We start from the raw sequence: 144,179 nt of genomic DNA on the forward strand, positions 1-144,179 counted from the left end.
TATTATTATTATTATTATCATTATTATTATTACTATTATTATTATTATTAGTATTATTATTATTATTATTATTATTTGAGACAGGTGAAACCCACTTATCTGCTGGGCCCTCGGGGTAGCTAGGAATCGTGGCCTAGCTGGCATCAGAGGGTTTTATTTTGAAGGGAGGAGCGAGCCAGGAGCGCCTGCCTCGCCCTGCTGCCCTAGTCTCAGGTGGGATTGGAGAAGGGTGACCCAGAGTGCCACTCCTGATTGGCTAGAGGTCTAAAGACTGGCTGTGATTGTAGGAGGGTGGCTCATAGTGCCACTCCTGGTTGGCTGGAGGCCTTAGGTCCGGCCCTCATCTTGCCTAAGGCCCAACCTTTTCTTATCCTGACGGTAACGACGATATATAGGAAGCCATATTTCCTAGATGACCTCCTCTCTTGACCTCAGCCGTCTGGCGACTCGGACGTGGGAGAAATGGCAGGCCTAAGTGTTGAGGGGTAACTGGATTGATGACCCCGGCCAGGGAAGTGAATTTCAAGCCGAAATAACGGAGACCTTGGCTCCCACTCTGCCATCCTATAACATAAAACATCACTTACACCATGAACACAAATGGGGCACACATACGAACATGGGGGCACACACTCATGTTCGTAGGAGGAATTTTCTTACCTTAAGAGCGGGATAAACAGTCTGCTAGCACATTATGTGTGTGGCGGGGAAAAGTGAGGTGTACTCTGTAGGTGTGTGGTGGGGGAAAGCGAGGAACACTGTTTAGATGATGAGGCCGGGGAAAGTGAGGTGCACTGTAGGGAGTTTTGTAGGTTTGTGGCGGTGTGGTTAAGGGTGTAGGTTTGTGGCAGGTGTTGAGGGGCGAGAAGACAAACAGTGATTGTATTCAGTAGGGTAGATGTATGAGACCTGTTCATCACGAGGAACATAATACATGGGCGAACATAATGACACAGTAATCAAAAGGAACATAGTACATGGGTGAACATAATGACACAGTAATCAAAAGGAACATAGTACATGGGCGAACATAATGACACAGTAATCAAAAGGAACATAGTACATGGGTGAACATAATGACACAGTAATCACAAGGAACATAGTACTGGGGCGAAACGTAATGACACAGTAATCACATTGAACATACAGTAATCACATCAGGGGGGGGGGGGATGACCACTACCGGATGCACCCCAAGCCGTGGACATGTACTAAGCCTATACAATATGATACCACCCAACACACTCGTGTACACACACAACACACAATTTCGTAACAGCATGTAGATGAAAGTGAGGGATGTGGGATGTAGAAATGAGGTGTATTGTGGAAGGGAATTACATTTGTGGGAGATGAAACTGTGATGCAGAATGGTATAGGTGAGTGGGAGGTCTGCGGGATGTCCTGATATGTATTATGTACATTAGGGGAAGAGAGTTTTAAACTCGTTCCTTCCCTTAATCTTACATTCATGTAGTCATAACCCTATATACACACACACACCCCAACTTATCAGGTAGCGTATATGATAAGTGAAGATGTAGCAATCGGTGTATGTGTTGTGGCTGTTGATTTGAGAGAGGTGAAGGTGAGGTATGTTGTGGGGTGCAGCAGACATGGCGGGAGCGGAGGCGGCTGGGTGGAGTCCCTGGGTAGGGGTGGGTTACCCTCGGGGACTAGTGGTGGTGGGGATGGCGGAGGTAAGGGGTGGGGATGTTCTCTCGACCCTCGGTAGAGGGAGGTGGGGGAGGAGGAGAGTTCGGCTGGCTGGCTCACTGCTCGTGTTACACCGGACACCAGCGCCCTACTTACCTCCCTCTTTCCTCACAGGCATCCCTGGTCTTTTCTGTCCCTTCTGCACAAAAAAAGTGCCGAATGCCAGGGATTAAAAGTAGAACCTGAGCTAAAAGTTCTCAACGAACTGTATCAGCACAAGATTAATCGGCTGCCTGAGAATATTGAGTGTGTAATGAAATGATCACTTCAACAAGCACTGAGAATATTCGTGATATTGTAAGACTGGTCTGTGGAAAGTTGGGTAATTCCTTGGCCAAGAGCCAAGTTTAAGAATATCCTGTTGACCATTCGAGAGGAATATATATATATATATATATATATATATATATATATATATATATATATATATATATATATATATATATATATATATATATATGGCGTAGAGTTCAATCTCCTTTGTTCCCTTGTTCACGATAGCAGCGAACGTAGGGGATGACATACCCCGTAGCTGGCCCCACGACTTGACCTGACGCCACTGATAAGGGTTCGGGGTGCTGGAGGACTGGTAAACATCTGCTTCAAAATAGGATTACTAAGACAATAACTCGGTCAGGGAAATGACGTCCGAGAACAACACCCTACACGAAGGCACACAATTCACAAAGACACTCCATACATATATACGAACATGTGGGCACACACCGTGTTCGTAACAGTATATACATATATATATATATATATATATATATATATATATATATATATATATATATATATATATATATATATATATATTTCTTTTTTTTTTCAAACTATTTGCCATTTCCCGCATTAGCGAGGTAGCGTTAAGAACAGAGGACTGGGCCTTTGAGGGAATACCCTCACCTGGCCCAATTCTCTGTTCCCTCTTTTGGAAAATTAAAAAAAAAAAAAAACGAGAGGGGAGGATTTCCAGCCCCCCGCTCCTCCCCTTTTAGTCGCCTTCTACGACACGCAGGGAATACGTGGGAAGTATTCTTTCTCCCCTATCCCCAGGGAATATTCAACATATATATATATATATATATATATATATATATATATATATATATATATATATATATATATAAATATATATATATATATATATATATATATATATATATATATATATATATATATATATATATATATATATATTATAGTTTGTAATTTCTCTTTTGGGAGAATAACTAGCAGGTCTTTGGTTAGGCAGTTTCATATAAATTTCTTGCTTAGATACAGTAAGTATAGGAACTATTTTACATACATAAAGATTCCTCAAAAATCTCTATAGAATATAATGGGAAACCTATTGCAAAATGGAACTCTGGCAAAAGTGAGGAAGGTATTGATATCTTGAATGCTCAGTGAACCATATATATATATATATATATATATATATATATATATATATATATATATATATATATATATATATATATATATATATATTCCTGTGGCAACAGGTATAAGGTAGTTTGTACGACAAAAATTAAGCATATTCGCTCAGTCGTCCTACATGTCTACGAGGTGCTGTTGGTTAGGTGAGGCAGTGTTGGTGTGGGTGTTAGTCCAGCTGTCCGCCTGTCCCTCATGGCGAGCGTCGGTGGCGTCCACATGGTAGGCTCGCCGACACGGTTCCTCTCTCACTCCATCAACCAATCGCAGCTCAGCACTCAGGATGACTGCCAATGAGCGCAGGGGGCTGTGGCGTGGGTCAGGCCGGGTCATGACCTCCCCCGGGTGATCCTGAAGGGGCCGTGGGGTCGGGGTCTGGCAGCCAGACGACCGTGGCCGTACCCCATCTCGCCCCCGGCCCGCCAGTGTACCGTGGAAGGCGGACGGAGTAGTGGCCCGCTGTCCTAGCTGTCCTGCTCATGCCTGCCCACAGCATACTGTGCTTAGTGAAAGTAGCCCTAGTGAGGCTCGCACCACCGCGACCTTGTGCTAGATACTGTCTCATCGGAAGGATTTACCTAACTCGGCAAAATTGGGATGATTGTGTAGGCCTTTATCACGCCCCCGCGTGTAGCAACAAGACGAGGTAGTGTCACCATGGGATCCTCTTGCCTCATCAAGACCTGTACAGTGAAGAAATCCAAAGTTGGAGCGTCGTTTCACCGTTTACCGTGGAAATACCCGAGCCTTTTCCGAACGCTGCAGCATGTGTTTGGCAGCAGCAACGTTCGTGAGCTCACCCGCTGGTCTAGGATCTGTTCACATCACATCGCCCAGCTGGCGCCTCTGGCCAGTACGGACGAGGTAGTACGGCGGCTAATGGAGTACTATTCTTGGAACGCGCGTAGCTATAAGAGAATATTTGAATTGTCTAGGTGTAACAAATACATCGTCACCAAAGACTCCACTAACGAGACGGTGAAGATCGAAGAGAGTAATGGTACCCTAGGAACTATAAACTGGACTCTGGAGGACATGGTCAAAAGTGGACTGTTTGTATTAGACAACAAAGACAGGGGTGATAAGAGCGAGGCAGCCTGTGGGGACTGCCGTAGTGTGTCCAGCAGCAAGAGTGAGGCGTCGATTCAGTTTGAGGAAGACGAGAGCGAATCGAAAGACTTGCCTACCAGCGGGAAACAAACCAATGGGGTCGAGTCAGGTCAATGTATGGGTCAGTACCTGCTTCAGATGCTAGCTGGGGCATTGGCCACCGCTTCTCCTTCAGGTATGTAATCGTAACGGACTGTAGGGAAACAAACCTTTAATTTGACATTGCCAAGATGACAATAATGTACACCAGATTGATCGGCATCCACCTTGAGTTTTTAAAGTTTTCCATAGAGATGTTAATTACCTTGATTGTCTGTGATGTATTTCTACGCGTAATGTTTGATGTCCTATTTTAATGTGTATTAACAAACATATGTAGTGTAGGTATATTTCAATGCAAGTCAGGCAACATGCTACTAATATTTTGTTAGGTGATTATTCTCTTAAATGTTCTTTAGTATGAAAATTTGTAGATCATTTAATACTACAGGGAATGTATATTAGAAAAATGAATTATATTTCCTGTGAAATTTTAAAGATCATGTTGCGTTTTTGATTCTTTTTGGATTAAGATTAGCCTAGCATTCTTGATTTTTTTTTTATTTGGATTAAGATTAGCCTACGATTTTTTTGTTACTTCGTTGATTTTTAATGTAATGTCAGTCATCTGTTTCATATAGGAGAACATAGGAAAGTAATAATTACCCTTATCTGTTTCCGTCAGGGTTTTTTATTTTTCTTAACAAATCTGCTAGGATAAGCTACTGGCCTTCCTCACCTCTGCTGGTCATGTCCAGTTCGAATGTTGAGGTACCCTCTATTATGAGGTCTGGTCCTTTATAATTCTCATTACTTGCAGGCTGTTAGCTGAAAGTTACAGGGTGCGATGTTTAAGCAGTTGTCACATTTTGTTTTTCATGGCACCTGTGGTGATTTTTCTGTACGGAATTTATCAGCATTAGTTTTCTCATGTTAGAAATTAGTCAATAGAATCGTTCCTGGCACTACTACATTTCTGCAGGCACTCGAGACCGTAAGAGTTGAATTCACCAGAGATCTTGTTCTTTTGTTTGATAATTCTCTCAGTCATTGAGTATGGTATTCGACACCATGTTTTCTGACCAAACCTTAAGCCTAAACGCTCGTCACACGAGATGTCGAGTGAAGTCAGCTTTCAAGGCTCTTGAATCTGCAGAATTTCGAGAAATCTCACGTCTGCACTTCAAATCGCTTTCATGGAAATTCAAATATGGAGAATCCTGAAAGCGAGAGGTTTTAGTGGATTGGACCGTCCGATTGCCTTAGGCCATCTTATTCGTTTTTTTTTTTTTTTTTTCCCAGAGCGAGACAAATTTCCAGAAAGTGGACCAAATCCACACCTTTATATTATGTCTTACAAGGGATCTGTAAGTATACTTACGTGTGAATCGAGATGCACACGCAGCAGGCAGAAACGGCCACAGTACAATACCATGAGAATCAGACCAGGCCCCTGTTGGACGCCCCACATGCATTGTTGCCAGCTTCTATTCGTTAAGTAGATTCATCTTCAAAGGTGGCCAAAAAAATATGGCCAAGAAATGCAAACGTTCAAGCTGAACTGCATTCCCATTTTACTTATAAGTCAATATAAGCAATAGGAGTGCAAGCAAGAATCTTAATTAACAGTGTTAAAAAACAATGTCTGGCGCCACTTTGCGAGCGCTGAGTGGTCACAAATGCGGGAGCTTCCATTTAATGTCCCTGGGTGGGAAAGAGGGGGACCTGAGCTGATTGCGGTAGTCTTGGTATGTCTGCTTGGATTTTACCTTGGTCCTTTTGAATTTATTGCCACTACAAGTTGTAAATTATCTTTGTGTATATTAGTCTCTGTATATAAGGTTGATTTAAAGCCACACTCCATTGATCATAACATGCCCTGATCAAAAATACGTGTCCGTCTGAACCGAATGTCTTTGATCAAACACGTGGACTGATTGGGATGTTCAGTCCTCAGCATCAGTGCGTCAGACACGTTAAATTAAATTCTTGGATGGACATGATTAAGTAATATCTATACGAACGAGGTTACCCTCAAATTTTGGCGCATATACACAGTGGAAGAATTTCAGCGATTAAGTATAATAATAATAAATAATAATAATAGTAATAATCATAGTAATGATAATCAATATATGGTCGCGATATAAGCTCATTGACGATTTAGTAATCTTATGTAGCCATTACCATTAAAAAGATTATTTTACACCTTGGCTAGGTAGTTGAACGTCGGTAAGGGCGTAAGAAATTGGTATTTGTAATTTTTCCAATACTTTTTGTATCATTGGTACTGTACGTCTAAAAGCCTTATTTCCTTATGTTGTTATCCTCCCTGAAACCAGTCCATTTCCATGGACTGAAAGTAGTATTTACAAACCGTTGGGATGCTGAACATTGATACCTGCATTTGCATTTTTGAAAGAGTATAGTGAATACTCATCACTGACATACACTAATTGACATTTCTTCCATCAAAAGCATCCCGCTATTGTCGCGAAATTAATTAAGGCTTCGCAGATGTTTTTCCAAAACATACCAGTACGGGAAAGGAGGTTTCATAACGGTCATTTCTCGAGTGCCTGTCTCCACACAGAAACTGAAGGAAGCAACAGATAGACGCGTGCCTCGTATCCAGGTCGTTGGGGAAGGGACAAGATAGCAGTGGCCAAAATAATGCTTGTAGAAAAGAGCGGCAACATCTCGGAAGAGGTGATGCTAGAACAAATACTGATGGAACGCTTTTGATTCCACTCTCGTTAATAATAAGAGGTAGGGGAGCTGTACTCCATGCTAGGGCTAATACGTATTTGATAGAGATATTTCGAAATTCATAAAAAAATACATTCTCATTCTAAATGATTTTGACGTTAATTATAGATGTTGGTATTAAAACGAATGATTGCATCGGTGTGTAACTTGCCCAGCTGAAGGATCCACACTCTTGATATGACCATAAAAGATCGTGTAATTCGTTTTATGATTTTCACACACCTTTCACATTTCCCATGATGCTCTGCATCTCAAGAGTTATTCGCTCTTGTGAAGGGCAAGCGTTTGGCCATCAGGAACTCAGCGAATCGTGTGGTGGATGTATGGAGAACTTCACCCGCGGTACAACGAAGCCTCCCGAAGTAGCACAACCAAGTGCACACACACAACGCCTTACACCTTACATAACAGTAGAAATAATCATAACTTTATTTAAGACTTTCGGCTTCCTCCGCGGCGGCTTGCAGACAAGTGGCCACTGACTGGAACCTTGTGCCTGCTTCAAAGAATTCGCTACCAAAATGCGGAAACCATTTTCATCAGAAGTGCCAAACGGATATTGTCTCAAAGCAAGATGCAGGCAGGCATATGAGGGTTAGCCAAACGCAAGCACAGGACAGCTGGCCTCGTATGCCAAATGTGAAAACTTTACCGCTGGTGCTCACTGTGTGGTGATGGGGGAGGTGCCCTTGTCCTTATGCCTGAAATTGCTCTTCTTGTGCCACTAGGATGCTTTAAAAGTGTTATTCCCCCCCGCGCCTCTTTAATGTTCCGTGCATGATAGTGAATCGAACAGTGACCCAAACTGTGTACCGTCAGTCCATCACGATCCGTCGTGTCCCTCGTATATCATGGTTGGGGACAGTTACTTTAACCGCAGATACATTGAATTAATGCTATATATACATGTTTTTCTTTATTTTTTCGTCTACTACTCCCTGTATACATAAAGGTAAAAAAAAAAAATTGTAACTAATTTATTCCCAGCGGCTTCATAAGCATTTCTTTGACAGTTTTTAAGTTTGGTTCCTTTGAAGACATTTCATATATATATTTAGTCATAACATTCCACATAACCTTCCTTTCATAGTTATTCATAGGACCATAGTCTGATGGGTAACCTAGGAACCAAATGTAATGTCTGGTGTTCCCGGATATGTGATATAGAGATTGTCAGGGCACTTCGTTCGTGTATAAGCAACATTGCCAGCTCCTGTTAACACCTTAGACCAAGCCTCTTTGCTGAAAGTATGATTTTGCCTTCTGTCGTAAACACCTTATTACTCCTGTCACATAACAGGAATTATTCTACCCTTGTTTAAATTCTACAGACGTCCGAGATATTCATCTGTAGAAAACTAGATCCTTTACTCAACAGTAAATAATTCCAAGTTCGGCACAAACTCAAACTTTTCTTTTCAAGTTTTTAAGGATTATTATACAATCCCTCTGACAATATAGCAGAAACAGGAGGCTAAGCAAGTTCTGAGGAAAAGTCTTCATGTAGATCCAGTAATGTTCATTGAGTGTTGACAGATTTGTACATTGTGACTCACTCGCAGCACGAAGTCAGAATGGGATTTTCATTAATCAGCTGCCCATGATTTACCCCTGTTGTGGTTGGGAATATTATCATCTTGTCGTATGGCCCTGACCTGAGCGTAAGAATTGTAGAATACAAGTTGAGTCACATAAACACTGTATACTAAGAAAAAACAGCTCAATCATTATAAGACGCATCACATGTTATGACCCCTTGCTCTGCCACATTTTCCTGAATCACCTCTGGGACAAGAGGTCAATATGCAAATTCATACAAGATGAGAATATATATATATATATATATATATATATATATATATATATATATATATATATATATATATATATATATATTTCATTACCTTCCTAAATAATAATGTCGATTTTTCATCTTCCCTGAATCACTGTTATGATTACATGTCGCATGATCATTGCAACTTACATTTAAATCTTGTTTTTTGTCCAAATGTTCGATTTTTCATTTGTCTTATTGTTTATCTTTACCCCATTATCCATATAACTGCATGTTATTGACAGACTTTATACTGTGCTTCCGTAGCATATTGATTTAGCAAATGAAGACTCGTCTAAGTATGTAAGGTCCTTGCAGGAGTCCGATACTTTCAAACGGCCAGGCCGATGCGTGTCATATCTAAACCCACACATGTATTAGCCTTAGCCTCATAGTTAACAAACAAATGAAATTGCAGTTTTCACTACCTCATATGCTTACTTACTGGTCCAAGAAAAGAATCGTAAATGCGGTCATTTTAACCATACTTCTATTATTGGTATTCGTGATTTGGAGCAACTCGATTACTGATTGCTGGTCGGTGACTAATACATATTTCACTTGCCAGGCCGGACTGAGAGGGTCGGGTAGTGTTTATCCAACCGGATGATGCGGGGAAATTCTCCTTGAGTAACTTCTCGAAGGAAAGGAATAATACCAGTTCTGATAGATTACGTAATTATTTTTTTCTACTCCCAAGTTGAGAATTTAGTGATTTTAATACATGTTTGCAGTTTTATCCATTCCTGGAAGCGTGGTTTTCGTGCACCACGAGGGTAATGATAGATGTCCTCACCCTGAAGGTCCGTGGGCACTTCCCCGAAGGCCTGGGCAATTCCCCGTGCCCTCCCGCCCCCTCCCCTTCTCCAGGGGATCTCTGCCACCCACCTGCCTCGACCCCGCCATCCTAGCTTGAGCTCACTCCCGAAAATATCTGGTGTTAGCACAGCACGCATTGTTTTCCTTAAGGTTACGTGGTGGTGAGATTTATGCTGGTTTAGTTCATGACTATTGCGGTAGAGTAAAATACACGGAAGCCAGGAATATGGTGCGTAAGATTCTCAGATCCACATCTGTATCTTGTGTTTGTAGCATCCGTACTCTGAGAGTGGGTTAGCTGCGCTGGGTCTGGGCGGAGTGGGTGGTGTCTAGCCGTCCGCCCCAGACAGCCACTGCTGTCATTACCCTTTTTGTTGCCCGGAAGTGACTCGACCGGGAGGATTGACTTGAGCTTTAGATAATTTGTGACTAAACAAGCGTTCAAGTTAAGTATAACTTAAGAAGGTGGACGTGATTGCATCGGTTTAGTGTAAACATCCGCGAGGAAAGTAAATCATTGTCAGGAGTTCGGAACTTTCATTAAATCATAGTTTTAACATAGAACAGCTGACGTAGATTATGACGAAGTCAGACATCTCTCGACCGCCTGATGTTCATATAACTCTCACAAGTGCTGTTAACAATTATATATCCACTTCCAATGCAGTTCGAGGCTAATTAAACAAGGTATACAAACATTTACAAATTAATGCCAAACTTTTTTTTTTTACCTGTATGCATCACTATTAAATCAGTCTACCTTAAAGACATGATTGGAATTGATAATTTTTATCTTTGCTCTGAAATGATTGGTAATATATATTTTCATTTTATATTTTGATAGTTAACTGCATGCTTTGCAAGTGTAATTTCATATTACAGCTTAGAAAAAACGAAACATTTTGACCTGTCTTGGCTTCACAATGGGTTAAGTACCCGGAAATACCACAATATATTACGACAATGTTCTAGGAGAAGGGAGAGGGGGGTTGTCCAGACTCCTGTCCTGCTGCGCGACTCAGTGCTGAGTAATGTCAGGAGGGAGGGTTTCGTGTTAGCCTGGCCTTCCTCCTTGAGTCAAAGCCCTCAGGCTAGGGTGACCTTGAACTATTATCCGGGACTTTTCGTAGATCACTTGAGTTTCCTTCGTGAGAGGTGGTGGGAGGAGACTTCTCGTTGGCAGGGCAGGGCCAAGAGGACATTTACTCGTACATAATCACATTCTGATGACAAGTTTTTTTTTTTGTGAGCCCTCAATTTACTAGATGTCGTCAACAGCTTAGCGCCTCAGTGACAGGATTGGGTACGTGAACCTTGGAGAAACCATGGTATACTTAAGCTTTTCGTAAGCGTCTGACATTTTTCATGTAGCGCCTCAATGTGCGATCTCAGTGACCCAAAATGTGTTAGTGCCCCCTTTTCTTTTTCTGTCTTAGCTTTAATGATTGGATTATGTTTCATATTTCACTTAATAAAGATTTAATTGTAACCAAAAGCTGCTTGGTTTAAGTTTGTTTGTGCTGGAATAGCTCTTGCATTAGGTACAGTAGTGCGTAGTTATAGAAAAGCATTTAACAGAAGTGTGTTTAATGTATATATCTTGTTTTTTTTGCAGGCGACCACAGCATGATCCCGGATGACTGTGCGGCCGGAGCCATGGACGCAGCCAGGGATCCGGATGTGTGCATGGAAGAGGCGGGCAAGTCGAAGAAAACGGGATGTGGCGAGGAGCAAGATATTAACGATAACCATACTAAACTGGCTGCTCAGGAGGACTCAAGTGAGGGGGCTACAAGTGTGTTAACAAATGGGGAAGTACAAACAAAGGAAAGTGACAATAAAGAATCAGTTGATGAATCTAATAAAACAGATGACTGTGAGGAGGAAAAGGATGCTAAAATGGAGATAGAAGAAACTGAGGAACGGCGTGTAGATATTGGGGGGAGTGAAGATGAAAAAGACTCAAGTGAGGATGATGAGGATAAATTAGTGATCAGTGAAGGAAACGAAAGGGGAACAGAAGAATCTGCTGATGAAAACTCGAAAGGAGGTAAGTATCAGATACTGAAGTCTTTAGATTACTCAGAAGTAGTGCACCATTATTTAAAAGCATTTTTTCTTTTTTAAGCAAAGTTTCAATCTTGTAAGAGTACACTGTTCTGGTACAGTGCCTTTTTATTTCCACTTTCTGTGAGTACAGTCGAAAAGGTTTGAATGGGGATCTATTCCAGCACAGAAATAAATGAAAAGCACTCCAAAATGTATTCTGAATGGAAACTTTCTTTTTAGATAACTTCAGTGATTAGGTTGATTCTGTTACTGCAACAAATTAAAGTTACCATACCAAAAGAAACTGAAAATTAGGCACCATTATCATGAGGAAGTTATGCCAAAAATCTTATTTATGCATGTATAGTATCGCACAAATTTACTAGAGGGATTAGAGCATGTATTAATGGGATTTTCAACATATATAAAACTGTATCATGTCAATATGTTACTGGATAGAATTTAGACAGTAGGTATCAGATCTCACAGTACACTTATTAAAAGTGATTTAGACCAGCACTGCATTAGTTGTTAATAATGATACAGCCCTGCTTTGTTATTTGTGGAAATCTGAAGGAAATATTACATGAAAATTACACTTTGTAGTTAATGAAATAGGGGCATTAATACTGAACATCATGAACGTTATGTAGTGACTTAAATCTCCACAAATGGGCAGGGCATTGAAGTGAAGTGAAAAAATTGTAAATAGGAAAATAAATAATACATTATCAATACCTGTAAACCTATATACCTAACAGTAACCTATGTCACTGGAAAGATCCAATGACTGTAATTACATGATATCTATTTGTATAGAAAATAAAACTTATTTTCAAGAGTAGGGTCAAGCAACAAAAAGAAAATGAAATTTCTCTCGAGTATTTTGATTGATCCTACGTAGGGTATTAGTGGTCAGGATTATGTATATCAAAGAAATTGTTGGGCTGCACAATGTAAAACACTTGTAAAGAAATCAGTAAAGCCTTATTAAAACAATCAATAAATCCTAAGTAAAGAAATCAGTAAAGCCAAGGTGAAGAAATCAGTGAAGCCAAAGAAAATCTCGCCTGATAGCTGAAATGCAAAGTAGAAATATACCAACATTAATTTGGTCTGATGGGGATGGCATGTTCGCTTGGTTTGTTTGTTTGTGGATATTTAGTTGCACTTGCATCATGTTCAGTAGTAGCTATGACCAGTATATTTTTATTAAAATATTGGAGAAGATAAATCTTGATAGGCAGGATTTTATAGGTTCACTTGATTTTTTACAAGTGCTTTCTTAACTCTTACATTGATGAACTGCATATTTTCCTAGTTATAAATAGCCCTTACTACTGTGACATCTGATGTAATGATGCTTCAAATGTGGCACAAATGTTGAATTGCATATTCAAAGTGTAATTGCTGCATTAGCACTGTAGAATGAAATTATATGTGCAAAGCTGTTAGTAGTCAGTTGACCAAGTGCTGGATATATAGATTTTAAGTTTGAGTAATTTTGTACAGCAGTGTTGGCGTGGTGTTTGATTAATCTTATAAAAGTTGTGGAAATTGACATGCATGATCATATTTTGATTTGTTATTACCCCTTAGATAGCAACATACATCATTTATTGGTATGTATGCGATCATCTGCATTGTACATCACCTGAGACGATTTATATTGCATGTCAGTTATAGCATTAATAGAATTCATTGCTCCATCATTGTAAAACAAAGGTTGATACAGGTAAAAGATTTATGCATCTATATTTTATTTTTATTCATGTTTATCTCTCAGTTTTATAGGAACTTTGTACTCCAGGTGCAGCATTTATGTATTTCAGCACTTGACCATAGGAAAGCAGAGGTAGATGAGTGATTCATATTATTTGATTTTTTTACTTTTGCATGCTTATCTCTAATCCTTACATTGCAGATACAAGAAAACCTAGGTATACTGTATGTGCTAGAGTATAATACAAACTTTTTAGAAAATACTTATTATATTCCTGTAGAATCATAGATATGCATGCAGACAGAAGTGTGGAAAATGAATATTATGTCATTTATCTTCCATTGTGTGTTATAGAGAAGTGTTGCAATTTATGAAAGCTGTGCATGATGGATAATTTAAGAAATGGCAGAATGAATATATTAAAGACATAGTAGTTTCTTATAGATTAAAGTTATGCATGGCAAAGTATGTAAGATGAAAATAGATAAATCCTTTATCCAACTTTGTATTACAGTGATGGAGTGTTGAAGTTAATATGTACATATTTCAAAACAGTAATGTTGAAATCTTGTCTCATGTGATGTATGTCGCAGTTGATTGATAACATACAAATGATATTTGTCTAATTTTAAGTTTTGATTTTATGAGTTTTTTTATTCCCCATGGTTTTTGCACATAAGTTTGGGTTTTCTGGTAGCTCAAGTTAAAGGGATGATGAATTAGTTGATAGTTAGTTAATGTTAAGAATATCAAGGAAAAAGTGGAACTAGATATAAAAGTAGGATAAACATATGTAAATGGTCAACAGAACCTGCAAAATCTTCACTGAATCCCCCCCCTACCAGTTGAGCTTTATAGTAAATTTTTTTCATCTTTGATTGTCATATCCCACATTAGTAAGGTATATTCCTTGTTACTATAAAAAAGAAAAGAAGACTTCCTGGCATTGTATGAAAGCCATTTTATCTAGATTGTCTATCTTCAAGGAGTCTGCAGTGTATGGGTGGCTCTTCAGATGGATCTCTTTGCCACCAAAGCAATTGCCCTCTTATTTACTGTCTCCTCAGTGTTTGACAAAGGGGCAGTAACAACAGACAGGAACTATTAAAAAAGACTTTAATCTCTCCCCTGGTAAATCATCTAGAGATAGGTCTTCCCAAAATAATTGGTTTTCTGGGTTTAGTGACTCACAGTTGCAAAGTGGGAACAGTCTTGGTGCTATATACTTCTTCCCATGTGCAGTTTCCCTCTGCTACATCAAGTTTATCCAGAGCACCACTCCTTTGGGTCAGGAGCTCGGAATCGAAGGGTTGGGATTGGGAACCCATCATTGGGATTTTTTCAGTTGCTGTTATGGTAAAAAATTTGGACAGGTAACAAACAACCTACCCATAACATTGGTTTTTCCATTCAAGAACAATATCAGTCAGTCTGGAAATTTATCAGTTGTTCTTGGAAGATTCACGTTTTGAAATTTTAGAATCTTTCTTCCTAGTAGAATTTTTTAACATTTTTAATGATAAAAACATAACGTGCAATACTATTGCCCCTTACTAGAATGCCCTTTAGGAACCACTTTTCATTGGTTTTGGGATAAGCTCCTCAGATTTTTCTTATCGAGGCTTGCTGCTTTCCCATTGCAATCTGAATGCCGATTTGTTAAAATCAGAGGAATTTTCTGACAGAGTAGCACCTCAGTAGCTGCTCATACAAACATTTTTGTTGATTGCCTCAGTGCCTCTATAAGAAGAGTTAGTAAGATCTAATATGCGGACTTAAGATCCTTCTCATTTTTGATATGTCCTGTGTTAAGTTCAGTCCAGATCTTAGGTTTCTGGCAAAATATTATAGAGTATATTTCAGAATGCTTTATCTTGAAAGAATGCTGCTGAAGAACATTATGCCTTATGCTCAGTTACATCTGAAGTTCATTGAGATCACAGATATTCTAGAGGAAAGACTTTCTGTTCATTCAGGAAGTTTGAAAGTATCATACCATCTTGAATTAAAAGACTGCTTTTGTTTGCTCAACCTTGCAGAAGTTTAGAGCTCATGATGTCAGGAAGATGTCTTTCACTCTGGTCTCTTTGAGGAATCCTTCTGTGGTCTCTTTGAGGAATCTTTCTGTGGAGGAAATTAACAAAAAAAAAGTTCTTGACATTCCTCACTTTTATTGAATGATACCTTTACTCTAGATGTTGAAGGATGTCCTTGCATGGTGTTGGACTTCACACCTTCAGGGCAGAGAATTGCTAATATGCTACAAGATAACTTTTAAGTAAACTGTTTCTTCTCATAGTTTTCTTTTGGTCTGGAATTTTTTTTCTAACCCCTTTTCCTCCATGTTGTTATGCTCAAAACTTGCAGGACAGGCTGACCTTGGAGAGAAAAGTGAGCTTCAGAGAGAGAAAAGCTTTTTCTTTTCAGTTACCAAAATGTGATTAGGGAGGGATGAAGGGCATAAACTTCACTAGAAGACAAGGAGGTTAAAGGTCTGTAACCTTTAGGGATGTTAGAGAATTTCTCAGCTTATGGAATATTGCCTTAGAACTGTTTTTCCTTCTTCAAACACCTTATATCCACTGTATTCATCTGTGATAGCAAAAATGTAAGGTTTGAGTTTTTTCTTTTGTGCAGAAACCCCAGCAGTATCACAAAAGAGTACAAGTAGATCACCATCTCCAAAGAGAAGTGAAAAACGACCATCAGAAGATGAGGCAGCTCCTGAAGTCGCAACAAAGCGACCAAGGCCTTTAGAGGACATGATATCCCTTGATTCTCTTACCTCAGTCTCACAGGTTGAGGGTTCACTTGGGCAGGTGAAACAGGATCTAGAGGTTAGTAAACAACTTTGACATGCATGTGGATTTTAGATCACTTACAGTTTATGTAAGAATTGCAGAAAAGATAAACGTAAAGATACAGTTATAATAGCTTCTGATTACAAATCATTTTTGTATCCTCTCTCTCTCTCTCTCTCTCTCTCTCTCTCTCTCTCTCTCTCTCTCTCTCTCTCTCTCTCTCTCTCTCTCTCTCTCTATCTCTGTATATGTTTATTTATTTATTTATTTTGCTTTGTCACTGTCTCCCGCGTTAGCGAGGTAGCGCAAGGAAACAGACGAAAGAATGGCCCAACCCACCCACATACACATGTATATACATACATGTCCGCACACGCAAATATACATACCTATACATCTCAACGTATACATATATATATACACACACAGACATATACATATATACACATGTACATAATTCATACTGTCTGCGTTTATTCATTCCCATCGCCACCTCACCAGACATGAAATAACAATCCCCTCCCCCCTCATGTGTGCGAGGTAGCGCTAGGAAAAGACAACAAAGGCCACATTCGTTCACACTCTGTCTCTAGCTGTCATGTATAATGCACCGAAACCACAGCTCCCTTTCCACATCCAGGCCCCACAAAACATGCTTCACATGCCCTGGTTCAATCCATTGACAGCACGTCGACCCTGGTATACGACATTGTTCCAATTTACTCTATTCCTTGCATGCCTTTCACCCTCCTGCATTCTTGATTGCTGCTTCCTGCATCAGTGAGGTAGTGCCAAGAAACAGACAAAGAATGGCTGATCCACTCACTTACACAAATATATACATAAATGCCCATTCATGCACATGTGCATACATATGCATATCAACATATACACATATACTTACTTTTGCAAGGAATAGAGTGAATTGGAATGTGGTACACCGGGGTCGATGTGCTGTCAGTGGGCTGAACCAGGGCATGTGGGGCCTGGGTGTGGATAGGGAGCTGTGGCTCCAGTGCATTACACATGACAGCTAGAGACTGAGTGTGAACGAATTTGGACTTTTTTTGTCTGTTTTCCTGGTGCTACCTCGCTGAAGCAGGGTGTAGTGATGCTGTTTCCTGTGGGGCAGGGTAGCAACAGGAATGGGAGAAGGCAAGCAAGTATGAATATGTGCATGTGTATATATGTACATGTCTGTTTATGTATATGTATGTATGTGTGCATTTGTTGATATGTATATGTATGTGTATGGGCTTTCATTATATATAAGTATATATGAGTGGATGGGCCATTCTTTTGTTTCCTGGTGTTACCTCGCTGACGTGGGAAACAGCGATCAAGTATAATGAATATGAATAGATATGTTTGTGTGTGTGTGTGTGTATGTTGTAAGTAGTTGGTAGGCAGCCAGCAACCAGGGAGGTATATTGCCAGTACAACCCACCTATGAAAGTGAAAGCTGCATAGTAAGCCTGCACTTCATTGGTTTTTAAGTTGCAATCCTATGACCCAGATAGTAATGGGAGCATATATAAGAGAACCTAAGAGGGTGTACTTAAATGTTTTGGACACATGGAGATTATGAGTGAGGAAAGGATGATTAAATGGGTATACACGTCAGAAGTTGAGGGAACAAGTAAAAGGGGGACCCAAGAAGGATGTGGAAGGATGAAATGAAAGCTGCTTTGAAGGTTCAGGGTCTGAACATGTAGGAGGATGCAAGGGGTGCAAGGAATGGAGTGGAATGGTATACAGGGGACAATGGACCCAGCCACGGCATATGAAGTGGACATGAAAACCATTGAAAGGTTTGTGGAGCCTGATCATTGATAAGGGGCTCTGGATACACTGCATTATAGATGACAGTTAGTGTGTGGATATGAGCGAATTAAGTAATTTTCTTTTTCTGGGAAATTGTGAACTTATATGGAAAAAACTCAGTTGAGCATTTCTAAATACTTTGAAATATTTATAACATTTGCCTGTTCCACTATTTTGGTAGTGATTCTATGAGCAGCTCAATTAGTTTGTTGAGTGTCACAGCACATTCCTTAATGTTTCTTGCCATGTTGTGTACCTGACAGTATTGTTAAGGAAATGTCATATCTCTGATGATAATTTGCACATCTCAGAATAGTAGACATCATGTTTTCCTAAACAGCATTTAATCTTAAGCATGTTGTGATTCTTTTGGGTTCTGAAATCTACACAGTTTTGCTTCAGATTTACCAGACGTAAAATATGCACAGTTCCCATACATAGCCTTTACTGTCCATGGTTTCCCTTTTCTTTTGTTGTGCCTTCCTTCACCTCACTCACCATTTGTGTATCCATCTGTCACTTCTATCACTTTTTTGTCATCTTATTCCTTTCTATTTCTGAGTCTATTCCTATTTTGGTATTCTGATATCCACTCTGTAAGTTCATGTTGTCTGTATTTGCCTTGTTTGGGCCTGTTCAATTTCTCACAACATTACATGTGACATAATCTTCCCCTCTTTCATCGTTTGTATATGTTTCTATTTGTATCATCCATCTCTCTGTGTTATGAAGGCTTGGTTTGTAATGGTGATTTTTATCCAGCTTTTGGAAATATCCACCATAGGAATATAGGTGCTTTTTCTATACTATTTCTGTAAGAGTGGATTGTGAGTGTGAAAGACCTTTGTTCTCTTGGAATCTACCTTTTCATTGTAAACATGCAGGGTTCCCTGGCTTAATAGACATATAATACCTTGAAGTTGTCTGTTGTAAATGATTTCTCCATCACCACTCATTTCAATTCATTTACATTTTATGTTATATGTTGATTTTTTTTTATTATAATTACTATTCTGTTTTATCTCTTCTTTTTACCTCTGGGATTTTTCAGTACCAATTACTCTTTAACTTTTGTTTATGTTATTATAAGAATTTATTCTTAAGTGTCTACCTTTCATTTTTTCAGGCAATAGAATTTCTGATTAAGCAGAAGGAAGAAGAGTGGAACACACTCCTCAGGTTACAGAAGCGTAAGGAGGAACTATATATCCAGTTAGCAAGAAGACGGCAAATTCTCCTCATGAAGAGTGGCCAAGGAGACACAGATGAGGGAGTTGTAGGGAAAGTGGAGGAGGAAGCCAGTGGTGAGGGACGTAGCAACCTTCTTTTCCTACCTCAGGGAGGATATTCCTCTTTGGGAGGTCCTCAGTTGCCACTCATGATGATGAGTCAGTTGATAGCAGGTTCTGCATCATCTCAGGCCATCCAGGTAGGGGTACTACCTTTATGGATTCCACATCTCTTATTAGTAAAGTATCTGCTACCAAAAATCTACTTAATGAAATATTCCACTCTACAAAAGAGTTAGCAAATAAATGAGGAAAGGATGAGTAAGGAAACAGACGAAAGAATGGCCCAACCCACCCACATACACATGTATATACATACACGTCCACACACGCAAATATACATACCTATACATCTTAACGTATACATATATATACACACAGACATATACATATATACACATGTACATAATTCATACTGTCTGCCTTTATTCATTCCCATCGCCACCCAGCCACACATGAATATAACAACCCCATCCCCCCCTCATGTGCGCGAGGTAGCGCTAGGAAAAGACAACAAAGGCTACATTCGTTCACACTCAGTCTCTAGCTGTCATGTAGTAATGCACCGAAACCACAGCACCCTTTCCACATCCAGGCCCTACAGAACTTTCCATGGTTTACCCCAGACGCTTCACATGCCCTGGTTCAATCCATTGACAGCACGTTGACTCAGGTATACCACATCGTTCCAATTCACTCTATTCCTTGCCCACCTTTCACCCTCCTGCATGTTCAGGCCCCGATCACTGAATATCTTTTTCACTCCATCTTTCCACCTCCAATTTGGTCTCCCACTTCTCCTCGTTCCCTCCACCTCTGACACATATATCCTCTTGGTCAATCTTTCCTCACTCATTCTCTCCATGTGACCAAACCATTTCAAAACACCCTTTTCTGCTCTCTCAACCACACTCTTTTTATTATCACGCATCTCTCTTACCCTATTATTACTTACTCGATCAAACCACCTCACACCACATATTGTCCTCAAACATCTCATTTCCAGCACATCCACCCTCCTGCACACAACTCTATCCATAGCCCACGCCTCACAACCATACAACATTGTTGGAACCACTAGTCCTTCAAACATACCCATTTTTGCTTTCTGAGATAATGTTCTCGACTTCCACACATTCTTCAAGGCTCCCAGAATTTTCGCCCCCTCCCCCACCCTATGATTCACTTCCGCTTCCATGGCTCCATCCGCTGCCAAATCCACTCCCAGATATCTAAAGCATTTCACTTCCTCCAGTTTTTCTCCATTCAAACTTACCTCCCAATATATGGAAGTGGAATCGAAACATATCATTGGACTCCAGTTTATGGTAGAAGTGATTTAGGCCAACATAGTATGATGTAGATTTTTTTCCATATGTTACTTCATTACCTCTTTTTCTGTTGTGAGATCACCTTAGAAACAAACTAACAGCACCCTTGTTGATTATCTCCATGATTTTTTGTTTTTTGACACAAAACAGTGTCAGTGGGACTGGAACCTCTTCTGGTCTTTTCTTGAAGATTCACACTTTTCTCAGTTCAAAAAGTCCATCTTTTAGAGTTCCTTTATGATCTTGTCATGAATTATCAAGGCTAGTGATTCTAGTGCCAAATAGGAACTCCTTTTAATGGAATTTCTATGGTATATCTCTGGAAAGTTTTCAGTTTATTATTCTTCAGTTTCCTTTTCAGGGTGTAGTTGTCTTTTTTCCAATTTTCTTGCAATCATCTGAGATTCTCTCTGGCCTTATAGCATCTCATCAGTTTATCATAAAACTCTCCTTTTGATATCCCTTGGTACTTAAAGAATGTGAGCATTACAAAGTGATGTCTAAACATAGTAACTGTTCCTTTTTGACCTGTGAATTTGGATGAGTTATCTTGATCAGTTATTCTGAAGGGAACATTGTTAGTATGGAAGTTTCTTAAAGCCTCTCTCAGTGGGAAGTATTTTGCTTGGGAACAATTTTTTTTCTTTTTTACACATTTTTCTACTGTATGTGAGTTCAGGGAGGTAAGTAGCCCTTACTGTTGGCTTTTCTAAGAACCTTCTTATGGCAGAGGTTATCAGGATGGTATTTGGTTTTTAATATAATATATCTATCATTGACAAGAGAATAAGTGGGAACATCACTGAAGGGGGCAAAAGGGGAAGTGATAACAGGCAGTGAGAAGGTAGAGTGAGTATTTTGAAGGATTTTCAGTGTGTGGATGGATGATTTGGTGTGGGTAGTATGCAAAGTGAGACAGTTGTAGAGAATGGTTTGGTGGAGAGAGAAGTGGTGGTGAAATCCTGGCTTAAGATGAAATGCAGCAAAGCAGCTGGAATGGATGGTACTGTTTTGGTGGTTGGTTTGTAAAGGTTATCACCCCGTATGGGTCATGGTGAGGTGACCTGAGATTTGGCAGAATGCATGTATAGTGCCATTGTATAAAGGCAAGGGGGATAAAGGAAATTGTTCAAGCTATAGAGGTAGTCATTAGGAACTTTAGGCATGAACCCCTGAAACACTGTGATGAACTCACCCTCTGCTAGTGGTCTGCTAAGGGTGAGGCACTAAAGGCTAAGAAGCGGCATTGGGGTTCTTTAGTTATGGAGACTGTTGCCATGGCCACCCCTTTGAGGGAGTTCCAATTGGAGCAGGCATCAGAGATATAGATAGGTAGAGTAGATATCTCACTATAGTGTAGATGGTTGTTCAGGTGTGGTATTGAAGTTGTCGCTGCTAGTGTATAAGGATTCAAGTGTTTGAGAATGACTCTGTAACATTGTCTTCTTGCTATACTTGGCCACTTTGATGAAGGTTCTCTTTAACCCTCTTCCTCTATGGTGATATGGCTCATGGCTCACAGGACAAACTGATCCTTAAGAGAAATGCATGTTTTGAAGTATGAAAACTTTCCTTCTGGGACAGTGTTCCAAAAGCATTTTCCCAGTTAGTGCATCCCACCTTTCCTTCCCTTCTCTTTCACAGAACCTCTCACTAACTGACAATGATCAGCGTTAGGTTGGTACCTGTGGTCCAAGAATAATGAAATGCATTTTGACTGATGACCTAGTAATATTGATGTCTTTACTTAGTGGAGGTTGATGATTGGTTAGAGGGTGGACCCAGGCTGAGCCATGACATTAACTACCCAGCAGGTGATTGATGAAGGGTGGGAGGCATATGCTTTCCCTGTAAGGTAGGGGTTCAGGGGTTTCTAGCCCTTGGAGTTATGAGATATCTTTTGGCTTCCAGGACACCATCCTTGGGAGAGAGTTGATGATATTTTAACATTTACATGTTTTCAAATTACATCAAATATACTGAAGGTTTTGGCTGCAGGGAAAGTTAGATGAGGTTTATGTACTAGGTTCTTTTGATTCATGAAAGTGTTTCTCTTAATTCTTCCATATATTTTTTCCTGATATTTACTGCCCTTGCTACTATTAGTTATCAGAGGATTACTTAATATCAGTATATTTCATTAATGCTCATTGAAATTACTTCTGCCTAGTGGTAGGAGTTGATTGATATTTTTTTCCACTTCCATTACTTCTTGTGCTGCCCTTGAAATACATATTTTCCAAGACACAGTACTGTGAAAAATTCCTTTTTATCTGTTTCATTGAACCATAAGTATATTTATATATATTTTTGCCATGTATCTTGCAGATGCTACCACAGGTTTTAACAACAAAGGAAAACAATCAAGGAGATAGTGGTGGCAATAGTAACAGCAACATCAGTGTCATTGATATTCATACCAGTAGTAACAAGCCTGGCAGCGAGACTCCAAAAGTTTCCATGTCTTCAGAAGCCCATAGCAAACTCAGTAAGCAGTTAAACTCTGGCATGGCCTCCATGAAACCTATACTACCCAAGCCACCAGGGGGTACAAGTGCCCTCTCTGGTTTACCTACGACCCTCTCCTTCACAGCTACTGGTCATGGTCCTCAAGGTCCTACTGTCAATGTCCAACATTTAATAGCAGCACACCGGAAAGAGAACCCAGATACTCCACCTATCAGGTAATAGAGGTTGAAGATGAAGAATATTTGAGGGAAAGAAAAGGGTAACCAGTAGGTGTATATGTTTGTGTTTATAATGAAGATAAAAAGATAAAGGGGTAAGCTAGATATATTTTCCTGGTAATTTGACTTCAGAGATGTGTATGAACTGTGATGTTTAGAGTAATTCCTGCAAGAATTGTCTTGATGTTTGATAAGAAATAATACACAGATGAATGAAAATTCCCATAGTATTTGAGTAAATTAAGAGAAAGTGATAATTTGCCTATTTAAAAAAAAAGTCATGGATATAGGTGGGTTGGGATATGGCACACATTAGTTTAGAAAAATGTTCATGTTTCAAATCATGCTATATCATGACACCCATTTCCATGGAAATAAGGGTTAGGGACTGAAAAAGAAAAGATACACAAAATGTTATTTAAACAAAGGAATTGATATAGCAAGTAACACTGAAAATGACAACAAAGGAATTGATATAGCAAGTAACACTGAAAATGTTTTGTCAATGAAAATATTGTACAGCGCATACATAATTCAATAGATAGTTATCATCCAATGTCATACCCACATTATCTTCACAATTTGGGATAGGCAAGGTAAGTTTTTCTATTATTTTTTCTGAAATTGTAGATAATCATTATCTCGTGCATTAAGTAGGGACCTACAAAAGAGAATTGTATAGAAAAAATATGTATAAGATACAACTTACCATATCATTCACCAAACTAATTGAGGTACTGTGAAGTTTATATTTTATAGATTGTATTTCTAGTGTTTTGTCTTTGTTTGTGAGTTGTTTGGTGGTGTCACTGATTTTGGAAAAAGGTAAGGTTTGTGGATGAATGTTAAGTTTATCCCTGTGTCCTTGTATGCTATTTCTTACAGTTGTGTTGCTGTAGAAAGGTGGGAGGATAGATCTGGTCATGAGTCTAATTTCTTGGATGAGGACTGTGTGGTTGTTGTATTCTTTGAGTTAGAGGAGTATTTCCATGGGTTTGTTCTTGATGCCACTGGCATAGTTTCAAGATGTTTAGTTTGCTGCTAGGGTTCTTCAGAGTAGAATAATTTGTTTGTGAAGATTGAGAGTGTGCATTCTGTGATGTTGTTTGGTGGGAGTTTGTGCTGGATGTGGGAGGGGGGGATTATTTATGGGGTTTTGTGAGTTCTTGTTTTAGTGGTTCCTACATTTTCTATGTTTTGAGTAGTCTCTAATGGGTGATAATGATCTGCAGTGGCAATGATACGACCAAGTGCAGATGGAGCATCTGAAGGTATAATGTTTTTTGACAGGAATTTGGCAATGTGGGTAGAAGTAGGTAGTCTTTTCTTTCTGCCTCACTAACATGTGGACTACTGGCATTCTGTTTACAAACATTCAATCTTTCCTTGTCATTTGTAACACTTAATAACACTTAACTCACTCGGCTTATTCTTCATAACTAGATTTTCCTGCCGTGAGCACTATGCACAAGCCCAACCTTTTGGCAAAATGGTAGAAGTAGTAGGTAGGGACATTTAGGCAGGATCATCAAATAGAAACATTAGGATGAAGTTGTAGGTAGGAGCATTAGATAGTAGTCATTAGGAACATAAAAACCTTTGCAAACACTGCGCTAGAATTGCCCTCAGCCAGTGGCCTGTTAAGAATGAGGCACTAATGGCTGAGAAGCAGTACTGGAGTTCTTTAGTTATGGAGACTGTTACTGTGGCCATCCCTTTGAGGAAGTTCCAGTTGGAACAGTCATCAAAGATATAGATAGATAGATAGATAGGGCAAAAGTATCCTGGTGACCCAGGTTTAGGGTTAATGTCACCAGCTTGCAATTATCTTTTCAAAACTTTTTCTTCATTTCAAAGCATGCAGCACTTGTTAGAAGTTAGTCGTGACATTTGATCTTCTTATTTGATTAGTATATGCTTAGTTTACGAACAGTGTTGCTAATTTTAAGCTTAGTTTGAAAACTCTAACCAACAGAAGAGCCACACGAGGGGCTTGGCGGCATCGTTATGATGGTGACAAGCGAGCATCACGTGAGCAGGACCGTCCTCCTAGTGCATCCAGCAACAGTAGTGATGCAGATACCCGAACCACACCTTCTTCCAAGAATTTGCTGCCCATGAGTGATCCATCAGTATCATACAAAGATGTTCTTCTACATCTTGCAGAATTAACTCAAATAGAAAAGCAACCTGGATCCCCACAGGTGATGATTTATTAGTGTTAGATACAGTAATGCACACACATTAAAACACCATCATGCAGCAGTGCAAATGTTGATTCAACATATCACAAAATCCTTCATGTCAAAGATATAACTTCCACATTGAAGACACTGAGCACTTATTTCTCAATTGTCTTGTGTTCACCTTTACACACACACACATACACACACAAAACATCACCTTACTGTTTGACTAATTGTCCTGCTTAATGGAAGTTGTTGGCTCCCTAGCACTGTTGGAGTACCACAGTGGGATATGATATACATTATTATTATTTTTTTGTATTTTGCTTTGTTGCTGTCTCCCGCGTTTGTGAGGTAGCGCAAGGAAACAGACGAAAGAAATGGCCCAACCCACCCTCATACACATGTATATACATACACGTCCACACACGCAAATATACATCCCCATACATCTCAATGTACACATATATATATATATATACACACACAGACACATACATATATACACATGCACACAATTCACACTGTATGCCTTTATTCATTGCCATCGCCACCTCGCCACACATGGAATAACATCCCCCTCCCCCCTCATGTGTGCGAGGTAGCACTAGGAAAAGACAACAAAGGCCCCATTCGTTCACACTCAGTCTCTAGCTGTCATGCAGTAATGCCCGAAACCACAGTTCCCTTTCCACATCCAGGCCCCACAGAACTTTCCATGGTTTACCCCAGACGCTTCACATGCCCTGATTCAATCCATTGACAGCATGTCGACCCTGGTATACCACATCGATCCAATTCACTCTATTCCTTGCCCGCCTTTCACTCTCCTGCATGTTCAGGCCCCGATCACTCAAAATCTTTTTCACTCCATCTTTCCACCTCCAATTTGGTCTCCCACTTCTCCTCGTTCCCTCCACCTCCAACACATATATCCTTTTGGTCAATCTTTCCTCACTCATTCTCTCCCTGTGCCCAAACCATTTCAAGACACCCTCTTCTGCTATCTCAACCATGTTCTTTTTATTTCCACACATCTCTTTTACCCTTACATTACTTACTCGATCAAACCACCTCACACCACATATTGTCCTCAAACATCTCATTTCCAGCACATTCACCCTCCTGCACACAACTCTATCCATAGCCCACGCCTCGCAGCCATACAACATTGTTGGAACCACTTTTCCTTCAAACATACCCATTTTTGCTTTCCAAGATAATGTTCTCAACTTCCACACATTCTTCAAGGCTCCCAGGATTTTCACCCCCTCCCCCACCCTATGATTCACTTCCGCTTCCATGGCTCCATCCGCTGCTGGATCCACTCCCAGATATCTAAAACACTTTACTTCCTCCAGTTTTTCTCCATTCAAACTTACCTCCCAGTTGACTTGACCCTCAACCCTACTGTACCTAATAACCTTGCTCTTATTCACATTGACTCTTAACTTTCTTCTTTCACACACTTTACCAAACTCAGTCACCAGCTTCTGCAGTTTCTTACATGAATTAGCCACCAGTGCTGTATCATCAGCGAACAACAACTGACTCACTTCCCAAGCTCTCTCATCCCCAACAGACTTCATACTTGCCCCTCTTTCCAAAAGTCTTGCATTCACCTCCGCAGACAGTATGAATTATGTACATGTGTATATATGTATATGTCTGTGTGTGTATATACATGTATACGTCGAGATGTATAGGTATGTATATTTGTGTGTTTGGACGCGTTTGGATGTGTATGTGGGTGGGTTGGGCCATTCTTTCGTCTGTTTCTTTGCGCTACCTCGCTAACACAGGAGACAGCGACAAAGCAAAACAAATAAATGAATAATAAATAATAGATATTATAATATATGTCTCCTCGTTCCCTCCACCCCTGACACATATATCCTCTTTGTCAATCTTTCCTCACTCATTCTCTCCATGTAACCAAACCGTTTCAAAACAGCCTCTTCTGCTCTCTCAACCACACTCTTTTTATTACCGCACATCTCTCTTACCCTATTATTACTTACTCAATCAAACCACCTCTTACCACATATTGTCCTCAAACATGTCATTTCCAGCACAACCACCCTCCTGCGCACAAGTCTATCCATAGCCCACGCCTCGCAACCATACAGCATTGTTGGAACCACTATTCCCTCAAACATCCCCATTTTTGCTTTCCGAGATAATGTTCTCGACTTCCACACATTCTTCAAAGCTCCCAGAATTTTCACCCCCTCCCCCACCCTATGATTCATTTCCGCTTCCATGGTTCCATCCGCTGCCAAATCCACTCCCAGATATCTAAATCACTTCACCTCCTCCAGTTTTTATTCATTCAAACTTACCTCCCAATTGACTTGACCCTCAACCCTTCTCTACCTAATAACCTTGCTCTTATTCACATTTACTCTCAACTTTCTTCTTTCACACACTCTACCAAACTCAGTCACCAGCTTCTGCAGTTTCTCACATGAATCAGCCACCAGCGCTGTATCATCAGCGAACAGCAACTGACTCACTTCCCAAGCTCTCTCATCCACAACAGACTGCATACTTGCCCCTCTTTCCAAAACTCTTGCATTCACCTCCCTAACCACCCCATCCATAAACAAATTAAACAACCATGGAGACATCACACACCCCTGTCGCAAACCTACATTCACTGAGAACCAATCACTTTCCTCTCTTCCTACACTTACACATGCCTTACATCCTCGATAAAAACTTTTCACTGCTTCTAACAACTTGCCCCCCTCACCATATATTCTTAATACCTTCCACAGAGCATCTCTATCAACTCTTATCATATGCCTTCTCCAGATCCGTAAATGCTACATACAAATCCATTTGCTTTTCTAAGTATTTCTCACATACATTCTTCAAAGCAAACACCTGATCCACAGATCCTCTACCACATCTGAAACCACACTGCTCTTCCCCAATCTGATGCTCTGTACATGCCTTCACCCTCTCAATCAATACCCTTCCACATGATTTCCAAGGATTACTCAACAAAGTTATACCTCTGTAATTTGAGCACTCACCTTTGTCCCCTTTGCCTTTGTACAATGGCACTATGCAAGCATTCCACCAATCCTCAGGCACCTCACCATGAATCATACATACACACACACACACAAAGCAGTCTTTGTAAATGATAAAGGTTGTATTTACCTAGTTATTCAGTAGGTTGTATTAATTTATTCTGTTTCCATGGTGCTCCTTGTCATGCAAGACATACAGGATTGTAAAAAGACTTAGTTTTCTGCAGCATATTTCCTACTCTGTTGTTATCATCCTTTATGGTAGGTACATTAAAGTATATATTTTCATGTAAAAATTAAGCAAAAGCTTTTTACTCCTTAGATCTCAATTTTCCCTGTGAGTAGCAGTGAAGGAGTCCCGAAGAGGTCTGATGGTAGTCGAGAATCCACCCCAGCAGTAAGGGATCAGACTCCTCCTTCTATTCCCCCCACTGCTACTCCACCCACATCAAAGCCTAATTTGGAAGCACCATCAGCATTAGCTAAGGTTGGAGTTATACCGTTTTGAAGTTATATTGTACTAGTAAAATTTAACAACATTTATTGTAATGATGCATGGTTTGATACACCAGTAATGTCATAAAGATTCTTAGTTCTTTGAGTTCTGCTTGGCAAACTGGAGTGCAATATGATATTAGATATTGTCATAGGATTGTTGATTGTGACTGGTTCCTGAACTCTTACTTGATTGTCCTATGTTGCTGTTTTCTATGAGGTTTTATTTACCCATTCTTTTATCTTGAATACTGATGTGGAAGATGTCAAAAGCTTTTACTTTTTTACTTAAGGAAGCTTCATTTCTGCTGACCACTTCACTGTTTGAAATATTTTGACACCTCTGATTTGAAGGATGTTCTCTGCTACTAAGAAGTCAGTAGAATGTTAGTTGTCTGTTTTCTCATTAAATCACTAGGCATTGCCTCTCTCTCCAGCTGTCCGTCTTGGTCTGCTGTGATGTTACTACCCTCTCCCTGTTCTACGTGTATCATGTTGGTGTCTGCTTTCATGAGCTGTCTTCTTGTGTTTCTGCCATCAGGGCTTGGACCCATGATTTGCTTTCAGCTGCTGCTACTAGTTTCTGTGTGGAGACCAGCAGCATAAGGATTACATGTTTTGATACCTCCTTCTTCCTGTGAACAGAAAAGCTGTGGAACTCCTTTCCTTGTTTCATCTTACCCATTCCAATAATCAGTCTACCTTAAAGAGTCAGGTCTACAAACATTTGAGGAGCTCTGATTAATTTTCACATACTTTGTTTTTACCCTTTTTTCGTTTTACTCAAGTTGGCCTTGATTGGGGCTTGTTTGTTTGTTTTATGTTAGCCAGTATAAAAAGTGAATCTAAGCACATAAATGAGTCTCATACTCTTATAGCATGTTTTTAATGGATTGATTTTCAAACATCCGTCTCTCTTGTAGTTCACTTAACCACAGTGGGTTTTTTCTTACCTGTACAGCTACTACTGGAGTCCAGAGCCAATGTATCTAGTGGCAGTTTAGTTAAAGCTGTTGGAGACTCTGCATCAAACTCACAGTACCTCACACTCTCTGCACTTCTATCTGGTGGATCAACAACAACCATCAAAGATAAATCTGCTACACACTCACAAGTAAGTCAACAAGAGGTAATATGAGGGTAAAGATCAAGAAACCTCGAGTTGAACTGTTGTTACTGTCACAAAATTATTTTCCTATTGATTGTTCATATGATGTATCTCTTCAGAAAAATATTTAGGTAGCAAATTTATCAGAGACACTTAGAGGATAGAAGTAAAAGAATATTACTCTGGGAGTGGAAAGCAGGAAATCCCTCCCTCTTCTACTAATTTTCTGATAATAGGAGGAAAAGAAGGACCTAAAGAAGGATGCTTCCTAGAAGGCTTAGTTGTCTGTTCTTGATGCTACCTCACTTAGGTGGGAGAGGTGAGGAAATATGAAAAAAATTATTAGTAGGCTCTTGGGAAAGATATATATACAGTCTCAGGCATTTTGATTTTGGTAAATATTGTGTCTAGGGAAATCCTTCCATTTCTCTTTGTGTGTACTCATTTGTTATTCAACTTGTACTTATTCCACTTCATCATATCACACTATGTTTCACACAAATTTTTTTCATGCAAGTTCTTCTTTCTTTCTTTCATACTATTCGCCATTTCCCGCGTCAGCGAGGTAGCGTTAAGAACAGAGGACTGGGCCTCTGAGGAAACATCCTCATCCAGCCCCCTTCTCTGTTCCTTCCTTTGGAAAAAAAAAAAAAAAAAAAAAAGAGAGGGGAGGATTTCCAGCCCCCCGCTCCCTTCCCTTTTAGTCGCCTTCTACGACACGCAGGGAATACGTGGGAAGTATTCTTTCTCCCCTATCCCCAGGGTTAGGTGGTAATATGATAACCTGTCCTATAAAGTTATCAGTTCATGGTCGTCCAGTTTTTGAATATGTAGAAGTGTATATTACAGGATTTTCATTCTTTGACTCTGTCACCATTACTTTAACCAGTTTATGTCTTTTCATATAACTAATATACAATGTTTGTCTCTTTCACCTTATTGAAAATTTTTTCAAATATAGGAAAATACATTTCATAAATGCTTACTCAATATACTCTTACAAATCCAGGATGCTTGAGACTGAGGCTTTGCTGGCTTTTAGGATTTCCTGATTTTTTTTTATTTCAATACCCATTGTTGATAAACAGTACAAACATTTCTGATTTCGTGAAATTTTAAGAATTCAGAATTACAGAACTTTATCTCAAACACCTTTTGACAGCAAAGTCCAAGAGATGGGGGCCCTATAAATTTAGACCTCCTTTCTCGATTTCAATTCAGTTTCAAAACGTTTATTCTCAGGAGAAAAGGGACCCCCATCTACATCAAAGAAAGGTGCCTTTATTACAGTGTTAGCATTTTCCATTGGCTTTGCACATGTGGGCATCACATAACAATTTATGTTTTTATTTCCAGAATTGTCAAGTTGCGCTCCTTTGACCTCGGTAACTCTTTTCTTTCTGCCTCACCCACATGTGGACTGATTGTATTCTGTCCACATATAGACAATCCCTCCTTGTCACATAACATATGACACTTAACTTATACAACTCATTCTTCATAACTTATTTTTTTTGTGTGGAGCTATGTGCTATCCCTGGCTTTTGGCAAAATGGTTGGAGCATTAGGTAGAAATAGCAGGTAGTAACATTAGACAGGATCATTATGTAGTAGTAGTGTGTAGGACCATTAGGCTGGATCATTAGGTAGAAGTAATAGGTTGGAACATTAGGTAGGAGCCTAGAGTTGCCCTATTTATGTGGCCTGTTAAGGATGAAACACTGAAGGCTAAGAAGGGGCCAAGGAGTTCATTAGTTATGGAGACTCTTTTGCCATTACTACCCAATTGAGGAAGTTCCTGAAGGGAACAGGCATTAGAGATATACGGATAGATAGATTTCCAAAGTTCTTCAGTCTAATTAATCCATTCTGATAACCTCTTTCTTTCTATTCTTTCATACTTGTCCTCTTGTTTCCTACATTAGTGAGGTGGTGCTAGGAACAGGCGAAGACAGGTCGCATTCGCTCACATCCATTCTCTAGCTGTCATATGCATTACACCAAAACCACAGTCCCCTATCCATTACCACACTCCAAAGACCTTTTCATGGTGTTCCTCAATCTGAGTCTTTGAGGAGGATGAGCACTCCCCACGTGACTCCTTCTTCTGTTTCCCCTTTTAGAAAGTTAAAATACAAGGCAGGGAGGGTTTCTAGCCCCCTGCTTTTGTCCCCTTTAGTCGCCTTCTACTACACGTAGGGAATGCGTGGGAAGTATTCTTTCTCCCCTATCCCCAGGGATAAATACTTACATGCTCTAGTTTAGTCCATTGACAGCATGGTGCCCCCTGTATACCACACTGTTCCAGTTCATTTTTTCCAGTCCACACCTTTCACACTCCTGCATGTTCTGTTAATCTGATAGTATTATTAATCACTTCATCTTCTCTTATTCTGAATTTAGGCAGTATGATACATTCTTGAATATACATTGAACTCATGCTATATTAGACCTTGTATGTATATCAGGAATTAGCTCCATTGGATACCCAATCTCTTGTTATACTGTTATCTGATATATTGGAACTAGTCTGTTATACTCGCTGATACTGCTCTGGTAAGTACAGTAGTTTCATTGCATAAAGATTATTTTACTTCTGTATTCCTTTGTTGTAACAGATTTTACAGAATCAGTGTATCATACAAATTAATATTTCATTTCAGTACAGGCATATGATAGTAGAAATATGATATCTTAATTTTTTTCTTGGAAGCATCTCTTCTACATCATCAAAAAATAACAATATACAAGTTGTATATTGTTATTTTTTGAGTTATGTTTAATTTATATCGAATGAAAATAATTATTTACTCCCCAGAACGTAAATGTTTTACTGTAATAGATTACAGTACAGCACAGTACAGTCTTATGTTTACTCTTATATTCTTTCATTTTTCTTGCCAAGGTAGGAAGAATTGAGCTTGTATAAGAAAAAAAATGGAACTTGAAAATGTTTTAATTGTTTTATTCTCAGGCGGAGAGTCGGAGTAAGAAAGCAAGCCATCCACCAGAAGAAGGAAGTGGTAACCCCAAGTGTCAAGGATGCCACAAACAACGAGCCCAGTTTGTTTGTGCTGGCTGTGGAAATCAGTGGTATTGCTCCAGGGAGTGTCAGGTAGAGTTTGACTTTGAACATTCATATATGTTTTACTTTAATAACAACTGTGTAATCACAGAATACTAGACTTGGCAAAATATTCGCATTGATGTATGATGAGAATTATGAGTTAGCAGTGTGTGTTGAGTAAGGAAGATGATTTTTGAATGGTGAGATGTGTGCTACTGTTTGGATGCAAAGAACATTTAGGTGAGAGATGGTTTCATAAGTGATTTTGAAATTATCAAAATAAGGAATTGCCTTACTGAGACTTTTATGTTTTTTGATTTGTAACCCTTTAGTGTGGATGGGTTTTAGCACCATTTTAGGGAAAGGAGGTCATGTGAAACAAACCCTTAAGATTTGTATGAGAGAGCTCTGTCTTAGACAAAAGGGAAGACTGGGTTGATTATATGTATCTGGACTGCCAGAAAGCATTTGTCACTGACGTGCATGGGAGGTTGTTTGAGAAGCTTTATCACCAGACAGGAATAGTGAGGAAAATCCCTCAGTGGATAGAAGATTATAACAGTGGGAGGAAACAGGATGCATGTCAGAGGAGCATTCTCCAAATGGGCTGAGATGACCAGAAAAGTTCCACAGGGCTCTGTTTAGGGAAAATTACTCTTCATAATCTATGTGAATAACTTGCCTGAAGGTATGGACTTCTACTTGAATATGTTTTCAGACTATTCAAAGGTCACAAGGGAAGTGGAAAAAGTAAGGAGGATTGCATCAACATGTTTTGACAAAACTAGAATATGCTTCTAAAATTTGGTCACTGCACATAAAGAATCACTAAGTGAAAATAGAGAAGGTCCAGAGGAGGGTGACAAAGATGGTACCAGAATTAGGAGAGCTACGTTACAAGGAAAAGCAAGAGGCTTTAGATTTGCATACCTTGGAAGAGAGAAGAATGAGGGGTGATGTAATCACAACCTTTAATTTTTAAAACAGATAATTGATATAGACTGTGAAGAGTTCTGTGGGAGGTGTAGCAACTAGAGAACATATAAGAAACTTGTTGAAGAGATATAAAGATGTACTTTTATAAATAAGAGTGGTAGATAGATGGAATGAAATTACTGTGGAAAAGAGTGGTTGATTAATGAAATATGATTACTAAAGACATGGTTAATGCATACAGCATACATGAATTAAGAATTTGTATGATAGTAAAGAGTGCTCAAGAGATGATGCCCAGCAAGTGTAAAACTCCTTCCCCATCTAGTACAGATAGGTAAATGATTACATGTTGCACATATACGAGGTTCAGAGATGGGATATCTCAAGTGTAAAACCCTCTTTCTGCAATACACAAATAGCAGTCACAAATAGTTGTCATGTCGTAGCTTACTAGAGAAGAGCTACAGGCAATGCTCCCTATTTTTCAAGATTATGGAATGTCACATCATGAAACCTATTTTTATAAGGAAGGTGGAGAGGGGGTAGAACCTGAAGTGGCCTCTGAATGATATACACAAAGGATATTAAGTTTTTGCCAATTTCTGGGAGTTTGGTAGGGCTTGTAAGTGAGAACTTTCCAAGGTTCAGATTGAATGCTTAAGAGTGTTGGTAACATCATTAAATCAGTATCTTTTAATTATTAATTTTGTTAAGAACATCCAGTTACTAAGGAATGAGTGGCTAATATTGGGAATTTGAACCGTTGCTGCTATGATTTGCCTTTTAAAAGCCCAGCTATAACTAAACCAAAGGGAGTAAGGTTCTGTTGTAGCCAAAATGCAACACTGTTGTGTCAGTTGGAAATTACATTCTTCTCATGATTATGGCTATTTTGTGCAAGAAAGCTTCATTAATGTTACTAGCAATGTTTTAGGGGATCACTTTAAGTCTTTTAGCATTTCCAAATCCAAGGAAAAAAATCATAGAGGTGTTAGATAAGGTAGGAAAATTAGACCAAATGAATTAAAGTTTGATTTCTTACAGGTAGCTGCATGGGAGGAGCACTCAGAGCACTGTAATAATTAGGTAGAATTGAGTGTGTGTGTGTGTACATATCCATGACCGTACCTTCAGGTGAGTGACAAGTAAGTTTTAACTTCCTTTTTAGAGGTGTTGCTTTATTTATGTGGAATAAATTGTACAGCAGATCCTCTTCTGTACATACAGAATTTATTTGTACGTAAAGATATGATGGTGGTATTGGTGCTGTTAGTGGACAATAATATCCAAAGAATTGGGTTTCCTTAAAAAGTATATTATCACTGATTAAGTGGCAGGTTCCTAATAGGATTTTCTAATGCTGATTTGATGACATGTGATCAGCTATATGTAACTCATTATTTATTGTCTTTAAGTGAAGTTTTTAGAAACTTAATTCATTTGTTGAAATCAGTAGCCAGTAAACCTTATTAAAGATGCCAAATCATGTATGATTCAGTGACTGAACCCTTAGAGCCAATGATGTCTAGCATCAGGATGCAAAGGGTATATTTATTGTATGTATGGAATTGAGATACTTACTGTAATGATATTGAGAAAAGGCAGCTAATGTTGGAGTTACCACCTACAAAACCACCTCCCACTTGCTAGCTCCACCAGTAGGGGGCCGTAAGATGTACAGCTTATTTCTTTGAATGAATTTTACTTTGTAAATCTTTTCTTTCTTTAATTTACATTCAGTATATGTACAATACATTCCCTATCAATATTGTTTACCACACATGTGAAAGAAATTAGTTCTGACTTAGGGAAGGCAGGCAGTGTTGGAGTTAACATATTCAGCACCATCACCTGCTCACTTGCCTTACCACTGAGGGCCTTCATATGCACAGAAGGCTTCTATATTTGGTTTTATTTGTGTGATCTCACCCTTTCTTTAATGTTACATTCAGTGCCTATAGATTAAAGTCTGCTTTATTATTTTTACTGCAAATGTGATAGAATCTATATTAGAGCACATGTGAGGAAGGTAGCCTCTACCTTAGCTTTCTTCTGAAACCTTTAAAATCAAGAAAAGGGGTCCTTGGAAAATATGTACCACTTTTGTCAGACACTACTCTAGCTTCAGTATTGTGGAACTACCCTCTTTGGTTCTGGGGATGCCTCTTTTGGGAGTTTCCATTGTGCCTCTGAATCTCTGAAATGTTTATTTTTGCTTTTGGGATTAGTCTTTATATCTGAAATTTTTTCTCTAAACCCTCCTCCTTGATGTGCTCTCAAGCTTGCAGGGCAGACCAGCGAGAATAGAAATATAGGCTTTGACCTTTGAAAAACCTTTTCTCTCTGAGGTTGTGTCTCAGGCTTATTTTTTCTTGGTTACTATACCATGCCCTCCATTCTCCCCGACTCTCTTTTTCTGAAAAAAACTTCTTCCCTAACTCTGCCTTTCGGCTGATGCCTTCCAGTTAGGCAGCCAGGAGAGATTATATAGATAACAGCATGTCTTTGGCAGTCTTTGGCCAGGGTAGATCCAAAACAAAATGAGCTGCTGCTGTAATGGTTGGATGGATAATAAAGGGATGGGGAACGCCAGTACATCCTTGTTAGAAACATGGAGAGTATGAAAGTTGTAATTATTTTCCTGGAAAATATCCAAGAGAATCACTCATGCCCATGGGACATTGCTTTGGAGAGGAAAGATTTTTCAGATTTGAACCTTTATTATTGTTCATTATTCTTTCATGTTGATACTGCTATTCATTCATTATCTTGCAGAATTATGTACATGCTCATTATGTTAACAGGGTACGTTTTTGCAACTAAATGCACTATGGTGTTTCCACAGCATGATATTGAAAAAAATTAAAAGGATAGTTACTTCAGAGTACTATTTTCTATTCCTTTTTTTTTTCAGGTTAGTGCAGAGAGGGGATGGAAGATATGATATCACCACAAGCAACAAAACACTTTAAAACTTTCAGCATAAAAGAATTAATCTTGGTTTTAACTACTGTTTCATTTCAAAATAATTACTAAATCTTCAAATTTGATATTCCTTGCATGGACCATATTTTTCTCTAACATATTTTTACTTTACAGTCAACAATATAAGTACTAAATGGACCCTTGTGGGTGATAAGTGTTGGATCGTATATCTGTCCGCAAGACTGTAGTGTAAGGATTCACTCTCGATAATAATACTGTGATATTGAAGTGCATTTTTTTTATACAAGAAAACTGTCAACAAAATTGTTTTTATATGTATCATGAAGGCTGTGCCCAGAATAAGTAGTGTGTGAAATCCCAGCCTCCTTTTTAACAACATTGTAGCCTTACATAATATTTCTTTTTGATATTTCAAACTGTAGAACCTGACTTTGTATGAACATGTGTGCAGAAAATACTTATGACACAAGGTGTCTGGTATGGGATAGTTTTAAGAATCAATTGCCAGAGAATATTTTTTACCATAATTTGTTGCTTATTCACCATCCTTAAACCTAGGAAGTTTTTAAATGCAGATTTTATGCCATTCAGAACTGACTTTAGATAAAGCTCTATTTATGAGTATTATAGATATATTCATGCACTGAAATTTTTGCCATAAGGAAACTTACTTTGATGTTGTTTAGGTTCATCTTGAAACCTGAATTATCTTTGATATGAAAGTTTGACATTTAAATTACCAATGTGAACTCTGCATTATTGTTATGTTTTTTGGCTTCAGCTGCCCAAGGGAATGCTATTGTAGGAGATTAAAGATTGCTGATATTCTCATAGATGGTTCTGTGCTTTGGCCACATTGATGTTACAGCACCATATAGTGGTTTGCCACTCATATAAAGCAACATACAGTTGCGTACAGACTGCAAATTTTTATTCATTATTTTTACCTTGCTGCTCCATTTCTAGACTTCTAGCTTTCCTTCTTCGAATATCTCTCTTTCACATATAGGTTGCAGCAGACCATCTTTTTTATACATTATATATGACTGTGGCAACTGATCATGCAATAGCCAAAGCAGCATTCTGATTCCTTCAGTGATTATTTTGAGAGTTGCTACTGGGTCATTAACACTTACAGGTGTAGAGATGGCCAATAACTAATGTGCTTTGTTGAATATTTGAACATGCTATCCAGTTTTTGTTGTTGATAAAGGTATACATGACAATGATCATTTGGTATTGCAGTATTCTGGTGAAATTAATCAACCATGAGTGACTCCAATACATTTTTGCAGTCATAGCTTACTTTTCAGGTGTTTTATTCCTGTGCCCTCATTGCTCACAGACGACTCCTATATATCCCTCGAGATCTTTAATCAAATTGTCTATAGTCACCCAAATTCTTGTCATTGAATAAGCAGTTTCTTGATAAGCCATGTAACTTGAAGGTTTTATGCTCTTGGCTTTTGTATGTCAGCAGACCACTTTTGCTGTGTATCATGTATCCCAAGAATAGTCTTCTCTATTTGACCTATAACTGCATATTTTCACATTTTTTGGCCAACATTTCTTCCATTCTTTTAAACTTTGAAATGACTAAAGTCAGTATTATGCTGGGTAGATTCAGAGGAAGTAGCAGAAATGCATATTATTATTATTATTGTTGTTATTATTATTATTATTATTGCTGCTGTTGTTTTTATTATTACTACTACTTTTATTATTATTATTATTATTATTATTATTATTATTATTATTTATTAATATTATTATTATTATTATTGCTATTGTTATTATTTTTATTATTATTTTTTTTTTTTTTTCAAACTATTCGCCATTTCCCACATTAGCGAGGTAGCGTTAAGAACAGAGGACTGGGCCTTTGGGGGAATATCCTCACCTGGCCCCCTTCTCTGTTCCTTCTTTTGGGAAAAAAAAAAAAATTTTGATTATTGTTATTATTATTGTTATTATTATTATTATTATTATTATTATTATTATTATTATTATTATTATTATTATCATTATTATTATTATTATTATTTATAACATTATAATGTAACACTGGTACCCCTTTTGTGGGGCTTCTACAGTTTCAAGGTTGCACTTCAGACAGGAGCAGGTTGAGTTGCACTCCCTTAGGTTGAGAAGGTTCACAACTAGCTGGCCACCAAGCCAGAATCACTCATAATGGCTGTATATCCAAAATACTAAATTTCTACAATGGAGTTCATTTAGGACTACTTTGTACTCCAGTCCACTCTTATCTTCCTCTTTGACCAAACAGACAACATTGTGAAGGTGCTTTCATATGCAGGCAGTCCTATTATGAACTCAGCACCCTGACACCACAAAATCTGGAGCAACAAACATCCAACCCTGCATTACACCTTTGGAGCACTGGCTTACAAAGAACAGAACATACTCTTTTTCTCAAATGTCTTCAGTCACCATTTTAACTCAAGACAGACCCTGATTCATCTCTTACCTTCCCCTTGCCATGAATGGGTAGTTTATCCCTGTTAGCATCAACAAACTAAATGCCCTCAGAATGCTAACTGGTACCAGATTTGAGTAAGAGAAAGGTTATTTTAGTATCCTCTACAAACAATCGATCTGCTCCACACTTGATTGTATATCACCTGCCTGGTCATTTACCCTCCTCAAAAGCAAATACAACGAAGATGCAAACTACACAAAACATAGAACTCAGAACAATCACTGACTGTCTAGTTGCCACAGACATCCACACCGACACAGTACAAAAAAAAAATCCCAGTCTCAACATAGGATGCTTGGCATTCCAGTTTTTTAGCATCAGTAGACCTTTCCCATCAAAACCACTCAGGAAGTAACCACCTAATCCCTAGTAGAAATAAAGAGCTTACTGCAGCTTCACACTTCAGTAACCTGTACTCACAGATCCCCCTACCACAGCAAATGCAACAATGGTAAAGTATATACAAAACATAGTGACCAACGAGCTCTAAACAACCACACTCTTGGCCCAAACAAAAACACTACCCCACCTGAGAATGAGTGAGGAAAGGCTGACAGAGAATATATGTCAGAGACGGAGGGAACAAGGAGAAGCAGGAAACCAAATTGGAGGTGGGAGGATGGAGTGAAAAAGATTTTGTGCGATTGGGGCCTGAACATAAGGAGACTGAGAGGTGTGTAAGGGTCGACGTGCTGTCAGTGGACTGAACCAGTGCATGTGAAACGTCTGGGGTAAACCATGGAAAGTTTGGTGGGGCTTGGATGTGGAAAGGGAGCTGTGGTTTCGGTGCATTACACATGACAGCTAGAGAGAGAGTTTGAACAAATGTGACTGTCTGTTTTCCTAGCACTACCTCTTTGAAGCAGGGGATAGCTATGCTGTTTCCTATGGGGCAGGGAATGGATGAAGGCAAGCAAGTATGAATAAGTACATTTGTATTTATGTATATGTCTTTGTATGTGTATATATATATATATATATATATATATATATATATATATATATATATATATATATATATATATATATGTATATGTTGATATGGATATGCATATATATGTGTGTATGGGCATTTATGTATGTATGTATGTGTATATATGAGTGTGGGCCATTCTTTGTCTGTTTCCTGGCACTACCTCACTGATGCAGGAAACAGTGATTTAGTATAATAAAAAAAAAAATTATACATACATTGCAGTAAGCCACAGTAATGCACTTGGTCTAGTATTTCCTGATAACCACAAGAAAAAATTAAACACGATAAGTCCCAAGTGCACTTTCATGTGATTGGTACATCAACAGGGGATATACAAGAATGTAACTCCCCTGACTGTTTTTCTAAGCTTATATCCTTTTACCACCTCTTTCACATGCATCCGGTACCCTCTTCCAATAACCACTGCAAACTTCACACTTGCAAGCAGCAAGAAAGGACCAGACATCTGACCTGCTGCCCCTCTCAGCACGTTTACATTTAGCAGCCTCTCACTTGCATTCCCTGTCAAATTCCCATGATGACCCTAGCCCTACTCATCCATGTATGTTTATGTATGCTTTTTCTTTGTAAACCATTTGTTGCTAATCACCAGTCCTCTTTCAGCACATAACAAACTGTTCTACAATCTCATTCATACTGGGTACCCAGTTTCTTCCAATTATGTCCTCAAATGCCACATCACCCACTCTTACACTTATATCCCCAAGCGCCAAGATATGATCCCTTGCATCAAAGTTGCCAAAGCACTCGCTGAACTCCTCTCAAAAAGCACCTCTATCATCTTCACTCTTATCACTGCCAGGTGCATAGATACTATCAATCTCCCACCTCTTACTCTTTTTGATCATTGTTAATGACTTGCCTGAAAGGTATGGAATTCTATGTGAATATGACTGCAGATGATGCAAAGGACCTAGAAACACTCCAAAGTTGGTCTGGAACATGCTTGATGAAATTCAGCCTGAGTTACTACAAAGTAATGAGGTTGGAACAGAGCAAAAGACAGCTTTATTATGATTATTACCCAGCCAAAAATGAGCTTCTGGATTGTGTGTGTAATAAGGACTTAGGGTAGAAATTGTCCCTAACCTGTTGCCATTGTCCCATATGGTTAAGAAGACAAATGGTCTGTTGGCAAATAGCTTTCAAATATATAGATATGGAAATGTTTAGCTAGAAATTCATATCATACATAAGGGCAAAACCAGAGTTTGGTCACTGCTTATAAAGAAACACAAAGAGCCCATGAAGATCCAGAGGAGGTTGACAAAGATGCTACTAGAATTTAGAGAATGAAGGTACAGGGAAAGGATAGAGGCTTTGAATTTACTCGCCTTGCAAGGAAGAAGACTGAGGGGCGATGTGATTAATACTTTAAAGTTTTTACAAAAGAATAATGAAGTAGACAGTGGCCATTTCTTTGAGAGGTGTAGGGATAAAGCAACCAGAGGACATAACATGAAATTTAGTAAGAAACTTGTAATTTGATATGTAAAGACATGCTTTCATATTATAAGAGTAGTAGATGAATGGAAAAGAGTGACTGAAGACATGGTTAATGCAGACAGCACACAAATTTAAGAGGTTGTATGATAGCAGTGTTCAAAAGATGGGACCCCACAAGTGTAAAAACTCCCAACCCTTACAGTACATCTAAGTCATTCCAAATGGGTAAGGATAATATTTTCGACACTTCACAGAGCCTTGGAATAATGGTAGAGCTATAATAGCAGAGTGTTCAAAGGATGGGACCCCACAGGTGAAAAAAAACTCCCTACCCTTACAGTACATATAAGTAATTGCAAATGGGTCATTACTGATAATATTTTCGACACCTATCAGAGCCTGGGAATGACAGCAGAGCATGGATCAACTGGGAGATGTGATAGAGATACTGGGAATTACACTACTGGATTTGTAAATTTAAAACCCCGATGTTTATTTGTCAGGTTAACCGTAAATAAGGATAACATGTGAACATTAGTTGGAATTAGGAGGCTAGATGGAAGGAAGATTTGAAATCGTGTTGTGAAGAAGTCTTTAGAAAGGTGTGTGGATAGAGTCATTTAGGATGGTGCAGTCATGTAGAATTTATGGAAGAAGATAGGCTGTTCAGGAAGATATTGTACAGGTAATATTCTGCCATAGACATGTTGAATAGTAGAGCACATAATCCACCTTTCCTTTAGCAATTCACCATGCTTTACCAAATTAGTCTTAACAGGGTCCATTTTACGCTAATTAGTTTCCAACTATTCATTGATCTTAAAGCATGTTTATGATTCAACAAAACTCTTTTGTCTTGAAGTATCTTAATCAAATGAAAATAAAGAATTTACAGTTGACTTAACAGTGCTTCACGAAAAATAAGATTATTGAGATAGACCTTACTCTATCATATAAATCTAAGAGGTTTGTTACATTTGACATCTTTTCCCTAAAACTGAGTAGCATCTCACTTGGGTAATTTCTCCATTGTAGAAAGTCATCCATTTGCTTCCTGATTATCCTTCCAGTACCTTACAGAACACTGTCATTAGGGAGTCTAGTTTACAGTTCAGCACCTCTTCCTGGTCTTCTTTCTTATTGATGTTTATGTGTGTAATTACCTGTTTGTATTGCACTAGGAGGGAGTCATACACTTATGGGGCCCAGTCTCTTGAATGTTCTATACTATCATGCAACTTCTTACATTTAGGTCCTCAGTCATTCTGTTCCATTTATCCTTTGCTCTTACACTATAAAAGTACCTCTACATCTTTTTTTAACAAGGTTCTTGGTTAATTTCATGTTATATCTGTTGGTTGTTGTATCCTTACATCCCCTATTCACTGTCCACTATATCTTTCTTCCCAGGCAGGGAAAGTTAAAGCCTCTAGTCTTTCTCTCTCAGCTCTCTTAATTCTGGTAGCATCTTTTTTACCCTTTGAAAATTTCATGACTCTTGGAGTGAACTGAACTTTCCTGAGGGTGAGAGATCACAGCTGGATTGTTCCTTGTTTATTGCCAAGTAGTAATTTGTCACTCACCTTCTCTGTTAGCTCTTTTTGCTTCCGTAGATTCAGTGACCGAACTTGAGAAATATATTCTGATTTTGGCCAGATGGAGGATATGAACAGCGTGTACAATGTTTCCTTGTCCATACTTGAAAACTCTTTCCATATTTGCAAGCAGACAGTGCGTCTTCTTAAATATTGTCCTATTGAAGGATTCTGGTGACAAGTAAGGTATAGTGTTGACTCCCAAGTCCTTCTCTCACATAGAATCTTGAAGCCTTAATTCCTGCTTGATAATAATTATATTGAAGCCTTCTTTTACTTTGCCCCATCCTCAATACATTTTCTCAGGTTGACTTTTACCAACCATGAAGCAGATCAATTTTAGAGTCTGTTTATGTCCCCTTGTAAGTTGATGCAACTCCCTTCTCTTTTCACTTTCATCATGACCTTTGCATCATCTGCAAACATTCAGGTAGGAATCCATCCCCCTAGACAAGTCATTTGCATAGATAGCAAGCAAAAATTGTCTCAGAACAAAGCTTTGCAGCACACTGTTGATCACGGCCTATTTGGAAAAGGCTTCTCAGAGATTGGGCCTTTGTTCCCTTCCACTGAAATAATCTATTCATTGAAAGAAGTTGCATAATATTCCTGCATAGTGATTCAGTTTCTTAATCAATCTATCATGCTGTAAAGTGTCAAATGCTTTTTGGGAAGTCCAGATGGGACTAATCACCCAGCCTTCCCTTTTTTCTAAGGAAGAGTTCACCCTCTTGCAGAAATCTAAGAGTTTCATTATATTTGAGCCATTTCTATAAAATTGTGTTATCTCTTACTTAGGTAGTTCATCTTCTGTAGAAAGTCATCCATTTGCTTTCTAATTATGTTTTTCAGAGTCTTACAGATGAAACTTGTCAGTGAAATCAGTCTGTAGTTCAGTGCCTGTTCCCAATCTCCATTTTCATGGATGGGTATGACAACAACCCAGTGTATGTGTGGTTACGAGTTGTTACAGGGAGAGAATTTTGCACTCATATTGCCCTCTCCCTGAACCTTGTATATGTGCCATGTCTTCTTTCTCGTATGTGTATACACGCACCTCAGCCTAAGCCACGTACCCATTTATCGACCAGCCCCGAGGAGAGGATGAACACCTGGGTTGGGTGTAGGCCAACTGCTGCACCCAGGAATTAAACCCATGAGGGTCTGATCTGAGGCTGGCACATGCTGACATCTGGTCAGTAGTACTAACCACCACACCATGGAGGCCTGTGGGTGTGTGTGTTTGTATGTATCTGTGTGTGTGTTTGTGTGTATTTCTATGTATGAGTAGGGATGTGACATTTTTGTTTTTCAAACCAATTTTGGGTAATCCTTGGACTCCACAGAACCAAGAGGAAAATTGGGTGGGGTTGCGTAGGAGGTCATTTACTCACACAAGACTCGCATTAGAGATATGGAGGGATGCATATCAATCTGTCACCATAGGAGAGATGAAGACTGCACACATCCAAAGCTTGCTTACCTTATGCTAATGATAATGATTAATTAACTGTCATCAAATTGACACTAAGTAATTGGCATTGTGTATGCAGATAACCTTCAGTTCTTATGAAAGAAATAGTCATTTACCGTGCATCAAAGTGTATATGAATGCCAGAAGTTGAGGTAACAAGGAGAATTGGGAGACCAAATTGGAGTTGAAGGATGGGGTGAAAAAGGTTCTAAGCAATTGGGGCTTGAATGTGCAGGAGGGTGACGAACAAGGGATAGAGTGAATTGGAACGATGTGGTGTACTGCGATCAACGTGCTGTCCTTGGACTGAAGCAAAGCATGTGAAGCATCATTGGTTAACCATGGAAAGTTCTATGGGGTCTGGTTGTGGATAGTGAGCTGTATTTCAGTACATTACATATAACTGGTAGAGAATGGATGTAGCCTTTCTTCATCTGTTTCTGGTGCTATGTGGCTAACATGAGGAACAGCGATCAAGTATGGAAAAAAATGATCAAATTTCAGTTCTCATGGAGCAGCCAACAGGAGTTAACATTTTGTCATGCTGAGACAGTATGCCATTTTTCTGATGCTTTCCTAACATCTGTGGCATCTGTGGATGTTTTTGCATCAAGAGAAACAATTGTGTAGAAAGAATGAGAAACTGCAGAGGCCGGTGTCTTAGTTTGGGAGAGTGTATGGCAGGAAAAAGGTGAGAGTAAATGAGAATAAATGCAAGGTTATAAGGTTTTGCATTGAAAAAGAGGCAGGATATTTGGAGTGTGAGTTTGATTAGAGAGAACCTGGTGGATATGAAGTGTTCCAGGATACCTGGGGGTGGATTTGGTTGTGAATGGAACCATGTGAGTTAAAGTGTGGCAGAAATTGGGTGAGGGGGCAAAGGTCTTGAGTGCATTGCGGAATGTGTGGAGAGCTTTTTAAGGGTAAAGAGAGGTGTGTTTGATGATATAGTAGTCCTGTTGGTGCTGTATGGGTGTGAGGCATGAACCTTAGACAAAAAAAAAAAAAAAAAGGATAAAGTGAATGTGTTGGAAATGAAATGTGTAATGACAACATGTAGTGTGAGGAGAGATGATCAAATAAGAAACATTGTTTTAATAGAAAGGTTGTGATCAAATGATTTGGATATATGGGGTGGGTGAGTGAGGAAAGGATTGCTCAAAGGGTATACATGTCAGAAGGAACAAGGAAAAGGGGAAAACTGAGGAGGAGGTAGGAGGAGGGAGTGTAAGAAGGCTCAGGACCTAAACATGGAGGAGGGTGTGAGGCATGCAAGGGATAGAGTGAATTAGAGTGATGTAGTTTACAGAGGTTGATGTACTATCATTTGGCTGAACCAGAACTTGTGAAGAAGTTGGGGAAAGGTTAGTAGGGCCTGATTGTGGATGGGGGTTTTGGTTCTGGTGCATCATACATGACACCTAGAGACTGGATGTGAGTGGTTAAGACCATGTCTTCATCAGCTAACACAGGAAATTGCAATCATGTATGAAAAAAGAAATCGAGTTCAAAGAGTCTTGAAGAGTGTGAAGTATTAATCCTCCAAGTGGGATAACAACTTTGGTGCTAGAGACTCCTCCACTCATACTATACACCTTGGTTGATACAATAGGTTCTACTAAACCACCTCAACTTAATTGCAGGACCCCTAACTTAAAATCATGGATTCTAGAATTTACATATATAGATTTTCTCACCCTTCTACAAGTAGAGGTTTGGAGAATGCATTACCGATGACTTTTTGCATAACTTTCATGCTTCCTCATTGATATTACCAGTCAGTCAAAAACGTTTCAATCTTCCTTTGAAAAGTCTTATGTCCTTGATGTAAGCCTTATGTTTGAGTTTTTTAGCTTTTATTTTGAAAAGGATAAGCCTAGTAAGTCTGTTGCCTCTTGTAGGAGTGTCCTTCAAGAACCTTTATTTCTAGGATTTGGTAATGATCTGATAGGACTATTTGGGTTAATCTCCAGTTCTTTTTGAGGAGACCAGTGTTTCCCCACTACAGCCCAAGTGGGAGCTTTTAGAAGTTTAGACCTTATTCAGTCTAAGTCTTCTTGTGGAAACTCTTCTTGATGGCTTTGAACATATGGAGGAGAGTTTTTAAACTTCATGCTATGTCTAGACATAAGAATCTTGTTTCTAATGCCAGTCCCTTTTGGGCTAAGGTAATCCAAAACTTAGATTTTTTCTGAGGATGAAGCTATTAAATATAGAGATAGCCTTAGGGTCATCCACTCTTGGAAGACTGTCAGGAAAGCATCATGCCTTATCCCCAATTGAGTATCTTAAGAAACCCTTGGGACTTGACCAGAAATCATAAGGACCATTTATATGTGCACCTGGGAACCTAAGAAACATCTTTATGTGGATTGAGTACACTAGAGCAAATGGCATAAGATGTTGGCCTCTACCTTAGCTCTCCTCAGAGCCTAAGTTGGAGAAAATCAAAATGGGGTCTTTGGCACTCATCATCCACCTTCATCAGACAATCCTGTAGACACTGTGGCTTTGGGGATTCCTCCTTCAGGAGAGACAGACTGTAGTGTGCCTCCAAATCACCATTGAAGGTATTTATTTATTATTTTTTATTTACGTTTTTCACTAAATCCTCCTCCTTTAGGTGGTTATGCTGTCATGCCTGTGGGATAGATCATAGAAGAAAGAAATGTGGGTTTTGGAAATTGCAAATCTTTTTTCTCTCCAAAGCAGTATACCATGAACATTTTTTTCTAGTTTCCTTGTCCTACCTTCCATTCCTCTATTTTTTTTTTCAAAAACTTTCCCTGTATCTTGTGTGATTTCATAAGGTTGGTTCCTGTGATCTACAGGTAGAGAGCCTTAATAGTCTGGAAGTGAGTAGGTTGACGATATTAACAAGGTGCAGGTTGCTTATTGACCATGGGTGAGCCCAGAACGAGTTAGGCGTCACAATGACAGCTGGCAAAGGATGGATGAGTGAATGTTATTGTAGCCTCACTAAGATATGAAGGGTCGGATGGTCCTGATCCGTATATTCATTAACAATATATCTCATGCTCATAGGACAAAATATGAGAGAGAAAGGGTTTGACAATATTAGAAAATTATTTATTGCTCATTTCCTGTATAGTTAGTTACTAATGAAGAGACTCAAGTCTACTAAATTTTTACTGCATGGGTTGCAAGGGAAAACTTTGACACTAAGATTGAAGTTAACTATGTGATTGAATTCAGTGTTCTTAATGAGTTTAAAAGATTGTTCATTTTGTGCATGTAAAGCAATTAAAAGAATTAGCTTTGAATTGATTATACCTACCATTTGAGTTACAAGATAAAGTGATCTGAAACTTAGAATAAAGAATAAGAATAGTGTTACAGTGTTGAAATTCAAGGGTTATTCATGACAGTACTTCCCTTGAAGCTCACCTTTTATTACAAGCAAAAGAAATAAGAGACCCGTAATATTACGAAAGAACTAGTTAGGCCAGATTACTTAAGTATTTGGACACTAAACTGTTAACATCATTTACTAATTTGAAGAGACCAGCTCATTAATGTTTCCTTGTAATACTTAGAATTACCATCAGTATTAATTTTAACAGAAAACCACCAGGGACCTCCTGGCTATCTAACACCGGTAGAATCCTTTAATTTAGAACATTGTTAACATTGCTAATTTTCATATTATTCCTTAATTCTCTCGTAATTGATCATTTAAGCTCTATTTTATATCAAGAGATATGTTGTTCAGCTGTGATTCCAGTGTCAATTACAGTACGTATTGAGGTATTTATAAAGGTATCTTGAATCAACAAACTGTAGTTTGCTTTTCAACTGAACTGATTCCTAGTCTTGGAGTGCTTTCGGTGGGGTATGCTTATGGAGTACAAACAAAATATCATTGTTTATGTAAAGCCATGCCAGATATCCTGCTTCAAATTTGATACCCTTAAAACACCCTCCAACTTGCCATTGTTTTACCTTGCCAAACATCAGTACATTATTCCTGCATACCATTGGAACTGAAAAATAGATATTCTTGTATAAGGTTCACAAAACTTGACAAAGACTAATTTTTTTGAATTTGTGTTATTTTCAAACAGGAAGGTTATTTGTCTTCTTTTTCCATTAAGATTTTACCAAGCTTACTAGTCTTGTACTTTGTGGTCCTGTCACATGATGGGAGATTAGCTGCAATGAAAATTGTATGCAAATGAGCCTGAATGGAATATAATCATGATTAAATCCACTTCATGCTTTTTATATTTCAAATGATCACAAATAATTTCCATTTGATTGAATTGGTATTATTGTAATTTGTCTGAGTTTTATGGGCCTCCTAGTTTCATTACACCATCTGAAGTAGGTTGTGAGCCAGTTCATGGTGGTTTACTGACTGAAGTAATGTCAGATGCTGACTTCAATACATTTTAAAGGGATATGTTATGTCACTTTCCATATATAGTGTATTTAAACTTTCTTTGTTTTTCACTAAACAGCTTGGGATTGTAGGTATTACAGCCTCTTTTTATTGTATTTGTGTTCTAGAATAGTATTCCAAGGATTTTCTCCAGTTAAAATGTATGGCAAACTCGTTCAGTTGATACTGGAAAGAACCAGTTATAAGCAGCAATGTATACATTGATTTTTTTTTTCATGGCAATATCTTTCTAGTCATATTTTGTTGAAAAGAAAGAGGTATCTGTTTCATATATATAGTAATATGTGGTAAAAAGGTAGGAGAGGTGGAGTGACCATTTTCTCCCACATGGTTTCTGTATTCCTCTGATCACCTTACTATATTTGTTCCATTATTTTTGAAGGCTGCCTCATTTCCAAAATCAATCCATTTGTATTTGCAATAACTGCAACTTTTTTCACCATTCTTAATAACTACTATTGAATTCTTCAGCTCTACAAAAACTAACACCTATTTTTATAATGACTGCTTCTTTCAGTAACTTGGCATAGTAACTCTAACTTTGGTAATCACTCATTGAAATAAAGCATACTGAACATATATTTTTGATTAACTGACACAGTTTTTGAAATTATTGAGAAACCAGTGGGTGTGTATGACTCTTCTTGCATATTTACATTTTTTTACTTTGCACATTCATACTAATTGATGTGTGTTTATCTCTGTATGGCTTTATTGAATGATCATTTTCATATAAGAAAATTTGTGATACTGTTTAATTATGAATTATGACTTTTGTCTCATGTCACATGATGATGGAACATTGTAATTCAAAAGAATAATAAAATGATATTTTCACAATACTGAAGAGTCAATCTTCTGTATTTCTGTTTAGAACATTTGATAGCATTTACTGGATACAAAGAGCGTTGCTCAGGTGACTTTCAAGGAATTGATTGGGTTTCCCCATGATTTAGATAAATAGAATGTAATAAACTAAATGATATTTGTAAATGTTGAAATTAACCTTCTATTCCTGAAAAGTTATTAAGTAAGGACTTTATTGTGACTTCTGATTTGTTTGTCTGCTTACTGATCATTTGCTGTTGTATGCTTCTCAGGCATGTCATTCATTTCCTTAGATATACACACATACCTTAAACAAACTAATGTTGAATTAAAAAGAAATAATATAGCCTCCCATACATTCAAACAATTGTTGTAAGTATAGTGGAAGATTTGGAATTCCACCCCTTTTAGCCTGAGGGTTCAGCTATTAACTGCCACATTTGACCTAACTTTTTTTTATGAGTGCAAATGATGAGTACATTTATCAGTGTATGACTGAATATGAGCAAGTCAGTTAGGGCTTCAAGGTACATTTAAGTTGTAAATAGTTTTTTTTAATGGTTTCAGTAGAGAGAGAACTTCTCATTGACTGATGGTTTGAAAGGTAACTGTGGAGACCTCCAATAACCTCAATTCAACACAATCAGTCAGTCATGCAGATAATACCTACAGATAATACTTAACTCAGAGGAACAATGTCTTAAGTGTTTTTTTCCAGTTTAAGGAACAATGTATAGGTTGGAAGAAAGTTAAGCTAATACTCATTCTTATAGGGTTAAATATTTTTACCATTGCTGTAAATTAACCTTTTAAGTTAATGGGATTTAGCTTACTTTGGGACTACCTATTGAACTGTGTTGGCTTAGGCCATGAGATGTATATTTCACGATATGTAATGTAGCAAACAATTTTTTCTGAGAGGAGATACATTGAGGTTTATTTTCTTTTTAAGGAAAATTAATCTCAGTGAATCTCTGACTAGTGCAAAATTGTAAGCTGCATTTCAAAATGGAGGATGTTGTCCAGTTTTTCATCAGTCTCACGTAACATTGTAATGGTTATGTTTCCCCTAATGCATGTATTCTATCTTCTGATAAACTACCAAAGCTAGAACTACCAATGAAGCTTCTATGTACCTGGTTCAATCATTAATTTAGATTAAAATTTTTGAATCATGCAGGTGATGGCTATACTGGACAGCATTTTTATTTTTAATGACCAGGGAAGGGAAGTATGATAGCTCTTATTTGGTACAGAGTAGGGTAATGTCAGTACAAAAATACTTTTATTACCCAAGACTTCCAGAATCTAGATTATCTCTGCATAAACTTGATTGTAGAGGTCCTGGTTAATCCCTTGAATGTGTTGGTTTGTGCAGTTTTGCCTTAATGGCAATGTTTTCACCTCTCAAGTGTTGTGAGCTTATGACAGCAAAGTATTGCCAAAGTTCATCTGAAAGACAGACAGTTCTAGCCCATTGTCCAGGCCATCACAGATCCCTTATTGTACGGTAAAAGTTTTACCTTGTATTTGAATTATGTAAATATTTTTGTACCATTATTGTTGTATTTTCATAGTAGCACCTACTAACCATCTGCAGCCAAATGACCAACCATTTACATTTTTAGTGTCACCTAAAACTCTTAACTGTCAAGTTGACAAGGTCCAGCAACCAATGGTGCTTATCAATATAGGCAAACCACTCTGTACAAGGTTACTTTCCGCCATGCTTTTCCAGACTTCTCTATGAGCTTTTGTGTAGCTGTACAGTTGTAATACAATGTATATTTTTTTTCTTCTTTTCTTTCAAACTATTCGCCATTTCCCGCATTAGCGAGGTAGCGTTAAGAACAGAGGACTGGGCCTTTGAGGGAATACCCTCACCTGGCCCAATCCTCTGTTCCTTCTTTTGAAAAATTAAAAAAAACGAGAGGGGAGGATTTCCAGCCCCCCGCACCCTCCCCTTTTAGTTGCCTTCTACGACACGCAGGGAATACGTGGGAAGTATTCTTTCTCCCCTATCCCCAGGTATATTTTTTATGAACACATTTACAGACAGGAAATTCTTGATTTTTTCTGTTTCATTCTCATAACTCCTGTTGATTTTCACACTTTTTGCCTGGCACATGAATCCTGTTCTTCAGATTGTTCCATTTTTATCCCAAGAAAGGAATAATAAAACCTGTGAATCATTCATCCATGTGTAGAGACAGCAGGTACTTGTGGTTTGTTTACTAAAACATAACAGACTCCCGGTAAGTCCAGGCCTTTAGACATGTCGAACATGGAAGTGAAGGATGAATTAACAGCATTAGCAAACTTCTGTTCAGAAAAAGGTGCTCTGAAGGTGATATATCTTAAGGTAAATTGTAGAATAGTGAAAAATTGTTCTCTGTTTAACCTGAGATCTCCCACCTTAGTTATGTTATGATGGGAGCCAGTTTTTTTTACCCTACATTAACCTTTGTAGCCAAACTTTCTTGAATGGCTAGTAATTTTGCATTTGCAAAGGCGTAGAAGGGGACATATGTCTGGCTGCTGGTTCCCATAGTGTCTTTCTGGAAAATACCTTGCTTGTGTTACATGCCCTTGAATAGCAAGGATGTGGAGCTCTCTTGCCTCTTTCATCTATCCTTTATTTTTTTGGCCATTTTAGGAAGAATGTGTTAGTGTTGTATCTACGGCAGCTGAAGAACTCAGATTGATTCCTTTATTCTTTTTCTTACCTGATATTCCTGTCATCCATGATGGACATGATTGGGACATGTTTTGCCCTTGGGACATTGGTGATTATAAATAGGGAATCTAAGTGTAAAGTCTATCTATATATGGTGCTTTGGCCTAGGTATAAGGTTTGTACCATAATACTTTCACTGCAGCAGTCATAATATCCATTTTATACTTTTTAGCTGGAAAGTCTCGTATTCTTCAAAAAGATATCTCAATAAGTTTGTTATTGGGATTAAGTAGTTTCTACGTGGAAAATTTCTTGCAAATGCTACATGCTCTTGGAACTCTTGTCCCTGTGACGTCTTTCCTTCCTCCTATAACCTTTCTGTATGGAACCATTAAGAGTCAGGCTTACAAACACCTGAGGAGCTGTGATTGATTTGTTTATTTTTTTTTTCCCCTATATTTCTGTCATCCAAGATGGCCATGATTGGGGCAAGTTTTCCCTCATGCCACTTTGGTCATTATAAAAGAAGGGGAAAGGAAGGTTGTGGAGCTTTGCCATAGGCATAAGGTTTGTACCTTAATGTTTGTACTGAAAGTCCTGATATTCATTGTACATTGTGTGCTGAGAATTTCAAATAATCTTAAAAAAAACTTTTCCATCAATTTATTAAAGGGATAAATTTTTTTTTATAAAACTTACAAAAAAATTTTATCTGTGCAATGTGCCCTTTAAGTTGTGCTGTACCACTGTAAAGTATATGAATTCATCTAGGAGTTCTGTTAAGCAAATTTAGTGAGATGTGAGGTATAGCAGTAGTATCTTTTATTATGTAAGAGTTTCACAGTTTCACAAATTATTTCAAAAGAAGATGCATATCTCAATACAGGCCTCCTTGAAATATTTGCATAGAGATGAACAATTTATATAAAATATTGATGCTGAAGCATCTGGTAACATTGCTTGGGATGCCACCACAAGCTTTAATGGCCACATATTTGACCTCAAGGCTGAGGCAGGTAATCCAAGAATTTTTTCTTAATGTACACAAGTCACAGTGAAAATGAAATAAAATGTCATGATTTATACGTAGTGGCCACAGTGAATGGGTTAGATGATAAACTGATTTGATTACCTTTTAATAGGGAGTTACATATGACAGACAACATTAATGGACAGCATATGAAAGCAGCCATATGGGTTTACAAATACAAATAAGTATTGTGGTTTTGAAACATTCATACTGGCTTGTATTACAAGCAAACTTATTTTGCTGGAATGTCTATGAAATTGTTGGTTGAACATAGCTACCAGCCATAGTGGTTGGAATGATATTACGATTGTATTGGTTTGTCTTTTTGTAATTGCTTAAGTATTATAGGTAGTGAATCAGAACTGAAATGGTTGATATTTAAAAGCAAACCATTGTTAAGTTACATCTCCTTTGTCAGCTTACCTATATAGTGACCACTCTGGCTCTTCATTCCACCGTGGATAAAATTCTTAGCATGATACACTTATTAATATATAATGAATATCTTACTCACTGGTCTTATGTTGTGAATTGTAAGGATTGTATCAGGTCTTTTTTATTGTTTCCACTACAAGGAACTGGGAATTCCCATGCCAGAAGAATGATTTGGGATTTGATGCTTAGTTGTGATATGAATAATGATGTTGGTTCCCATTGGTGAATCAGCTTATTATGCAAAATGAAAAAATTAAATGTTCCTATCTAAGTGTATAATATCATGTTTTACTGTAACTTACAAGGCTTTGATTGAGGATGAGCAAAAGTTATTTTAGAGAATTGTGCACCTGATTCTCCTGGTAGAGTCAAGAGAAAATTTAGTGTTTATGGATTATTAGATAGCTTCTTTCCTTGATTTTGGACACATAGATCCCCCTTTTCACACACGCATGTTTATCTTTCTGATTATTGTTTTCCTTGTATCAAAAATATGAAAGGACACATGGAAATTTGAAAGCCTAATCCTCATTAAGTATGAGGAAGACAGTTTTGGTAGGACACAAACAAAAAATATCGGAGGTATTAAGAAAAAGTAATCCAGGGAATTGTGATTGCAGGGCTTAGTTATAAGGAAAAGTTGCCTTGTTTTGTTTCCTAAGGCGCCCTTGTCAGGTGATTAAGGGCAAAAGGCTATTGTAAGGTCTTTAGTTCAAGATTATTTAAGAAATTTGCAAATCCTTGGCTCTTTTCTCAGATATTTGTTTGTCATAGATAGAAGTCTAATTCAAACATATCAGATTTGTCACTTCAAAATTGATATCCCACATACCAGTCGTACTTTCTGAAACTAACTAAGCTATGACAAAAACTATTGCTCATCTTTTACAGAAATTGTCAAAAGATAATTATCATCACATTCCAGTTCACTAGGGTTTCACAACTTTTATGTGTCCGTGATTGAAGGAGACACTTTTATTTCTTAGAGTTTCTTTTAACTACTAGCTTCCTCTTGGTATTTTCCAGAATATTAATGATGTTAGGATTTTCTGTCGTATGAAATTGATACGAAAGTATTGTGTTTAGGGGATGGCTTTATTCTCCACGAGGAAGAGAAAACCGAGTTTTTTTTTTTCCAATATGTATAACCAGTGAAAAGTTTCTACTGACTTGACCTGAGGTTGATTGGCTAGGTCAGATGAGGCCCACCAACCCAACCCTGTCTGCCACTGTTGCATATATACTGTTCCTGATGTAACTAAGAGGCTGGAATCATCATCACTAGACAAAAAGAAGTACATTTGGTCCCCGCTAGCCAGTGACTCAATATCTGGTGATCAGCTTATATGACACTCAAGAAAAAAATTAGATTAGGAAATGTAGAAACATGAAGAAACCTGAAAAAGTTTCAAAAACTACAGTCGACAAAAGTAGGAGATAACTCTAGCAAGTGATCACTTGCCAAAGGGAGCATTTATTGGGAAGTGGCAGTGCCATCAAGACATGTACGGAAGTACTTTGATTAAAAGGTCAAGATGTGCTCCTCAAGTGAAGCACTGACTAAAAACACCTCTAAACAAGGTATTTCAAACATTTCTTCAATGGACGCACAGTGCATGCAAACAGCACCATTGCTAATCTATGATCAATGTATGAGGTCTTCATTTAGATGCTGGTGATAGCACAAATAATGATGGTATGCAAATTGTACATATTTTTTGATTTGTAAACAGAAAATATGATTTTAAACAAAGATAACATTGAAAAGTATACCAATGCATTCTAGCAGAGCAGCAGACTATAACCGCCCTCTGTCAGTCCTCTTACATGGTAAGATAACAGCCAACTGGCAGCACTCCTTCATTACCATGGTAGATGATGAGTTGGGAGGAGCTACTTGTTCTATAGAATTGGTCTGATCATGGATACTGCCAAACCCAGGCTGCAACGGATATTAGTGTGACCCTCACCAGCCTGTTCATGCCCTATGACTAGCATCTTCACATCAAAGTTTTACGTTTTCCATGATTGCTTGACTACATTACCAACTTTTAACACTTATGAGCGTTTTTCCAGTCATTAATGGATCAAATAGGCAAAAATACAAAAGTACCACAGTACTGTAAACATGGATTTGAGAACACTCAAAACTGGAAGAACAAGGTGCTGATCGACAGAGTGCTGAAAAGCACTTGCTCTTTATATTAGCTAAATATACAGCTCAGTGAGAAGAGACTGCCTGTTCTTGTGAAAATTTTGAGCCACTTCTTGGATTTCATTTGATTTTTTTCCTAGAAAAAAAGAATCCACCAGGAAAGAGCTGATACAGCTCTTTCCTGGTACATATCAAAGCACCATTAATAAAAGTAGCTTTGTACAGTATTCATTATGTACATTCTACATGAAGCAAGTAATGAAAAATATATCACAGTTCATGGTAAAAGCAAGCAATTATTCTGATGAATGGTTGTTTGCTCACAGGTTGCAGCATCTCCATGGCTGCTGGTCTGATGTGTGTGTGTGTGTTATGGTCAACATACAGCCCACATTCTTTATGTTGCAATATTGAATTCCAGCCTCTTGTACTTGAAACGTTCCATGAATGAAAGTGCCTACTGGGCTTCTGGGAAGAAGTAGAGTAGGATTTGAGATAAAGTTGGGTTTTGAATTGTTTTGATGCCAGTCAAAGTGTTGTTGATATCGTCAAATCCTCCACCTATCAGATCCAGAGCAACTTTATGTAAGTATTATTTCAGGTATTGATTTACTATTTTAAGCTATGTTTTTCAATTAGATACTTTGATTGATAATTTGCTTGCATAATGCAGTATAATGGGCATTTTAGTCAGTTTTATGTGCAAATTAGGTTGAGAAGTCTTTCCCAGGAACATGTGCCCCATTATACTGTTAAATTCTCTGGTAAAATATGATCCACCGTCAGTGTTTCCTTTAACTGTGATTTTTGGGACTTTTTATTGCATTAGATTCAATAATTTTCCATTTCTGATTGGAGCACATTCTTGAAGCTTTACATGTGGGGCCACACATCAACTAAGGAGTAATTGTTCAGTATAGAAGTTGCATATTAGGTATAAAGTGTCTTATGATGTTGAATTGGTTTTTATCATGAAATAATTGAATATGCAAGTGGGACAAAAAGATTTTTAAGTGTCATGGGTGGAGATGGTATCTCCCTGCCTTTGTGTAGAGAATTTTAAGTTGCCTTAAAGTACAATTGCCCTTAATGTTACATCAGTGTTCACATGTGTGCTCTTCCACACTCTGATGAAGTCTTAAACTCAGGTCCAGATGTCAGCTTCTATTTCATGTGTGGTCATGAACTATGTACTCAGATAAGCACTTGAGCATCCCACCAGAAGTATGTCACCGTGAGCAGTGTTTTATGCCTCAGAGGCAAACTTGATAATCAGTGTAATCAGTGATTACTAAAGTGTAATAAGAACAGTAAATATGATTGGTGATGTTTAATAGAATATTGTTATAATTGTTTAGATATCTAGGTGATTCTTTAGCATTTATTATACAGTAAAGAATGAACTGCAAATCTCTAAGGCTGTTGAAATTCTTTTCTTAAAAAAATTGGATGGGGACTGGGTATCTAGCAACCAAAAGCATAGGAATGTCATTAAAACAAGCAATCCATAGCTGTAGAACATTCAGTAAAGTAGGGTTGTGTTTTCCAATAGGAACAAGTATAGTTTGTTCTAGTTTTGTTTAAATTTCTTTTTGTGCTGCTGGAAGGATATCAGTATGCTTAACTTTTTGCATTTGCAAATACACAGTGTGTGACAAGCATTCAGGATATAGATACTGTCTTGAGTCTTTACAGGTTCTGAGTAAGCAAACATCACTTTGTTGTGAATAATATTGCTTTCACATGGAGCATTTGTGGGGGGGAGGCCTCTGAACATTTAAGTTTTAGTATGAGGATAGATTTTTCAGAACATTGACAAAATTCAACCAAGAACACATAATCCACCCAACCCACTCATTTTGTTTGACACAACAAAGGCTTCTGAAATAGTCTGAAATAGCAGAGCAGAAAGTTACTTTGTAAAGGTCCATCTGTAGATGAACATTTTTTTATAGACATTTTCAGCTTTACTATTATATGTACATTAGTGCATTGGCAATTAGTATGGTTGGTATAGTCATATTCATTGGTAGGGAGGCACTGTATTAAAATGATTTGTTATATGAAGAGATGTATTGTTGAAGTATTAAGTATGAAATTTTAAGGACTGATAAGGAGCTTATAATGGCCAGGTCATGGGCTGTACGTATATATATATATAAATATATATATATATATATATATATATATATATATATATATATATATATATATATATATATATATACATGTGTCCTCAGTTTGTCTTTGTCTATACTCAGAAAAAGTCTTCTCAGGTTATGACGCAAATGCTATATCAAACACTGTTACGTAATATCAAATTTATTTGAGATTTTTGAACACCAGTGCTATAATATTTAACAGCACAGTGTTGAATGTATTTGTTAATTGAGCTGGCAACACTAGAGTGGTTGAAAATTAAGATGCATGAATATGTGTCATTGTTAAAATGGTACACAAGGGGTTAAACTAAACAACGGATGATGAAGGTATTGGTGTGCTTCTTGTGTTGTGGTGCTTCTCCTCACAATTATTATTAAATAATCTCTTATTTTTTTCTGCTTCATATGTGAGGTTGTACCACAATAAACTGTAAACTGCATTGATTCCGCTTTCTTCAATATATCATCGGCTATTACATCCATGTCATGCACATCAAATTTTACTTTTGGATAGCAAGCTGTTCATAGTATACAGAAATGCTTTACAGTGACTCTTCATTAATTTGGCTCTCTTCTATTCAAATTTCAGCTAAGTTAGACTCAAAAACTTGTATGATTTTCATCCATAATGTATGAATTTGCAGATATGCATGTTTGAAAGACTGACAAGTCCAGCTGCTTTTAATATTGGAGGAAGTGTGCTCGAGTCTCTCACTGGCCTGGACAGGTGCACAAGTTAAGAGATAAGGCAATATGAGTGTAAAGTTCTCTCCTTGTAACACACAAATAGTAGTCACACACACACGTGCGCAAACACAAAACTCAGGTAAAAGGTAGTGTAGCAGTTAGCGTCACTGACCGTGAGTCAGTATGACCCCACCTAGGTTCGATTCCTGGGTGTGGAAGTTGGCTTATATCCAACCCAGATGTTCATCTTCCTCTTGGGACTGGTCAGTAAATGGGAACCCAGCTTAGGATGGTGTGTGTGTGTGTATGTGTATACACAGATAAAATCGTAGACTTGCTAGGTAGGAGTTTGGGGGTAGCATAAGTCTTAAACTCTCTCCCCATAACTTACAAATAGTAATCACACACACATGCATATAGACCTTGATCTTAAGCTTTTTTAAGTTGAGGCCTCCCAGTTCTGTAATACCTCAGCTGTGTATTTTAGCTAAATGGCAGCTTAAGTTCAAAGAATGATTCAATATTTTTCTTATAATCTCCCATGGTGTAATGGTTAGCGGTACTGATCATGATTCATGTACGGGCTCACGCAGGTTCAAATCCTGGGTGTGGCAGTTAGCCCACAGGCATACCATCTGATCGTTCCCTTGGGGCTTGTTGATAATTAGGTACCTGGTTTAGATTGGGGTATGTGTATGTATCTATATGTGCATAAGTGTAAAGATATGTACATATACAAGGTTGAAGTGGGGCATCAACATCATAAAACTCTCCCCATGATACACAAGTAGTAAACACAAATAGTAATCACACATACATACACATGGGCTTCCATGGTGTAGTGGTTAGTGTTGTTGACATTCATTTTTGCATCAGCCCACCAGGGTTCAAATCCTGGTTGGTGAAAGTCAGCCCAGAGCCAACCCAGTTATTCATCCTCCCATTGGTTCTGGTAAATAACAGTGTGCCTCACTTAGACTGGAATGTGTGTATTTACATACAAGGTTAACATAATACAAGTTTGAAACTCTCTCCTCATAACACACATATAGTAATCACACACACACACACACACACACATACATAGCAGCCATAGCAAGATAAAATTGCCTTTTTTGACAAGATATGGAGCATCTTCAGCTTTCCAGGCATATTTAGTACAAGTTATGGGATAGGAGGAGTGAAGCGGGAACGGCCCCCCCATAATGAAACATCTCGTATGTATTATTTTCTGATGGCAAATTGAATATTAGAAAAGCAGTAGGAGTGGAAGGATTTGAAAATTCAAGGTGAAATTTCTTTAGTGTTGCCAAGGTCAGCAAATTGAAATAGAAAAAAATATATTTAAAGAATATCTAACTACAAGAAAGTATTTATAACTGTTATAATGTGAGTAAAGAGGTTTAATGAAAGAAATGCATCAAGGTAGTGTGACAGTGACTGATAGAATATCTTCTGGATGGAGAATGTTTTGAGCTGGTATGAAGAAATTCTATTGACTGATTTTTAAACAGTTGTATTCAAACAATGGAAAATGTCAAGATCAAGCAGTTGTGACTCCTTAAAGAGGTATGGGGATGATGGCTATTTGGGTCTTATATAGCACAGAGAAAATTGATGATTAGATAAAACACTGTTCATTTAAGACCATAAGATTGGAAAGTCTGGTGGAAATAATCGAGATTAAAAATCAAAAGTCATCAGATGTGATAGGAACTGTGTGAACTTAGGAATGTAGTTAAAGGAGAACACAAATTCAGATCAGTTTACGGGATTCACAAGAAACATAACCAGAGGAAAGGTGAAATGAAAAATGAAAAAGTTGGAAGGTTTTTATCAACAAGATGAAATGTACCTCATACAGAGTACAAAACCTTTTGAAAATAGTGGGGCAGGGAAGGTGCAGGAACAACTTCAAGGGCTGATAATAAACTAAGAGCAAGAAGACTGATAAAATGAAACAGGGACCTGGGGATACTGAAATGGAGGTGGACAGGAAATTAAGTGAAGCTGTAGAAAGAACAGTGTACACTGTTAGTGGCAGTCAGCAAAATTTATGGTTCATAAATGAAACTTTTAGAGAACTACACAGAGCTTGTTAGAAAAAAATAATCAGAGGAAGTCAGAGAGACAGAAGATGGCAAATGAAGAATGTAACAGAAAAAGGGATGGCACTATAATTAAAGGGACTTGTAAAGCAGGAGGTTGAAAGGTTGTTTTGGACTGGAAGAGGATCATATTTCAAAAAAGGGGGAAAAGGTGAAAAATGTGATACCTACTAAAAGAATACTAGAGGCCATAGAAATGCTACATACAGTTGCTGTAATAAAAGAAAGAAGAATTGGAGATCATAATCAAGACAACAGTTCGACCAATTATGGTTACATTCATTCTGGAGTTAATTAGGCAGTATAAGAAGCTTAAGGACAAGGTGGAATTACAAGGCTATAATTCAGATGTGATAGTTTAAGGGAAGAGAGAGAAAAGCAAGGAATACTATCGAAAGGCAAAAACTGTGAAACTTCAAATTAAGCAAGGGAATGGAATGGCATTGCCAGTACCATATGGAGATCAGGAAAATTAATGATGGACATGTCAGACTGAAAGAAATGTATACATATGCAGATGAATAAGTAATTGATTAATGGCAAAGACACAAATAATCCAAGAATTATGGAATTGTGGTGACAAAACTTTGTAAATAGATAATGTCGAACTTGCTCTGTCCAGATGCATAAGAAGAAGGAAGGAGAAGGCAGCTTCCAGTTTCAGGAAATACTGGTAGATGGCCATTTCAAGTGGTACATAATGGGAAGATTAACTTAAAAAGAAGTGCATAGTGTTGTTGATTAAAAAGAATGATAAGAACTAGAGAAAGTGTACAATAAAAACACTGAAAGAACAATCAAGATTATACATGGGAGCAGTAAGAATGCATTTCTCAGAGATGGTGAATTTATGATTATGGAGAATCAATCAACCTGAGTGAATGCAAAGTAATGGGGTGGAACACAGAGAAAGAAGGCCTCAGTATGAATATCATCTCAGAGAAAATAAGTTGCTGGAATCTGCATAGCTAGGACCAGACATCCCCCCTAACCTGTCACCAGAGATCCACATTATTAGCATGATAAAGAAGACAAACTATGTGCCGTCAGATGTTAGAATAATATTCAGTTATGACTAATGAAATATTCAGCAAATTTTCAAATCCTTCATTATGCCAAAAGTAGAACATGCTTCTCGGGTTTGTTACCCCACTTAAAGAAGCACTAAGAACTAACAAATGAGTGCAACAAAGACAGTACTGAAACTGAGAAAGCTGAGTTACTGAGGAAAGGTAGAGGCCTTAGATTTGCCCACCATGAAGGAAAGGAGAGTTAGGGGTGACCTGATCACAACTTTTAGGTTTTTAAACCAACGATGATGTCGATGATAAACTTCTTTTAAAGATGCAGGGATAAATCAGTCATGGGCCAGAAGCAGGGAACTTGTTAGAAGTGATGTTTAGAAGTATGAAGTGTATAGGTATAGTGAATGAATGGAATAAACTGAGTTATGAAATAGTAAATGTAAATAGGATACTTCTTATGGTAGTATAGGGAGTTAAAGGAATGAGGCCCCATGAGCATAGAACTCCCTCCCCAGGCAGTACAAATAGGTCATTAAACACACCCATACACAGTTAAGTGTTCATGTGTCAACACAGACCAGCCAGGGATTGGACTCAAATGTGGTCAAATCCTGGGTGGGGCAGTTAAGCTACACCCAACCCAGGTGTTCATCCTTCCCTTGGGGCTGGTTGATAATGGATACCTGGCTTAGGATGGGGTGTGTGTTTCTGTGAATGCATCCGTACACAGAAGTAAAGGCTTGATATGTGTATATATATATATATATATATATATATATATATATATATATATATATATGCAAGGGTAAGAGACAGGGTAACACTAGTGTAAAACTCTCTCCATATAACACAGAAATAACAAAGAGTAATTAATCACACACAGAGGGGTACTCCCTTTTTGTTTTTCTGAGAGTCCTCTGATATTTTGAAATCTCAGCTAAATCAACAGCCTTTGCCTCCCATTATGTCAAATTGATGAGAGTTCACCGTACTTCTTTATGTTTACAGTTATGTATATGCAATCTTTTCATATAGTTAATAAAGAGCTAAATGTTACACTGCTTTGGATGATATGTTTATATTTGAAATGATTACTTTATTTCCTATCTGTTGGTGATGCAAGCTTTTGTTTTTGTTACTACTTTGCGGTGAAAAAATTATTGAAAAGCGTGAATCAAGCATTATTGTTAGTTGTTTGTGAACTGTCCACTTTCTTCCTTGGTCATATCCATTGTGATAGGTTTAGAACGGGAACCGAGTACCTGGAGATTTATCTAAGGTTTGTATAAAAAATTCTTACCCAAAAATTACTCAAAAAAATTAACAGAGAGGCGCAGACTCTGATCTGGCCCGAATAACCAGCAGTCACTGCCACGATGTAGAAAATTCGGCCTGTCGTCTCCAACAGTGGGAACTGGCTTGAAGTCTGAGATAAGTACTGCAGAGTTAAAACTAAAGTTACGGAGTAAGAATTTAATGTATTATATGTTTTGTCTGTGCATAAGCCACCAATGTTATATGTTTGATGAATAATTTTGTCTGTCACGCTGTTATTAGCTGTTTATGTGCAAATGATGTATACTGTTCAAGAGATGTTTGGTAGGATAGTGACAGTCACTTTTAAGCCATCAAATTGAATTCCTGTTATTTTTCTTGAACAGCATCTGCATTCTCCAGATCCTCCACTAGCTCACAGAACATGTTGATGTCACGACAGATTATGATTGGACATTTGACATACCAGGTTAATGATTGATATAAGCATAAAGTATCCCTCTGCCTCATGTGAACCACAATCATCTATCTACCAATACTGCAAGTTCCATTCCATGAGTGTTTTATTAATTAGACTGCGGAATTCCACACTAGCCCCTACATGGCAATCCCCCCTGCTTAAAGAGTGTGCGTGCCAGGTTGAATTTTTTTGTATCAGTTTGCTGTTTATATTGAATCGAACACTTTTTTAAATAAACATGGTGAAATCCTGTGATTCTTTCTTTAACCTTTTATTTCTATTAAAGATTGCCTGAAAATGGTGTAAGATCATTCATGATGTTACTCTAGTAGATTTATAACTTGCAAATACCTCCATCACCTCCATCCATTATGAAGGTTTGACCCTCCCTACTTGACTCAGAGTAGCAACAACTGCATTTGTGATCATTAAGGCTATATAAGGCTGCAGCCCTTAAGTGTATATATCCATTACACACTTTGCCAATATGTAGATATTAAGGTGAATATGAACCCATAATATCTAATATTTACAACAAAGGTGCCACATTGTTATGGCCATTGATGCTTACACTGTTTCCTCATGTTTATGGTACCACTTAATTTCATTTGTTGTTTTACAGGTAATTCGTAATTGTTATGCCCCTCTCCCTTGTTCCCCCACCTTTAATACTGAGATTCTCTTTGTCAGTCTTTTAATGCTCATCTCAGAAAATGTCATTTTATGTAAAAAAAAAAAAAAACACTTAACACCATTACCATTGTTGGAATTACAACCCAATCAAGTTCTTTCTCTACAATACTATTGGAATTATTATATTTACAAGATGCTCTTTTTTCTTTAGACACTGATGGACCTCTCACACATTTCTTCACACATTTAGCACCTCATCCCCTTCCTCCACCCTGAAACATCCCTTGTCATATCACCCTATCAGGTATGTAAAGCACTCAACTTTCTTTAGCTCTTCATTTTGAAAATATCACCCAGACTTTTCTCTTTCAGTCTCCTGCTGCACCTCATTACCTTAGTTTTATTGATATTTACTTTTAACATTCTCCTTTTACATTGTCAAAATGTTGACAAGCTCCAACAGTTTTACCCTGGAGTCTTCCAACAGAGTCTTGTCATCTGCAAGTAGCATCTGATACATCTCACCCCAACATTAACCTACTGCAAATCTGTCTTTTGCTCCATGACCCCTGCATTTATCTCCTTCAGCACCGTCCATATCTAGATTAAACAGCCATGGCGGTCCTTGCTAATCCCAGTAAAAACTTATTCCATTCAGTAGCATTCCCTTTGACCAATTTATATGTATCATCTGCCTTAATGTATCTGTTAAGTCCACCATGTGGATTCTCCAGATCCATAAATGCCATGAATATGTTACTTTCTTACTCAAAGTTAATTTTATGCATTCTTAAAGCAAACGCTTGGTCCACACACCCTCTGCTTCCCCTGAAGCCACTTTTGTATCAGTTGCTTAGTGAACAATATCCCCTAAATCACTGCTCATTCATATATATTAGGCATACGCAAGACTTGTACTTATGTATTTCAAACATTCCCCTATGTTTTAATACAAGGCACTATACATGCACTCGACCACTTCATTACCCTCATTTAAGAACAGCCTGAGTATCCAATCAACAACTCTAATCACACACTTTCTAGAGAAAATTAAGTGCAATACCATCCATTCTCGCTGCAATACGTCATGGGCAAGGCTTCTGTTACCTTTTCTCAACATCTCATTTACCTAGACTCTCACTCCACATCTTGCCTCCTCCCAAACACACCACATCCACCTCCCTATCATAACATAGTGGTTTCTAAACGTGTTCTCAGTAAGAAATTCGGTAGGAAAAAGTGCCCATGTGACACAGCCTTTACATTAGAATCACTTGAATAGAACATTTCTTTTGCCGAACTTCATATATTACCAAGAAAATATATGTTGGTTATTGACTCCCGGCTATTCCGGTGCAAGTGAAATCTTTGTCACACGAATTTCATGTTCGACTTTCAATTTGTTCCTTTTTTTGCTTTTCCGTGTTAAAAAGCGCAGAAAAACCTTGATTTACAGATTGACGCTGTAACAATCTTTGTAAGCTGGTTTTGTCAAGATAAGATATGCCTCTCTAAGTTTGCAACAAAATCGATTGAGCTCATTTGATTGAAAATCCATGAAAGGTTTCCTAATATTGTATATATCCAGAAGCTCGTCTTTGCATGGTTGACATCACCGCCACAAAGCTTTGGTCTATAAAACGCTGTGGCAGATCTGATTCTTTTTCTTGCGAGAACATTCGATCAATTCACGAAATTCAAAAAACTCGTCAGAACTTTTCCTCTGGAAAGCCACCAAACCTTTAAGAGAAAAAGAAGTACGGTGTGTTCAGACCCAATTCGCACAGCACTTGATCAATCTTACTACTTGGACGAGAATATCCAACACTTCTTTCAAACAAGCTGGAAAAACTTCGATGCCAGAGTATGTCTTTAGAGAATGCATTCACCTTTTTGACATGAGCTGTGAAGCCCTCTTTCGAGGAGTAAGCCCCCATTACTGGAGAGTGTGCTCCTCGCTTTAAACCGTTCTTTCTTGGATCTGAGAATGAATGGTTCTATAAGTCTGGATTGCTTCATGAACCCATTTCGAAGAATCTTTGAGCAGAGGAACATTGTGGCTTATGAAGACCGTCTTTGACAACCATTAGCGTGAAGCCATAATACACATTGTTTTCTGACATGGCAGAATCGTGGGTAGAGCAAGAATCAGATCTGGAAAGCCTGCCGAAAAATGCATTAGAAACGAACAAGAAAATGCATCGCCCACAAAAAAAACTTTTATTTTGCTTTGATAGAATATCACCACATGTTCCACTAAATTCTAACTTATATTGGCTGGGCAAGTTGAGAGAGTATGGTTTGGAAGGGAGGGAGAAAAGGGGAACTTCGAGTACCGTCAATCGCTCTCCATTTGGTTACTGTGGCATGTAGACAAGCTGGCGTCTGTAGGCTGTGCTTAGAAGTACATGATAAAAGTGCCAGCTTATTATACTTTTAAGTCTCAAAAATCTTAAGTATTTTGACTGTCATATGATGAATTTATAACATAAAGAATATACTGTCAAAACATGCCAAGTCGACAACACACTAGAAAGAGAGAAAGGCAAAGGATTCCTGTATAAGAACATGTAAACAAGGTCTTCATTTATACCTTATGTAATGAAAGAAATACATATAAAAGTAAGATAATGCACACTATATGATATACAAAAAAAGTGAGCTAACATATTATGGCCGTGGTATTGTATAACATAGAATTGAACGTACAGCTCCAGTAGAAATGGAAGAGGGTATGATCTTTCAAATTATTTTGTCCATTTGAATTGTACACATATACACGAAGAGACATGTATAAAAAGAAAGTAAGAAAATATATTTCATATGTCACCGGAGCAGTATAATGTAGAAATTAATTCACTGCAATGCGTAATGATGATTTAAAAAGTGATTGCAACATGCCGTTGTTTACATTCAACAGCAAGTCTCCTGAGGGCTGTTTCCGGGATGGTGCACACGTAATTTTGGCATGTTTCATTTATGTAAAAATGTTTTTGCTGGCTATCACCCATCACCATGGCTTCACAGGATAGTGGTGTACATTTTAGTGTAAAGAGATAGTGAATTTTGCTGTTTAAACAGAAGAATTTTGACAATGTTAGGCGTCTGGAGAAAGGTGAATCTCTTAGCAGAATAACAGCTTCATCCACAGTTGATGACATTGAAGAAGAGTGACAAAAGTTAAACTTTTGAAGTTGTGTGTTGATGCCCATCAGAAAACGAACGGGGTACTTTGGATTCCATACAAGCTTAAGCTAGCCAAGCTAGATGAAATGGCCCACGAGTTGATTAAGAATGGATTATGAGGAAAATGTATCTTTTGGTGTTACATGTTTTTGAAGTGAATGAAAATATAAGTACAAGCACTGTGAAAGAAGGCACAATACATTATATTGTGTAGGGCAATGGTGTAATGCTACGAGAAGTCTGTAAATGGAGACCAATGGACCAAATGGGTGAGTACAGTATACATTTTATTGTAAGCTAATACATAACTTTCTTGCTTAGTTTTAAGTGTAGTGCATTTATTATTCATCTGTCAGTAGCCACTTTTTATTCTCTACGGAATATTCTTTAGATGTGTCATTGTGTTTAAATCTTATTTTTGTTGTTATTCTCTTTGTTGATGGCGTATGGTGTTAGGTATTTTTACTTTTACTTTTTTACTTAATTTACTACTGTGCAACCAGGGATATAGGGTGTGAAGGTATTTAATTTCTTCATCACTGGTGTGGGTTCTGAATATTTTGTATGGTAAGGAGTGGGTTAGAATATGAAAGGGGGAAACTGAGTTTTAATTTTTATTTATATCAAGGTAGGTTTGGCACTTATCAGAATTCTCCAACCGTACCATCATTTACGGAACAATACCTCAGTACTCTTAGTTACTGAGCTTTATTACCTTAACATATATTGAGCATTACCTTAACACCTGCAGTTGCTCAGTAGAACGTTAAATACAATATGGTATCTGAATGGTAAGATTAAATCAAGTAGATTAAATCAAGTTTCTTAATTGGTGCACATATATAACAGCAATATCAGAGAAAAAGTTGAAAACAAGAGAACCGTAAGCATGCTTTAAAGAACCTTGATGAATAAGTGGGAGGAGCAGATTTAAGGATTTATAACTAGACTGTGTACTAGAAAGAAGATGACGTGCAACTGAGCAGACAGCACCAGCAGGCACCAGTAGATCATAAATCTCTCCCCCGGAGGTGTGAACTCCTCCCCATGGAACGTAGCGTATTCCTTCCCGAGGCTCCTGAGTCTCTCCCCAGTGGTTTTCCAGCAGCACCAGGGCAGGGGTTCACCCACCGCCAGGACGACCACTTCCTCTGCGGCCATTTTGGCGTCCGTTGTAGCCTAGCTTCTACGGCCGAGCGTCGCTGGCGTATGAGGAGCAGTCATCCATACTGCTAGGAAGAGAAAATAAATGGATTTAGGTAGAATAGATACGCTCAAGTTATTTAGATATCTCATCTCTCGTATTTTAAAGATGACGTGTTTATAATCTAACTTGAGACAAATACGGCGCTGGATTTAGGAACCTGACGGCATAGCATTGTGGGCAAACAATTGATTGGTAAAATGGTTGTGTCAGAGACGGTAGTTTATTAGCCTGCCTTCGATGTACGGCGTGATGCGTTCTGCTAAGCGGACGACTTGATGGTTGATCGGTTCGTTTTTATGTGGTATTTAGATCTTTTTGACTTCCAGGACTAATAAGGCTGGTCTTCTCTAAGTGGACGAGGTAGTTTGTGTACCCGGTAGTTGACGCGCGCTTGGGGGGAGGCCCGTCTTCCACATAGTTGTGATCTAGAGACTAGATCAGTATTGAATTTGTCTACTGCTTTGTTTTAGAATAGAACATAGTGTTAAGTCGATAGGAAAATGTGCCACTGGGACGATGTGAATGCACAAAATCGGGTGTGGAGAATAAGAAAGAAAATGGTTTAGGTTGTGCCACACTTTACAGAAAACTTCTTCGCTCTCATATTAATGGTAGACTACGAAGGAAAGGGTAGACTCCATGAAACCCCCTGTTGTACGTCGCCTCTCAAAACTAGCTGGTCCATGGCCGGTCATAACCCTCGGTTTACATAAACCTTTTGGTTCATGGTTCAGTACTCGATTATCAGTTACGACTTCTTTATTTTTAGTCCATTTTTTTTAGCTTTTCTTATGGCATGTATTTGTGTGGTAGACTACAGCTTATATTACCAGTTATGTATTTTAAGTATTAAGAATTAAGATATCATTTAAGATGGACAGCTGCATCTAAGGCATTTTTGTCGTTTTAAAAGTTAATTGGTTGATTTAAAGTGCAGAGATGTGGGGCGTTTGTATGGCAATGAACAATGTTTGCGGTGCTGGTTCATTCATCTTCGGAATATTCGAACGTGAGGGGTGAATCGCTAGGAATGCGGACATTTGATAATCTCGCTCTTATTCTTTTAATGTGAAAGGCTCAACCATCTGAGCGCGACGTGACTACCTTTGGCCACACGGTGGTGGTTTTTTTTTTTTTTTCACCACGACGGTACGACTCTTGTGGTAGGATGACACAACCCCCCTGAGTATGATGAACCATCAGACCCATCCCATTATCCCTTAGGGTCGTCTCGTCGGGATACAAAAGGGGCGAATCCCCTTAGCGGCCCTGATGGTCGCCGTGCATCGTTTCCCATCATCTAACCCTAAGGGATGGGACGAGGCTAGGTGTTCCAGGACTTCCATTATGCTAAGCAGCCCGTCCCTGTCGACAGCCACCGTCAGTTTCGAATACTCTATATCTTCCCGGGGTGTCTGTCGCGTTGCATGAGGGGGGTTGGCAGTGACCTGACTGACGAGGATTAAGACGGGAGACTTGTGGCTGACGCGATGTACATGATAACGATTTATGAGACGGAAATATGTCGTATTTTTGTTGGACGCACAGGGTTATACGAACGGCTGAGTTGCGTCGTTTTCAGGGTCGCGGAAGGGGCTCGATCGAATACCAGGGTTGCTTAGATGAAATCACACGTACGGTTCATCAGGCTATACCAAAAGTTCATACAGGTACCACATCTGGTGGATGAATATGATCCTGGAACTGTGGCATGTGAGCGGCCAGCGACGTTTGTATGTGTTGGAAACTTGTGGTGTGTTGTGATGGTTGGAACAGTCTAGCGTTGTTCAGCGATTCCCACCCATACCTTTACTGCTCGGAGGTAGGTGGGGTGAGGTTAGTGATGGCTGATGATGTTAGGTAGGGTTAGTATGAAGCGGCCAAGGGTACCATAGACTAGTTAGGGCTGAGGTTTATTGTCGGTAGGTTATTAATGGCAAGGGTTGGTTAGTGGTGTGTGAGAATAATGGTAAGGGAGGTTAGTGGCGGACGAGTTTGTTTTCCGGTTAGTGGCAGGGGAGGTTAATGTTGGGGAGGACTTGGCTATGGATGAGCTTGGGAGCGCCTAAGGTTGGGGTTAAGTAAGGTGGATGCTGGATGGCAGGTGTTACATTGAAGTTGGTCATGGATGGCGTGGGTGGTGGATGAGGTCGGTTCCGGATGAGGTTGGCGACGCGTATAAAGGTGAGGGATAGTGGATGAAGTCAGTGGTGGACGAAGGGTAGATGTTATGGGTGAAGTGTAGCGGCGGTTGGTGGTTGGTAAGGTGGGTAGAAGGTGAGGATAGAAGCGAGAGACGAGTCCTGGATAAGGCAAGCGGCATGATGGGTAAGGTGGGTTTGCGTCGTTGGCTGTTTTGGGTGAGGCTGTGGGGTGTGGTGGATGGTGGGGAGGTGAGTCGGGTGGGAGGGAGAGTGTTGAGGGTGTAGTGCGGGCGGGTTGGGGTTGGGGTTGGGTTGAGATTCGGGGCTGTCTGTGGGCCGCCCAGCTCCGGCCTAGGTGGGTGGATGGATGGATGGCAAGGGAAGCACAAAGATTCGTCTGTTAGGGGGCGACTGGGCTTAGGAGTGTATGTATGAATGTGTGTTTTGGGGGAGGGAAATGTATGTCACGTGATCTGAGGAGGGAGGAGGAAGGATGGGGGAGGGGCGGGCGGGAGAGAGAGAGAGAGAGAGAGAGAGAGAGAGAGAGAGAGAGAGAGAGAGAGAGAGAGAGAGAGGCTACAGGTGGCGGGTGAGAGGCCGCAGTCCCCCGGGATGATTGGGGATGGGGGATGGGTGGCGTGGGGGGCCAACCCTTCGGTGAGAGCAGACATGAATGGTTGCCTAATTTCTGAGGTTAAAAATAATGATAGGGGCGTCGTGTGTCTGACCCGTGTGAGAACGGCGGGCCGAGGGGACTTGAGGGGAAGGGCGGGAGAGAGAGGGAGGGGGGGGGGGACACCACAACTGCACCTTACCTGCTGTGTGTGTTGGTGACGGGTGAGCGCGGTGGATGAGCCGGATGAGGATTTGCCTGATGGGTGACCATATGTCGGACGGATTTTCTGGCGGGAGTGAGTGTGTGACGGGTGACACAACAGAGTCGCACTGCCAAGGACGCCACACTCACCAACGCACTCTTGCCAACCACCACTCCTCACCACCACTGGTCTATTTTCAACATCTGCAACATTCCAAACACAGACTCTGGTTATTCGGATTGATTCGTCGGATTTAAGACGGATTTTTAGGGTCCCCCCCTCAGATTTCAGTCACAGATTCAGAATGAGTGTCATGGAGACACCACCGTTTTGACTTGGGGGGGGAAAAAGATATACTTACATTTTGGCTGAGGCACAGTGTTTACCGGTACGATGTGTGGGAGGAATCCTGGGCATGTGTCCACCAGCTGGTCTGGCCGGCAGACTGGGGGAACTGGGCCCCCACTGCTGTTGGCCAACCTCAGCCCCGCGCTCACAATGCGTTCAGCCTTGCTTGCTTGCTTGCTTGCTTGCACGGGGGACGAATGCGTGTTCATGAAAGCACCGAGGGGGGAGGGAGACTGACTGGTGTGTGTGTGTGGCCTTCTATACGACGACTTGGCGAGCCGTAAGCGCGGCAGTAGAGCAGGACGGCGCAACACAAGTCTCGGGTTGAGACGGCGGATCCATCATACCCATGTTTAAGGTTTGTACCCCCGCGTGCACGAGGGTCGTACAGTCATGCTTAAAGCTCTTCCCTGACGTCCTTGGGGATCGTGCCGACGCAGACGTACTCGAGGAGGAGGAGGAGGAGGAGGGAGGTTTTAAGGTACTCCCAGTTCCCAGGCCTACAGTGACAGGGTGGGGGATGTGTCACTGGGGCAGAAATCCCTTGAGGTTCCTGGCCATTTTAAAAGGAAGGCCTGAAAGATGGAAGATGGCTTTAGAAGTATTAATAAACTAACCCGACAACAGAAAGTATAAGAAGTAAACCATGTTTATGGAGATTATATTTTTTTTTCGGCCGTCTTTTTTCTCCTCACGTGGGCGCGCGCGCCCCCCTAGCCCCGTTCTTCAGGAGTGGGGGGCCCTATAGTGCCATAAAGTGCCGTCCCTTCCCACAGGGTCCACGTCAGCTCGAGATTCCCCCCTGCCGAGCAGTTCCACCTTTCACCTTAACGACTCTCTCCGCGAGGGTGGATGAACCTCATGGTGCTGTTAACGGTTAACAGATTTCATTCGCAACTGATAAATGAACTTGACGACTTCTGCTCGAAATATTGAGACCCCTCTCCTGGTGACCTGTTGAAAGGGTCCGGTGCCAACATGTTGCCCACCTGGGTTGGAACGAGAGGCATCGCGTCGCGTCTACTGAAACGAAATGTCTGTATATCGACCCGTGGTTGTTTTATAGCGATGTTTCGTTCCAGTCTTTCTTTCTGTTATTGGTCCCCGAGAACTTGGTCTACACCAGTCTTTCCCCTTAATGGTAACCAAGGCCCTGTGTATACCATTCTTTCCTTTAATGGTAACTAAGGCCCTGTGTACACCATTCTTTCCCTTAATAGTAACTAAGGAAATGTTTACACTGATCTCTCGGAAGATTGTAATGGCGGACCTGTTTACCTTACGTTGCTGTTGAACAAGAAACTGTATACTTTTCGTATCAAGGTGTTACTGGCAGCAGTCATCCTTCGCATGATTAACCACATAACTACTTCACGATCATCATCAAAGAGACCATAACTGGTGTGTACCACCGTGTCCTCTACAAACACCATACGTTCACCGCTCTAAACCATTGCTCCCCACGCCAAGTCACCCTCCCTTTGAAAACTATAAAGCTATCTAAACTAGTGGCGGGACACGGCAGCGTTGCCAAAACATACCATTCAACGCCTGCATAAGGAAAACATGAAATACTTCCAATACTGTCCTTACCTTAGCGTGCCCGACTCTCGGTTCATGTGCGATGTCGTTAATCCCATCCCAGTTAAGCAGCCTTGTAAACAATACCAACCATAACGATGAAAAATAAAAGCCCATCCTAGCATCAGATTAAAGTTCGGTCATCCTAGCATCAGATTAAAGTTCGGTCATCCTAGCATCAGATTAAAGTTCGGTCATCCTAGCATCAGATTAATGTTCGGTCATCCTAGCATCAGATTAATGTTCGGTCATCCTAGCATCAGATTAAAGCTCGGTTATCCTAGCATCAATAAAAGCTCATCCTAGCATCAAATAAAAGGTCATCCTAGCATCAAATAAAAGCCAGACGAGAAAACACCACATCGTGGAAAACACGTCCACACCGAATCCCGACGAACGGAAAACAGTGGCTGCGCTCCTAACCCGATCTTGAATTACATCTCACTAAAACACACACACACACACACACACACACACACACACACACACACACACACACACCTGAAACTACATTCCCCAGACAAACACGAGTTAAACTTCTGCCCATACTGAAGACGACGAATACTTACGTAAAGCCGGTGGACGTGGCTGACTACTTCATTTAGGTCAGCAGTTGCATAATGAAAGGGGTTCCTGGGTATGCAAGATTCAACGTATAAAGTTTATTTTCTCCCTGTGACTCGATTCGCTTCAACGTATCAGGTGTGAGAGGTGTATCGACGAGGCTGTAATCCATTTCACCCGGTGGCAATAATACACCTCCGCCGGCGGAGATGGTGAATTCTCCCCTGCTGTGTAGCCACATACCTTCTCTCTTATTGCGACCGGCATGACACACACACGCAGAACGTGCCCTACTCGAGGCCCTCCCTGCTGAGAGCCGTGAAGTGAGGGAAAAGGAAATTAAGGGCTTTGTAGGAGCCATGAAGTGAGGGAAAAGGAAATTAAGGGCTTTGTAGGAGCCATGAAGTGAGGGAAAAGCAAGTTAGGGCTTTGTAGGAGTAGTGGTTGTTGTAGATAGCCAGAGATGGGGGACATTTGTCTCTAAGACACGAATTGGAAGGTAAGGAAAAAGAAAAGGAGGAACAGAAGACTGTTAAGGTTCGGTAAATGAAATACAAGAGAGTAAGGAAAGCATATGTGTTTATTGTATTTCCGTTAAGAAATATGAATCAAAGTCTGGGGTCATAAGAAGTGTCATTATAGCTATGTCGTGTGATGGTGACTTTATTTACCAAACATACGCCCATCCTGGAACCGAGCCAAGGTTGTGTAGTTGAGTGTGTCAATTTGTAAGTGGGACACCCAAGCTCACAGAAAACGGGGAGTGTCGGGAGGAGTGGGAGGGGCGGAGGCGGAGGCGGCAGCTGTGGACACACTGTTGTTATACGTGTTTCATGTTCTTCCTTGGGTAGGATGATACTGGCATTGAATACATCATCCCTGGGGTTGCTGAAGATGGTAGTGGGTGTCGGTAGTAAAATATGGCAGGGCATCACCGTAGACTTGCGTGGCCAGGTTCCCAGTGGGCGGAGGGGGTGGGCCAGCTTCCCAGTGGGCGGAGGGAGTGAGGGAACGGCCTTGTCTAGGCCTTTGCGTAGCTAGCTAATACCGCCTCTTGGGAACGCCACACAGGAACGAGTCTTTCCCATCACTCACGCCATGGACAGGTTGACGGTACTCAGGCACCACCAGCCTTGACGGAGGCCCTTCAGCCTACATCGGCTTGGGGGTCGTCATCGGAGCAGATACATGACGTGTAGACCCGGGTCGTGAGGCCAACTTAATTACCGCCTGCCTGTTGGTGAAGTGGAGTGGGGGAGGCGGGGGGGTTCTTGTTGGTGGGGGAAGGGGCTGGGTCTCCAGCTGATTTTGCGCGCGCGTCTGTAGTTTTTTTTTTGCGCATTTTTTTTTTAGTGTTTATGTATGCGTGTGTACGCTGCATATATCGGTATGATACAAAGAGTCATAAACATACTTTTTTTTTTTCCAAGGGAAGGAACAGAGAAGGGGGCCAGGTGAGGATGTTCCCTCGGGGGCCCAGTCCTCTGTTCTTGGCGCTACCTCGCTGTCACGGGAAATGGCGAATGGTATGAAAAAAAAGAATATATATATATATATATATATATATATATATATATATATATATATATATATATATATATATAATGTGTGTGTGTGTGGAATTAATTTTTATTATTTGTAATTATCCCAGGATAGATATCTGTGAGAAAGCCCTGGTGTTACCCAGGACCTTGTTCTGGAGGCTGCTGCCGCCCAGGCCTTCGCTACTTGCAGTAGCAGGGAAACATAGGCTCCTTTTGACGAGGGTTTACTCTCACTGATACAGCCTCGCCATTTTATGAAAATACATTATCATGATGAACATTCTTTACACACACACACACACACACACACACACACACACACACACACACACACACTGACGAGACAGTAAATGTATTCGGTATGCAGAAGCTAAAGCAGTTACAGGACAGTAAAAGAAATTTCAAGACATGTGTCCCATGAGAGTATAGCTCCTTACCATACAGATAGGAAAAGAAAGCACACACACACACACACACACACACACACACACACACACACACACAGGAGAGTATATAGAGAGGGTCTTCCCAGTATATAGGATGTTTACATTTGCCAAAAGCGTGTAAGGGCCGGGGAGCCTAGGGGGGGCCATATGGATCCATCTGGCCAGTCTTCCGGCGTTACCTCTCTCCTCCCTCACCCCCACTAGTTGCCTCCTCTTCCTCCCTACACCTCACCCCCTCACCTCCTTCCCCTGTCTCTATGGGATGTCTTCCCTTTCCCATCCCAGCTGGTTAGCACACACTCCCTCCCTCCTCCCCCCGCCTCAGGTGCCTTCTGTTGTACAGCCTTGTTTCAGCAACTGGATTTAGAATTCTTTTTCTGATCAGATAACCTTTTTCAGAGACGACCATCAGGGGCTCTTGTTATCTGTCGTCCCCGCCTCCGCTCCCCAACCCTCCCAAATGATTACCTTCTCCTTCCCCTACCAATTAGAGCGGCGGAAAGCAGCACCGTAGATACGTTTAAGAAATACATTGCTTCAAGTTCCCACGACTAACACCATCTGCGCCTCGTTAGTCACATGAACAATTTGCAGGTCGGTCTGTGAATCATTTGTGGGTCCTCCCCACTCTCACCGCACCGATCTATGAGTTTCTGATGGTCTTCCACAGCCACAAACAGCTTCGCGGGACCCAGTCATCTGTTGCTGTTTGAATTCCTTCGTATTTATAGTTTTTGCATGTCATTACTGATATTTGATAGCACTGTTACCATCGCTCAGTGTTTTTATATAACTGTTGAGTTAGGTGGCCGGGAGCCGCATGTGGTAATTGGAGCTATCTGATGTAAAGTTACGACTGTTTTACACCACATATATATATATTTTTTTTTAATCCTGGGAGTTGTGAGCCTGTCGAGTGGTGTGTGTGTGTGTGTGTGTGTGTGTGTGTGTGTGTGTGTGTGGTGCACCGACCCTCTCCTCCCGGAGCTGCCTCACCCGCTGTACATATATTACATACGGGCACTGAGGCGCGGCCTTATCCCCTCCGCCTCGTGCCCTCCGCCATATATTATCCTACCCAGCAAACGGTGGCCTCTCTTGACAGCCTGTGTAATGGTCTCTTTAAGTTGCCTCGTGCGTGCCCTCCCTCCCTCCCTCCCTCCCTCCTACCGCTCCCTGACGACCTTACTGATCAATACTTTTAAAGTACAGCGACTGAATGGTTATAATGGTAAACCCAACAAGTGGTTCATGCCCCAGGTGGCTTGCGGAGGTGCGTTTCCCCTCGGTGTCGTGACTCGCCCTCTTCTCTCTCCCTCAGGGAGGGATATCAACCCCGTCATCGTTCACTTCGACGGCGTTTTTTCATGCTATCTCGCCTCCATACACCGCCGTTTGGCCGGATGGTTTGAGGAAGGGAGGGTAGGTGGGTGGGTGGTATGGCTGGCGGTACCGGTGCCACCGCCTCCGTCACTCGTGTGTGTGTGTGTGTGTGTGTGTGTGTGTCACAGGTCGGCGCGAGATGGGTAAGTCAGCGAGCGCTCTACACCCGCCCTTGCCTTGCCGCTCGCCCCCGTAATTGTTGCTCCGAGTTTGGCCGATCACTTGGATGTGGCGGGAGATAGTGCGCTCGGCGGCGCGTTGCGTCTCCATCCACCGCCAAGGGGGAAGACCTGCCTTCCGCCACTCTCAGACCTTTTAAAGTCATTTAAACGCCTGTTTTGGCGTGAGGGGACTGATAACTCCTGGAGGTTGTCACCGACCTTGCTAAGGAGGCCCGAAATGGTCGTGTTGTTTTAATTAAAGAGGCCGATGCGTAATTGGCTCCCACGCTCGTCATTATTGGCGCGATCCGTATCGGGCTTTTGGGAGCACGGAGCTCCAGGGCTTGTTGTACGCGGGTGATAGGGAACTTCTTCCCTGGTTTTGAATGGGTAATTAACCGACGGTTTCAGGAGGGAGACTTGGCATTTTGTTCTATTCTCAGGGTTTGCTAGTCGTTTATGCGAGGACGGTGCTTCCCGTGCACGACAGGGCGACCCTGTAGCACGATGTCACTAGGGTTTTCAGTCCCTAAGCGAGGATGGTACGTCCTGTGCACGACAGAGCGACCCTATAGCACGATGTCACTAGGGTTCTCAGTCCCTAAGTGAGGATGGTACGTCCCGTGCACGACAGGGCGACCTTATAGCACGATGTCACTAGGGTTCTCAGTCCTTAAACGACGACGCTACGTCCCGTGCACGACAGGGCGATTCCTACCGCTTCACGATAACATGACCCGTAGTTATGTAGGGGCGTCACTTGTCTCGTCGTCCTTAGCTAGTCTCCGCTCGCCGCTCGTATCTGCCCTGGCTGGTTGGCGTTCCTCACATGAAAGAGGGAGGAGGAGGAGGAGGAGGAGGAGGGGAAGGGGACCCTTCTTATCTTTCAGGACCACTTCACATGGTAGGGCGCCTCCGCTTCTTATCTAGCCCTTGCCCGACCCGGCTTTATCTGCCGGGACTTCCCCTTTCTTATCTGCTTGATCCAGTTTACCGGGAGAATGTCATGACTGTTGGCCTCCTGCTTGGTTTTATCTCTGCGAAGATGTGCGTACGTGGAAGCCTCGTCAGTGGCCGAAGGCAAAGACACAGCTCCGGTGTAGTGGGCTGCTGGGGGTCGCGCTCGAAGTGTGAGGTGAGGTTGTGTACACAAGTACTAGGGGTCCACAGCATTCGGTATGCAAACACTCGGTTTCAGATACTGTAAGAGTAATAGACAGATGATTAGATCATTAGTTGACCATGATAACTAGGGAGATGAACTGATGTTTAAGGCATCAAAGTTGTTTGGGGTGTAGGTAAGCAGAAGAATTGTATCTTTCGAAAATAAAAACAAAAAAACATCAGTATTGTAACGATGAAATGTTTGGGTACTGAGGTAGTGGAGTAGATGACTACTTGCCACAAGGGAAGTATAATTGTGTAGTTTGTGTGTGTGTGTGTGTGTGTGTGTGTGTGTGTGTGTGTGTGTGTGTGCGTGCGTGTGTGATAAGGCTGTCAAAACCACTACTTTCTCCTCGTCGGAAATAGATCCTGCAGTCAAGAGAGGCAGTGTATGGGAGGCTCTCTTGTTTACACTTGGTTGATGTTAGGAGCCAGGACCCGGTGGTTGTTTGCTTGTGCAGCTTGCGTGAGGAGCGGCAGGACGTGTTTACCACCACCACGATGTACACACTAACAAAAACAGTTTCTTGTCCGACGCTGTGGACACGACCCGGGCCTCCTGCGGTTGTCGTTTTTCATTATTTATTTTTCGTCGTGCCCCACCATGCGGCGAGGGGCCAGAAGCCATCGTTCTGCATCCGTCATCGTCGTCGTCGTCGTCGTTGTCTTCTCCGTCATAGTCGTCGTCTCCGTCATAGTCGTCTTCTCCATCATGGTCGTCGTCTCCGTCAATGCCGTCTCCGTCATCGTCGTCGTCGTCGTCGTCGTCGTCTCCGTCGTCGTCGTCTTCGTCTCTGTCATCATCGTCGTCGTCGTCTCCGACATCGCCAGAGGTGCATCGGGCCCACGCAGCCGTCTGTATACGCACGTCCTGCCTGCCACCGGTGCCCAGGTCTTGGCCATGGGACAGCCACTGGTACACTAGTCGGGTTGGGGAACCAGGTGAGCGTTCACAGGACTGTGCACCTTTACAGAAACGCCCGAAATCGGTGTCCATCCTCCAAAATGTTTATGTTACTGATAGTTACACACACACACACACACACACACACACACACACCCTCGGGACCTGTGGCACAGCGCCCCGTGTGTGTGTGTGTGTGTGTGTGTGGCTGGTGTCTATGCTTTGTTATACGCTTACGATCATGTGGCACAGCACCCCGTGTGTGTGTGTGGCTGGTGTCTATGCTTTGTTATATGCTTACGATCATGTGGCACAGCGCCCCGTGCGTGTGGCTGGTGTTTATGCTTTGTTATATGCTTACGATCATGTGGCACAGCGCCCCGTGTTTATGGCTGGTGTTTATGCTTTATTATATGCTTTCGATCATGTGGCACACCGTCCCGTGTTTGTGGTTGGTGTCTGTGCCTTGTTATATGCTTACGATCATTGACAAGCATCAACTGTTCTATGTATATCTTCATATTATAATGATATTTACCTGAAGACGGTGTTATCACGCTTCGCACTGACGCCAATATCTTCAATAAGATCCCCCCGCAGTTACCCAGCGTTGGTGCCGACCCCACAACACACTTGATACACGGTAATGCCTCCGCCAGGGCCATTCTCCCTTCATGAGCAGAGTAACGCCGTGTTCACCCTCTGTGGTAACTGTGACCATGTAAAGTGGCCAGGGGCAACAGGGACCTCACTCTGCGAGGGCGTCTTAAGCATTCAGTTGGCGAGTCGTATTAACAATGTCAACACGTACCCCTGTTTTGTTTTGATTCACATGTATGGGGGTACTGTATACGATTTTACCCGCACCATTGTGTTTTGAGGCGGATTCGAATAGTGATGGCGGCTCTCGTCTTTTGAAATGACAGAACCAATTCCGATCCCATGTTACACTGATATCATAAAGCCTCAGTGTGTATTGGGTTCCGTCTCTGCCTTTTTGTACAGAAATGGTCGACCCCATCCACCACGATACAGCTGCCTCTCTATGCAACATTCCCTCACCGTTGGTCATCTGGCTGTCTCCATTTGAGCCTCGTTCGAAAAGCGGTCAAGAGATGAAATCGCGTAACACCCGACTGGTTGCTTGTGCGAGGTGGCGTGCCTCGGTAAAGCCCAGCTGCAACAGGTGTCTCACCCACACATTACAGGAGTACGCCGTCGTCCGTATTGGTGAAGTCTGGCCAGTTCAGCTTTGGACCCTTGAGCATGACGGCACGAACCTTTGGGCATGATCGTCTGGTTAGAGAAAAAAAAAGGGGTTTGCATGATGGTAAGGTAGAACACCGAGGTTGTGCATGATGGTATGAAAAAAAAAAAGAGAGAACACAGCCACCGTTACACACCCAAGGGTCGGTACTTTAAGGCTCGTGCGCTGTCATGTTCAAGGTGTGTCGTGTATGTCTTAGCTGATGGCTTTACTTGAAGCTAATATACACTTTAGGTGTAATCTCTTGAGATCACCCCCCTTGTTTGGTTTTACGCCAGGACCGTATCTTGATGTTTGCTTACCCAACTGGTCGAGACTTTTACAAAGAACTGCGTAACTTGCTTATGAGGTGATAATGCTTGCTTATGAGGTAATAATGCCTGCTTATGAGGTAGTAATTACGGCTGTGTACACAAGCAAGGATTTCCCCTCAGACAGGCTAGAGTATCATGAACAAAATGTTCTTTAAAAGTTATTTTTGCTCTCTCTACACCCTGAGAGGCGCGCGCGCGCGCGCGCGTGTGTGTGGCTTAAAAGAAAACGTACGATGATTTCGGGTTAATATCGCTCACAACGGAGTAGTTTAATTTCTTTTATAACTTGCCATGTCTCGTTCGCCCCACACGCGCCCGTTTTGCTCACGCGCCTGAGGAAGCTGTTGCTCTGTCTTTTGCAACCACCACCATGGCCAGGCCCCACTACCCCCGTCGGGCGTCATCTCAAGACGCAACGGGGGCGTGATACGCATGTGACCTGGGCGAGGAGGTCCTTAGGCGAGAGAAGGGGGAGGAAAGGGGGGGGGGGAGGTGTGTTGATAGGCATGTGACCTGGACGAGGTCCTAGGCGAGGAGGAGGGAAGTGGTGGAGGAGGAGGGGGATGATGATAGCCATGTGACCTGGGCAAGGTCCTTAGGCGATTGGATCCGCCACCCCCTCATCGTCATCATGGCAGCTCGCTGCTGTGGTCTGTTCCCCACCAGAAGTGGTAGGGTTTGCCTCTGCCTCCTCCTCCTCCTCCTCCCTCCCCACCTCCCAGTGATAGGCCAAAGAGCATATATACCCGGCTCACGAACCAGACGCAGCTTTCAACATACATACATATACGTGTCCTTTAACATTGCTTTGACCTATGTGTGTGTGTGTGTGTGTGTGTGTGTGTGTGTGTGTGTGTGTGTGTGTGTGTATGTATGTATGTGTATATGTGTGTGTGTGTGTATGTCAGCGGTGTAGGACCTTACAGAACCAGGTCTTCGTTGCCTTTCGTAATGTTCTACGGGATATCACGATTCAGGACCGAGACGGTTTCTTGAGGAGAAACACGACTTACTTTTACCGTCCCTCTCTGTCTCGTGAGAGCGAGGGAGGGAGGCAGGCAGGAAGGTCTGGGTTATGAGCGCGGACCAGACTGACTAATGTACATAGTTCGGATGCGTTATCTCTGCTCAGCGCCCGAGGGCAAGAACTTCCCTGAGATATGAGATTGGCAAAATTCTTTCACAAAAAGCTTCTCCAGCAAAGACGGATTATATATATATATATATATATATATATATATATATATATATATATATATATATATATATATATAGTTGGTGTTGCTGGACTCCACCTGCTCGAGGTTAGGCTGCGAGTGAAAAGTCACCATTGGGAAGGCTGCATCATTGGGAGCACAGTCTCGCCAAAAAATTTTCACTTTAAAGAGTCTGCACTTCCCTGTGACTGTAAGCAGCGTATATCCCTCGGACTGCATGAGCGTTTAGCAAGGGCCTGCGGTGACTATGAATAAGTTGAACGCTCGCAGTGTATAGCCACAGGCGTGGTGCTACTCCCCATCTGATTTCCACGTCGTTAGTTGAGCACGAGGGAGAGGTGTAGGATGGAGGTGCCTTCTGCTGTGCTGTCCTGTGTTTCCACCACTGTCTCGTCCCACCTCGTCATGGACGACCATCAGGTCTCCTGTTATCGCTCCTTCCCATGTACTCCCATGTACTGCTGTGCTGTCCTGTGTTTCCACCACTGTCTCGTCCCACCTCGTCATGGACGACCATCAGGTCTCCTGTTATCGCTCCTTCCCATGTACTCCCATGTACTGCTGTAGTGCTGACCCTCTCCCGCTGTCGCTGCCCTGGTAGTCTTCCTCCTTGATGCCCTAGTGCTGTCCTTCCTTCATCACTGCCTTGGTACTGTCCCTCCTCCGTCACTGCCCTGGTGCTTTCCCTCCTTCGTCAGTCGCCTCTTACTTCCCCTCCTTCGTCACTCGCCTCGTACTTCCCCTGAACCTCTGTTTACGTGTCCTCCTTCAAAGTCCAGTTCCGCCGGCAGCAGGTATGGCTGTTTAACCTTTGAAAACAAAAGCGCTTATTTGGTAGTAAAACACACACACACACACACACACACACACACACACACACACACACACACACACACACACACACTTGAACGAAGCGATGTATGATAAAATGACCTTTAGATAATTGCCAGGTTCTGGAACACGTTACCGGAGTGTAGATATTGCCAGATGTTGGAACATGGTACCAGAGTGTAGACATTTTGCTGAACATCTGCCCTCTTCCGTCCCCACCCCCCAAACCCCCGAACCTTTTATGGGTATAAGAGATTATCTTTCCTTCATAGAGTCGGACGTCTTAAAAAGCCATGAGCTCTAGGGAGGTGTGTCTTGATGAAAAGAAAAAAAGACTTGTTATTATCACAGTTCTGTTCTTGATGACTGTTCATGGATGTTCTATGACAGATGATTATATAAATGGTGACGACGCCACTGATCATTCACTGCTCACTGTACACTGCTGACCTTTCACTGCCGAGTGTACCCACCGAGCTGAATAACACTGTTTCGAAGTATGTATCATGAAAGTCGTTTCCTCAAACACCGCCAGGCTGGCACACGGTGTTTCCCTTCATGACGGGAGCCAATGGGAAGCGTCACTGGTAGTAAGTCGACAATAGGTTGGCGGCCGGGCGCGTTTCTGTGCGACTCGCCTCTCGTCCGAGCAACAACGCTGGTAGCTCTTCAAAGTATGGATTCACCTCCAGACTCTCGGAAATGTTGAGGGTTATTGGGACGAATGGCAGGCGCATCTGTGATGTTCCTCCTTGCGACCCCCCTCCCTCACGCCCTTAGAGCAATGACGGACAGAGAAAGTCGTCCAAGGCAGCTTTCATGGTGACCAGACACTTGTATTTCGGGACTGGAGGAGAACGAGAGGATGTCGAGTCTCGTGCTGTCCTCCAGCGGTGCGATGGCTCAGGAAGCCCCTTCCCTCCTCCAGCAGTAGGGGAGTGGCCCTAACTGGAACAGGATCATATGGTGGGATGCGTGGCAACAAAGGCTCTCATCAGACATCAGACTTCATTGCTGCCATATTGGCGGTGTGTGTGTGTGTGTGTGTGTGTGTGTGTGTGTGTGTGTGTGTGTGTGTGTGTGTGAGGGCGTCCCGGCACAGGTCGACGACACGGCTGATGTGTCTAGGTGGAGGGTCGGGGAAGGGGCGGCTGCGGCGGCGGGCGGCTGAAGCAGACCGCCCCTACTGCCCGCCACCGCATGACCCCCTCTCCTTGAAGCAAGCAGGCAGGCCCTGCCGGCGGACGGTACATTATTTATCCTCTGGCCCGCCACAGTACGACGAAGCCACAGCACCCGAGGGGAGGAGGAGGAGGAGGCTGGCTTTGTCACCCTCCGTCATGACACCTGCACCACAGTCATCACGACCAGTCACGTCACGACTACCTAAATGTCACACACACATTTCGCTGTCATTCTGAAAGCAATGACCGTAAAACACAAACGTAAATGAAAATGATAAGATCCCACAGTCTCTAAAGAACTTTTCCTTCCTTCCGTGCATCATGAATACCTCCATTAGTCTTCTGTGTTGTACGTTGTCCAGAGGAGGGCGCCAGTGTACAGTGACGAAGGTTCTTTCTCTCACAAACGCCCTGTCGCTCACCCTCACCCTCAGTACTGAGAGGAGGAGACACCCACCAAGGTTATCTTCACTATACCTGCGTTAGATGTGAATCCACTTCACCCTCTATGTACCTTTGTCTACGTACAGCTCACCCTCGACATATGGATCTCCACTTCGCCCTCGACACCACTAGACGTTGAGGGTGGCGGTGATCAGGTCAAAATGACTTATCGTTAGTACGCCTTCGACGCTAACTGGCCTTTCACTGACGCTTGCAGTCAGGTCGGATGCATCGTCACTACACACTCGACACCCCTGACTGGCCTTTAGTAGAGATGCTTTTGACCGGATCTCTACAGCTATAAGATGTTGATAGCTGAAAGGAGAAAAGAAAATGAAGAAACAAAAGGAAAGCTATCAAACGGGCGAGGCAACGTGGCTGGCGATCGAACGGGCGGCGAGGCAACGTGGCTGGCGACCAAAACTTTTAGAACTACGACACCCAGGAACGGATGTTGTCCTCATACCTTCCAGTTGGAGTACACGACCAGCCTTCCATGGCTGTTGACCTGCCAGGCTCCAGACGGCACACCACCACAATGCCTCAGGATCATAAAACTTACGCAATATAATCATTTTCAAAATACAGGGATCTGTTGAGATGAAATATGGATTTGATTACAAGAGGGGGGAAAAATTAGGAAGCACCTATTAACTCTCCTGTTTATCCTGTTTAAAAGATAGTGTGATAACCAAGGAACGGTTCTCTTAAGGTTCATAAGTACTATGAAAAGGTGCTGGTCTCTAAGCGTAAAATCCAGTGTAAACAAAGGGGCAATATAAAGAGAAGTTCGTCTTTACACGCATCGGGCAGACGCAGTCTTCTGGTGGAGCTGTTCTTTGCAGCGGTCTGTATGAGATCGGGTGGGTTCGATGCCACTGTGGTGCCACTGTGCAAATCGGGGACGAGGGACGGTAGGTGGCGGGAGGTGAGGGTGGCGGGAATGATTCAGTAGCTTAGCGTCTTCCCCAGACACTGTGGGATGAGTGAGGTCCAGATGATGGTCGGAGAGAGCTGGGAGGGTGAGGGTGGTGCTGAACAAGTGGTGTTGGAGGAACCAAGGATGGTCTTGCAAGCACTTTCCTGCACCTCCCCTAGTTCCTTAGCCACCGCGCCGTGTGTGTGTGGATAGGGAGGAGGAAGACCAAGCGGGGCAATAAAAGAGGCATGAGTGAGTCTAGGGAAGAATGGAAGTCGTGTAGATGCCTTGCGTTCAGTTCAGGTACAAGGAAGGCCATTTGTGTCTTGAGCGGACAGTGATCATAGAGAACGATAGCTGGAGGATGGGATCATTGGAACATCCAAAAACAAAAAATTTAGACGAAGTTCGTGATGATATCTGTAAACGTGTGTGAACGGTTCTCATTGACATGTTTCATGGTCTTGTTGCTCACTCCGGATGGTGAACCAGGCTGTAAACAGGCTAACACTGTGAACAGATACATACCATATCCTTTCACGTATCGTGTCCTCTTGTTTTTTTTCCAGGGGCTCTCCTGCTGGTGGGATTTAACGTGGATACTGTATAAATCCTCCTATGTCCACCCCCGCGGTAATGTGTTCAATCCTCTTTCGGAATGCGGCTTGCTTACTGCGTCCACGCTCGTCTGCTGTTGCTCTCTCTCTCTCTCTCTCTCTCTCTCTCTCTCTCTCTCTCTCTCTCTCTCTCTCTCTCTCTCTCGGTATTGGGCGCTTGGACTCTTTGTTTATGCCGTTGGGAGGTCCCAACACACTCCCTGGTACAGACGTGGCCCCTGACTCTCTCTCTCTCTCTCTCTCTCTCTCTCTCTCTCTCTCTCTCTCTCTCTCTCTCTCTCTCTCTCTCTCTAAATTGAATCCAAACTTTTTCTCTTTTATGCTTTTCCATTAAAGAAAGAAGAAAGTAAGAACTATTACACGAGTGCACGTGAGGAAAATCCCGGCTTTAGCTCACACACGGAACGGGCGGTCCTCCTCAGCATCCCAGTCCCTCCCATGCATGACACACCCACACCCACACATCGTCAGTAGTCGAGGCCACATCACCTAGAGTCACTCGCACCGTTGCTGGGACACTTCAAGCCAGAGAACCACGAGTTCGAAGCCTCACAATACACCCCATGACGAATAAGTCACTCGTAGAGAAATATCAGCACAGGGCAAGCTGGGGGCAACTTTTTGGTCTGGGAGACGAGGGCGATGCTTAATTCCACGACGAGAATGGAGGTTTCCTGTCGAGGGAGATGATATTACAGACGTATATATTTTTGGATGCCTCCACGCCACTCTATTGGCCTTTGGCACCCCCGAAGGGGCATTAAAATAAACCTTCCATTTCTCTCTTTGCCTTTGGATGCCGCTATGCCCCTGTAATTGCCTTTGGCGTCGCCAAAGGGGACTTAGATTAAACTTTTAATTTCTCTGTATAGAGGACGGACCAGATGGACTAGCACTGCAGACTGTAGACCGTCTGCTGCCGCGTCTGCAATTAGGTAAATGCGTGATGACACTTCGTGTTTAATTGAGAAGTTCCCCCTCAGATCAGATACATTTCTCTTACGTAACCAACGTATAAGAACTAGATTAAAAGTGCTTTTACGTGGATGATAAAGAAAACGTTTTTTAAACCTGTGTCGCGAAGACAGGAACCCCTTTCCCTCCCTCCCTTCCTCCCTCCCTTTCGCTGCGGTCCTTGATTAGCCCCAGCCGGTAACAGGAGGAGGATACGAGAAACCAGGAACAATACCGCGTCTCTCCTTGATAATCTCTCTTTCCATGTCCAAGTTAAAGACGATGGGAGGATGTGGCATGGCGTCACCTCATCCGGGACATTCCCCGGATCCCATGCACGTCTCCGTTACCCGGAGCGGACCGGCCCACGAAGCCATTGTTGCCCGACAAAAGACAATAACCCGCACACAAGGTCCTTTTCAGTCCTCTGGGATGATTCCTCTTCTCAGGCGTGTTCAGGGACTCGGCATCAACCCAGGGATACTCCTGCCTCTTTCTTTTATACATCTCCCAGTTATTTGCACTACTTCCCTGCCAAAAATCGTCCAAACGCCTCTGTCTCTCCTATGCACGTGTGTGTGTGTTCGTCCCCCGTCCCTTTATAAAGTCCAACCCGCCACACAGACATAGCCACGTTGCTATAGTCTTTCTCTCTTCATGAAGGTTATGCCAGTCACTTGGGTAAAGCCTCCTACAGATATCTGGTGCCTGTGTAAGAACTCTCAAAAAGGGAATATGTATGGACGGCCATGATCATCTCCTGAAGGAGAGGACGCATCTCAGATACCTCCAGGGGAATCACAGGCCACAGTTCATAGTTTTTAGGGAAGACTCGGAGCATAATCCCCGACGAAGGGGCTTTGGTTTATGGCTGGGTAAGACGATCTCTATTTTGTGGGAGGATGATAATGTTATGATTGAGAGGCTAGGGCGGCTCATGAAGGGTGTAGCTTGTTGCGTGGGGGCTACATTATTTATCCACTTACTATAACGGTCTGAAATGTCTTGTCATCTCGGCTGTAAAAGATAGGTGTCGCTTCGTCGCCTATTTCCAAGTGAATCGTGAAGTATATAAGTAGACTGGTGAGGGAAGACTAACTTGCGTGTGTAATTTGTAGTCATATTTTATCGAGAATGAGATTATGTTTTCAGTATATATATATATATATATATATATATATATATATATATATATATATATATATATATATATACATATAGTGGTAAATGTTTTTTCCCTGATTCTCGTGACGAATTTCATTTGTTATTATAGACGCGCTTTAGTCTTTGACAAATTCATTTAGCATTATTTTTTCTGGCTCTAACGTGTGTTTTTGTTTGGGTGATTTGGTTATGGAAGTCTCAAGGATACATTAAGGAATTCATGGGACGTCTCGTGCAGTCAGGTGACCGGGGGTATCTTTACGTACATCAGAAGTGCTTATAAATACCTTATCAGCGGGTCAGGTTTTTGTGGAGGGTGGCCTGGCCTCAGGTGTGGGAGGGATGGGTGGTCGTGGGGTCGAGGGGCCAGTGTTGGCGAGAACTTGCCCCTGGTGGATGAGGGTTGGAGGGGCCAGTGTTGGCGAGAACTTGTCCCTGGTGGGTGAGGGTTGGAGGGGCCAGTGTTGGTGAGAACTTGCCCCTGGTGGATGAGGGTTGGAGGGGCCAGTGTTGGCGAGAACTTGTCCCTGGTGGGTGAGGGTTGGAGGGGCCAGTGTTGGTGAGAACTTGCCCATGGTGGGTGAGGGTTGGAGGGGCCAGTGTTGGCGAGAACTTGCCCATGGTGGATGAGGGTTGGAGGGGCCAGTGTTGGCGAGAACTTGCCCCTGGTGTATGAGGGTTGGAGGGGCCAGTGTTGGTGAGAACTTGCCCATGGTGGGTGAGGGTTGGAGGGGCCAGTGTTGGCGAGAACTTGCCCATGGTAGGTGAGGGTTGGAGGGGCCAGTGTTGGTGAGAACTTGCCCATGGTGGGTGAGGGTTGGAGGGGCCAGTGTTGGCGAGAACTTGCCCCTGGTGGATGAGGGTTGGAGGGGCCAGTGTTGGTGAGAACTTGCCCATGGTAGGTGAGGGTTGGAGGGGCCAGTGTTGGCGAGAACTTGCCCCTGGTGGGTGAGGGTTGGAGGGGCCAGTGTTGGCGAGAACTTGCCCATGGTGGATGAGGGTTGGAGGGGCCAGTGTTGGCGAGAACTTGCCCCTGGTGGATGAGGGTTGGAGGGGCCAGTGTTGGTGAGAACTTGCCCATGGTAGGTGAGGGTTGGAGGGGCCAGTGTTGGCGAGAACTTGCCCATGGTGGGTGAGGGTTGGAGGGGCCAGTGTTGGCGAGAACTTGCCCCTGGTGGGTGAGGGTTGGAGGGGCCAGTGTTGGCGAGAACTTGCCCCTGGTGGGTGAGGGTTGGAGGGGCCAGTGTTGGCGAGAACTTACTTCTGGTGGGGAAGGGCTGGGTGGTGGTGGTGATAGCATGGTGGTGGCGGGTCGTCGGCCGCCACTGTTGGAGAGGACCAGCGCTGGTGGACAGCTGGGGAGACCAGCCCCCTCACTATGTCCTTGGGAGGGTGGGGGGATAACCCCAGCCCTGAACGCTTAGGGTAACCCCACCCCGAGACTTTGAGGGTAACCTCAGCCATGGACATCGAGGGTAACCCCAACCATGGACATCGAGGGTAACCCCAGCCATGGACATCGAGGGTAACCCCAGCTGTGGACTTCGAGGGTAACCCCAGCCATGGACATCGAGGGTAACCCCAGCCATAGACATCGAGGGTAACGCCAACCATGGACATCGAGGGTAAACCCAGCCATAGACATCGAGGGTAACCCCACCCCGAGACTTTGAGGGTAACCCCAGCCATAGACATCGAGGGTAACCCCAGTCATGGACATCGAGGGTAACCCCAGCTGTGGACTTCGAGGGTAACCCCAGCCATGGACATCGAGGGTAACCCCAGCTGTGGACTTCGAGGGTAACCCCAGCCATGGGCATCGAAGGTAACCCCAGCCATGGACATCGAGGGTAACCCCAGCCGCGGGACATCGAGGGTAAACCCAACCATGGACATCGAGGGTAGCCCCAGCCATGGACATCGAGGGTAACCCCAACCATGGACATCGAGGGTAACCCCAGCCGCGGGACATCGAGGGTAACCCCAGCCGCGGGACATCGAGGGTAACCCCAACCATGGACATCGAGGGTAGCCCCAACCCGTCTCGTTCACCACAAGACTGACGAGCTCTCACTACAGTTTAAGCTGATGCAGAGGAGAGGGAGAACACTACCGTGCTCTCGCGTAATGACGACGAGATTCGGCCATAAGGGAGAGAGGGAGCTAGCGCGTAGCGCTAACCGCTCACCACAGGAAGACGATACAGACTGTTGAGAGAAACGGCTCGTGTGAGTTACGTGTTGCCAAGAGGTATTGTGTCCGAGGTGGAGGGACTGTGTGTGTGTGAGGACGGGGCGTCAGCCGCCCACGTGTGGTTGGAGCGGAGAGAGAGAGAGAGAGAGAGAGAGAGAGGGGGGGGGTGGAAGACGAGAGTACGCGGGGGGGGGGGGCGCGGCCAAAATAGTGACACATGACAGCCACTGAAGTTGCTGTGGCTCGCCGCGCGCAGCCATCAGCTCACCCTTCCCCCGATACCCAGGAAGGTGAAGGACCGGGGTGGTCCTGGTCCGTGGCTTCTTACCACAGGGAGAGAGAGAGAGAGAGAGAGAGAGAGAGAGAGAGAGAGAGAGAGAGAGAGAGAGAGAGAGAGAGAGAGAGAGAGAATATGTATAAATAGAGTGGGCGTCCCTGTACAGGGGGAGAGTATTGATATAGGGATGGGATCAGTTGGGATGGCGGCTGGGGTAGGGAGATGAGGGTAGGGGAGGGAGGAACATCAGAAGAAAATGGCCTTTTTTTTTCTTTCTCTTCGTCCAATGTGAAGTGTGAGTGACGGAGGTGATAACATTTATGGGGGGGTAGGACCCGAGCGTGCTGGGGTGGCTATTCCCGGGGCGGTGACGCGAAGGGTGGCGTCACGGCAGGTGGGTGGCAGAAGGGTGATGGGAGGGCTTTTGTGAGGGCAGGGCGGTGAGAGGGTTTTGGGAGAGCAGGTCGGTGGTGGTGGTGGTGGTGGTGGCAAGAAGGGAGTAATGAGCAGCAGGGGTGAGGGGAATAGCGGAGTGGTGGAAGATGTCGGCGGAGAGAGAGAGAGAGAGAGAGAGAGAGAGAGAGAGAGAGAGAGAGAGAGAGAGAGAGAGAGAGAGAGAGAGTATCACTGGGGATGGAGAGGAAGGTTTAAAGACTCATGGCAGCAGGGGAATTGTCAGAGAAGAAGGATTTTGATTCCATTCTATCGGAGAGAGAGAGAGAGAGAGAGAGAGAGAGAGAGAGAGAGAGAGAGAGAGAGAGAGAGAGAGAGAGAGAGAGAGGTGGAGGAGCCAGCAAAAATACTCGAGCAACGCTCCCTGTTGAGAATAATAACCTCCCCCCCCCCTTGTAGATACGGAATTGTACTTAAATATATCCATCTTTTCAGAAGCTTATTTTGCAGTATTCATAATAAGGGATTGTCAGGATAGGGGATATGGGTATCCCGATACGATTGTGATGCTGCAAAGGTGAGGCGTAGTGTTTTCAAACTTGGGAGTGGTAGGCTGGTGAAAATATAACAAGAGTCGCCTGTGGAAATCGCTTTTCTGTAGTTATGAATATAACAAGGCCACTGCATCCCTACTCTTGAGGCGGTGCACAGAGTCCAAAGCAAGAGATGACAAATGTTCAGTGCGAGAAAAAGAACGAGGAAAGGGCTCACTAGCAGAAGCTATTGAGAGTGCTTTAAGTCAAGGACCAGATAGACTGATAAGTGGAAGCAGTTATATTAGCACATCTGTTGAGTTAACACACATATTTTCATAAGTTTTCATGAAAGGATGGTCGACTCTGCACAGCTTTGCAGTGATGTCGAGCAAAGTAGAAATAGGAGAGAGAGATTATGGAGACAGAGGGAGTTTCATGGCCCGACACACTGTGCCCCTGAAGCGGGAGGGATCAGAGCAGAGGCGACCAAGCTATGATGATAAAGATGTAGTACTTGAGACGCAGGATTGGTCCTACGCCTGCCCAGATGACCTCCGCCGCCTGCCTGGTGGTGTGTTGTGTTATGTTCCTCTGTGACGTCCTCTCGCCGTCAACCCGAACGTGGGGTACAGACCCATGATCTTCGTCGTCTCTTGGACTCTTGATGATACAAATAATAACTTCGTTGTACTGAACTTTATATTTGATTATAGACTGATCCCGAGCGCTCAAGATTATTTTGGACGGTGTTTCCTACTTAACTTTTTTTTCTCTCTCAACAACACTACTCTGTCACACTTTCGTAAACAATTTTAGAACGTATATATGATAGTAATTCTACTTTAGGATAAACAGATTTCTGACGTTACAACAAATGCATATTTTTTTTTTTCCCTTGCTTCAGTTTGTGTTTCTTGCGACATTCCTTTAAGATAAACGTTTATTTGTTACTAGGATCAATTCTTCTTGTTTCTTGGGGAGAGATGGCGTCTTTATCCTTCTTAAGACAACCCAAGTATAACCATCAACCTAAAAAAAGAAAGACATCTGTCTACCTTTCTCCTCCTGCTCGTGGTCTGATGGTACCTCCCCTAGTCCACATGTTTTCTCCCCCACACACATTGGGTCATCTCTCGCCCCGCCGCCCCACACTTCTCTGAACGCCCCCAGATGTACTTACCAGTCCACTACTGCTCACCTAGACACTTGACTCGCTTGTAGAACGACCTCCTTATCTTTCATTCCCCATCTCTCGTCAGTGTGTTGCTCTCCTCTTCAGTTATATATATATATATATATATATATATATATATATATATATATATATATATATATATATATATATATATATATATATATATATGACATGCAGGACTATTTCTAGAGCACAGGTTAACGTCGCCAATGTTTTTTTGTGACAGTAGCTTATCTCCTGATGTTCCCGAGGTAAGGCAGCGCACATGTGTCCATCACGCCGTCAGGTTCTCTTCCGTATCGCCCCTCCGCATGTTTATCTCCCCCTTTATCATCAGGCGGAGGGTTTGCCATCCCTCGCGTGACGTGCTCTGCTTCAGGGCGATGCGAGGGTATAAGCTTCCTGCCGCCGCCGTAGCCCGTCGAGGAGTCTTCTGGGAAGCTGCCACATTGCAGCGTGCGACGTCCCTCCCCCCCTACAAGGCTGGGTATGATGGTTATGTGTTGACGTAACGTCGTGGGTCTCCCTTTACGTAATAGCGTCGCAGAGCGAACGTAGTACAAGAAAGGATACGATTAGTAATGTACGACACATTAAAAGTTTTAAGTATACACGTATACATCGCCTTCTACGTCTCTGTGTTTTAAGCCAGCGACACTACAGGTCTTACAGATGGGTGGGTGAAACAAAGAGTATATGATATCTTCGTGATTACAAGCAGATTCGGGCCATCTGGGCTCTCCTTTGCCCACTCTAGTGGAGGACTACCCACTCTACCTCATCACCACCACGCTTATCTGCTCTGGCCACCGCACCTTCCCTCATTAACACCACTGTCTCCCTTCCAAGCCACCACACCACACCGCATCACCCCTACGTCCTCCTCCCTGGCCACCGCAACCTTAACGGCGGAATAGCATTGTTCAGTGGTTCCAGTCACTCATCCTCGCCATTTTCCCTCTTCATACCACACACACTGTCGACACAACCTTCCCGCCCGAGAATAAGATATTTTCCCGACGATATTCAGCCATCAGATTCCATCCTACCAAGGAAAGGGTTGAATTATGGGCAACTATGTATGAAGGTTTAGATATCATAAGTCTGGCACCTTCCTCGACGTGTCTACAACTGCGTTCGGGGCTTCGTTGTCGTGCGTCTTGGAACAACTTTGTCTTGTGAGGAGAGAGACGTATAGACAGACAGACAAGACCACCGTTTTGTGGAAATGTGAGGGGACTCTTCTAACCCTGACTAGTGCCAGGTCATGGAAGGGCAGGTAGAGTCCGGTAGGGCAGAGTACAGTAAGGCAGGGCAAGATAGGGTACAGTAAGATAGGGCAGGACAGGGCAGGGTAAGAAAGAGCCGCCCAAGATAGCCTGGTCTCCAAGGTCGCTGAAAATAGCTGATACGCTGAACGCCTACTACCATGCTGAGTCCCTTTGTTGCCTTGTGCCAGCTGGTGTGGCCGGCCCATGTGTTGCGTGGCCTGTCGAATTCACTCGGTGGTGTGGGGCTCCGTATGTTATGTGGCCACCCTGTACTGTTGTGGCCCGCGTGTTTCGTGGCTCAGTGTGGTCGCCCTGTCTTGTGTAGCCATATGAATACTGCGTCTTGTCTGGCCAGTGTGTTTTGTGTGGCGCAGATTGTCACCCAGTACACTGTGGCCTTAGTATGGCCAACCTGTACTGTGTGTGTGTGTGTGTGTGTGTGTGTGTGTGTGTGTGTGTGGTGTAGTATGGCCAGCCTGTATTGTGTGGTCTTCCTGTACCGCGCAGTGTGTGGCCTAGTGTGGCATCCTGCATTGCGTGGTGTGACGTAGTGTTACCACCCTGTATTTTGTGGCCCAGTACGGCCACACAGTGTATATAACGTGTTTGTAACCATGTTCTGTGAATGTCGCCTGATGTGTATGACTTTCTTTTTGTGGCCCAAGTACTGTCCATGGCCATCTTGGATGGTTCCACGTGTGGCCAAGCCAGCCTGTGTCTCAAAGTGGGCTTTTCTGGCCACAGTCTGTTCCCTGTAAGTCGTGAGAGGTGCCCGTCTTTTTACGTGTCATAGGAAAAAAAAAAAAAAGATATGCTGTTGCCTCAGTTGCCAGATATTTGTGAGGGCAGTGCAGATGTTTTAAGAGTCGTGCCTGACGTCGTAAGGGGAATGTTTCGAGCCTCACTTAACCTGGCGTCGACCCTTGTGTATTGTTGTTTTGACATCTAGACATCGGCTGTTACACCGCATAGTTAAAACGTACTGATCCGACCAGGGTCCGGCCATTAAAGGTATTTTTTGCGCGTCGCTTGGCAAGCACAGAGAGAGAGAGAGAGAGAGAGAGAGAGAGAGAGAGAGAGAGAGAGAGAGAGAGAGAGAGAGACTGTGTGGTGGTGGGTAGGAAGTGCAGGCCAAGAGACATTCTTCACCGAGAGAGAGAGAGAGAGAGAGAGAGAGAGAGAGAGAGAGAGAGAGAGAGAGAGAGAGAGTACATGAAGAACATAGAATAACGTCAGTTGGCCCGTGTCTTTTAAGTTCTTTTGTCTGTGAATCAAGTAGAGACAGATGGGAAGAAAGTTTTCTACCCGAGCCCACCTCCCTCCCCACTCCCTCTGGCAACAAGAGCTGGCAAGAGGAGAAAAGCGTGGAAGAAGAGCCTTGGGTTTTTATGAATCAGGTGTACACAAGGTTTAACAGGATTAGACCAAAGAGGAAATAAAAAATATATCATACATATTAAAATCTTACTACAGTATCCCGTGCTCTGCGGCATTGCACTACACTAGTATAATTGGTTTGATTATTTTCATTGGGGTCTAGAATGACAAAAAAAATATGTACACTTTTTCCCTGGTAATCATTCAAATGGTATACGTAATGATGATTTTTTTTTTTTTGTTGCCCAACTGGTTCTGAGGGTATTAATAAACTTTGCACGAACAGCATTTTGAATGGTAACTTTTCTCCTATCGTTCACCCGTAGTTATTTCCATAACAAACCTCTTTCCTCACCAGCATTACGACTTTCAGCTTTATTTATGTTGCACTCCGCAGAGAGGCTCGCAATTGACGTCGTTCGAACCTATCACAAAACTTGAACGCCTCCATTAGCTAACCGCAGAGTCGACGCTTCGTAAAGAGTAACCGAGATTTCACGTCCGTTGACCGCTCTCCGTGCAACGATTTTCTCGGAAATACGTTAGTATATTGTCGCCCTTCTTCGTAGAACTACTTGTTCAGTCTTTTCCTACTTTCTGTTGTTTGATAGTACATGAGCTGGATTTTCAGGGTGTGTCACACGAAGGCCTTAACGAAATCAATTCCGAATTGTTTTTAACGACAAGTTTTAAACGACAGTGGAGTATCCAATAACCTCCAGAATATTCTGATGTGAATACTTTACTCAGTGGTAAATAGCATGCGGATCCTCACGTACAGAGTGTTCGATTGCTGTTCTTGAAGGTACCAAAGCGAAAAACTTTTTCGATCGTGAACACTTTCGCTTGCCAAACATAGCCTATGGAGTATCAGAATGCCTAGCGTAACGCACGTAACTGGTAAACATCAGATGGCCTTGGATGTTATAGGCTGGGGGTTATCTAGTTTCCTGTATACCATACTTGTTAAGTTAGTATTCCAGCCGACCCTGGTTAGTTTACCATCCTAGCCTAGCTACCCTATAGTTTTCCAGCCTAGCCTAGTTAGTTTACCTTCCTAGCCTAGCATAGCGATCGTGGCTATCATACCACGCCATATATATATATATATATATATGTAAGTACGGAAAGAGAAAATGTTTTCAACTGTGTTTCAGGTGAGATCCCTTATACCCAATCCTGATTTACATGGGTAGTGGTTTACGAGTGCCGTAAAAAGCCAGCGGGTGATTTAGTACTTGGTAACCCAGCCCGGGGAACAGCCAGAGATTCGCCCCAGTAAAACCAGTGTTAAGACAGCCGGGGTATATCACTCTGGTGAGAACCGGTTGTCTTAAGAAATGAGCTCCTTGGAGATGCCACGAGAGCAACAATGGAATGATTCCTCAGTTCGTCGATAAGAAAGTTAACTTCCTCCTTCCTCCGTTCCTTCTCTCCTCTCGTTGGGGGAATAAAAGAGGTCTGGCCGGGCGCCCTCCGCTCTCCCTGTGATAAAAAGATCCCTCCCGGTTGTGGATCTGGAGGCGCGGGGACGGTGGTATCAGCTGAGCCAATGTTTACGCTTGGGTTAGGCCGGCGTCTTACCGCGCCCAAGAACACTGGGTCTGACGAAGGGACACAGTGTTAGAGGAGTCTCTTCGGTCGGCATGGTCTAATGATGGTGGGAGCAAAAAGTAGATGAATTATGAAGAGGGTAATGCACGCTTCTGGCCGACGTCAGGTGCTCCATCACACGCGTCTTACGCCGTGTGCGTGATGGCTTCTGTGGTGCTATTGTCTGTTAGTCTCCGCTCCCTCGGGTTCATATCACGAGCTGTGGTCTGCCAGTCTTTCAAACCTCCGTCTCAGGGTACACTTGAACTCCTCCCCCACCTCACCTTCTGACTAGTGTGTATGGCACTTCCGGCTTGCGACAGCTGAGTGCGTGACGGAAATGGCAGCTGTTATAGTCCGGACGGATGGGAGAGCAAGAAGCCATGTAAAATGCCGACGTCTCCCTCGCCTTGTAAGTGGTCCATCATCATCACCACCATTCTTCCCTCACCCGTACGGTCCTCATCCGGCCCTACCAGGGAGAGAGTTCACTGGTCGGTTCTTCTACTTCAGCGTCGCCCCCAGGTATCTCGCGTGTTGCGAGGCATCCACCACCGCCTCGCTCCTCCTCCCACTGGGGAAGGGAGGGGGGAGACCTTCGTCATCGGGGAGGATGGCAGTCTTGCTTGCAAAAGTCGCGATCGACTGCCGAGCGCCGTAGTGCCAACTGCAGGGCGAACCTCGAGATGCGCACTCGTCAGTCCCTCCTTCACTGGCAGAACACAGTAAATGGATGCTACCCTAGTGCAGAAATCGAGGTGTTGTGACGGGTGGTGGCAGGGCAGCTGCAGGTCGCGGGTCAGTCCGTGCGTTCCACGTCAAGGGGCGTCCATTACGAGCGGCAGTCAAGACGGCCTCGTCTCATTCAGATGTCGCAGCCCTGGGTTGGCCACGGCCACATCAGGTGTCGGAGGAGGAGCTTGCTGTAGAAGTCGTCCACAGCCGCACTTGGCGTCCCACTGAACCATCTTCCAGTGTCCCATTAGTAGTCCAGTGCTTCTCAGCCTCTATTTTCTTGGTGTAATTTTCGAGTTTGTTTGATCCTCGCGTCACACCGAATCAAGAATTTAAACCAGAAATCCTCTTTTTACTTCCCACCGTCAGTTGAAACGAAAAGGAATCGAAATTTCTCGACACACAGTTTTAGTGAAATAAGAATATAGTGCCTTTATGATCACATATATATATGCAAGTGATTTACTGAACATTTCATATACCCTGCACAATGTTTTTTTTTTAATTTAAAGTTTTGTCTTTCCACGGTCACGGACATCAATGCTCGAGAGTTGTGGGAGTCATAGACGCGATTGTACAGACCGAATACTTGCCATTGCAGACCGACTCATTGTCCTTCTCTTACAATACCTGCATTCAGTACCACACCATAGTTATGAAATAGATTTTCACGTGCTAAATATGGCAGTTGTTTGTTACGATAGTGTGGTGTCCGCTTTTATTTCTTTAGGCACACTAGGGGAAGTCGACGCGTCACACCACTGTGACGCGTCGCACTGGTTTGCGAGGCCAGGCTTCGGTGCACAGACCCGCAAGATAACTCGGGGAGACTCCGATAGAATATTTTCTACCATGACACTCAGGTTTGATGTCTCGACCAGAGAGAGACTGGCGATTATCTCGACACCTCTAATGTTTGTAACGTTTTCAGTACGACGGGAGCCACGATGGGAAGACGTTTACTAAACACAGTTCAGACCTTCGCTTTAGGTTTAATCATCATTAACTCGGTGGACGTTCATGACCCCCGCCACGGACAAGAAGGTTGTTTTGCCAAGTTATTTTTTAATGCTCGTGGGTCTGGCGTGGAGGGCTGCCACGCCGCACGGGCATCCTCGACCTTGCACTGTTGTAAGTCACCATCGAGTGACGCATCTGCATGAAGGAGGAGGAGGAGGAGGGGGTAGAGACTTTGTGTGTGTGTGTGTGTGTGTGTATGTGTGTGTGTGTGTGTGTGTGTGTGTGTGTGTGTGGAGCAGCCCGTCCACTTGCCAGGTCGGCCTATAGTGCCCAGGTGTGAGGCGCAGAAGTGATAAAGGCCTGTGGCTCAGGGAGAGGGAGGAAGCCAGGATTATATTCGTGTGTGGGTGGGTTTTACTCCCATTCCAGTGTGATAGTCTATAGAGGGTCAGGATGGTGTGAGGTTAGAGGATTACGCTCTAACCTCACAGTGAGGGTCCAGAGAAGGATTGTGTTCAGGATGGGGTTAAATACAGAGTTGTATCCCACAGTGGGGGCTCAGATGGACGAAGCAGGGGATGGGTGTTATACGGTTCTCGCCCACATCTTCCCCGGCTGTTTCTTTAATTCTCTCTCTTCTCGTTTCCTCGAGGTGAACGGTTTCAGCCAGTTTCAAAGACGTACTCATTTTTCAGCCTGTTTTAGTCATGGAGGAAATAGTGGAGGTGGTTAAGCGCTGGTGCACGCGAGGATCCTGTGAACCTGATCAGAAACAGCGGAAAGTCACCGAAGCATCGCTTCACCACGAGAGACAGACAGCTATACGTACACTCTGATGCACGAGGAGGACAGTAAAATGCTGTTCGAACATCTGTGAAATAGTTCGTGAATCATCATGTGAACGTTTGTATGGATGGGTATGTACACACACAGGGTCAAGCAAGCACACGTTCGTGAGCCGCGCTTGGGGCACATCACCAACGCGGGTGCCCTGCCGGGGGAAGAGAATTGCTGGCGTGATGATGTACAGCGAAGTTTGGTCGTCAACGTTCTCCAGTCACCCTCAGAAAGTGCGTCGGCCGTCGCCAGGATGAGGGCTTGCCCGACTTAGAGGGGCTGGCGAGTGGAGGGACCACATCCCAAATGTGTCTCCATCTCCTGGAACGCTGGGGGTGGTGGGGAGGCAGCGGTGTGCCGAACTTCACGCTGCGGTACGCCCTGAACCTCTCAGCTTCCCGCTGAGGCAATACAACCCGCGACTCACTCCTCGCAGTTCTGTGTGTAATGTTCGCATCTTATCACACACACACACACACACACACACACACACACACACACACACACACACACACACACAAGCACTCCAGATGGGGCCCCCATGAACGCAGAGTCCCCTGTATTATTCTGGTAGGTAATTACCAATAGGCAATTACACACTGTTATCCCCCTTGAGACGACGGAACGATCCTTGGGTATCATGGCCTTGTCGGGTCATACCCAAAGGTCGTACCGTCGTGTTCAGGGGACGTGCCGTCGTGCCCAAGAAGTTCAAGTCCTACTGCCACAGCCACAGTCGTGGTCATCGGGGCGCGAAAGCACTGGCCCCATTTATCATCAGACTGGTTCCCCCACTGTCTGTACAGTACTCCCCCACCCACAGAACCGAGAACCGGTACTGTAGAGCTGGTTCCCAGAACCTTAGTACTGGTCGTACAGTACGGTAGTACCAGTTCTCCCACCACCATACCACACGTTCCTCCACTACCACAGTTCTGGTATAACCTATATGATGGTCCTGCTGCACTACTGCCACAGTTCCCCCCTCTACTCCCTCCAGTACCACCACAGCACCAGGTTCTAACTAGGTCAGCACTGGGTCCCTTATCCTCACTCCAGTACCACCACAGCACCAAGTTGTAACTAGGTCAGCACTGGGTCCCTTCTTCTCTCCCCAGCACCACCACAGCACCAGGTTCTAACTAGGTCAGCACTGGGTCCCTTATCCTCACTCCAGTACCACCACAGCACCAAGTTGTAACTAGGTCAGCACTGGGTCCCTTCTCCCCCCAGTACCACCACAGCACCAGGTTCTAACTAGGTCAGCACTGGGTCCCTTCTCCTCCTCCAGTACCACCACAGCACCAGGTTCTAACTAGGTCAGCACTGGGTCCCTTCTTCTCTCCCCAGCACCACCACAGCACCAGGTTCTAACTAGGTCAGCACTGGGTCCCTTCTCCTCCCCCCAGTACCAGGAGGGTTGCTCATGGGCCGGGCTCAGGCCTGCCCACTCCACCAGTCTCCCTTCCCATTACCGTTATCAGGCAGGCGGGCGGGCCAGGTCTCCGCCGCCGGAGAAACCGTTAAGACCTAATGGACCCAGCCTCAGCCGGCGATACCCGCCTGCCCGTCCTCATCATCCACCACCCGCACCCTCCTGCCGAAGGGATGCACCTCAGCGCCAAGGCGGTGTTACGTGCCCTTACCCACCCCGCTCCTGCCGGAGGCCGTGTGTGTGTTCGTCTGCACGAGTAATAGTGTGTGAACGACGATAGTGTATGCACGACAGTAGCGTGTGCACGACCGGTTTTGTGTGCACGAGGGCGGTGTGCGCGCACGTCAGTTAGCGCCATTAGGGAGGTACTGATGAATCGTTCAACCGCACTATTTCTGTCGGCCGTCCGCACGGTCCTAGATCCTGTCTGTCATTGTATGAGGAGAGTTTTTGTATGTTTTTCTCGTATCCGAACATGTTTATGGTGACGTTTGTCATTTGTGACGGATTTGGGTCGATAGTATATCACACACACACACACACACACACACACACACACACACACACACACACGCAGCGCAGGACCCCAAACTGTTCGTATTTACTGGCGTATATCACTGTACTGTTGTGTCATTTCTCTAAGTACATGAGTATTTAGAGAAGATTTTACTCTGGGTGTTATACAGGTGAAAACACGATATGAGAGAGAGAGAGAGAGAGAGAGAGAGAGAGAGAGAGAGAGAGAGAGAGAGAGAGAGAGAGATGGGGCGTGTGTATGATGCGTTCCCACTGGCGGCTTAAGGACTATTTTGGTAACTGGCCGCTGCACCTGACACACTACTCCCTCACTCCCTCCCTCCTCCACCACCACGCAGAACCCAGGTACCCCCATCTACTCCCCTCATCCTGTCATTTCTACCTCCCTCCCACCCTCCTTCACTCCTAACACCTCACTCCCCATCGAGTGACCCTGCCTACCTCACACCACCCTTACCTGATATTTTCCCCCTCCCACCCTGCCATACACCCTCCCACTGTACGCCATCACTCCCCCCTGCCATACTCCCTCACACCGTACGCCATCACACCCACCCCCTCTGACGCACTAGATCTCCCCCCCCCCCCTCCTTTCCCCAGGTCAAGATCCTCCATCACCTTCCACGACCTCCACTTCGGTCACCCTGTACTCAACACGCAACGAGAACTAGCCATACTTACACTTAACGCCCACGCCAGTCTTACGATAGCACTTAGTGTTTGATAGTAATTTACTTAAACGTTGCCTCTGTAGAATTTCCACATCGCAGGTGTTTTTGAACACGTAAAAACACACACACACACACACACACGCACACACACACTCACACACACAGACCCATTTCACAGCCTCTGACGTGATAATGTTTGTTGGAGTCCATCAGTCGTACAAAATTAGGAAGCAGGTGTCGTTATTTCTCGCCTCCCTGGCATATAACTCCCCATCTCACGCCACCGAACCTACTCATCCACCTAAAGAACTAATTTCTCACGATCTTCGCCCCCACCCTCCGCCATAACTAGTGCTCGTCGACACACACAGACACACACACACACACACACACACACACACACACACACACACACACACACACACACACGCGCGCGCGCGCGACAAGAAACGAGTGAAAAACGCGCGTCGTGTGGTGTTTGTTGTGAAGGGTCCGGTAAAGCTCGTGAAGTGGGTCGCTGGTTTTTTTTCTCTCTCTTTTTTTTTTTTGCCACATCCGCAGATGGTAGCGTGTCATTACCCTCCATTACCGGATGCCTCTCTCTCTCTCTCTCTCTCTCTCTCTCTCTCTCTCTATATATTCATACTTGATCGCTTTTTCCCTTGTTAGCGAGATAGCGCCAGGAATAGACTAATGAAAGGCCGCATTCTTTCACATCCATGCTTTAGGTGTCTCGTCTAATGTACCGAAACCACAGCTCCCTATCGACATTCAGACCCCACAGACCTTTCCATGATTTACCGCAGCTGCGTTACATGCCCTGGTTCAGTCCATGGACAGCACGTCGACCCCTGTATATCACATCGTTCCAGTTCGAACTGTCCCGTACACACCTGTCACCTCCCCCGCATGTCCCGGTCACTCAAGATCTTTTTCACTCCATCCATCCTTCTCCAAGTTGGTCTCCTCCTTCTCCTTGCTTTACCTTCTAGTTCTGAAACGTATATTCTCTTTGTCGACATCTCTCCTCACTCATTCTCTCCATATGTCCAAACCATTTCATATAGGGTGCCGTCACAGGGGCCAAGGATGAAAGTGTTAGGGATGGGTGTTCAGGGGTCGGTAGTTGGCGAAGCAGTTCAATCTAGAGTGAAGTGGTTGAGTCTTAGCTCGGGGTTACTGGAGGTGGGGTAGGTGGGTAGGTTAGGTGATGTTACAGCATGGAGGGTAGAGTAGGTAGGTGGTGGCTAGAGCGAGCGTCCTGGGGTTGAGGACCACCCACACTTGTGCCCTCACGATGGTAGGTAGAGGCGGGGTGAAGGACCTGGCTTCTGCCACCGCCCTCAACATTACAGGGGCGCGCGCGTGTGCGTGTGTGTGTGTGTGTGTGTGTTGTGTGTGTGTGTGTGTGTGTGTGTGTGTGTTCAGCAGGTAGTGAGCGTGATAATAGCAGCGTGGCTGGCCAGGTTGCCTCACTATCTCCCTCGGCCCGGATATCGGTGGAGCACTGGGCGTCAGGGTGACGTCACATCCCATCCCTCCCCTCCCTCGCGGACGCAGCCCCGTGTGGGTCAGTGTGCCGCCTCTGCCGCTACATGACAGCTGCTGCGGCCAAGCTGCTGGACCAGATTATTACCGGGAGGGGTGCGGGGAGGCGGGCTGATGCCGGCACCTCCAGGTGGGCCAGCCTCCCCGTACGTCACAAGCTTATACTTAGCGGCACGTGTGAGGGGCCCCCCCGCCGCTACCAACCCCCCCCTTCCAGGACCGACATCGCTAGGACCATCGTCGATAAAATGGGTACCTGGCTCAGGCTGGGGTATATATATATATATATATATATATATATATATATATATATATATATATATGTATATATATATATATATATATATATATATATATATATATATATATATATATATATATATATACACTCATAAGTTCCTTTTGCTCATTTGAAGCCATTTCGGTCTATCCTGTTAATTTCCATCCAGGTATACTTCACTTTTGCGCGGGGGCTTTCCTTCCGTTCTCCTCCCCATGCTGGCTGTTGTTGCCGGAGGGAGTGGAGGATGGTATGATAGCCTTTTCACCTTCCTTTAAGGTCGAGAGGGACCTGGTGATTCCATCGAGCGGAGGGCAACAGCATCTGCGTCTGGTGGTGTGCCAAGGGATAATGGTCAACATCTCCCTGCAGGCGGGTGTCTGTGTGTGAGGCTCGAGGCGGACCGTTTCTGTGGCTGGTGACATGCCCGGTCTCTCCCAAGACGCCGTGGATTATTTTCTTTATCTTTTCTTCCATTTAATGTCATGAGGGACAGCTGGAGAACGTTGGGGTGTAGGAAGGTGTCACACGAGAACTTATCTGGTATACCGGAGTGTCTTGTGACCTAGTCTGGGGTGGAGTTCACACCTTCGTAGGTTACCAGGTTGCTGGGGTGGAGGTGACGGCACACCACACACCCATCAGGGTACCACACCGCTTGTGACGATGCAGCTCACTCCCAGAACACCAAGGTGGGTGTGGGTGGAGGGGAGAGAGAGGCTAGGGGTGGAAGTTGAGAGGTCGTGGGTGGAGGCGAGAGGTCAGGGATGAAGTTGAAAGATGAGGGATGGGGTTAAGAGAGGTTAGGGGGGGCGGAGTTGAGAGGTTAAGGGGTGGAGATTGGAGGTCAGGGGTGGAGATTGGAGGTCAGGGGTGGAGATAAGAGGTCAGGGGTAGAGATGAGAGGTCAGAGGTGGAAATTTATTAGAGGTCAGGGGTGGAGACTAGAGGCCAGGGGTTGTGATGAGAGCTCAGGGGTGGATGTGAGATAGATAGATAGATAGATAGATAGATAGATAGATAGAGAGAGAGAGAGAGAGAGAGAGAGAGAGAGAGAGAGAGAGAGAGAGAGAGAGAGAGAGAGAGACCTCTCTCCACCACTTCCCATCCCCCTTCCCCAGGTCCACATCCCCCCCCCCCCACACACACACACACACACACACACACACACACACGCAAGCCGGTCATCACATGCATTAATCCACCATGTCAACAGAGGCATCCCCCGCCCGCCACACTCATCCCTCTACCGCCGAGCCTATATTTATTGCTCTAGACTCGCCATGATTGGTTCACCTGTCAAGGTGTGTATGAATAGCCGGTGGCAGTTTTTTTTCCTCACCCTCCCACCCTCCCTCTCCCTCCCTCCCTCTTAGCTGTCACGTGTGGTAACGTCACGACCAACCCAGCCAATAGGAGGCAGTGACGCCAGCAAGGAGATGGGGATGCAATTAGCCCCTGATGACACTATTGCCAACGATGACGCCGCCCGTAATGACTCTTGTGTGTTGTGTGTGTGTATGTGTTGTGGTGTGTGTGTGTGTGTGTGTGTGTGTGGTGTGTGCGGACGACTTTACTGCCTTAGACTATTGGGTATGATGGCTCACCCCAGGTGAGAATGTCTTCATCTCGACAGTTAAGTTTTCAGTCTCACTCCTTTGTAATCCCCAGGGAGAGAGAGAGAGAACATGTGAACCCAGGTCACACCCTCCACTCACCTTGAATGGCCCGATTAAATGCCCACAGACACCATCTGGCCGCCAGATTAAATGCCCACAGTACTCCATCTGGCCGCCAGATTAAATGCCCACAGAAGACCATCTGGCCGCCAGATTAAATGCCCACAGGACACCATCTGGCCGCCAATTGAATGCCCACAGGACCACCATCTGGCCGCCAGATTAAATGCCCACAGGACACCATCTGGCCGCCAGATTAAATGCCCACAGGACACCATCTGGCCGCCAGATTAAATGCCCACAGGACACCATCTGGCCGCCAGATTAAATGCCCACAGGACAACCATCTGGCCGCCAGATTAAATGCCCTCTCTCTCTCTCTCTCTCTCTCTCTCTATATATATATATATATATATATATATATATTCATACTTGATCGCTTTTTCCCTTGTTAGCGAGATAGCGCCAGGAATAGACTAATGAAAGGCCGCATTCTTTCACATCCATGCTTTAGGTGTCTCGTCTAATGTACCGAAACCACAGCTCCCTATCGACATTCAGACCCCACAGACCTTTCCATGATTTACCGCAGCTGCGTTACATGCCCTGGTTCAGTCCATGGACAGCACGTCGACCCCTGTATATCACATCGTTCCAGTTCGAACTGTCCCGTACACACCTGTCACCTCCCCCGCATGTCCCGGTCACTCAAGATCTTTTTCACTCCATCCATCCTTCTCCAAGTTGGTCTCCTCCTTCTCCTTGCTTTACCTTCTAGTTCTGAAACGTATATTCTCTTTGTCGACATCTCTCCTCACTCATTCTCTCCATATGTCCAAACCATTTCATATAGGGTGCCGTCACAGGGGCCACAGGATGAAAGTGTTAGGGATGGGTGTTCAGGGGTCGGTAGTTGGCGAAGCAGTTCAATCTAGAGTGAAGTGGTTGAGTCTTAGCTCGGGGTTACTGGAGGTGGGGTAGGTGGGTAGGTTAGGTGATGTTACAGCATGGAGGGTAGAGTAGGTAGGTGGTGGCTAGAGCGAGCGTCCTGGGGTTGAGGACCACCCTCACTTGTGCCCTCACGATGGGAGGTAGAGGCGGGGTGAAGGACCTGGCTTCTGCCACCGCCCTCAACATTACAGGGGCGCGCGCGTGTGTGCGTGCGTGTGTGTGTGTGTGTGTGTGTGTGTGTGTGTGTTCAGCAGGTAGTGAGCGTGATAATAGCAGCGTGGCTGGCCAGGTTGCCTCACTATCTCCCTCGGCCCGGATATCGGTGGAGCACTGGGCGTCAGGGTGACGTCACATCCCATCCCTCCCCTCCCTCGCGGACGCAGCCCCGTGTGGGTCAGTGTGCCGCCTCTGCCGCTACATGACAGCTGCTGCGGCCAAGCTGCTGGACCAGATTATTACCGGGAGGGGTGCGGGGAGGCGGGCTGATGCCGGCACCTCCAGGTGGGCCAGCCTCCCCGTACGTCACAAGCTTATACTTAGCGGCACGTGTGAGGGGCCCCCCGCCGCTACCAACCCCCCCCTTCCAGGACCGACATCGCTAGGACCATCGTCGATAAAATGGGTACCTGGCTCAGGCTGGGGTATATATATATATATATATATATATATATATATATATATATATATATATATATATATGTATATATATATATATATATATATATATATATATATATATATATATATATATATATATATATATATATATACACTCATAAGTTCCTTTTGCTCATTTGAAGCCATTTCGGTCTATCCTGTTAATTTCCATCCAGGTATACTTCACTTTTGCGCGGGGGCCTTCCTTCCGTTCTCCTCCCCATGCTGGCTGTTGTTGCCGGAGGGAGTGGAGGATGGTATGATAGCCTTTTCACCTTCCTTTAAGGTCGAGAGGGACCTGGTGATTCCATCGAGCGGAGGGCAACAGCATCTGCGTCTGGTGGTGTGCCAAGGGATAATGGTCAACATCTCCCTGTAGGCAGGTGTCTGTGTGTGAGGCTCGAGGCGGACCGTTTCTGTGGCTGGTGACATGCCCGGTCTCTCCCAAGACGCCGTGGATTATTTTCTTTATCTTTTCTTCCATTTAATGTCATGAGGGACAGCTGGAGAACGTTGGGGTGTAGGAAGGTGTCACACGAGAACTTATTTGGTATACCGGAGTGTCTTGTGACCTAGTCTGGGGTGGAGTTCACACCTTCGTAGGTTACCAGGTTGCTGGGGTGGAGGTGACGGCACACCACACACCCATCAGGGTACCACACCGCTTGTGACGATGCAGCTCACTCCCAGAACACCAAGGTGGGTGTGGGTGGAGGGGAGAGAGAGGCTAGGGGTGGAAGTTGAGAGGTCGTGGGTGGAGGCGAGAGGTCAGGGATGAAGTTGAAAGATGAGGGATGGGGTTAAGAGAGGTTAGGGGGGGCGGAGTTGAGAGGTTAAGGGGTGGAGATTGGAGGTCAGGGGTGGAGATTGGAGGTCAGGGGTGGAGATGAGAGGTCAGGGGTAGAGATGAGAGGTCAGAGGTGGAAATTTATTAGAGGTCAGGGGTGGAGACTAGAGGCCAGGGGTTGTGATGAGAGCTCAGGGGTGGATGTGAGATAGATAGATAGATAGATAGATAGAGAGAGATAGATAGATAGATAGAGAGAGAGAGAGAGAGAGAGAGAGAGAGAGAGAGAGAGAGAGAGAGAGAGAGAGAGAGACCTCTCCTCCACCACTTCCATCCCCCTTCCCCAGGTCCACATCCCCCCCCCCCCCACACACACACACACACACACACACACACACGCAAGCCGGTCATCACATGCATTAATCCACCATGTCAACAGAGGCATCCCCCGCCCGCCACACTCATCCCTCTACCGCCGAGCCTATATTTATTGCTCTAGACTCGCCATGATTGGTTCACCTGTCAAGGTGTGTATGAATAGCCGGTGGCAGTTTTTTTTCCTCACCCTCCCACCCTCCCTCTCCCTCCCTCCCTCTTAGCTGTCACGTGTGGTAACGTCACGACCAACCCAGCCAATAGGAGGCAGTGACGCCAGCAAGGAGATGGGGATGCAATTAGCCCCTGATGACACTATTGCCAACGATGACCGCCGCCCGTAATGACTCTGTGTGTGTGTGTGTGTGTGTATGTGTGTGTGTGTGTGTGTGTGTGTGTGTGTGTGTGTGTGTGCGGACGACTTTACTGCCTTAGACTATTGGGTATGATGGCTCACCCCAGGTGAGAATGTCTTCATCTCGACAGTTAAGTTTTCAGTCTCACTCCTTTGTAATCCCCAGGGAGAGAGAGAGAGACATGTGAACCCAGGTCACACCCTCCACTCACCTTGAATGGCCCGATTAAATGCCCACAGGACACCATCTGGCCGCCAGATTAAATGCCCACAGTACTCCATCTGGCCGCCAGATTAAATGCCCACAGAAGACCATCTGGCCGCCAGATTAAATGCCCACAGGACACCATCTGGCCGCCAAATTGAATGCCCACAGGACACCATCTGGCCGCCAGATTAAATGCCCACAGGACACCATCTGGCCGCCAGATTAAATGCCCACAGGACACCATCTGGCCGCCAGATTAAATGCCCACAGGACACCATCTGGCCGCCAGATTAAATGCCCACAGGACACCATCTGGCCGCCAGATTAAATGCCCACAGGACACCATCTGGCCGCCAGATTAAATGCCCACAGAAGACCATCTGGCCACCAGATTTGGAACTACCTTAGCGAAGACGCCGAGCGCTTACAAGTCAATTGCCCAACACTATGCGCAGCCAGATGCGCTCACATCACCTCGCTTTATGACCTGTGGTCTCGACCGGCGGACGTGGCCGGCTTTCTGGGCGCTTCAGGAGCCTCAGAAAAGATAGAAAAGACTTCTGGGGTAGGAAGTAACTAATTTTTTATTTGTTTTTCCATTTTATTTAAGGTGGGTCTGCTGGTGGGAGCTTTAGAAGCGAGCATACGGGATGATGGGGAGGTGTGTGTGTGTGTGTGTGTGTGTGTGTGTGTGTGTGTGTGTGTGTGTGTGTGTCTGTGTGTGTGTGTGTGTGGTAATCGCCATTTCCCTGCAGGTGCTCCCTCACGGGTTCTTGAAGGAACAGGTGCGGTGGACGTAAACCCTGGCGAACCGAATCTTAATTAGTCGTAATTCCGTCGCACGTACGACAGAGGTAGGGTTAAAAAAAAAAGAAAAAGAGAAGGGGGAAAACTGATGGTTGGATAATTGGACGTCAGCGTATGTCTGGGCCGAGTAGATGGACTCGCTCATTCATTAGGTTTCCAGATTTTGTATTTCTCTGGCTGGCTGGCTGTTTGGACTTGGAGGAGGAAGACAAAAGATTTACGATTTTGTTTTGCTTTCACGTTCCGTGTGTCATCCTGGGGGCACTTGGCAGTGGACGCCGCTGGCACCCGTAGTGTATCAAGGTCGGGGGGGGAAGGGAGGAGGGGAGGAGGAGTGCCACGACTTCGCCAGGCACCACCACCCCCTGCCATATCTCTCTCTCTCTCTCTCTCTCTCTCTCTCTCTCTCTCTCTCTCTCTCTCTCTCTCTCTCTCTCTCTCTCTCTCTTCCTTTCCCTTACCTCCCCCTCTCCTGCCAACCCCCCACCTCCTTCTACTCTGGCACTCCCCTGCCTCACCCCTGCACCCGCTACTTCCCCTCTCCTGCCCCCTTCTACCCTGGCACTTCCCCCTGCCTCAACCCTTCATTTTATGCCACTACCCTCTACCCCTATTCTTCCAGCCTCCACCTTTGGACTGTCTTTGCCATTCCCCTGGTACCACCTCTCTCTCTCTCTCTCTCTCTCTCTCTCTCTCTCTCTCTCTCTCTCTCTCTCTCTCTCTCTCTCTCTCCCGCCCCTTAACCGACATCAGATGCCTCCCTTCCCCCCACCGAGTTCCCCATGTGCTCCTTGCCTACCACCATTACCACCGTGTCCCCTTCTCTAGTTCCCCCATTTCTTTCCTCCTCCGGAGCCTTGCTGTCCCTCAGGTGGCCATCGTGCCATTCACGTTCCCCTGTCCTCCTACTTACGGTCCCTATCAGTCGCTGTGGCACTCTCATGCCGCTCCCTCCCTGGTCCTTCCTGCCTCACCTCGACCCTCCTATGACACTCCTTTTCCCTTCCCTCCTGATGCCTCCTGTTCCCCTGGGCACCACCTGCTTGGCACCCTCTCCCCTCTGTGACACAGTGTAGCATCTCCACCCATCCTCCCTGGCACCTAGTTCCCACAGCGCCTGGCGCTTCCCACACATCCCCCCTCCTTCAGGTGATTCCTGCCTCCCTTGTCGGACCATCCCCTGCTCTGCCTTCCCTACCACTCCTCCTGTCTCCCCCCTCAGACCCCCGACCCTCCGTGCTCTCTGTGGGCACCCCATGTTCTCCAGTGGTGCCAGATCACCCTCCCTTCCCTCCCCCTCAAGCCTATCACCCTTCTCCCCCTCCTCCCCTGCCAGTTGGCCCTTCTCAGCACCATCTTGGCACCATACGCATCCTCACTATCTGAACCACATAGTTGTATCAGCCAGCAAATTATGGGACGTATTTCCGTACTTCCCCGTCGGCCTTGAGGCAGACGCGGCCCCGATGGCGTGGAGGACATAAGCCTTCCAGCATGTCGTCGAACCTGAGGCTTCTCCTTAGCAATAAGTTGGTGGACACACACACACACGAGCAGCAGCTGTGTGTGTGTGTGTGTGTGTGTGTGTGTGTGTGTGTGTGTGTATGTGTGTGTGTATAGTGCCTCAGTGCTCACAGTGACGACCACCAGCGCTCATGATGGTGCCAGTGGCCATGATGAGGGAGGAGGGTATCCTTCGAGTTATGTGTTCGCGACGTCCTGTGTGTGTGTGTGTGGGAGGACTGCTCACAGGGCGATGAGTAGATTGAACCACTTGGATTTTACGTACAGGACGAGAATTATAGCGGAGGGTGGAGCACCTAGATGAAAACAGAATGCTTGTTTGGGGGGGACTTTTGCAGTCGAGAAGGCTTAGGCTAGACGAGAGACATGAGTGTCGCAGGAGTTGAGGCAAGGGACGGGAGTGTCAGCAAGTGTCTTGTCTAGAAGGGCTGCTTGGGGGGGAACCTGTGATGACAAGGGTGTGTTGGCCATTTGCCTGCCAGAGATTGTTGTGTGTGTGTGTGTGTGTGTGTGTGTGTGTGTGTGTGTGTGTGTGTCACAGGGTTACCTCAATGACCAGTACCTGTAGTGGTTTGTCAAGGGTGATAGTGGACTCTAACCTTACGCTTTGAGTGGATGGTTGAGGAACAGAGTATAAGGGAAAGCTTCATGCAGATTTTTGTCGTGGATGTCCCTCTGTGTGGACGATGGGTACTGAGGGGGAGAGTCATCTGATAGCAGCATGTACGAAACTCGAAGTTCATCATGCTTTCTACCAGTGGCGAGAAAACAAAACAAATGCGACCCAAAGTGAGAGGTTTGGGAAGTAAGAGAAGGGGAACCATTGGTTCGAACTCAAGAATTATCATCTTCGTTAGAATTTACAATGCAAATTCTCTTGTTAGAAAAAAGGGGGTCCAGAGAACCATGGCGATGAGGGAACACAAATGGGCAGAGCAGCGTCCATCCTAGGATAAAATGTGCCGGGCAGAGGATAGGACGAGTATGCTTGTGGGGGAAGGTTGAGAAGCGTCATGACAGATGCCGTCAGGAGTCCCTCAATGGCAGCAGGGAGGCACTGTGGCGATCAGAGGGAACCTAGTGGTCCAGTGGATCGGCATGCCAGACAGACAGGTCCTCGTGGAGTTGCTTAATAAGTGACATTCTAGCGTGAGGTAAGGTGATGGCCGCGCGTAAAACTCAATAGGGGGAACTAATTCGGACTGTGATGCCACACCCTCTTTTTTTTTCGAACCTCTTCGGACCGTAAGACCCCTCCTCTTCTTGAGGGTGAGGTGAGGGGCATCGCCCGTCACCACCGCTGGTCGTTTCTCGTTAGCTAAAGTGAATGCACGGGAGCGGAGGGTCCGTGAGGGAGATTGAGTTGAGGCAGGGTTGGTAAAATGACGAGACCTGAAGGATACGAGATGATCTGGGGGTGTCTTTATGTGTGAGCAGCGGGCCTGAAGGTGGTCATGGGTCTACTGCTGAGCTCTGGGGAGGACTGACGTGTGTAGATATAGCTGTGGAAGCTTCAGTGGAATGATGAAAGGAAAGGAAAACAGAGGAAACTTCTTTGTATGGCAAATGAAAGAAACATATTTCTGCGAAGGATGTGCATTCTCTCGCTGTGTCCTTCGTGCGATCAAGGTCGTATCTTTAATTTAGCCTGGCCATCATACCCCGAACGGTCGCACCGTCATATTCAGGTTGTCGTAACGTTGTACTCAAGTGTCGCACTGTCGTACTCAAGTGTCATACCGTCGTACTCAAGTGTCATACCGTCGTACTCAAGTGTCGTACCGTCTTACTCAAGTGTCGCACCGTCGTGCTCAAGTGTCTTACCTTCGTACTCAGGTGTCGCACCGTCGTGCTCTAGTGTCGCACCGTCGTGCTCCAGTGTCGCACCGTCGTGCTCCAGTGTCGCACCGTCGTGCTCAAGTATCGTACCTTCGTAATCAAGTGTCGCACCGTCGTACTCAAGTGTCGTACCTTCGTACTGAAGTGTCGCACCGTCGTACTCGACTGTCGCACCGTCATACCCATGAGGGTGAAATAAAAGCGTATGCGTGTGTCCTCGTCTGAGGTCTGTTGTTTGCAGTTTTGTTTACTGACCTTGCACGAGCGGCTGTACCATTGATAGACCCAACCAGATTAGCCCGAGTGGCGCGTGCCAAGCGGCTGGAAGGCGACGGGGGAGGGGAGGAGGGTGGAAGTCTTGAAACTAGGCTCGGCCCCGTGTTGCGTGTACTGGGAACTTGGTACGGGGAGCGACCCCCCACCGCCGCCGACGCCCCAACCCAGTACCCGCAACCAACGTCTCCTTGTTGCCGTCTCATAATAGAAACCCTTAAAATAACGCCATAGTCCGTGACAGCCGCCGTGGCTTGGCGGGGCAGGTGTGTGCGAGAGAGTGTAGAACAACAGGGCCACATGATACAGGCGAGCGGGGCTTTGCACCACACACCGCCGCGCTCCCTCCTCGTCTTCAGCGCGGGTCGCCGCGAACGGCAGGTGAGGGGGGTAGAAGAACATTCATGGTATTTAACGTGACTATGGCTGTAGCGGCGCCAGACGTCCTGGGTACAAAACGGGCATGACGGCAGTAGCCGACTCGAGCAGGTGGCTTGCCATGGGTCCTCATGACTTGCCGGCGGCTCACGGCAGATAGAGTTACGCGCTTCGTTGGCAGGTGTGTACAGTAATACTGCCACGGCTTGACGTCTCGAGTTACGCCCTTGACTTAGGTCGAAATAGAAAATATTGGTAGTAAAAATTGAATCTAGAGAAAAAAATGTAATGGTAAAAATTAAATCTAAAAAATGAATTGTAATGATAAGAATTAAATCTAAAAAATAAATTGTAATGATAAAAATTAAATCTAAGAAATAAATTGTAATAATAGAAACTAAATAGAAAATTATGATCGTAAATATCAAATAAAAAATTGTAATAGTAAAAATTGAATTTAGAGAAAAAATTGTTATAGTAAAAGATAATTTTAAAAGTAGAATAATGATGGTAAAAACTAAATCTAAAGAAAAATATGAATGATAAAAAATAGAGAAAACTCGTAATGGTACAAATTAGATCTAAAGAAAAATATTGATGATAAAGATTAGAGAAAACTTGTAATGGTAAAAAATTGAATCTGAAGAAAAAAATTGTAATGGTAAAAATTCAATGGTGAAAGTTAGATCGGAACAGAAAATATTTACGATAGACGACAAGTTTGGAAGACGAGATAAATATTATGATAAATTTGCCTCAAGTTCGTGAGACAAGCAGAGACGAGCTCCCCCACCCCAGCCAACAAGCGATGAATCTTGAGAACATGTCATCAGGTGGTGAAGATAATTGTAGAACCACATACGCTCTCACTATGCATGGGGCCCGTGGCTGAGAGGACGCGATGTCGCCTGGTGTGTGTGTGTGTGTGTGGATGGGGAGGAAGGGGGGGGCGGAGAGGTGACCTCCTCCCCCCCTTAGCATGACGAACTTAAACAACTGTCCGGCTGTTAGATGACGTCAGGTGCACATCACACTTGCGTAAACACCTGATTTGGGGTGGGGTGGCTGCTCATCAGCAGAACACCTGGTGTAAGTGTGTATAGCGATGGTCACCACCTGCATCTACCTGTACAGAAATTTATGGGCTTCTAACATGAAAGCCATATTAGTTTATGTATATATATACCGATATGTATTATTATTACACACTTGATGTGTTCCTCCCTTCTTCATTCACATCATTTATCGTCTTCTAACGTGAAAGCCTGTTTATATATATATATATATATATATATATATATATATATATATATATATATATATATATATATATATATATATGTATATATATATATATATATATATATATATATATATATATATATATATATATATATATATATATATATATATATATATATATATATGTATATATATATATATATATATATATATATATATATATATATATATATATATATATATATATATATACCGATGTGTATTATTACACACTTGATGTGTTCCTCCCATCTTCATTCACATCATCTTTATCTTTTCTTATCTCTTATCTTTCGAACGTTGCTGTGTGGTCTATACCTTCATCCCAGTCATATGTCTCTGGTAAAGGATTTATCTTGTATCAAACCTCCCTCCTCTGTCTCGTACTGTTGTTGTTGCCGACTTCGCCCATCCTTTTGTGTCTTTAATTGGCGTACAAAATCGTAACGCACTTGTTAACATGTAAAGTAACTCCAGTTTCCCCCTGATCATGATGGCCGTGTGCTAATCACTTTATCTTTTATCTTCTCTCCCGCCCGCCTGGGCTGACAGCCCTGACATGGGCAGTTGTGAGGGTCACATTTCGTCTGTCATCTTGACAATCCATCCTCACAGTTTTCTCCATGGGGAGTTGGGATGTACTGGGATTCACACCTTTGGGATAACCCTTCCTACAGCGTAGCCAGTTTATGTAGAGTTCCATTGGCTGTTTACCACCAGCTGTTTAGAGAGCCAGAGCGCAGTGTACCCACTTTGGTCAGATTTCACACATTCTTTGATAAAGATTGACTTGGCTCGTATTGCTTGAGATGAATATCTGATAATGTGGATCCGCTTGGAGGGTCTCTCCCCACTCAAGTTCTTCCTTGAAAAAGGCCACCAAATGTCATGTCATATACTCGAAGAATATGCCATTTGTGTGGCGTCTCTGCAACAGCTCATTACAGATGTGAGGGAGCCCGAGAGAGAGAGAGAGAGGGCTACACTGTAGCATTACGAGCGAATGCAAGGGGTGTGTGTGTTTCCCTCCACAGTATCAGTCACCGTACCGTTCGCTGTGGAGTGAGGGAATGATCGTATTGGAAAGAAACAGAGCAAAAAACCTAACTGAGTTGACACCTGACTGAGGGAGATATCTGGTGGTAATGACACGTACAGGGATTGAGTGATGATTCCGAGTCGTCTGTCATACCAGCAACAAAGGTCATGAGTGACGCAGTTTCATTGAGTGTGTCAACAATTGTGAACGTAAAGCTTAGTCAAACACCTCTTTAAGAGATGATTAATATAATGGACTTTAAAATCTAGTTAAAATGATAGTTTCAGTATATTTACAATTAGTTATCTAAAGCATATATAGATTATTAATTTGCTCCAGGGAAGCAGTGAGATTATTAACGTCATAATCTTTACACGCTCTCGAGTGTAAGACTTGTTCTCAAACGTACAGGGAGGTGCAAGGGACGTGTTGTTCATGGGCGAAGAAGAAGAGAGGCTGGAGTCCTGCGGTGCTGCGGCATGAGGGAGGAGGCGTTGCAGAAGTCTAATGGTTGTGCTTCAGAAAGGAGGAGGCGTTGCAGAGGCCTGATAGGTGTTGCAGCAGGAGGGAGGAGGCGTTGGAGAGGTCTAGTTGGTGTTGTAGCAGGAGGGAGGAGGCGTTGGAGAGGTCCAGTGGTGGTTATGCTTCAGGAGGGAGAAGGCGTTGCAGACGTCTGAAGGGTGTTGTAGTATGATGGGGAGGGGGAGGCGTTGGAGAGGTCTGATGGTTGTTGCAGCAGGAGGGAGGAGGCGTCACTGACTTCCCGTGGCACTGATGGCATACGAGGAAGGATGGGGGTGTTCTCATGGCGCTGCTGCCGGATGGATGAGCCCTAATGGCCGAGTTCACGCGGTGTCTGGACATGTCTTCAGGTGGAGGCACGTATCGGGCGCGTATTTGACCAGCTGTGTGCCGGCATGACTGCACTGCACGGCCCGTGTCTGAGGGATGTTTACGACCCTTGAGCACGACGGGACGACCCCTTCGGCGGCGAAAGTAGTACCCTTGGGTATGACGGCGTGGCATACGACCTGACCTCTCAGGGTCAGGTCGTGCACGCCGGGGCCATTCATACCCCGAGTCATACCGCCGTGCTTGAGGGTAAAAACTTTAAAGCTTAGCGGCTGGCTCGCCAGGCCTGCGGCAAGTCTGCTCCCCCGCCGTCAGCATAACTCAGGGGAGGCAATACGGGGAAGTGGCCGGAAGGAGATAATAATAAAAAAAAAAAACCGAGGATAATGGGCCCCTCCGCCAGTGGCTTTATATTCGCGAAAGGCGTCTTAGATTCGTGATGAAGATACTCGCGTGGCTTGGAACTGTCTGGAGGGAATTTACTGGCGAATGTATCCTTTTGACGCTGATTGTTATCCGCGTTTTATGTCGCGGTGGCGTTACCGGGATTTTTTGTATCCTTGCATCCACAGTTCTCAGTCGCAAGTGTGGTGGTAGTTTCGTGATGATTGGGTCTGGGTGTGTCACCCCGCACTGTACCACACTACACCACACCGTGTCACACCACACCACACCGTGTCACATTACACCACACCGTACCACCACCACACCTTCACGTGTGGTCCATAAGACGTAACTTCTTGAGCGCGACGGAAAACGACCCCTTGAGCATGACGGTACGACCCTTAACCACGAAAATACGACCCTTAAGCACGACGGTACGACCCTTAACCACGAAGGTGCGACCCTCGAGCACGACGGTACGACCCTTGAGCACGACGGTACGACCTTTAAGCACGACGGTACGCCACCGTGAGTGAGGGGGGGTATGAATCATGTTGGTATAATGGTCTTCCCCGTGACTCTGCCTTTAAGAGTCAAGTTAAAGGCCAGGCGAGCACACGCCCTAGGACTGTACCGTCGTGCTAAAAGGTCACTCCACCGAGCTAAAGGGGTCGTACTCTCGTGCTCAGGGGTCGTACTCGCAACCAAGGGTCGTACTCTCGTGCTCAGGGGGTCGAACTCGTGCTCATGGAGTATCACTCATGATCAAGGGTCGTACTCGTGTTCTAGGGGTCGTACTGTCGTGATCCAGAGTCGTACTTTCTTGCTTAAGAAGTTCTTAACCCCGTTTAGATTAGCTTGTGTACGACACGGCCCAAGACGGACATTCACAGGACTATGATCTTAAAGGAATCAGGACCTGTGAGTACACGTACGATATCCAGGTGTACTCACGGTACTCCGTGGTGTACTAACGGCCCTCAGTGATGTACTAACGGCCCTCAGTGATGTACTGACGGCCTCTCAGTGATGTACTGACGGCCCTCAGTGATGTACTCACGGCCCCTCAGTGATGTACTAACGGCCCCTCAGTGATGTACTGACGGCCCCTCAGTGATGTACTAACGGCCCCTCAGTGATGTACTGACGGCCCCTCAGTGATGTACTGACGGCCCCTCAGTGATGTACTCACGGTACCCAGCGATAATATACTCCTCATGGTATCCACTGACCTCCGCACGTTCGCCCAGCATTTTATTCACGCGTGCAAGAACAGTTCGACTGTCCGTGAACGCCAGGCCATCGAAGCAGATAGTAAATAGCCATTGCGAATGGCCCTTGCCCCCCAACACCCCCCCGGCGGGTTAGGCATTATTCATGTGGGGGTTACTAATTCTAGGCCGGTGTGATGATAGACCCCGCCTGAGTGGCTCAGCCGGACGAGCATTATTCACAGTGCGGTGGATAATTCAAGCCTTGTAGCAACTGCGAGAGACGCCGGGTCTCCTGCGCCGCCGATCTGCCTGCCTCCGGCGAGCTGAGAATAGGGGGGTAACACGCCCTGGGCATCGAGGTGCTACGACCCCTCCGAGGACGACGGTACGTTCCCTGTGAGGACGACGGTACGATCTCTCTGAGGACGACGGTACGATCTCTCTGAGGACGACGGTACGATCTCTGAGGACGACGGTTCGATCTCTCTGAGGACGACGGTTCGATCTCTGAGGACGACGGTTCGATCACTCTGAGGACGACGGTTCGATCCCTCTGAGGACGACGGTTCGATCTCTGAGGACGACGGTTCGATCACTCTGAGGACGACGGTTCGATCTCTGAGGACGACGGTGCAGTCCCTTGAGCACAATGGTACTGTAGTGATCACTGCGTCATATCTTGCCTCGTGATTTTGATTGTCAGAGGTTTGTAAAAAATCCACCGTCTCTCCCTGTCCTGAAATTGAGGGTGTGTGTAGACTCCCCTGCAGAAGATCCAGGAGATCCTGAAGACCCAGGGAGAAGACTATGCCATGAAGACAATCCATCGTCAGCCGAGCAACCTTACAGTAGACTTTGTACTGATAGTGAACCTGTTGCCTCTGATGGTTTTCCCTAAGCTCTGTGCAAGTACATTTGGACCAGGCCAAGTTCTTTCATTGAGCTCGATGGCAGTGGAAACTGGTACATATGTACATGATATTCAAAAGGTGTAATACCTTGACTTTGTTCATGACTTCGATGTCTTACCCTGCCTGAGTTTGAAGCAATGCACTGCGTTCGTGGAGTTTACAGACGCGGGCCCGGACGTCAGCACTACGCACTTTGTACGATGGAGAATTTTGCAGTAGTCTTAGCAGGCGATGCCCAGATGTGGGGCCCTCCCTCCCCCCCACCTCACCTGCCAGGTGTAGGCCCCCTCCCCGCGCCCCCCCTCACACTTGCCACGTGTGTCCTACACCTGCCAAGCGTGGCTCGCACGTGCCAGGTTTCTTAAAGATATCACAGAGGAGGTCCGCCAATATACAGTGCGTCTTCAGCACATACGCATTTCTTTTTTTTTTTTTTTCCCCCTCCTCCCCATCCTCGCCGACGTCACACTTCGTCCTCAGTAATACTCTCGACCTATTCAGGCCTTTGAGCGGGGTGTCAGTCGTTGTGTTGCAGGGTGGGGAGGGGGCGAATGTGTGGTGTGTCAGCCTCCCTCTGTGTATCTGTGGGTCAGTTACGCAAATGAGAAGAAATACGCCGACGGGCGCGGTGTCACGGCCACACAGGTGCCAGAGATCTCGACTAAGACACTCCGGAGGAGGGGAAAATAAAATAAGGACATGAACGCAAAATACGGACTCGAAAATGACTCTCTCTCTCTAAATATATATATATATATATATATATATATATATATATATATATATATATATATATATATATATATATATATATATATATATATATATCGTCATACTTAACGATACCATGAGAGAGAAAAAAAGTATTAGATGAGGCACAGGAAAATTGAATGTTATTTATGGGTTTTCGATTCGTCGGCTCCGTTGGCCCGAACTCTGCCGAAAATGTTTACAAAGTTTACGTGTGTGTGGCCTGATGGTTCCCCAGGCGTGCACCACCCTCAGACTCCACAGGTGTACACACGCAGCACTCCCCGAGCGTACAGACGGAGCGGTGGATCAGCCATGCAAGGCGAGTGATGACACTGTGAAATGGACAAAGAGAAGAGAAGGGGTTTCTACTGGTCGTGGAACACTCTTCCCTCCCTCCTCCCCCGTACTGTGCAAATAGGTCTTTAGGAATGGTAATTATACACACACACACACACACACACACACACACACACACACACACACAGAGGAGTAAAGACATAATACACATATATACAGGGTTAATAGATGGGGCAACACGAGTGTAAAACTCTCTCTCTCTAACCGTAACACACAGATAGTAATTACACACACACACACACACACACACACACACACACACACACACACACTCAACGGGCCCGTGACTGAATTACCTGCAGGCCTCTTGCCCCTCACGGTCAACCGAGGCAGGTTAAAGGTGTGTGTGTGTGTACACACTTGACGGAGGGAAAGGGGACTCCCGGGATTGTGAGAGAGGAAAAGAGGAGGTGATGAGTGGGGCGATGAGAGGGACGATGGGAGGGACGATGAGAGGGAAGGTGATGATAGGGAAAAATACGAGAGGAATGAGGCATTATAGTTCGCACTGTAAGACAGGGTGCGTGCATCTTAGGGGAGAAGCTGTGGGTAAAGGGGTGGCCGAAGGAGAGGTGAATGGCGATGAAGATGGTCGGGATGTATGGAGGATGAGGGAGGGAGGAAAGGAGGAGTGGGAGAGCTAGAGAGGACAGGAGCTGAGGGTGAGGTTGTCTGTTGGTTGCACCAGCTGACGGGCGTTACCGACAGAGGTCTTCATCGCGGTCAGGTAATAAAGGGAATATATATAAATGACTGGAAAGATGCAGACTTAAGGAGAAAACAGGAAAAGTGGTCGATGGGTGTTTTAGAAAGGGTCAGGTACCAGTCAGGGAAGACATGAGATGGTCAAGAGTTCCAAGACTTAGCGGCGTAAGGAAAGAAGCAAATATAACAACGGTCCATCCTCGAGTTGCAAACTGCCCCACAGTAATCGCGCGACGATGCGGCTTCCCACGAGAGAGAGATAAAGAGCGTTGGATACCTAGAAAAATAGAGGTAAAGACGGAGATAGAGAGAGAGAGAGAGAGAGAGAGAGAGAGAGAGAGAGAGAGAGAGAGAGAGAGAGAGAGAGAGAGAGAGAGAATGCAAACATACTGCATTATTATTGGGGCCGCTTTCAACCATCAATAAATTCCCCGCTCCCCACACCACCTCACCCCGGCCAGCACACACACGGCGCCCCACATTGTTGACGTCCTTATCGACCTCCACCACACTCGATCAGTTTACACTACAGCCTTCCCAGAACCGTCATGACCACCACTACAACCACCTGCTACTGCTACTACATCACCCACCACTATCACTGCTACTACTCCAGCCACCACTACCACTGCTAACCACATCATACACCACTACCACTGTAAACTACATTAGCCACCACTACCACTGTTAACCACGTCAGCCACCACTACTGTTACTACAGTTACGTCTACCACCACTACTACTATCACCACTACTACTACTACTACTTCAGCTACCATGACCACATCAGCCAAGACGAGGTGTGCCACATGATAAACTATTCATGCACTTCTTCACAGCACTAGCCAACCATCCCCCCTATAGCACTAAGGTGCAAGTAGGATTAGAATTCTATCACTGCCATTATAAACCTCTTCGAAAATATAGAAAACGAATTGAATCTTTTATACTCATCTCACTGATCATCAAATTAAATTCCTCCGCCTCTCCTTTGTGCCAGTACGTCAAGGCAAGGGGGCCAGACAATTATTATATGCTAAATATGTTTACCCCCCACAGTCCTGCGGTGTATCGTCCACTAGATTGAAAGCAGGAGATTAAACATTTACATCGGCCTCCCTGACGTGTGTGGCTAACGATAAACACTAATGTAAACACGGCTCTTGCTAAACCCTCGCCCTCTTCCTCCTCTTCCTCGCCGCCCTCCTCCTCCTCTTCCTCGCCCTCCTCCCCCTCTTCCTCCTCTTCCTCCTCCTATTGTTGCTGCTGCTGGTGCCCGGCTCTGGACGTCTGCCCATCTCGTACAAACAATTTGAAGTTTTTATCACTGCATTTTTATGTGATGATAAAACAGCTTATTTTTTTTTTTCTTCTTTATCAAAATCCATCCCCCACGTCTCTCTCTCTCTCTCTCTCTCTCTCTCTCTCTCTCTCTCTCTCTCTCTCTCTCTCTCTCTCTCTCTCTCTCTCTCACACACACACACACACACTGATGGTAACTCGCATAAGGATCCCAATACATTATGTGATGCCGCCGGTGATAACACCAGTGCCATGGCAAGTGATGAACACACCCAGTCTGCGGCGGCGTCACTAAATCATGTGATAAACGCCCATGATAACTGCCCAGTGATGACTGCGATAACGGACGCGATGCCGTGCCGCACGTAGCTCGCATGACGGACCGAGAAAGATAGGAGCCCATTGGCATTAGGTAACGAGAGGTCATGATGGCGGCGGCGTCCCCTCTAAAACTGTTGCAAGCGATCGGGAGTACGTACGTACGGACCGTCATAGTACATGTATGGTCGGTAGGAATGGCTGAGGAGATGATGACTCCTGGCGTGGGACAGGGTTGGGCGTTGTCCCCCACGCTCAGTTCCTGGCGTAAGGCAGGGCAGTGCGTGTGGACCTTCTAATTACATGTTGTATGGTCGGTAGGAATGGCTGAGGAGATGATGACTCCTGGCGTGGGACAGGGTTGGGCGTTGTCCCCCCCACGCTCAGTTCCTGGCGTAAGGCAGGGCAGTACTTGTGGACCTTCTAATTACATGTTGTATGGTCGGTAGGAATGGCTGAGGAGGTGACTGCTGGCGTGGGACAGGGTGGCGCGTTGTCCCCCGCGCTCAGTTCCTGGCGTAAGGCAGGGCAGTACGTCAGCTCCTGCCCTGTTCACTGTGTACGTGGAAGTAGTTATAGATCGTTCTGGGACGGAGAGACGGGAGGAGTGCTCCTCCCCGTCTGTGGATGACGGTAGAGGGATACCAGAAGCCTCCCCACCTCACCAGTTAGCTGTCCATGCGTCGCACGTGTGGCGCTGTGTCGCCTGGCGGTGTCTGACAACCATCCCTCTCTGTGTATACCCGGATGGTGTTGTTGACCTTCCAGGATGGTGTTGTTGTTGACCTTCCAGGATGTTGTTGTTGACCTCCCAGGATGTTGTTGCTGACCTTCCAGGATGGTGTTGTTGACCTCCCAGGATGTTGTTGCTGACCTTCCAGGATGGTGTTGCTGACCTTCCAGGATGGTGTTGTTGACCTTCCTTCCAGGATGGTATTGACCTTCCAGGATGGTGTTGTTGACCTTCCAGGATGGTGTTGTTGACCTTCCTTCCAGGATGGTATTGACCTTCCAGGATGGTGTTGTTGACCTTCCAGGATGGTGTTGTTGACCTTCCAGGATGTTGTTGCTGACCTTCCAGGATGTTGCTGACCTTCCAGGATGTTGTTGTTGACCTTCCAGGATGTTGTTGTTGACCTTCCAGGATGTTGTTGACCTTCCAGGATGTTGTTGTTGACCTTCCAGGATGTTGTTGTTGACCTTCCAGGATGTTGTTGTTGACCTTCCAGGATGTTGTTGTTGACCTTCCAGGATGTTGTTGTTGACCTTCCAGGATGTTGTTGTTGACCTTCCAGGATGTTGTTGCTGACCTTCCAGGATGTTGTTGTTGACCTTCCAGGATGGTGTTGTTGACCTTCCAGGATGGTGTTGTTGACCTTCCAGGATGGTGTTGTTGACCTTCCAAGATGTTGTTGCTGACCTTCCAGGATGTTGTTGCTGACCTTCCAGGATGGTGGTGTTGACCTTCCAAGATGTTGTTGCTGACCTTCCAGGATGGTGTTGTTGACCTTCCAGGATGGTGTTGTTGACCTTCCAGGATGTTGTTGTTGACCTTTCAGGATGGTGTTGACCTTCATGACAACTCGTGTACGTTCCCCTCGCAGCCTAGTGCCACGTCACGTCCACGACAGCTCGTATACACGTAATGACACCGGACAGAATTGGCACATTATTTTCACCCCAGCGTCCCGGGTTTTGTGTTCGCCGCATATATATATATATTTTTTTTACCCCCCCCCCAGTAAGGTATTGAAGGGTGGTTTTGTTGTGCCACGTGCTCTTCATAAAGACAGAAGAGGGACAAAACTCGCCCCCCGCCAACTGTGTGTGTCACACAGCCATTGTTCTCCGCGGGATAAAAGTGGAGTGGTGGCAATGCTTTTGGCCAGGATGTAGAAAAGTCTGCCCCCATTCAGGAGACAAGAGCGAGAGGACGATACGCTGTGGCAGCTCAGGTAGCTGTACCACTGGCCTGGCAACAGTGGCAGCTCAGGTAACAGAAAAGTGCCACTGGTAACAGTTGCAGCTCAGGTAACAGAAGAGAGGCACTGGTAACAGAGGCAGCTCAGGTAACAGAAGAGTGCCACTGGCAACAGTGGCAGCTCAGGTAACAGAAGAGAGGCACTGGTAACAGAGGCAGCTCAGGTAACAGAAGACTGGCACTGGCAACAGTGGCAGCTCAGGTAACAGAAGAGAGGCACTGGCAACAGTGGCAGCTCAGGTAACAGAAGAGTGCCACTGGCAACAGTGGCAGCTCAGGTAACAGAAGAGAGGCACTGGCAACAGAGGCAGCTCAGGTAACAGAAGAGTGGCACTGGTAACAGTGGCAGCTCAGGCAACAGTGGCACATCCTTGGTAACAGTGGCTGTTCGGACAGTAGTACAGCACTGTCAACTCAAGTTGCAGTTGAGCATTAGCCACAGTGGTAACTGCAGTGGGCCTTGTAACACCAGCAGCTACGTAGTGGTGAGCAGATTAGTGGGGTATTAATCCCCTCTCCCTGTCCTCCGTGGATATTCATTAATTAAGATGCGTCAGCAGCTCTGGAGTGAGTCACATTTTTTTTTCTCTTATACCATCTTCATCGACAACTTGATGGACGTGGGGATTAGGTCCTCCACAAGAGTAACCCTCTTCTAATTTTTTAGATTAGGTCCCCCACAATAGTGTACTTCTAATTTTTCAGATTAGGTCCCCTACAAGAATAACCCTCTTCTAATTTTATGGATTAGGTCCTCCACAAGAGTAACCCTCCTCTAATTCTTTGGATTAGGTCCTCCACAAGAGTAAACCTCTTCTAATTTTTTGGATTAGGTCTTCCACAAGAGTAAACCTCCTCTAATTCTTTGGGTTAGTTCCTCCACAAGAGTAACCCTCCACTAATTTTTAGATTAGGTCCTCCACAGGAGTAAACCTCCACTAATTTTTAGATTAGGTCCTCCACAGGAGTAAACCTCCTCTAATTCTTTGGGTTAGGTCTTCCACAAGAGTAACCCTCCTCTAATTCTTTGGGTTAGGTCCTCCACAAGAGTAACCCTCCTCTAATTTTTAGATTAGGTCCTCCACAAGAGTAACCCTCCTCTAATTTTTAGATTAGGTCCTCCACAAGAATAACCCTTCACTTCTTTTTTTCCCCGGGTCAGAGATCGAGACGCATTTCCGTACTGGGAGCTTGGGGGGTGGGTTTCTTTTTTTGTCCTCTCTCACCTTCCCTTCCTGTCGACGGGCGTTTGTTTTCCCTGGCCGCTGCCAAACGCGTCGTGACTCATGTGTTCCTTCCAACCCCCGGCACCCCCCGCCCCCCCTTCCTTCATTCCCGGGAGGATTAAGCTCTTTGAACAATAACGGCACGACCCTTGAGCACGACGGTACGGCCCCTTGAGCACGACGGTACGGGCCCTTGAGCACGACGGTACGGCCCCTTGAGCACGACGGTACGGGCCCTTGAGCACGACGGTACGGCCCCTTGAGCACGACGGCACGACCCTTGAGCACGACGGTACGGCCCCTTGAGCATGACGGCACGACCCTTGAGCACGACGGTACGGCCCCTTGAGCACGACGGTACGGCCCCTTGAGCATGACGGCACGACCCTTGAGCATGACGGTACGGGCCCTTGAGCACGACGGTACGGCCCCTTGAGCACGACGGTACGGCCCCTTGAGCATGACGGCACGACCCCTTGAGCACGACGGTACTGCCCTTGAGCACGACGGTACGGCCCCTTGAGCACGACGGTACGACCCTTGAGCACTGCGACACGGCCCTTGAGCACGACGGCACGACCCTTGAGCACGGCGACACGGCCCTTGAGCACGACGGTACGGGCCCTTGAGCACGACGGTACGGCCCCTTGAGCACGACGGTACGGCCCCTTGAGCACGGCGACACGGCCCTTGAGCACGACGGTACGACCCTTGAGCACGGCGACACGGCCCTTGAGCACGACGGTACGGCCCCTTGAGCACTGCGACACGGCCCTTGAGCACGACGGCACGACCCTTGAGCACGGCGACACGGCCCTTGAGCACGACGGTACGGGCCCTTGAGCACGACGGTACGGCCCCTTGAGCACGACGGCACGACCCTTGAGCACGACGGTACGGCCCCTTGAGCACGACGGTACGGCCCCTTGAGCACGGCGACACGGCCCTTGAGCACGACGGTACGGCCCCTTGAGCACGACGGCACTGCCCTTGAGCACGACGGCACGACCCTTGAGCACTGCGACACGACCCTTGAGCACGACGGTACGGCCCCTTGAGCATGACGGCACGGCCCTTGAGCACGACGGCACGACCCTTGAGCACTGCGACACGACCCTTGAGCACGACGGTACGGCCCCTTGAGCACGACGGCACGGGCCCTTGAGCACGACGGCACGACCCTTGAGCACGACGGCACGGCCCCTTGAGCACGACGGCACGGCCCCTTGAGCACGACGGCACGACCCTTGAGCACGACGGTACGGCCCCTTGAGCACGACGGCACGACCCTTGAGCACGACGGCACGACCCTTGAGCACGACGGCACGGCCCCTTGAGCACGACGGCACGACCCTTGAGCACGACGGCACGGCCCCTTGAGCACGACGGCACGGCCCCTTGAGCACGACGGCACGACCCTTGAGCACGACGGTACGGCCCCTTGAGCACGACGGCACGACCCTTGAACACGACGGCACGGCTCATGAGCACGACGGCACTGCCCTTGAGCACGACGGTACGGGCCCTTGAGCACGACGGTACGGCCCCTTGAGCACGACGGCACGACCCTTGAGCACGACGGCACGACCCTTGAGTAAAGCTTTACGACCCCTTGAACACGTCGGTATCACCCTTGAAGCACGACGGCATCGCAGTTGGGTATCAGGGCGTCGTAACCTTCGACTTGAGACCCTTAAATGTGTATGTGTGTGTGTGTGTGTGTGTGTGTGTGTGTGTGTGTTTACCTACGGACCCCACAACACATCTACATAATAAGAGTAGCACTAGGAAAAAAGAAGAAGAAAAAAAGAAGGAAATTCAGTTTTAATGAGAGAAGTCGGACTATTTTTCCCCCCCCAAAGCCCCCAGTGTTTCCTCTCTTTCATGTGATTTGTTTACCCGTCAGGTGCATTGTGTCGCCACCAGATGGTGTTCAGCACCCTCCCCTCCCGCCTCCTCCTCCACTCGGCCCACGTGCACGGTAGGGATCGCATCATAACACACTGCCATTTGATCACATTCATACGTCCGGCACATCAATACTTCAGATGCCTTTTGTGATACGAAATTTTTTTTTTTTTTATCATCGAGCTCTGAATCAATCGTAGGTAACTGTTGGTGTTGTTTTTCTGTTAACAGTGTGTTGTTGAGCTCTTCCGTTACATCCCCCTAAGGTGTTTCCATTCCCCCAAGCTCTTTCTATGGTGTCCACACACCGCCCCCCTGTTTCTCGAAAGATACACGCCAATTTGAGTACACTGTTACAATATTTTTTTTTCCTCTTTCACTTCTCTTTCCTCCGAGATAGTGAAACGCCCGAAGAGCTTATCCCTGTGACGTGAATGGATAATGCTTCGCCTGGCCTCAAAGATGATTAAGAATGGCCAATGTGTGGTGACAGCGAGCCAGCTACACAGGGGAGGTGGATGTGTCTAGTTCTACACTGGAGGCCAAGCTGCGTCTCTGCTGAAGAACGGGTTGAAAGTTTAAGAAAGGAAATCTTAAAGATAGTGATCAAGTCACCCCTTACTCTTCTATCCCTTCAAAAAGGCCTCTCCTTGTGGCGAAGAACGGGTTTAAGTTGAAGAAAAAGATCTTAAAAGATTGTGATCAGGTCACCCCTTACTCTTCTATCCCCTGAAAAAGGCCTCTCCTTGTGGCGAAGAACGGGTCTAAGTTCAAGAAAAAGATCTTAAAAGATAGTGATCAAGTCACCCCTTACTCTTCTATCCCTTCAAGATGGCCTCTCCTTGTGGCTCATCCCTTTTGAATCTGTACTGCACTGTATCCAAGGCGTATTTCTCGGGTGTTACATACCTGTATTTTCAGACGTTAGCCATACATTCAGTTATATTTTTCAATAGATACTATGTTCTTTTTTTCGGTACATGTCTTTTGACCGTTAGCACACGACAAGGTTCTTCGATATTTGATTTATTTATTTATTTATTGGTATGAATAGTGGCTGAGATGATGGTGTGTGTGGCAGCCACCGCTACGCAGCTCGTTAGCTGGTGCTTGTTTCAGTGGACTTTGAAGATGATACGTACACATGACGTCACGTGGACGAGCGAATGACAGACAGATAGATAGATAGATAGATAGATAGATTCGGTATTTTTGGATGTTTTGTTGTCGCCATTCAAGTCCCACGTTGAAACATGTTTCAGTCTGATATTATTTTTTCTCTCCCAGACGTAGTCGCTCATTTGTTTATGAAAGCAAGCAGAGTCGACGGCGCCAAGGTTGACGGGTTTGTTTACACACACACACACACACACACTAGCGACCCCTGCTGCCCGTCGCGTCAACTGATAGATCCAGCGGCCTCTGTCCGCAGGTCGACATGTCATCTCGCACGTCGCCTGAAACAGATTTTCGAGCGGGGGTCCCAACGGTTGGCCTCTCTGTGGCGTCTCTCTCTCTCTCTCTCTCTCTCTCTCTCTCTCTCTCTCTCTCTCTCTCTCTCTCTCTCTACCTGGCAAGGAGAGAGAGAGAGAGAGGGGGGGGGGGGATCGCCTGACCTTGAGCTCTCTTGAGGAGATGGTGTATACGTATGTCGTCGAAGGCCCTGTTGTATCACCTGCCGCCCCAGCTCATCTGGGGCGACGTGTTGCGGCGTTGCCAGGCTGGTGGAGGAGGAGGAGTGCCGGGTTGCGATGGCTCCAGGGTTGCCAGACCAACACACACACACACACACACACACACACACACACACACACACACACACACACACACACACACACCAAATACGCGGTGGCTTGGAACTAATCACGGGTTGCGATCTGCTGGACGTTCACGAGCCGTTTAACCCCTGCGTCTGCCCCCTGACAGTGGTGTTGGTGTCTGTGGCGCCCCTCCACCGTGGCCAGCAGGAGGAGGCGCCCAGTGTCGGGCCCGTCCACGGGGGTAGGGACCCTCGTAACACAGGGCCTCACCACACACCTGCTGTGGGGATAGATTGTTAGTTACAGGGTCTGTGGTTGCGGTGTTAGCACCGTCACTCGTGATGGTTGCTGACGCCTTGAGCACGAGAGAGAGAGAGAGAGAGAGAGAGAGAGAGAGAGAGAGAGAGAGAGAGAGAGAGAGAGAGAGAGAGAGAGAGAGAGAGAGAGAGAGAGAGGTCCTCCCAGCTGGAAGAGTTGCACGGTGGAGTAGGAGGAGGAGGAGGAGGAGGTGTTGTTGGTTCTGCTGGCGTTGGTGGACAGGTGTGTCCTAGGGGTCAGCCAGGGGAGGAGGAGGAGGAGGAGGTTGGTGGGCGTGGTAGGGTGTTTGTGCTGCTCCTGTTAGCGCGGTATTTGAACACGAGGTGAGGCCTGGTAGGGTAGGGTAGGGGTGGAGGTTTAATTACGCTTTGATACAATATGGAGTCCCAACCCTTTTGATGCTGATTAACCTTTGTAGGTCAGAGGTCGGACTTTACAGTCCTGTTGCGCTCTGTTACAAGTTGTTTTTGTTGTTGTTGTTATTGCTTTAATGTCCAGCCCCTCTACGGTGCGACGGTGCCCACCCTGCAGCACTGACGGTGCGCACCCTGGAGCACTGACGGTGCGCACCCTGGAGCACTGACGGTGCGCACCCTGGAGCACTGACGGTACCCACCCTGGAGCACTGACGGTGCGCACCCTGGAGCACTGACGGTGCCCACCCTGGACCACTGACGGTGCCCACCCTGGAGCACTGACGGTGCCCACCCTGGACCACTGACGGTACGATGATGCCCTCCCTGGAGCACTGACGGTGCGCACCCTGGAGCACTGACGGTGCGACGGTGAGTCATTCGTGAGTTACAGTCGTCGCCTCACAACATTCCACACACGCCAGCCTCCAGGGGAGGCTACTCACTGTCTCCCTCCATCCGTGTCACGTACCCGTTGTATCGTATAAGATACGTATATGATGTTCTATGTGTTATAACGGCTCCTCACTCTTTACCTTCTCTTTGTGTCTCCCCAGTGGATTTCCACCTGGGGGAGGGCAGGGAGGATGACCAGAGCGGATTAACATAAGCTGTCGTTCTCTTTAACACAATGAATGTCCACATGTTGTGTCTCGTTGCATGAATTACGTTATTGTCTTCCTAAAATGCAAGGGGTTGCGTGGACTGGTGGGTGGGTGGGTGGGTGCCACGATTAGTGTCATATATATATATATATATATATATATATATATATATATATATATATATATATTGGAAAGGATCACAATTTTGATGTGATTATCACACGAAAGTGCACTTGGAAACTTATCGTGTTTCATTTTCCCCGTGGACTCATAGGAATATATATATATATATATATATATATATATATATATATATATATATATATATATATATATATATATATATATATATATGAGGTGTAAAGTAGTCCCCGCGGTGTTGTATGGATGCCAGGCTTGGGTTGTAGACAAGAAAGTACGAAAGAGGATGAATGTGTTGGAAGTGAAATGACTGAGTACAACACGTCGTGTGACGTGGGGCGAGGGAGGTTGATCGAGTAGGAATTGACAGTGGAAGAGAGAACTGTGGTAGTAAGGGGAATATGATCGAGAGAGTTAAGGCGGGTACACTAACTGGTTTGGACATATGGAGAGGATGAGTGAGGAGAGGTTGATAAAAGAGGATGAACATCTGGGTTGGCTGTGGGCCCATTGCCGCGCCCGGAACATGAAGCTTCGATGTGCGTGCTGGTGCATCTGAGTGTGTTTGTATGTCCACAACCTATGCGCCAGTACGTATCGTCCTTAAGCAGGCGTGGAATGGTGGTAGCAATTACAAACCCGGGTCCAAATCATAGTTTTTGTTCGTGTATTTTTTTGGCCTTGACGTTTTGCAATTATTCATGCAGCTGAGCGCGCGCGCGCGCACACACACACACACACACACACACACACACACACACACACACACACACACACACACACATCTTTCAGGGAGTCAAAACTCTGAATTTAGGACTCTATTTCTGTAGCAGATGACCTCGTCATAAACCATCAGGTCTTCTGGTATATGGCTCCTCACTGTACTCATATTTGCTCCCCTGTACACTGAGGGGAAGACTTGATGATTGTGTTTCTGAACCTGTCCCCAACACAAGGATATTGGCGACAAGACTCATATATTTCGTGTGTGTGTGTGTGTGTGTGTTTGTGTTTGTGTTTGTGTGGTATGAGTCACTGAGAGCTGGTGGCACCACCCATGCCCAACTCACTTCCTCTAACTTGTCACACTCGCACTCTCTCACTCTCTCATGTTTCAGATTAATACATTTTCTCTCGTCTCTTGTTTTTCGTCTGCCTTATATATTTCTTTCTTTTTTTCCTCCTCCTCCCCTGTGTCTTCTTCCTGAAATGTCGTGCGCGCCAAACGCTGGCGAGAATTTAGTCGGGGTGGCGGTGGTTGGCGCATTTTTGATATGTTGATGCTTCTGGTCGTGAAGGATGTATACATAAGTGAGCCGAGAGGGGCTCCGCCTTTGTACCTGGCCGGGGTCCCTCTTGGCTTAAATGAAAGATGAGTGTTGGGAGACAGACGAAAACTCGCCTCACCAAGACTGCGGCTAAATACAGCCCGGACGCTCTCTGCCTGTGTGTGTGTGTGTGTGTGTGTGTGTGTGTGTGTGTGTGTGTGTGTGTGTGTGTGTGTGCGCGCGCGCATGCGTTTGTAATATATTGTGTAAATGTGTGTCAAGTTGTGCCTTAATGTTAAATGTGTCAAGTTTCTAGGTAGGAACACCACCGCGGCCTCTCCTCATCTCTGTCCCTCTTCCATTCTTTTAACACATTATCAATTGCCTCTCCTCCTCCTCCTGCGCCTGTTTTTGCGACGCCGCGTTTCCTGTTCGGTGCAGCAGCAGCAGCAGCAGCAGCAGCCCTTCGACAACTGGCGTGGATGCGGTCATTACGTAAGGGTGCCTTAGTTTACACCGTAAAGGAGGAGAATTTATAGATGATCTCAAGTCATGTTGCAGAGAGACGGAGGGGCTATTTTTTTTTTTTCCTGAATTATGCTTCACGGCATCATTGTCCAGTGAGTGTGGGTCTACCGTTGTAGGTTTACGTACGTGCCCTCCATAGGAAATGGGAGTTGAGGAAACCATCGGGTATCCTAATCCCTCTATGTGTGTGTGTGTGTGTGTGTGTGTGTGTGTGTGTGTGTGTGTGTGTGGTATATTTCATCCGTGGGTTGTCGGGCACATGATACTTTAGGAGCGGAAAGAAAATCACATCACTGCAACTCCCAAACACGGTGAAACCACCTTGCATTTCTCTTTGGAGGCTGCGGACTAATTTGGGCCTCGGTGCAAATAACCTCACATTCTCTTGCAGCAGAAAAACTTTAGCCGCCTCCCTCAGTCCCTCCCACCCGCCTCCACCTGCCCCCCTCTCTCGCTGCGGCCCGCCTTTTGTCAGGCCCCCTGGTGGATGTTTGTTGTGAGGGACGAAGGGAGTAGGAGACGTGGTGGAGGAGGACCCTGGGACGTGTAATGCGGCGGATCTTGACGGCGGAAGGAGATGCGACGCGTCGCAGGAAGGAAACTGACGGTGATTCACGAGGGGTTTGAGAAGAAGGGGTGAAGGACCCCCCCTCTCAATCCTGAGACGAGGAGGAGGGAGGAGGAGGAGGAGGAGGAGGAGGAGGAGGAGCTGATGCTTGATGATGGTGCTGTCCTGCGGGACGTCAGGGGAGCACCCTGTCCACAGTACGGTGGAAGGGGGTCACCGTTCTCCTGACGGCTGAAGAAGGGGACGACGACCTTGCCCTCAAGAGGAGGAGGTGGGCGTGACCCGTGACCGGCCGGACGTTCATCGCGTCACACCACACTCAAGCATGAGGTGGTCAGGCACCTCACACATGTATATTGATGCGAAGGAACGCTCACCAGAAGAGGCAGGGTCACGTACAGTGCCTCCTGAAGCAGTACACGGGGTAGCAAGGAAGGCGAGACAGAAAACGCAACAGTTGATGGCCGTCCGTGGCTGCACAAGACGTTCTCCAGTTTCAAGCGGTACAAGTAGACGAGGGTGGCTTCTGGGAGTTGTTGTTGTGGGTCAGGGTACCTGTAAGAAGAGCTAACGTAATTGCTTTTCACGTATCTGAAACTAGTGAGGGTACAGTGAGGGCGACGTAGCTCACAGAGCTAACAGAGAAGGTCTAGAGGAGCAAGATATGAGATGGTAGCTGAGTGACAGAGTTAATAAGTTTGAAGATTTTCAATGCGATCACTACAAGGGAAAGAAGAGTGAGGAGGGGTGACGACCTGATCACAGTCTTTTAAAGTATTTAGAACAAATTTATGAAGAGGACAATGAACATTTCTTTGAGAGATATTGGGATGGAGCAACCTGAGGACATGGCATGAAATTAAGCCACACTTTGATGAGAATGGTGTGAAGAAGTACTTGTATATCATAAAATTGGCGGATGAACGGAAACTAATTGAACGAAGACATGGTTGATGCAGACTGCATGCAAAAATCAAGAAGTTGTACGATAGTAGATTATGATCATGAGATGGGGCCCCGCGAGTGTATAAATCCCTTCCTTTACAGTAAAATTAGGTTATTACACACACACAGACACACACACACACACACACACACACACACACACACACACACACACACAAGACTCCGTGGTGTAGTGGTTAATATTACTATCCGTGACTCTCCACGGGCTCGCACGGGTTCGAATTCTAGACCCGGTAGTCGCCCCACAGCCAACCCAGCTGTTCATCCTCTGCTCCTGGTGACTTGATGAATAGGCACATGACTTAAGCTGGGCTGTGTGTGTGTGTGTGTGTGTGTGTGTGTGTGTGTGTGTGTGTGTGTGTGTGTAAAGACATCATACTTCTATACAAGTTTAAGAGACGGGGGGTGAGGCAACACGCGTTTAAGACTCCCCCCGTACCACACGAATAGTAATCACAAAGAGTAATCACAAAGCGTAATCATAAAGAGTAATCACAAAGAGTAATCACCAGTAGTAATCACAGAGTAATCACAAAGAGTAATCACAGAGTAATCACAAAGCGTAATCTCAAAGAGTAATCGCAAACCGTGATTACAAAGTAATCACAAAGAGTAATCACAAATAGTAATCACAAAACGTAATGACAAAGCGTAATCGCAAACGGGTGTGTGGAACTCCCATTCTGCAAAGACTTAGGTAATTACAGATAGACGAGTACAGCCAGCCACACCTCACCACACCAGAACTGGAACAGAGGCAGACTCACAGAGAGGGGGGGGGGGGAATAATAATATATGAGCGCCGGGCAGACAAGCTGCGTGAAAAGGATAGAGAAAAATGCGATGCATTCCCATCACGCTCTTTTGTTTTAGCAGTGGACGCTGTTGTATAATACAGCGGCGGAGATAAAAAAGGAAAAATGAAAAGAAAGAAAAAAAAAAGATTGCATGTCGTAAAACCAGAATACACAAACATTATATTTCATCCCGGACATTTTTTATTACGTAAATAGTTTTTTTTTTTTTCATCCCAATCCCCATCTATGATGGCTCTGATGTAGCCCGGTCGAGCGAGATATTAATTAAAAAAAGGATCGCCACAACAGACGTGAATATTAAGAATAGCATTTAGCGAAGGTCATGCAGTTGGTGGTATTACGCTACCCATTCAGCGAAGGTCATGCAGTTGGTGGTACAATTACGCTACCCATTTAGCGAAGGTCATGCAGTTGGTGGTACAACGCCATCCATTTAGCGAAGGTCATGCAGATGATGATGGTGGTACAACGCCACCCATTTAGCGAAGGTCATGCAGATGATGATGGTGGTACAACGCCACCCATTTAGCGAAGGTCATGCAGATGATGATCGTGGTACAACGCCACCCATTTAGCGAAGGTCATGCAGTTGGTGGTACAACGCCACCCATTTAGCGAAGGTAATGCAGGTGATGCGACGCCACCCGGGGCGGGCCTTCCTATCTCACAGACCGTCATTCACTCACATCCTCGGAGGCCTAATTCGCCCTCGCGCCTCCCAGCGCGTCGTCGACGCGGATGAAAAGTAACGAATTGGGTAAAATGTCAGGTATGAAGTGCAGCGGGAGCGTGGCCTGACTGTTGCAAGGGCCGACCCGCTCTCGCCAAGGACGCGTTTAAAGGTGCCCTGTCGCAGTCGCCGACGTCCCCCTCCCCTCCTCCCACCGTCCCTCTACTGCCTTACTACCTCATAAATCCACGGTCACTTCCCGCATTATTTAACTATGTCACTGTGTGTTTGTGTGTGTGTGTGTGTGTGTGTCTGTGTGTGAGGGAGGAAGGGGGTGGGTGCGCGAGGCTGGTGGGGGTGGGTGTCGGGGTTAGGGCACAGAGTGTAGGCGGGTGATGGTTCGGTGACTGGTCAAGTGGTTTGGTGTGGGTCTGTATCGTGAGGGATGATGTGGTGGGGGTATAAGTATAAGGGTTAGTGAGGTGGTTGGGTGTGAGGATCAAGCGTGTGTGTGTGTGTTTGTAAGGGGATGGATTGTGATGGTCTTGGTGGTGTGAGGATTGTGAGGTAGTGTTACGTGGAGGGGGGGTTTGTGAGGGAGATGGGTTTGGGGTCGTACTGTCACTTGGTGTGGGTGGTTGTGTGAGGGGGCGTTTTGTGGAGTGGTAAGATCTGTGTTGTGGTGGGAGGGAGGGAGGAGGAGGGTGTATGGTTAAATGTAGTGCAGTTGGATGTAGCGGGGGATGTATGGAGGGTTGGTTGTAGGGGATGTAGTGTAGGGGTTATAATGGTGGGGAAATGTTGTAAGGGATGGTCTGAGGTCATTTACCTTGTTCAGGTGGGACCCCCAGTGGTCTGTAGTAGGGCCCCTGTCCCGCGGTGGCTTGGGTGACCCACTCTCGTCCCTGACCCCACCAGATGGTATCATGATACGCGATGACCCGCTCCATCATCCTGGTACCGCGTGCTGTACCTGTGTGCCTCTGCTGCCGTACCGTGTCGTGTACCCGTGTACCCGTGCTCCATCCGTACCGTCTGGTGTAGCTGTGTACCTTAACTTTCCCAGCACCCTTTCTCTCCTCCCCCAGCCAAGTACATGAATGATATCGCGTGTTCTTTGTGGTCTTGATATGTACATCATGACGTTTTTTCTTTTTTTCATCTTAACTCGTCACCCGTCACACCTGGCGACCTTAACACGATCAGCCTCTCCTCCGTTGGCTGCACACAGTCCGCCAGGAGGAACAGGGTCTCAGCCATGAAGGACCGTCCTACCCTGACCCCCTGACCTACATCATGACCTGCTCCTGGCAACACCTCACCTCCATGTTTCCCCAGGCTCTGTGTATCGGTACAGGTGTTACTTAGGGCTGAGTGTTTGACCGCACAGCTTCTCAAAGACGCTTGGTAATTATGGATATGCAAAATAGTCTTGGCCAACATCCTGGAGTACAGGAATACCACTCGAGTCTGCAAATGTCAGCGGGTGTAGCAAGTTACTCCAAAGCGTAAATTTTCCTTTGTGCAGATTGTTGGCAAATGAAAACAAGGGTACTTAAGACGGCAGAAACTTTTGTTTTAAGAGTTGCTGTTGAAGTGAGGGAGCGCGGGGGCAGGAGGAGGAGGAGGAAAGTCGGGAGAAAGAGATGAGAAATGCGTCTTGCAGAGTTTGCCGAACGCTGAGGGAAAGGGACGAGGCACTCTGGAGGGCGATGGCACCGGGGGTCTGAAAAGAGAGACACGGGAAGCGTGCGTCTCCCTCCCTCTCGAGCGTAATGGACAGTGGAGTTGGGAGAGCGACGAGTCAAGTGAGTGCAGCCGCCTCGTCCGTCGGGCTCAGGAGATGGGAGTAGATGGTGAAAGTCGTGCACGTCAGAGGGAGGGAGGGAGGAGTCTGGCAGACTGTGAAATAATGGTGATAGGTTGTTGGTTTGCTGGAGCTGAGCTGAGGGAATGGTGTGAGGATGTATTAAAGCAAGTACGATGTGGTAAAGATATTGGAAGGTTTTATTTTTTGTGTGTCATGGATTGCAGGTACTGCATTGGACGTTTTTGATTCACATAGTCAGGTTGTGTGGTGGAGATAGATGGCTCTGTGGTCGTGTAGCTTTATCTAATTCTGATAATTCTGTAGCTTTGTCTAATTCTGATAATTCTGTAGCTTTATCTAATTCTGATAATCGGTGTTAGCGGACGTCGGCCGCTCGAGGTCACGCCACAAGTGGGATTTGACCTTTGGCGAGGGTGTATCTGTTCAGTCTCGTCCAAAAACATTTCTCACTCCAAGGGGTGTCTACATACCCCCTGCTACTTGAAGTAGCGCGGCCCTAGGCTGCAAGAACTTTTAGAAAGGCCCTGGTTAACTCCAGGACTATTTCATAAAACTTAGTCCATGTGTCAGAAGAAGAAGGGGCGCTTTTATACAATGGTTTTATACCAACAAGCATGAAGACCATAGTAGTTAAGAGCCATGGCCTCCGGTGGCTTTCCCAACGACCCTTAAGGTTAACCCTTGTTAATTCTGAACGCTTTGGCCACTTCAGAGTTGACTGAGGACGACGAAGATGTAGCAACACTGGACCTTATTCAAAAGGTGGCCTTTATTGGCTTGAAGGCCAGACTGGCGGTACCTTGCCATTGACCCCTGAGGTGCCTTCCTTACAATATGAGGCTGCCGCCCGTCTCCAGTGAGGAGTGGCCATGAAGTGAGTTGTAACCGACGAGAGTTCTGGTAAGCGACCTTTACACGGTCTTAGAAAATAGACTTGAAAACTTGCCCACACTCTAGATCTAGCTAGAGTGAGTGACTACATTCAGAATGTGACAGGTGAGAGAGAGAGAGAGAGAGAGAGAGAGAGAGAGAGAGAGAGAGAGAGAGAGAGAGAGAGTGTACCTGCCTCCCTCTACGAGTATCTACGGCGATGACACGACGACCCCCCTGAGTACGACGGTAAGGTGGTAATGGCCTCTTAATCTGGCTCTCGTGGTCCCGCCATCATACCAAGTGGTCGAGCCTTCGTGGACGTGGAAGATGGAGGATATTCCCTCACCAGACAACTGGAAGGATGATCGCCCCGACGTCAGAATGTAGAGCCACCACCCTGAGTGTTGTTCGCCGAGGGGGTCAAAGTATGGAAGATTTTGTCGCGAGTGTAGGAAGTGACTGGTATGTGAGGAGCTCGGGTTACTACGTACGTGTGAGGCAACAGGAAGGCTCCTGTGACTTTTTAACTGTGGAAGGAGAGTGTTAAGTGTAAGGGGTGGCGTAAGGCGTGGAGGTGGTGGTGGGGTTGAGTGGAGAGTTAACGGTGCGGCCTTGGAGCATTTTTGCCACAGAGAGGAGAGTTTCCGTCAGGAGCGGCGGAGGACTGAGGGAAGTGCTAAAGGTCAGGGTTGAAATGAGGCAGATATGTTGACTGCCCTGGCTCCTGGTTCTTCAGTGCCTCAGCACCGGTGTGGTGGAAGCCATGACTGGGCACCACGGCCGCAAGGACCACTTGGGAGGAGAAGAGACACAGGGACACAAGGCTTGAGGAACTTGGGTAACTCTTCGGGTGGTACTCTCATCACTGCAGACACCAGCGGTGGTTGGCTTCCTTACCTTATGCGCGCTGTCCATCACCAGACTGCCCTCTGGACTAGGTCTTCAACACACGTAGCTATACTTCGAAAGCTGTTGGTCATGACTGAACTCCATCTATCTTAGGATACAGTTGGATAGGTTTGTTGAGGTCTTTTTTTCCCAACCCCTTTGTGCATGGGTCGTCACGACTCTCGGATATAATGGCCGGGCCTTTATAAGGGTCAGGTCAAAGAACCAACGCCGTGCGCACCTCAAGAGCGGTACCGTCTTGCGTTTAGGCTTTACTCTTCGTCGACGTTCCGTTCCACAGGGCCACCAGGGGTCTCCATACCAGCGTTGGAATGCAACGCACCGGACGGGCGTCCACACCCACCACCTGACCTCTTTGGCTCCCGATATAAAACTGTCCCGCTGAAGTAAGAACGGATGTATTTGACTAGAAAATTCAATTTCATAAAAAGGAAAGGGATTTATTTTTTTCCCCCATTCTTTCATGAAAGAGGATTTGTGCGAGTGATGGGTGAATAGCCAGAATACTAAAGGGTCTTCAGAGCTTTGGTATTTGGATGGCCCGTGAATGTTGGCGGAGGAGCGCTGGCACAGACAATGGAGGGAGAGAGGGAGTGATGAAAGAGAAGCTAGGTTCCTTAAAAATGTCTGTGTGTGTGTGTGTAGGTGTGTGTGTGTGTGTGTTTGTAGGTATGGAGAGAGCTGCTGCGGGCGAGGTACGGCTGCTGCGGGCGTGGATAAGCTGATGCAAGCGTGGATAAGATGCTGCAGGCGTGGATAAGCTGCTGCGGGCGTGGTACGGCTGCTGTGGGCGTGGGTAAGTTGCTGCAGACGTAGGTAAGCTGCTGCAGGCGTGCATAAGCTACTGCGGGCGTGGTACGGCTGCTGCGGGCGTGGTACGACTGCTGCGGGCGTGGGTAAGCTGCTGCAGACGTGGGTAAGCTGCTGCAGGCATAGTTAAGCTGGTACAAGCGTAGTACAGCTGCTGCAGGAGTGGTACAGAGGCATTATGCGTGGTACATTTGCTGCAGGCGTGGTATAGCTGTTTCAAGTGTGATGCAGCTGCTTCAGAAGTGGTACAGAGGCAGTAGGCGTGGCACAGCTGCTGCAGGATTGGTACAAAGGCATTTTGCGTGGTGCAGCTGCTACAGGCATGGTACATTCGCTGCAGGCTTGGGACAGCTGGTTCAGGCGTGGTATAGCTGCTTTGGGAGTGGTACAGTGGTACAGCTGCTACAGGCATGGTACATTCGCTGCAGGTGTGGGTGCAGCTTGTGCAACTGTGGCGCAGCTGTGCCTGATCGGAATTATTTACCCAAAGCGAGGTAAAAGAATTGTGCCTTGATCGGTGTAATCAATAGAGATTTTTGTGTTTCGCTTTGGAAACCCTCGTTAGGATGAGTGTGTGAAAGGGTGTTGGTGTGTGTGTAGAGGGGTGGGGTATGGGCAGCAGACGGAATGGATGCGTGTGTGAGAGGTGGGTATGGACAGTAGACAGAATGGATGCGGGTATGAGATGGGTATGGGCAGTAGACGGAATGGATGCTTGTGTGAGGGGTGGGGTATGGGCAGTAGACGGAATGGATGCTTGTGTGAGGGGTGGGGTATGGGCAGTAGACGGAATGGATGCTTGTGTGAGGGGTGGGGTATGGGCAGTAGACGGAATGGATGCGGGTATGAGGTGGGTATGGACAGTAGACAGAATGGATGCGGGTATGAGATGGGTATGGGCAGTAGACGGAATGGATATGCGTGTGTGATGGGTAGGGTATGGGCAGTAGACGGAATGGATATGCGTGTGTGATGGGTAGGGTATGGGCAGTAGACGGAATGGATATGCGTGTGTGATGGGTAGGGTATGGGCAGTAGACGGAATGGATGCGTGTGTGAGGTGGGTATGGGCAGTAGACGGAATAGCTGCGGGTGTGGAGAATCCCGCCAGATGGAGAGAAGATTAAACTCCTTCGCCTAGCAAGTGTAGAAGTCGTGAGAAATCAATGCAGTTATTTTCTTTTATCATTTTCCCGAATGAATTCGACAACAGAAGCCATGACGACCCACAGGAAATGGATGGTGAAATATTCAGTAGAAGAAATGCACTGGGGGAAAAAAAAAAAAAAAAGAGTTTCTTTCCAACATAGGACTTTTGAACAATGAAATAAGTTACCGTTGAACGTTCACTAAGCGAAGACCACACACACACACACACACACACACACACACACACACACACACACACACACACACACACCCAGCTAGAAGGGCGATGCATGGAACACTCACGTCATCTGTCGTCTGAAAATGTCCACAGGAACGAAATGGAAATAAAAAAAAAAGAATGCTGGAAATATTGATTGGAATATATCAACAAACATTTGCATTAAAATTCCATTGCCAGAGGTGGAATGAGGCCTTATTTACATATGTGACTGACTTGCCCAAGCAGAGCTCAAGCAAGCGGCCTTAGGGGTCGTATTCAGTTCTTCAGACGCTGGGGAAAACAAATGCATGATTACGCCCTGGTGCGTCCGACCTGTTGCATCTTAACTTGGGTGTGTGTGTGTGTGTGTGTGTGTGTGTGTGTGTGTGTGTGTGTGTGCTCCCGGCGATGGACGACGGGTGTCGGACAAAAGGACTCCCTGATGAGTGACTGTCGTGCTGCGCAAACCAGGCGATAGCCAGCCATAACACACATGTCATGTTTTAAAAGGTATTTACTGAAGAAGGGAAGGAATAGTGACCAAAACACACACACACACACACACACACACACACACACACACACACACGTGCTCTGTTGTTCCATGATGTACACTAGGCCTCGCTCTTGGGCCAGAGCCAGGGGTGGTGTGTAGCAGTGGTGGTAGGGTGGTGGAGTACATGTACTTGGAGATGGGTGTGCAGGGAGCGTCCGTCCTCATTCTTCCACGTTGAATTCCGCGCTTTGCTGGACCTCAGCAACGTGTGGCTCTCTTCCCTCCAGTTCCTTTGTCTCCTGCTTGCTGTCCCTGCGACGCGGGAGGGAGAGGAGGAGGGCGGGAGAGAGAGAGAGAGAGAGAGAGAGAGAGAGAGAGAGAGAGAGAGAGAGAGAGAGAGAGAGAGAGAGAGAGAGAGAGAGCCCTCTCATTGCTCTGTCCTAACCCGCA

At 44.6% G+C, this 144,179-nt stretch overlaps 2 protein-coding genes across 5 annotated transcripts; one reads left to right on the forward strand and one right to left on the reverse strand.

Moving 5' to 3' along the window:
* The first annotated feature begins 3,396 nt into the window (after window positions 1-3,396).
* Window positions 3,397-64,740, forward strand: LOC139754092 (uncharacterized). Of its 3 annotated transcripts, none has more exons than XM_071671159.1 (11): window positions 3,397-4,444; window positions 11,346-11,780; window positions 16,140-16,339; window positions 19,254-19,556; window positions 23,076-23,431; window positions 25,389-25,638; window positions 28,984-29,148; window positions 30,118-30,270; window positions 33,239-33,379; window positions 35,312-35,412; window positions 37,182-64,740. In XM_071671159.1, the coding sequence occupies exons 1-10, from the start codon at window positions 3,817-3,819 to the stop codon at window positions 35,351-35,353; spliced, it is 2,673 nt and encodes an 890-aa protein (XP_071527260.1). In that variant the 5' UTR covers window positions 3,397-3,816; the 3' UTR covers window positions 35,354-35,412; window positions 37,182-64,740. The 3 variants fall into 3 exon arrangements, with proteins under 3 accessions (XP_071527260.1, XP_071527262.1, XP_071527263.1); XM_071671161.1 differs by having other exon boundaries at window positions 35,312-35,401; XM_071671162.1 differs by having other exon boundaries at window positions 3,401-4,444; window positions 25,410-25,638.
* A 4,168-nt stretch (window positions 64,741-68,908) lies between these two features.
* Window positions 68,909-131,093, reverse strand: LOC139753950 (uncharacterized). 2 transcript variants are annotated; one of them, XM_071670910.1, is made up of 4 exons: window positions 131,003-131,093; window positions 72,840-73,401; window positions 72,476-72,681; window positions 68,909-69,541 (listed from the first exon to the last, which is right to left on the reverse strand). In XM_071670910.1, exons 2-4 carry the CDS (start codon window positions 73,033-73,035, stop codon window positions 69,530-69,532), a joined length of 414 nt encoding a protein of 137 aa, XP_071527011.1. In that variant the 5' UTR covers window positions 73,036-73,401; window positions 131,003-131,093; the 3' UTR covers window positions 68,909-69,529. The 2 variants fall into 2 exon arrangements, with proteins under 2 accessions (XP_071527011.1, XP_071527012.1); XM_071670911.1 differs by lacking the exon at window positions 131,003-131,093 and adding an exon at window positions 99,685-99,804.
* Window positions 131,094-144,179: the final 13,086 nt, after the last annotated feature.

This window comes from Panulirus ornatus, chromosome 16 (assembly GCF_036320965.1).
Source record: "Panulirus ornatus isolate Po-2019 chromosome 16, ASM3632096v1, whole genome shotgun sequence".
NCBI lineage: Eukaryota > Metazoa > Arthropoda > Malacostraca > Decapoda > Palinuridae > Panulirus > Panulirus ornatus.

Excerpts from the sequence above, each read along its gene's own strand:
- LOC139753950 (XM_071670910.1), bottom strand. The coding sequence starts at position 73,035 with ATGAACACGCATTCGTCCCCCGTGCAAGCAAGCAAGCAAGCAAGCAAG. Across the intron at positions 72,682-72,839 it reads CACTGTGCCTCAGCCAAAAT|ATGTTGAAAATAGACCAGTG; the intron begins GTAAGTATATCT and ends GGAATGTTGCAG.
- LOC139754092 (XM_071671159.1), top strand. The coding sequence starts at position 3,817 with ATGGGATCCTCTTGCCTCATCAAGACCTGTACAGTGAAGAAATCCAAA. Across the intron at positions 4,445-11,345 it reads GGCCACCGCTTCTCCTTCAG|GCGACCACAGCATGATCCCG; the intron begins GTATGTAATCGT and ends TTTTTTTTGCAG. Across the intron at positions 33,380-35,311 it reads ATTGCTCCAGGGAGTGTCAG|GTAGCTGCATGGGAGGAGCA; the intron begins GTAGAGTTTGAC and ends GATTTCTTACAG.